Below are 119279 nucleotides of genomic sequence, written 5' to 3'. Positions count from 1 at the left end.
TCGACTCCCTGTTGTAGATCCGGCCTCATTTGCTAAAATTCGCCTAGGGATGATTCGATAAAAGTAAATACAAGTATGTATTCGATACTTTTGTTTCAATACCGAGTACTTTTAGAATTGAATAATTCTTTCGATACATACTCGGTATCGATAGAAAAGTACTTGTATCGAATCCATTTTCAAGATCCAGCAGCATGCAGGCAAGCCATACAAAAACTCAAAAGTATGGTTTATGAGCAACAAAGTAGTCCAAGTTCGGAGGAAGATGCTTCGTCTAGTGTAACACAGGAATACGACTTTTGGAAATATCATAAAGAGCTAGTGCATGGTCACAAAAAGAAACAGGAAACGCACCAAAGTGATGAAATATCTCTTTATTTATCAAACCCTGTAATATCTTTGAAGAACAACCCATTTGCAGAATGGGAAGACATGAAAGTCATTTTTCCTCGTTTGTACAAATATGCTCAACAATATCTTATCGTCGTTGCAACATCTGTGCTTAGTGAATGCTTATTTTCAAAAGCTGGTGCAACTATGACTCAAAACAGAAATAAGTTGTCCCCTAAATATTTAGAGCAATTGCTCTTTTTGGGAAATCTTCCAAAAGATGACTTTTTTGTTTAACAATTATCATTAATAAAGAAATAAAAGTATTTAACGTGTTTTATTAGACTATATAAAATAAACAATCAAGTAAAATATTATATATACATTCAGCATTAATTCATTTGCATAAAAAAATAAAAAAGTATCGATATGAGTAAGTATATCGATACTTTTGGAGTACTCATATGAGTAGTATCGCTCAGACGATTTGAGTACTACTCATTTGAGTAGGTATCGATACTTTTATGATATCGGAACATCCCTAAATTCGCCATCTGGTAAAAATTGATGGAGAGGGGGTAAAACGCCAGCTTTTACTCGCTACGTGAAATTGTGCCTTGAGTTATATATATGTATATTTTGGATATGTGCTATATTTGAAGGGAGAAAGACATAAGACATAAAAGATTGCGAAATATATAATTGTACAAACCACTTTGTATTAGACTGTTTATTCTATTTAAAAAATAAAATTAATTAGCAATAATTAATTTATTAATTTATTAAGTGAAATGCATCACTATTATACTGTTAGCATTGCAATGTGAGCACCTAACCTAATCTAACCTTCTAACTGTTTTCTTTCATTTTACAGAAGACTATTAGATACCGATTATCAAAAAGCTATATCTTCAATTAGAAACACATTAATTGTTAGAAGAAATTTTGATACGTCATCTATTTTAAAAGATTTTTAAGTAAGTACTCTAATCAATTTTAACTATTTCTTTTTTTATTATATGGAGGATTAACAGACTGATCATCAAAAAGCTTTAAATAACTTCAATCAAAAACACATTAAACTTTGTTAGAAGGAATTTTGATTCGTCATCTATGTTGAGAGATTCTTTTAAACACTACTTAATTGACGCTGATTATCAAAGAGCCTTATCTTTCATATATTTCTATTCATATATTTCTATTAGTTGGAAACATCAAATCCTGTTGACAGAAATTTTTATTTTACTTATCCAAAGATTCTTGCAAGTTTTGTGAACAATATACTCAATTTTAATCGTGATTTCTTTGTTCATCTTCAATGTTTGCTGTTATATCTAAATAAAATTATATAGATGATCATCTAGATGAAACTTTGGCGTTATCTTTATATAGATAATAAAAATATGTATTATCTATATAGTTGCATCTTGAAAAAAATTATTATCTTTACTAAATTATCTAGAATTATTTTCAGATAATTTTGGTTTAGAATCATAGCACAAAGATATTTAAATAGTAGAACTTAAGCAGTAAGCGATAAAAATTTATAAATAAAAATATGGATACATATATTTTTATATCTCTTTTATAATTTAAATTTTTTTTATAACTATGTTTGCATAAGCAATCTTAAAAATTATCATCTGGAAAGTTATCTAGATGAATCGCCATATAATTTTATCATTTATTTAGATATATTTGAAACAAAACCATCTTATCTAAGATGAATTTACATATTTTTATTTTATCTTTATCTAGCTAATTTTAAAATCATCTAAGCACAACACTGTTCATTTTACAGAAGATTAATAGACGCTGTATCAAAAAGCCATACCTTCAGCTGCGGAGACATATTAAAGTCTGTAAGAAGAAATTTTGCTTTATCAGAAAGGAATTTTGAAATCGTCGAGCAACTTTTAAATGCCACACGACAAGAAAATCCTGCGACGCAGCCGGTCTCGCGACCGCGAGCGGGAACGTGAGCGTGAACGGGAACGACGGGACCGACGACGCATCAGGAGTCGATCCAAGGACCGCAAGAAGGATAGGAAGCGGTCCAGGTCGAGGGAGCGATCGCGCGAGCGCGATAGATCGCGGGAGAAGGATCGGGACCGCTCGAGGGAGCGTCGAGATGCCAAGGACAGGTCCAAGGATGAGAAAAAGCAGCACAAGTGTAGCCCTGCGCTTGTGGAGGAGGACTCAAAGAAAGATCTAAAGGGCAATGATGTTAAAAAGGAGGAAGAAGAGGCGGAGGAGAAGGCCAAGCAGGCAGCGAAGAAGGAGCCGTTGAGTCTGGAGGAGCTGCTGGCCAAGAAGAAGGCGGAGGAGGAAGCGCGAGCTAAACCGAAGTTCCTCAGTAAAGAGGAGCGCGCGGCCTTAGCGTTGGAGAAACGTCAAAAGGAAGTGGAAGCAATGAGGAGGCATACACATACGCAGCAAGAGGAGGAGCTCAAGTCCTTATTTTACAGCGACAGCACTGGAAAGGACAGAGAGTGGGATGATAGAGACAGGTATTAGAAAATTATCAAAATAACGTCATTAAATGTCAAAATGATGTCATCAAATGTCAAAATGATGTCATCAAATGTCAAAGTAACGTCATAAATGTCGAAATAACGTCATTAAATATCAAAATGACATCATTAAATGTCAAAATAATATCACAAATGTCAAAATGACATAAATATCAAAATGACATCATTAAATGTCAAAACGATATCATTAAATGTCAAAATGACGTCATATTGACATCTAATAACATCATTCGACGTCAAAATGATGTGTGCTTGCTAGTTTTTTTAAGCATTGTTACAACTTAATTCAGTTTTAAGACACATCACACTTTTATTTCCAAGAAGAAGAAGCGAAAATAAGTAAATCTTCAAATATTGAATTTATTAGCAGAAGAAGAGATGGACAACGTTCACGTGAGGATGAAATTAAAGATAAAGACAAGGAGAAAGAAGTGGAGGCTATCAAGGAACGATATTTGGGCTTGGTGAAAAAGAAGAGGCGAGTGAGAAGACTGAATGATCGAAAATTTGTCTTTGATTGGGACACCTCGGAGGACACATCTGTGGATTACAATAACATTTACAAAGAGAGGCATCAAGTGCAGTTCTTTGGTAGAGGTAATCTAGCTGGTATTGACATAAAGGCACAAAAGCGAGATCAGAGCAAATTTTATGGTGAATTGTTGGAGAAGAGACGCACAGAAGCTGAAAAGGAGCAGGAAAAGTAAGTTTTATTGTTAAATAATTATTAATTTTATTTTAAAATAAATAAGAATTAGAGCAATTATTTCCTTTTTTCTTTATTCATATAGAATGAGACTAAAGAAAGTGAAGAGAAAGGAAGAGAAGCAAAAGTGGGACGATCGACATTGGTCCGAGAAGGCGTTGAACGAGATGACCGAGCGCGATTGGCGCATCTTCAGGGAAGATTACAACATCACGATAAAGGGCGGTCGCATTCCCGATCCCATTCGTTCCTGGAAAGAGTCCGGTTTTCCGAAAGAGATTCTAGATATCATCGACAAAGTGGGCTACAAGGATCTCACACCTATTCAACGACAAGCAATTCCAATTGGTCTACAGAATCGAGATATTATCGGCGTTGCCGAAACTGGGTCGGGAAAGACATTGGCTTTCTTGATTCCGCTGCTGTTATGGATTACTAATCTGCCGAAAATCGAAAGACTCGAAGAAGCGGATCAAGGACCCTACAGTATCATTTTAGCACCCACACGGTATCAATTGTTCAGTTTAATTCTTGTTTTTATTGCGGATATAAAAAACATACATTTCTCTTTTTTATATTTTAAGCATCTAGTTTATTGATATTGATTAATTAATTAAAGAAAGACTCTGGTTAGCAAGCGTACGTCATTTTGACATTAAATGATGTCATTAGACGTCAAATGATATCATTAGATGTCAAATAATGTCATTAAATGTCAAAATAATGTCATTAAATGTCAAAATGACAAATAATGTCATTAGACGTCAAATGATGTGATTAGACGTTAAAATGACATCATTTTGATGTTTAATGATGTCAGTTTGCTACTTGAGGAGTTACATAATATATTTTGATGCTTATAGATAGATATATTTGGTAAAAATATATTTAATTCATATTATTACAGTGAGTTAGCACAACAAATAGAAGAAGAGACCAATAAATTTGGACAGCCATTGGGCATCCGGACTGTTGTGGTGGTAGGTGGTCTGTCGAGAGAGGAACAAGGTTTTAGATTGCGAATGGGATGTGAGGTAATAATATTTGAAATGCATTAATATATGTATACATGTAACGATTTCATCATCAACTTCTTTCAAATTAGATGACATGAAATTAATCAAGATCCAAATTTAAGGTATATAAAGTATTTAATTAAGGATCTTTTTTTCAGATTGTCATAGCTACACCTGGTCGATTGATAGATGTCTTGGAGAATCGATATCTTGTGTTGAATCAGTGTACTTATATTGTACTGGACGAAGCTGATAGAATGATAGATATGGGTTTTGAACCAGGTCAGTTCAAGCATTTATAATGTTTCTATATATAATTGTTCTATAATTCTCAAACAAAATTTTGATTTTTACCATTTTTTAAGACTCAAGCCTGCAAGAAAAGAATGAAGCATCATATTATGTACACAATAATTGAATGTAACATAATAATTATTTCTTTCAGATGTTCAAAAAATTCTGGAATACATGCCTGTAACGAATTTGAAGCCAGACAATGAGGACGCGGAAAATGAAGAAAAACTTCTAGCCAATTATAACACGAAGAAGAAGTATAGACAAGTATAAAAAACTTTTAAATTTATCTTTCTTAATAGGAAATTAATAATATATTATTTTCTTAAGATATTTACTTACCGAAAAAACGAGACCTCAGGAATTTTTTATCTTAAAAATCCAGAAATTCTCATGGAATTTTATTGAGACTCGGAATCTTACCAAAAATTGTCTATGATAATTTTACTCTTTATTTTATTCAAAAATATATTTTTGCAATATTTAAATTTTTAAATTCCATGTAATTTTATTAAAGATCTCTTCTTAATATCAAAGTCTTATGTAAGATTCATAAAAAATTGTTTTTTTACAATATTTAAATAAATTATTACTCTTTAAGACGTTCATTTTTAATAAATTATTTTTTTCTTACTACTTAATATTACTTTTTTTATATTTTTGCTATATATTTTAGCTTTTAGATATAGTGATATATTGCACTTTTATGCAAAATCGGGGAATTCTAAAGAAATATTTTTTTTTTTCAAAAAATAAAATTTGAATTAGACTACTCTTTATTTATTTTTCTTCATGTTTTTTTTTGTTTCTAGACCGTAATGTTTACCGCCACAATGCCACCGGCTGTAGAACGTCTCGCTAGAACTTATCTAAGGAGGCCGGCGGTAGTTTACATCGGTAGTGTTGGTAAACCGACAGAGCGTACCGAACAGATAGTCCACATAATGGGCGAAGCCGACAAGCGAAAGAAACTCATGGAGATATTGAGCAGAGGTGTCGAGCCACCCGTCATTATATTCGTCAATCAGAAGAAGGGTGCGGACGTGCTAGCGAAAGGCTTGGAAAAGTTTGGGGTACGTAATTTATATAAAAAAAGAATATTTCCTACACATATTATCACACATTCAAGAATTAAAGCGTAAGAATTTAAGAAAAAAATAATATTATATATAAAAAAGTCTAACTTTCTTGACTTATTTTATTTCATAGTACAACGCTTGTACCCTGCACGGTGGAAAAGGCCAGGAACAGCGAGAATATGCCTTGGCATCTCTTAAAAGTGGAAGTAAGGATATTCTAGTCGCCACTGATGTCGCAGGACGAGGTATTGACATCAAGGACGTTTCTATGGTCATCAACTATGACATGGCTAAAACCATCGAAGGTAAATTATTTTCTCTTCTTTTATCATATTATCTTCCTTTGTCATTATCTTCTTTCATCATATTATCTTCCTTTATTATTATCTTCTTTCATCATATTATCTTCTTTTGTCATTATGTTATCTTCTTTATCATTATCTTCTTTTATAATAATAAAGCATTATCTTGTTTTATTAGATTATTTTATTCTATAATGATAAAGGCATTATCTTCTTTTATCGAATTATCTTCTTTTATAATGATAAAGACATCTTTAATAATAATAAGTCATTATCTTCTTTTATCGTATTATTTTCTTTATCATATTACCTTCTTTTATCACTATCTTCTATCTTCTTTTATTTATATCTTCATAGAATTTTTTATATCTAATAGACCTTGTATAATTTACCTATTTATAATGTTTATTTGCAGATTACACACATAGGATCGGACGAACTGGCCGAGCTGGTAAAGCTGGCCTCGCTATTTCCTTTTGCACGAAAGACGACAGTCACTTGTTCTATGACCTTAAACAGACCATCCTCGCCAGTCCGATATCCACTTGTCCGCCGGAACTACTTAATCATCCAGATGCTCAGCATAAGCCTGGAACGGTGGTTACCAAGAAACGGCGGGAAGAGAAGATCTTTGCTTAATCTCTCTTCGTGGCGAGCATTTTGGTTAGATGACATAGGATCCAAGTTGGAACATCCAATGATTTAGAGTTGCGAGAAATGTAAGAGGAAAACACCGTGAATTCGAATCATCTCTCTCATTTGGATCATGTTTTTTTAAAAAAACTTGATCAAAATGGATTTCTCTTGCATTGCTTTATGGTTGCTACAAAAATGATTCCATAAGGTGAAGATGAGATTATGGACAGACATGAATGCACGTATAATGCCATTTTCATTCTATAAAATATAAAAATTGAAAATGCAAAATACAGAGGTAGATCCAAATGGATCAATAATATAATATGTATTTTGAATTCTTACAAGAAAACACGATGAATCATTTAGAGTTATGACTAAATGTCTGTTGGCATGAATAATGTAAATACTTATTTACACGATATGTAAACAATAAAATTATTTGAATTATAATACAGTAAGTAAATGCGCGAGATTTTCTACAATCATGGAACTGGTGGAGGTGGAGTTACATAATCACCTTCGACCCTGCATTCCTCCTCCCAATTGTCCGGTATCATCGGCTTCAAAATCTCCACAAACTTGTCGAGAGGACATGCAATAGTGCATCCAGGTATCGTCATTGGATATGGCTCGTGAACTGTCGTATTTCTCAGAAATATCTGCGACAAAGATATCCTTGTTGCAAATTGTGAGATTTAAAATATATTATTGTTGGCATTTATTTGTTGGGCTCGACTTATTTAGTTATCCGTCGTCCGTCTTGTTATTGCGGGCATGTATTATTATAAGGCATTGTCTCGGTATTTACATTCTTTTGTATTGTATGTCTTTCGTACGTGTTCATCCGTTCGTCGTCTGAGATTTTTGTCGAATTCGTGTCCTCGCGTGATTGGCGCGATTTGAAGCGTCGGTTATTTTGACGACGGTATATAAGACGACCGCCCGATCGAGAGACACTCATTATTCTCCTCGTATTGAATCCGCGTAATAAACAGTTTTCAACGCATAAAGTACTTTATTCAAATATCTCCTCTCCCAACAGTTTATCAGAAGTGGGATTCGAAGTTCGCGTGTCAATTACTTGAAAAAAAAAGGAGAAAAGTGCATAATGAGTACGCCGGGTAATAATTTCACGGTGGTGGAATTGAAATCGGCTTTACGGGCGAAAGGGCTGCCGTCGGGAGGAGCGAAAGCGGAGTTGATCCAGAGGCTCGAGAAGATCGGCGATCCGGGCGTGTGGGCCGAATTGAACAAGCAACCAGAGGGGCGGCGTTCAGCGGGTGCCTCGCGTCCGGAAATGGAGAGTGAGATGGGAGAGATACCCTGGCGGAGAACGACCTTCTGGAGGAGTTTGCTGCGGAGGAGACCGCGTTGGAGAGGACTGCGGCAAGACGGGATGCGGCGATGCGAGGGCACGAGGGCGCCTCGTCCGCTTTCCTCGGAAATTTAGAACGCGCCGAGTTAAATCTTTTGCGGAGAGAGAAGGATCTGTGGGAGAGAGAGAGATCATTTTTTCAAAGGGAGAGAGAGCTGCTTCGCGGCTCTTCGGTGGCATCAGCGGGATCGTCCGGTGGTGAAAGTTTTAGGGGTGTCAAGGAGTTGTTGCCGGAATTCGACGGAAGTGAGAATACGTTTTGGAGGTGGAGGAGTCAGCTCGGACTTCTCAGGGACACCTATCGTCTTGACGAAGGCGCTACCAGGATCCTGATCGGCTCTCGTTTGAAGGGACGGGCATTGACCTGGTTCTACTCCAAAACCGAACACCTTGCATTGGGAATGGAGGAGCTGCTGGAAGAGATGGCGCGAATGTTCGACCTGCGTCCGGCGAGGATCACGCTCCGGAGAAAATTTGAGGCTCGCATGTGGAGGGGCGACGAGCCATTTAGCAATTATTATCACGAAAAGGTGATTCTTGCTAATCGTGTCCCGGTGGCTGAGGACGAGCTTCTTGATCATGTGATTGAGGGCATTACGAATGTGCAATTGCGGAACCAGGCGCGTCTGATGAGGTTCCGGTCGGGAGCGGAACTGCTGGAGGCCTTCGAGAGCATCGTGTTCGAGCGCAGAGACGGGATGATGGGGCCGCCCGGAGGAGCGAGACCCGCTGTCGGCGAGGGATTAGGAGCGGCGTTGGGCCCGGGACGGGCGGAGAGCCGGGGAGGCAGGGTGAGGCCAGATGCGGATGGTGGAGCCGGGCGGCCGGGGTTAGAGCGGGCGCGGTGTTTCCGCTGCGGTGAGGTAGGCCATATCGCGGCACGTTGCGGGCGGCCGCCGACGGGTCGCGCGTGTTATGTTTGCGGGGCGTCGGGACACTTGGCGGCGGGGTGCCCTGGGCGTGGACGGCCGGCGGTGGCGGGTCCGACGGCGGGATCGACGGAGATCGTGTTGGCGGACGCGGTTCGGCCCGCCGCGCTTCCTGAACCGTACATTGTAAGTGTGGATATTTTAGCGGCGGATGAGGGCGCAGATTTTAATTATACCGACGGCGCAGTGGTTGATTCGGGATCACCGGATCACCAGAAAAATTGTGTTCACTGGTCGATCAGAGCGCAAATCAATTTCGCGGTATTAACGGCTCTTTACTCCGCGTAAATAGTATTTTTTATAGTATTGTAAAAGTCTGTGGCGTCCAAATCAAAATGAAGTTTTATACAGTACCGGACGACGCAATGATGTATAATGTTCTTCTCGGAAGAGATTTTTTGACGTGTCCGTCAATACGAGTTACGCTCGGAGAAACAGTAGAAATCGTAGCGATTGAGGAGCCGAGTACTTTTGGAGAAATTATGACGATTGAGAGTGGTGACGATTCGGTCAATATGTGTGGCGAACTCCGAATCGACGAAGGTATTGGCGAAAAGAGCGTTAGAGAGATCAGCGAGGCGTACGAGGCATGTTACCTCGGTTGCTTGCGGGCGGAGAGCGGCGCGCCCGATTTTGAGATGACCATCGCGTTGAAGCACGAACAACCGATAGCGTCGCGCCCGCGGAGGTTGTCATTCGCTGACAAGGAGGCTTTGCGCGGTATTTTAGACAGGCTCTTGAGTGATGGAACCATACGACACAGCGATTCCCCGTATGCGAGTCCCATCGTGCTCGTTAGGAAAAAAGACGGAAGTATTCGTTTGTGTATCGATTATCGCGAACTAAACAAAATCACGGTGCGAGATAATTTCCCTACGGAATTGATCGACGATAATATTGATCGCTTGAGAAGCAAAAAATATTTCTCGATTTTGGATTTAAAGGATGGATTCCATCACGTCAGGATGCATCCCGCGTCGATAAAATATACGTCATTTGTGACGCCGCTGGGGCAGTTTGAATGGCTACGTATGCCGTTCGGACTGACGAACGCGCCGTGTGTGTTTCAGCGTTTTATACATATGGTGTTTGTATCATTAATCAGAGCCAATAAAATATTATTATATCTAGACGACGAAGAAATTAGTAAAATTCGTGACGAACTCGAAAAGAGCGAAATAAAATATTATGAATTGCGCGACGGATTAGTCTATCGGAAGGACAAAAATAGGAAATTATTGTTTTACGTGCTACAGTCGATGGAAAGCAACGTGATTAGAACTTGTCATGACGACTTGGATCACGTCGGTGTCGACAAGGTTATCGATAGTACAAGGAAAGTTTATTGGTTCCTGCGGATGCGGGACAAAGTTAGAGGATACGGTCGGAATAAACAAAAATTGATACCAAAATTTAAAGGACCGTACGTGATAAAGAAAGCGCTCGATTATGACCGATATATTGTAAGCGATATCGACGGTTTCCAGGTGACACAACGGCCATATAGCGGCGTAGTTGCGCCCGATCAGATGCGACCATATGTAAAATTATAATTGTGTTCACGAGTATGCGTTTGACCGATATGCGATATTTGATTATGTTAGGCCGGGACGGCCTAATGTCAGAATGGCCGAACTGTTGGCATTTATTTGTTGGGCTCGACTTATTTAGTTATCCGTCGTCCGTCTTGTTATTGCGGGCATGTATTATTATAAGGCATTGTCTCGGTATTTACATTCTTTTGTATTGTATGTCTTCCGTACGTGTTCATCCGTTCGTCGTCTGAGATTTTTGTCGAATTCGTGTCCTCGCGTGATTGGCGCGATTTGAAGCGTCGGTTATTTTGACGACGGTATATAAGACGACCGCCCGATCGAGAGACACTCATTATTCTCCTCGTATTGAATCCGCGTAATAAACAGTTTTCAACGCATAAAGTACTTTATTCACATATCTCCTCTCCCAACATTATTTTGAGCTAGGGGTCAAATTTAGAGGTCATTTCAATGTCAACTTAATTTTTTTAAATTAAATTTTAGGGGAACCCTCTAAAATTGGGTTTTACTGAAGAAAATTCGATTTATTGGAATATCTATCTTATATGGATGAAGAAAAGAAAATGATAAAATAATTCACCTGAACATTCCATCCATCCTCGTCTTCATGTAGCTCTATCATCGTCATGATATTGCAATACGGCATCTGATTGTGCCAAATACTCATCGTGTCCAACAAGGTGACGATGGTACTATCGTGACCGACGTACATAAACATCTTCCTCCTCCTAGGTTGTAAAACGCCCTCTCTTTTTGCCCTCATGTCATCAACGATCTTCTTTAACATGGGACCCCCTTTCAACCTCCGAAATTTCTCATTGTAAGTGTTAAGCTGTAGCTCGTATAAGGTCAAGGGTATCAATTTGTCGGGATAGTAGCCCTCTGTCCACTTTGGCAAAGTCAAATTCATCTCTTCCTATAATTGGTAATTCAAGAGTAATGCGATTGAAACAATTGAAAGTTGAGTCGAAGCTAGTTATTTGAAGATTATCTCAGATTAGGACTGACGTGTATTAAATTTACCTCAGTTAGTAACGTGTTATAAAGCGAACTGACATCGTCGACAGTTGTGATTGGCATTCCTGTAAAGTTCGACAACTCTTCGAACAATTGTTTATTGTCTTCGTGTACCTTTCGGATTTCCGGCAGGTCGTTCACCGAACTCCGTAGCTGAGTATACTTTGGACATGTGTTCCACACTAGCATGAGCTAAAAAGTATACACTATTCATGAAAATTCTGACAAAAAGCAGAAAACCTCGATTTTACATTTTATGTCAAAAAATTGTTAACTTTAAACCTTAATAACTCAAAAAGTACTTAATGAAAAAATGTTTTATTATAGTGTTTTGGAAAGCTCTCGAGATAAGCTACAAAAATATGCAATGAAAAATAGAGGGTCCATTTAAAAAAATTAAGATGACCTTGAAATGACCTCTAAATTTGACCCCTAGGTCAAAGTCAAGGTCAATCAAGTGCCTTATTTATTTGAACCCTTCTTATGAAAAATATAAGGAGTCCATTTAAAAAAATTTTAAATGACCTTGAAATGACCTTTTGACCCCTAGATCAAAATTAAGGTCAAGGTCAATCAAGTGCCTTAAAGCATAAATAAATAATTATTTTGAGCCCTACAACTTTTAACATTTTTTCATAGGACCATTATTTTCGAAATCAATTGACAGTTGCCGGACTTTTGAACCATCCTGTATATCGGGTGATGATGGCATCAGAGGAAGATGAAGGTGCATGATTGTCTTGCATCGAAATAGATTAAAAAAGATTCGAAAGGCTCGGTTTGTCTGGCCAAATGTTTACACAAGTACTTTACCGTATCCTCCGGACGTTCTTGATAGAATAATGTGACCGGTTGCCAAGCTAGATCAGGTTTAAACAATTGTCTCTCGTTAGGCTTCCACAGAGCAGCCGCTTCCAGCATTCCTGACATTTTTGTGCGATCCACAGCGGTGGCTTGCAGATAAAATATATCGGGGCTGTACATCGAGCCTACAAAACTGTCGTAACGCTTCCGCAGGAATAATCCTTGATTGTATTGGTTCCTTCTTCCTTTCTAAGTCACATATGTATGTATATATATGATTAATATGCAGATTTAAATTTAATTTAGATAAAATAAATATGAAATAGGTACCCAAATAGAACAGAAAAGTCAAAATGTCAATTTGACGTGATATATTGATCAAAAGGCTCCAAATTGGTAAAAATGTAGCGAAATGGTGTCAAATGACGCAAAAATGATTATTGTTGCTGTTTATTAGGATATAACAATTATTTTCTGTTGTTAATAGATCGATTAAAATTTTTTTATGACTCAAAAAAACCTTGATATAGACTTTTCATCAAATAGTATTTTTTTAAGTTTTCTTAATTTTTTCCAAGGTCACCTTCAATTGTTTATGATTGCTTTGCGACAAAAAGTCTTGTAATTTTCTTAAACAATTTTGTTTTTTATATGTGATTCCAAAAGGTCCTTTTTTCATCAATTGATTTTTCTTTTAAGTTTTCAAGGTCAACTTTAAGTTTTTATATCTGCTAGTTGTAAATTACATATTTTTCCTTAAAAACAAATAATTCACCTTGTATATAATGATCAAAAAGAGGAAGAAAAATAAAATAATTTACATTTGTTAGCTGACCCCAGCCGTAAGGTTCCATATTATCCTTAATATAAGGATCATTTGGATAGGTATCCACAGGTGCTCTTTCTCCATGTCTTGTTACCTAAAAGTAAATAAATAAATAAATAAAAATATCACGTGACAATTTAATTTGTCGTTTTTTAGAGCGCAAATGAATATATATATATATATATATATATATATATATATATATTAACGAAAAAAATCATCCCGAACGAAAGAGATTTATTATTTAATATTTTATATATTTTAATTCAGAGATTTTTTGATATTTTTTTTAAATTGAAAGTTTTTAGTGAATATTTTTTTTATATTCTTTATTTTATATTCAATTATCGATTATTTTATATTCAATTGTATACAATATTCGATAAAATTATTTAATTAAATAAAATAATTATATCTGGTAGATATGTGTCATATTTTGCTTGATAAATCATCGGTTATTAAGAAAAGTATATATACATACAGAAAAAATTGTATCATTGCACGATAACATTAATGGTGCAAATATAATTGAATTGTTCCAGCTTTACAAAGAAAGTCGTTGATTTCGAAGAGAATGACTATATATATGATGAATTGATGAGATACATGCGATAAGGGATGCTTCACTCTCGTTTAAATTTCTTTTCTTTTTTCCTGCCAAAAATATACAAATATTATTTAATTTATATATATTTTACGTATATTTTGTATGTACATTTTTTATATATATTTATTTGTTATATTTAATTATATATGTATATTTATATATTTATTTCATAAATATATATTATAAATTTATAAATATATTAATAAATATATATTATATATTTATTTTATAAATATATATAAATATAATATATTTTACATATTTAATCAATAATTGACATAGGCTGAAAAAATATATTAAAAATTGAATAGAATAGAAAATTAAATAAATAAGAAAAATATTGAATAAATATAGAAATTATTAAACACACAAATAAAACAAAAATGTTAGAACTAATAATCTATTATAATAATTTATTATTTCGATGCTATTATATCGATTTACTATGAGTATCACTTTATGTTAAAATGATCATATGACAAAAATGATAATAATTTTCCTGGTTAAAATAATCGATAGAAAATATTAGAAACCGATAGAATTTGTAAAAAATTTTATTGTTTCCTATATCCTAACTTTATTGTTTCACTTTTTATATTTCAAAAAAATGTTGTCGTTTCTTATCATTTTCTTTTTTATTTTCTGTTAAAATCAGATTCAGTCATTAAAATACGATCAAATTCTTATAGTAATATATTGCTTTTTATTGTTTTGTTGGAATTTGTCGAGAAAACATGATTGAAAATTTATCGTAATCAATTGTATATTCATAACTATACGATTAAAAATGATGCAATCGTTTTCTATTATTTTTTATCGATTTTTTAATCCGGGATATGTTAGTTACAAATAAGAATATGATTAATTATTACCTAAAGAATAAGATTACATACTCCAAAATAAAAAATAAAAATTAATGATAAAAAAATATATGTTCTGTCTATGTATTCTGTCTATGCAAAAGAATATTATTTGTCTCAAATTTTAGTGCTGTTTTCAAGGCTTTATTTTTTTATTTATTTATGATTAAAATTTTGTCCGTCGCTTATACACCGAATTATAAAGATATTTATTTTATAAGAAAGATTAATATATATATATATATAGAGAGAGAGAGAGAGAGAGAGAGAGAGAGAGAGAGAGTAAAGGTACCGATTATGAGATAGGTTCTAAATATGAGATAGCGTCTTATTGTTAGTAACGACACCGTACATCTGAAATGTGTGACGTTTGCGTCATTTACTTCGTCGGATAAACAGATCCAATTGTGTATCAATGTGTGCCGGCCAGCGATAGCGAACAGACGAGGACACGCTGATTTGTCGCGGAAGCAAAATCACAAATTTTTCCGCACTAGATTCAAAGAACGTTAAATTTTATAAAATTTGTTTTGAATGTTGTAAAATATTAATAAATTCGTCGCTAATATAGTCTATTTTATGATACTAGTGCACATTATAGTGTTTTATAAGTGAAATAAAATGTTTTTTGTTGAAACTCGGTCAAATGGTAAATTCTTAATAAGAGATACCGAAGGTCTCGTAATATGAGATATCTCATATTAGGAACCATTTTTTGTAACGTAGATAATTGATTATTTTTTTTTTTTTTATAAGAATAATTTATGTCTTTAGATACTGCTATCAAAAAGTAAAAAGCTGGAATCTTAGCGCCATGATTAAGGCTGTTGATGCTGTCCGATTCAAGCAGATGGGGTATTTTAAAGCGTCGAAAAATTTTAAAAATTAAAAAATTAAAAAATTTTTTTTTATTATATTTTATTTTGATATAAGAGTTTAGGAAATAAGTCTAATAAATAATATAATTAAAGCTATATTTTTAAATTTTATTGTTGGTTCTGAAGATATAATATACTGTAAAAGGTTTCAAATTAAGACAGATAATAATAAAACCATTTACTTTTATCTATATGTCTTTTATTTTTGGTGTTAATAAAAATGAAATTAAGTTTATCTAATAAAAGGCGGTTTATCATATTAAGATCAACTAGTATCTCATATTAGGAGACCTTTTGGTTTTGATACAAAAACTGACTTACTTTAATCAAACCTATATGTATATTAAAACTCGAACGAGATATAACTTAATTATTGAAGTAGGATTTCTAAAACTACATGAAATGACGATTAAAAACAGTATATAGATACTTTCCTAATTGCATATATTTTGGAAATAATTAAGAAAATGTAAATGGTATCTCATAATCGGCACCTTGACCCTATATATATATATATATATATATATATATTAATATTTATTGTTATTATAAATTGATATTAATACTATATATTAAATACTAAATTATATATTAGAGAACTTTAAAATTATTAAACATTATATAAAATCTAAAACTGTAAATTTTTATAATTCGAAAGTACAAAATTAACTATAAAAAAATTTGTTTATGTGAATTTCTCTAATACACTTATACATACCACTGTGACAAGTCGCAAAGTGTTTTTTTCAATTGCATAATTTGTTTCATCTTCTTCATTCATAACTTTGGAGGACAAAGGTATTCCTAAGTAAAATATAAAATACAACGTTGTTTACATACAAAAATATTCTGTATAAATATGTTTTTCGAATAAAAAAAAAAACAAATCTATATATTTTAAGTTATTTTCTCAAAACTGTTTTAAATATGAAAAACATCGATATTATATTTTCAGTTTAGATGTGTGTATCTGTATTTCATTAGCAATATATTTTATCGCATATTTGAAAAAAATCCGCATTATTTATTCTCGGAATATATTATATAAAAGATAATATTGCATATAACACAGTCATAATATAATTAATATAATGACAACTATAACAACTATATGTATATATATACATATACTAATATTTTTATATAAAAAATAAAGTTGTGTAAGTAAATATTTTTCCAACATATAAATTAAAATTCCGAAAGAAAAAATCTATACGTAATCAAATATAAATTATACAATTATATATTTGACAATATAATTATATAATTATATATACAGGGTGTCCCAAAAAGGGATCCTTAAAAATCTCGAAAAGTATAAGTTTTACAGAAAAATATGTCAGACAAAAGTTGTAGGGTTTTAAATGGCGCATTATATAGCAATATTATTATGATCTTGAAAAGTGTTGTCAAGCTCAAGTGAAGAAAGTCATCTTTAATTTCTTGTAAATGGAACCCCTATTATTTATTACACATTCTTGTAGCTTATCTCGAGAATTTTCCAAACACTACAATTAAGATATTTTTCCCTCATCAAGTATTTTTCAAGTTATGAGACGAAGTTTACAATATTTTAACGTAAAAAATAAAAAATATATTTTGTAAAATATTTAATTTTCGGTAATCTTTATACCTAAATATTTTTATGGACAAAATAACCCAGATAGCCAAATATGATGTGTAGCATATATTGAGTAAACTAATGCACGCATATGTTGTTACATATTTGCTCTACATTTGCTGACATCGACATAAAACACGTTACGAAATGCAGCTACATGATATATTGCTTATAAATGCAATCAGATTATAAAATTTGAAGAGCAAATAGTTTACAATACTATAATAAAGTGTAATACGTTATGTTATCTGCAACATGTCAGCAATATGACAGCAATAAATCATTCATCATTCTAGCTTGAGCATCATAAGATGGAAACTGGGTTATTTTGTTCATAAAAATATTTAGGTATAAAGATTACCGAAAATTAAATATTTTACAAAATATATTTTTTATTTTTTACGTTAAAATATTGTAAACTTCGTCTCATAACGGCATACATATATAATAATTTCCATTTGTATGTCTTCAAGCTGTGAAGTTTCTTAATTGTAGCTTGTTGCTAATAAAATGTTGACAATATAAAATTGATGCAATCAATTTGCCGTTATTAAAATTAAAATTCAAATGAATTCAACCTGACAGACATAATGCTGTCTCACCTTGTTCTAATATAAATTTATTGTTAAAATTAGTTGCTAACGATTGCTAGCAACATGACAGCAAACTCACTGCATTTGGCTATTTGGAAATGAGACACCAATTATAAATTGGTATAAAATAAGAAAATATATAGTTGCTTTAAAAAATAGATACTTTACAGATTTATTAGCATATAATAATTTAGCATATTATCTAAGTTCTTAATCGCCTTGTTAAACATTCTGTATAAAACGGAATAAATAATTTGCAAAGATAAGAAACAATTCGAGAAAAAAAACAATAATTATACCTAATGCCAGCGCTAGTGTAAGGAGAGCAATAATAGTCACTGCCAGAAGAACCATTCCGAATTAATCACGGTGATGAGAATTAAGAGCCGACAAGATTGATCCACAAATAGTCTACAAAGAGTGAATATATATATGATATACACACACATATATGAAGCACGTGCGAAGATGCACGATCACGTACTGAGAGGAGCCTACAACACGTGCGTATAGATATAAAGTCATCTTATCCCCTCTCTTCTCCCTCCTCTGCAAAAAAAACCCGTTCTTTTCGTCTGTCTTATCTTTCCGCAATTATATCGATAATTATTGTCGCGCGTAACGTCTAAACGTCGCATTGTCGAGACAATGCGATGTGTGTATATCGGAGTTTCATGCAAATATCTTATATTTTTTCTTCCTCTTTTATTTTCTTCTTCTTTTTTTCCTTTTCTTCTTTTTTTTATGAAATTCATCTGCAAGCTTTGCACGTTCCGCCAACTATATATATTGTTGTTATTACGCATATGTTTTATGTAAATAAATTATTATGTAACAGCATACATATATTGTACGTATATATAAGCATATTATATATATCAAAACATTAAAAATAATAAAAGAAGATATATATTGTACTGAAAGGATTTGCTGCAAATAAATATATTTTTTTTATCAATTTTACAAATTGTTTTCAACATTTAAAAACATTTTTTCCAAAATTTTTTTATTTTATCGTTTTTGATTATATTATATCTTTTCTCTCCCAATATTTTTAATCTATCTCCCAATCTGTATCAAAATTTTAAAATAATTTTACTATTACACTAATTTACAAAAAAAATTTTTTCATTATTTTAAACTAGACAATAAGATTTTTCTTATAGATTCTTGGATGCTGTAAGCCAATTTTCACTTGCATGTCAAGATTTTCAAAATCTTTAATTCAAGTAGCAAAAACTGACATCATTAAACGTTTGACGTATGATGACGTCATTTGACGTTTAATGACGTCATCGACGCCAAAATGACGTATACTTTTGCTACTTGAGAAATATCCCAAGTAGAACAGAAAATCAAAATAATATCATTTTGACGTCATTAATCAAATTTGAACTCCAAATTTGATCAATGACATCAAAATGATATTATTTTGATTTTCTGTTCTACTTGGGATAGGAAACTGATGCCACTGCGTATAGACGTCAAAATGACGTCACTGACGAATGACGTTATAATGACGTACACTTGTTATATCTGGGTAGTTAAGGTTTAATATGCAAGAATAAATTTGCTTTTTGCGACATTTGAGATTTTTTGTGAATAAAAAAGTTAACTTTATCTGAAAATTCTGATCAGATATATGTCATAAATGTATTTTTATCTCCTATATAAAATTTTTTTATTTTACTATCTTAATTAGTTTTTAATCATATATGTTTAAAAAGGATTTAAATACAGATGAACTTATTTGCTGATAACTATTCCGCCTTTATGATAATAAAGTTCCCATACAGCACACAAGTTTGCAGCAATATTGCAACAACATTGCAATATTGTACATTGCATAGCAATATTGCAGAAATATTACATAGGCATGGATTTGCAATATAGTTTAAATAACGTTGCAGCAGCAACATTTCAGAAATATTATGAAAACAAAATTCACATAAAAAATATTAAATACAAAACATTTTCGATCATGTATTTGACACATTTCCAATAATCCAATAGTAATATTACATATATATTTTATTGCATTATTGCTGCAATGTTATAGAACAATATTTCTAAAAGCGGACATGTTACCGTTGCTAGAACCTTGCAGCAAGATTGCTGCAACATTTCACAATGTTTATGCAATGTTGTAATATTGCAATGAAATGTTGCCACAATGCTGCTGCAATCTTGTTATGCTGTATGGGTCATATAATATAATTATATTACTCATAATTTTATATGTAGAACTATTGATATAATGTAATCGTGATAGATAAGGTGTCTCATTTTAATTGGCCTCCTTAATTGAGTTTTTTGCAGCAAATGCATTTTCGAGAAAATGTTCCAGACAAAAATATTGTATAATAAAATGATAAAATATAAATTTTGGAAAAAGTAATTTTTTCTAAAAAACCTTCAGGAGTATTTTATTCATATATGATTTATATGTATTTTATATGTATTTTATTCATATATATATTTTATTCATATATGCTGCTCAGTGACGAAAAAATGTTCAATTTTTCGCTGGCTCCGCAAATTTCATGTTTTACTGAATAAATATGTTATATTTTCAATCTTCTTATAAATATTGTAAAAAAGAAAACTCGTATAGGACCACGGAGAACAGATAATTACATAATGTAAATAATCATCAATCAGAATCCTTCATTTTCTATATCTTCAGGATTTTCATTCTGAAAATAGAAAAATAAAGAATTCTAATTAAGTTGATTCTCTTATGCATTATACAAAAATCTGTGCTCCGGCTCTTAGACCGTTTTGGTTTTTATATTATTACAATAGGATGTCTTTTTGATGTTTTCTTGACGTCAATAAATCGTCAAATTTTAAAACCAGAAATCATCATATTGACTTCCTATCGTGACATAATTATGACGTCAAAATGATGTCATTTTGACTGCGTTGTGTTCCTTCCGCTTCAATCTTTCATGACATTGCTAAAAAGTAAGATATCCAAATAAAAATGCATTTTTATAGAGAATGAACAATATATATTCAAGATATTTAATCAGACTTTTCTTAACCGTTAACTCTTTTTACAAAAAAAATCTCAAATATCGCAAAAAGCCATTTTTTACATAAAAAATAAAAAAATTAAATAGAAAAAATAAATAATTTTATTTATATAAATAAATAAATAAATAAATTTTTTTATATTAAACCTCAATAATTATTTTGAAAATTTAACGTGTGCTAATAAAATTGGGTTTTCGGCATTATTTCCAAAAAACATCTAAAAATCTTTAAAAAAAACATTTAAAATAATTTTTAACTGTCAACTAGTGTTATTTTTATCTAACTCTTCAAAATGATTCTATTTCAATTTGCAGAGATCCTATATAAAGAGAGACTCGCCAACTCGACGTGATATTTTATTAACATATGACACGGAAAGACTTTGAAAAAAATATTATCTGTAAGATATAAAGATAAATTATTATCTTCTTGGAGCTTTGATCTCTGATCTAGAGTTCTTTGCAGCTCACTCTCTGTGAAAAAAAATCATCTCTATCACTATCGCGATATAAAAAATAATTGTACATCATCGCGAGTATGCTTTTGCTTACGTGATGTGTTTTTATATATATATGTATATATATTCACGTGATATATACTTATTGTATGCACATATCATGTATGTACATTGTTACAAAACACTTATTTATTCTTACGCAACATATAATAACAATTGACGAAATATAGCGCAATTTTTAAAGTAGGATTTGTAGAAGATAAATAATATTATTAAATAGAAGATATTAAATAATTTTATTAAATTTTACTAAATTAAATTGATTTAAAAAGTATAGTTTAACAATTTGTATATATAAAAACAAATTTACAAATATAAAATGCTCTATATATGTAAGTTTCGAGATTAATTTATATATGGAACTTAGTGATCTCAAACCAAGAGATACAGTTCCGAATAATTAATTTTTCGTGCTTTGGCTCTGTTGGCCGTTTTAAAAAACATCATATTTATATAAAAAGCAAGTCACTTTTTCGCAGAGTGAAGATGCGTGACTATGTTAGCAAAATGATAAGAGAAAAAAATATTTATTATACCTAATTGCATGAGCGAAGAAAATATATATAATAAATAATGATTCAAATAGCTCACAATGATTTTTTTTATTATCGCCATTATATATAGCTTCTTTGAAGTCAATGATTCATTTTACATATAATATATATATAATTTTAATAATCTTAATTTTTTATTATTCTTATTTTTATTTCTTTGTTAATTATATATTAATTGTTTGCACTATAATTAAGCATATTATACAAGAAACATTAAGTATTTTCACAACTCAACTTATTTATTATAATATTCAAAATCGAATTAATTTAATTTGAAGTTGATATATATGTGTAACTCCTACTTTTTGTTATTCTCACACAAAAATTATCACTGAGAAAGAAAAGAAAAAAGAAAGAAGTAGAAACGGGAGAAAGGAAGTTGATATAATTAAATCAAGTTTATTTTAAAAAAACATGTTTCAATTTATATCATAATACTATACTTTCATAATTGAAAATTACTCGCAAATATAATTATTCATATCAAATATAAATCTTATTATTACATAATAAAGTATCTATAATTATCATGATAATCATATGATATAATTATGTTTTTATATAATATAAGATTTATTTTTATTATTATTTAGAAGTTTACAAAAAAAAAAAAGCGCCTTGTAATCTCCAATTGGGGCGGCAATAAATATATACTATATCTATCTATCTATCTAGAAGTTTACAAAAGTGAGAGATTTATGCAATAATATATCTGTTCCGAAAGAAATATTGAAATATAATAAACTATTTTTCTTTCTTTTTTGCTGATTTTCGTAAATATATATGTATATCCAAATATAATATACAGCCAAATAAAAAAATATATGTGTTTCCTTTAAACCGCAATTAATTCGATCCTTTCATTATTATTTTATACATAAAGAGTATTGAGATAAGATCATCGAAATTAAAATATTAGCGATATTTCATAGTTTTTGTACTTTTAGTGTAAAATTTTAAACATAATAAAATTGATTAATATTTATCATAAACTATTCATTTTCTAGCCACCAACTACTTTTTATACAGAAAATTGTGAGAAATAAATTTTGTATAAAAAAATTGAAATACGTCTATTTAAAAAATAATAAATGACCTTCAAATGACCTTGAGACACGCGCGCGCTCTATGAAAAAGATCAGTAGCGTCATCTTGTATCTGATTTAAATCAAACAACTTTTAAAAATACATTAAATAAAGCCTTTTCAATTTATTATTTTAAAAATATAAAAATAATTATATGTAACGTAATTATATATTAAAATACTCTAGTTGTCAAATTATTTTTCACCGCCGATAATGATGCGAGCGGAGATCTAGATCACTTCCGAATCACGAATATATATAAGATCATCAGCTGTCTTTCGACAAATCACCAAGGCGACTACGAGGTTCGCTTGTTAACACACCGCAGCATCAGTCCGCGATATTCCGCTCGAAGTGCGAAGCTTACAATCGAGTCTGACGACTGCGAAAACGCGGCGTAAAAGTAATATCGATACATCCCGGGGAATCCAAAATCGCTTCAACCGTGGATCGCGCGGGCGAAGTCGGCCAGACGAAGTCGGTCACCAAGCACCGGAAGTCCCGGCGTAAGAAACCGAAGAGCAACGTTGCTGCCACCACCAGCGACTCCAAAGTGCGTTTTTAGTGGTAGCCTTTTTTGTCACATTTTAATAATTCCATTTACAATTTATTATATAATGTGTAACCGCGTAATTTTGAATAATTTAGTTCATTTGAAGAAATTGAAATTAAATTTAGGATATTAGGACTTTTAAAGCCTTTAATTATTATCTTCAATTTCGCTCTCAAAATTTTTTTTATAAATGTCCCGTAAATATTTTCCAATTTATAATAATTTAATTTTTCAGAAGAATTTGAAGAAACTAAAATATTGCAGTCGAGAAATTAAATTAGAGCCTTTGACTAATTTTCTTTAATGTTATTCGAAGTTTTTAAAATAAATGTCTTATAAACATTCTCCAGTTTATAATAATTGAAAAATATTTATCTTCTTAGAAGAAATTTTGGAATTACTTTTAGAGCTTTTAATTAAATATTTTTAACTAACTCGAGATTTTTTAATAAACGTAATTTTTAATAAATGCAGCTTTTCTTTCAGAAACTACATATTTTTCAATTATTAAAATTGGAGAAATTATTACAAAACCTTTATTTTAAAAATTCGAGTTTAGTTAATGTAATTTCTTTAAAAAATTCTTAAAAATGTTTAAAGTTAAATGTTTAAAGTTAAATTATATATAATTTTTTATTATCATCGACAACTCCAAAATGCGTTTTTAATAGCTTTTTTCTTGTCACATTTATGTTATTTATAATTTATTATAGTAATTACATAATTTTGAAAGAGTTTGCATGAATAATTCAATTTATTTAAAGAAATTAAAATTAGATCGAGAAATTAAAAGGATTATTTGTTTAAAGCCTTTAACTATTAATTATGAAAATTTTTTAATATAAATGTCTCGTAAATATTCTTCCAATTCATAATAATTTAGCTTTTCAGAAAAATTTGAAGAAACTAAAATATTGCAGTCGAAAAATTAAATTTATACTTTTAAAGCCTTTAATTAAAATTATCTTTAATATATCACTCCAAATTTTTTAAATAAAAGTCGCGAAAAAATTTCTCCAATTTTAATAATTGAAAAATACTTAGTATGCTAAAGGTTTTAAAAGTAATCATAAATTTAATTTCTTAAAAATAATCTTAAAAATGTAAGTTAGATTATATATATATATATATATATATATATATGTATAAATATACTCATAAAATCTTGATTCACGCATGTAAAACGACGATTTGCATCCCTTTTTTGAGGTAAAGGAAATGACAAATATCTGCAGCGAATACCGGAATAAGGAGATACATAAGCCCTTTGTCTTGTCGGCAATACAAACGGCACCATCATATCCTGTGACGTTACAGAATCAGACTAGCTCAAGCACAGCCATACGACCTAGATCTCTTTATACCGCGCACAATTATCATGCGCAATCTGAAGATCCTAGTTTTCAAGTACAGTTTTCAAACTTTAGACTTTTATCTCTTTACCCAAGTAGCAAAATGACATCATTAAATGTCAAAATGACGTCATCGATGTCAAAATGACCTCATTCGACGTCAGTCTGCTACCTGGGTAATTTATTTCTTTTCTCAAATATAAACAAGTATGATTTCACATAAGAGGTTTTATTTGAGTGATTAGTTTTTTGTTTTTTTTGTTGCTATTCTTTGTATCTCAAAGTTGCAACAAAATGATTCCCAAATACCCAAGTAGAACAGAAAATCAAAATGATATTATTTTGATTTTCTGTTCTACTTGGGTAGCATCAAAGTTGAAATATGTCCAAAATCGGGTCATATAATAAGCTGTCTTTTAGATATCTTAAGATATGTCTTTTAGATATCATATTTTATAAGATGTCTTATATAAGATATTTTAAAAAGTTCTGAAAAATGTCTTATATTTCAATTTTGGACATGAATAATTATAAAAAATTTAACTTCTTAACATGCAAACTCTTTAATATTTGATTTGATGAAAAAAATGATTTTGTTTTAATTTTGTTACAAAAATCATGCATTAAGGGATTAAATCGTAGATACTTAATCAAGATTGAATCCAAAAATATCAGTTGTGAAAATAATATAAAAATTCAATAAACAATAAAAATGACAAGAAGATATCCAAGAAAAGAAATATTACGAAATTTTAAATGTCATAAAAAACTTGTCTCATAATGTAATTTAAAAATTTTGTTTTGATTTCTTAAAATATGATAATAAAAAAAGATATTTTACCATTTGTTACAAAAAAGCATGCGTTAAAAAAATAAGGGATTAAATTGTATAGAGATATACTTTATTAAGATTATTAAAGATAATTTCGAAATTAAAAATTTACAAATACTAATAAATGAAGATAAAAAAGATAAACAGAGCACAAGAATATAAAAAAAAAAAACAGAAAAAATACTACAAAATCTTATTTATTAAAATAAAAAAACCTTGTCTCATGCACTGAAAAATCACTTATTTAAAAAAAAAAAAATTTCTTATAATTTTAAAAATAAAAATACTGCTATTATAATAGCTATTTGTGAAAATAACAAAATACTAATTAATATAAAAGAAACTTTTTCTTCAAAATTTTGTCTACTATTGTTTCTCCCCCTCCCATAAATTTTCTACAAAATCTTTTTTCTGGAATATTGGAAGCATAAATATTTTCTCTCGGATTATCAAAATTGTATAAAGTATGATGATATAAAACATATGGATCTCTGATCAATTTGCAGAAGATTTTTCCTCAAAGATGTCGAGGAAAGTCATCATTTTTTTGCATGTTCCCAATTTTTGCCATTTCGTATCTTTTTATAAGCCTTAAAAATTAAAATTCTATTAAAATAAACTCAACTTGAAATTAACTCAAGAATATAGTTTTGTTAATATTTTAACTCTGCAAAATTTAATTTGTGAGAAGCTCTTTTTTTCAATCATTGATAACTTGAAAATTATTGGTGCCTCGACATTTTCACTGAGAAAAAATCGTTTCCAAATTAACCAGAGAATTTAGTGGTGCGCTCCTTATGTTTGTAATTCAGTTACACCCTATAAAAAAGAGACACATTTATGCAGAGATTTATCGCCATCTGATCTTGTACTCATCCCAGGTAGCAAGTGTACATCATTTTAATGTCGAATAACGTTATTATATAAACGCTTAATGAACGTTTTTTGACGTTTAATGGCATCATTTTGACGTCCATGACGTCATTATAACGTATATTTTATTATCGTCATTATAACATATAATGACGTCAGTTTGATACTTGGAATACTTTCTTCCGAATCTTGCAGCGATACAACGAGTTGTCTAAGTACTTCGAACCCCCGGCCGAACAGTGGAACGGCGGAGGAACCGGGTATTCAGGATCGGCGGCGATCTGGCGACAGCCCAGGAAGTCGATCGGCGGACCTTACTACGCAGCTGACGAGGCTTCCATTTATACGGAAAACTGGAGGGAGCATGACACCGACGCCGGGGTCGGCAGCGTCGTTGCCACCCCCCATGGCACTATATCGTTGAGGCTGCACAATAGAATACGCGTGGATATGACCATTGATCGCGCCGTCAGGGTTATCAACTTTAAGGTAACTCGTCTCTATAAAAATATCGGTGATTATAATATCTCAGGTGGCAGACTAATGTCATTAAACGTCAAAATGACGTCATTTATTAATCTGAAAAAAGCTGATTTAACACATTTCACGTAAGATTAGTGCGGGGCACTGGACGAAATAAAAGTGTATCAACTCAGATTTAGATTTAATTTGTAGAACAATATTGTTCTTTCCTTGAGCGGCTCCGGAGCGGCTGCCGCTTTACTACATCCCAATGGTAGGATATATCAATACGGTTCCCGGGTGGAGATCGTCGCCCACGACATGCACGGCAATAACAAGTCAGTTCGGACAAGTTCTCTTGCTAATCATCAATTCGTTTAACCGATCGCGTCAGTTTCAGTATCTTTTGCTTCTTATTAGATATGCGAAAATGTGGTACAAAGGAGTCAGTTTTACGTCAGAGCAATGCGCTCTCGTTTATCTGGTAGACACAGCTGGGACCAGGACCACGACGGACTCTTTCTCGGATATGAGTCAGGTATAGAACCAGCAAAAGGAACTTTTTCGTCTTACGCTTCTGAATCAGCTGATTCAAAAGACTTCTTATAACCCAAGTAGCAAATTGATGTCATTAAACGTCAAAATGACATCTAATGACGTCATTTTGACGTTTGCCATTATATGACATTTAATGATGTCATGTTGACGTTTAATGACCTCAGTTGTTACTGCGGGTATCCAGGTAGCAAGCATACGTCATTTTGACGTCAAATGACGTCAGTAAACATCAAAAAGACATCATTCGACATCTAATGACGTCAATTTGTTACTTGGATAATTAGTACCGTTCTATAGTTATACAAAGTCATCGAAAAATATCGAACCCTCCTAATATTTTTGATTAGAATGCATTTAGGAGAAAATGTCCAATAGCAAAGTTGTACGGCTTTAAACGAGGAGTAAGATGATGACCTTGATTTTGACCTTGATCGTGTTCTTCAAGGTAATTTAAAGGTCAACTATAAAATTTTAAATGAGAACCCCTATTTTTGATCTCGGATTCCAGAAGATCAACAAACTTTTTGTCCCAAAATTTTTAACTTTAAACCTTTATAACTCAAAAAGTACTTAATGAAAAAATATTTTATTACAGTGTGTTGGAAAGGTTCTGAGATAATTAAGCTATAAGAATATACAATAAAAAGTAGGGGATTCCATTTAAAATATTAAGTTAATCTGGAAGTGACCTTGAAGAACATGGTCAAGGTGAAAATCAAGGTCATCACCTTACTCCTCGTTTAAAGCCATACAACTTTGCTATTGGACATTTTCTCTTAAATGCATTCTAACTAAAAATATTAGAGAGGTCCGATACTTTTCGATGACCCTGTATATGGAATTAAATATAGACTTATTTTTTTTGCAATTTTTGATGAATATCACAGGACTTCTCGCTGAGTGTCTTTTACTCGGAGTCTCGTCATGGACCAACTTGTCTACAAGAAGCTGCGGCACATCTCAATACGGCTCAGTATTGGCAAACAGATGAAGGGGTTGAGAATTGGATTATCAACAATATTAGAATATCCCAAACTCCCGATGGTCTTGTCAGGTATGTTTCTAACCGGTTTAAAAATAAAAAAAAGGAGACTACAATATAAATTACATAAAAACAAAAATGATTAAGACTGCTGGATCGCCGCGGCCATGTTAGATTGTGACGTCAGAGCCAGAAAACATATACATGCTGAAAATTTTTAGATGCCATTTTTAAATGAAAAGATATTTCGATGAAACACTATACAATACTTGAGATGGCTTTAACACAATTTTTAATTGCCTCGAAATTAATTAGGTTAAATAATGAGATAAAAATATGTAAATTCATCTTAGATAAGATGAAGATGCTTTTGTTTTAAATATATTTAGATAAAAGATATAATAAAATTGACGATTTTATTTAAATAACTTCCAGATAAGCAGTTATATATAGATGAATTGTCATATAATTTTATCTTTTATCTAGATACATTTAAAATATAAATATCATCTTTACCTTATCTAAGATGAATTTACATATTTTTATCTCATCTTTATCTATATTTAATTTTAAAATCATCTAAGCACAACACTGTCGACGAGAAGCCAGAAATCTTAATGGGTGATCCAGAAGGTCTAGAACATAGCATAAGACAAAAACTTCTCTATTTATGATATTTGTATACGTCTAATATTTTCATTGTACAACAGGATTGCGCGAAACAGCAACAAATATCAATTACGCACATCGCCCAGCAACGGCACAGCATCCTTGACGACGCCCTTCCTGCACTGCACCGCATCTTTGGGTCAAACCTCGCATCTGTTCGTGCGTCGCGGTGAACGTCGCATGCACTACGATGGTACCAGCTTTATAGTGAGAAACGCGGGTCATAGCGCCGGTTTCGATGACAATAATCAGTTGAAGGTTTATTAATAAGAGCAAGATTCGATTCCTGCTGGGTTTGCCTACAAAACCGAGTAATCCCAACTCGGATTACTAACCCACGTAGCAACCCGAGAAGAACAGAAAAGTCAAAATGATGTCATATTGACTAAATTTATGTCATTTTTGGTCAATATTTAGTCAATATGACGTCAAATTGACATCATTTTGACCTTCTGTTCTCCTTGGGAAACTGACGTCATTAAACGTCAAAATTAAAAGATAAACGTCAGTTTGACGTTTAATGACGTCTAATGACGTTTAATAATGTCATTTTGACGTTTAATGACGTCTAATGGTATTATTTTGACGTTTAATGACGTCAAAATGATGTACGTTTGCTACCTGAAAAACAGGGTCTCAAGGTCTCTTCTATTAATGACAGGCGATTTTCAAACGCGTGACAAAAATTTTTAAATAATTTTCTAGAGAAATAAAGAATGTTTACGATACTTGTGTAAATCTCGAAAATCTTCTCAAGTAGCAAATGTAGCCATTTCGATGTTATTTTGATTATTTAAAATGACTACTTTTGCTTCCTAAATTATGAAATATTAAAATCTTCTTGTACATTTAATTTCGTTGCAAAAATATATATAATTTTAAATATAATTTTTTTCAATTTTGTTTATTTTTGTCAAATTAAATGACATGTAAACTAATTTCTGTTTTATTTAAACTCTAAATATTGTTCGTACATTAATTTTCAAAGTTTTTGGGAAAAACACTAATGTTTAGAGTTTGTTAAAACTTTTAAAAAATTCCTAATTATAAATAATTATGAATTCACAGTGAAACTTTTTTCCTGTGCGGGTTTTCTGTTTTATATATATTAATCAAAACTTTATAAAAACTTGCAAAAGAGAAAAATAAATACCAATTACTGATGATTTCAATTTTTAGAGAGAAAGCGTTTCTTCATACATAGTACAGTATTTAATGGCGAAATAAAACTGAGCAGTTTGATGCAAAACAATAATTATTTTATATTAAAAAAAATAAAATTAAAAAATTATATCACTTTTAAGTTTTAAGAAAGATAAATTCGACTACTTTTACATTAAATTCTTCAATTATGCCTATTTTTTATGTTTAGAAAATTGTTTCATTTTGCTATAGTTTAATTCTTTGATTTATAATTATAATTAATGATATAATTATAAGTAATTATAATTAATGATATTAATGTTTATTTGTCAACTAATCGAAAAGTAAAAAAACTTTTTTTTTCTTTTTTTATATCTGTATGTACATTTGAGATAATACTTGAATGAAGTCTTTTGAATATATTATAATTTTTTACATTTGTTTCTGTAAAATAATGTCGAGCTTTCTCATGTGTCATCCAGAAAATCCATCTCCGAATCCTGTTCTTCTTCGGATTCTGATTTAAATCCTTTTTCAAATCCTCGCCCTATCTTGGACAAAATACTATTCTTGCGAAATCGAATACTGTAAAAGAATGATTAGTATATTAGTAATTTAGTATATTATTATTAAGTAATATTTAGGAGGAAAAAAATTGGATAATCTTGAATTTTAACTAAGGTCATTTTTCAGTAATTTGAAGGTCAACCTAATTTTTTTTATATAGATCGATTTCTCACAATAATATTCGGCATAAAAAATTATGCAGCTAAGGTGGTCAAAAAATTTAATGTTTATGAATTACTTTGGACTTTAATTTTAAAAACATAAATTGGAAATTATTTCATAAAATGTTTATATTTTGGTTACCTTACCCTAATTCTTTTATACACAAAATAATAAGAGGAATCAATTGGTGTAAAACACAGTTATTTTTAAGGAAAAATATGTAACTGCTAATTATAAATTATGTAATTTTCCTTAAAAACAACTATGTGTTTTCTTTACACCAATTAATTTTTCTCATTATTTTACGCATAAATATATCAAGGTAATCGAAAAATATTTTTATGAAATATTGGTGTATAGCATTATATATATATATATATATATATATATAAAATTTTATAAGTATTTTATATAATATATATTTTATAAGTAATTTATGTGATATATATTTTATATAATATACAGGGTGTCCCATTTAACTTGAGACAACTAAATATTTCGAAAAATAAGCATTGTACGAAAAAATGTCCCAAATAAACTTTTAACATTATCAAGGGGGACGTCTGCCTGTGTAAAAATTAACCCACCCCCACCGCCCCTTAGGGGTGGGGCGGGTGTCAACTTTGAAATTTCAAATGGGAACCCCCATTTTTTATTGCAGATTCGGATTCCTTGGAAAAAAATACGTAAGTTTTGTCCGAGACATTTTTTCGAATCGTGATAGATGTAATCAGTAAAAATTAGTTTTTGCCATTTTCTCTCACCATCGGGGTGAATTTATTTCGGTGAGTCCCCTCGCCTCTCACCATCGGGGTGCTTTTATTTCGGTGAGTCCCCTCGCCTCTCACCATCGGGGTGCTTTATTTCGGTGAATCCCCTCGCCTCTCACCATCGGGGTGCTTTATTTCGGTGAGTCCCCTCGCCTCTCACCATCAGGGTGCTTTATTTTGGTGAGTCCCCTCGCCTCTCATCATCGGGGTGCTTTATTTCGGTGAGTCCCCTCGCCTCTCACTATTCAATTACAATAAATGCTCGAAATGATGACCTTCCATTTCGATGCATTTATTAACTAAATGATGGAACGTATTAGATATGCTTGCGCACAAATAACGCCAGATACACTTTCTACATGTGTACAAGCATTCCAAGGTCGAGTTAATAAATGCATCGAAATGGAAGGTCATCATTTCGAGCATTTATTGTAATTGAATAGTGAGAGGCGAGGGGACTCACTGAAATAGAGCACCCCGATGGTGAGAGGCGAGGGGACTCACCGATATAAAGCACCCCGATGATGAGAGGCGAGGGGACTCACCGATATAAAGCACCCCGATGGTGAGAGGCGAAGGGACTCACCGAAATAAAGCACCTCGATGGTGAGAGGCGAGGGGACTCACCGAAATAAAGCACCCCGATGGTGAGAGGCGAGGGGACTCACCGAAATAAAAGCACCCCGATGGTGAGAGGCGAAGGGACTCACCGAAATAAAGCACCCCGATGGTGAGAGAAAATGGCAAAAACTAATTTTTACTGATTACATCTATCACGATTCGAAAAAATGTCTCGGACAAAACTTACGTATTTTTTTCCAAGGAATCCGAATCTGCAATAAAAAATGGGGGTTCCCATTTAAAATTTCAAAGTTGACACCCGCCCCACCCCTAAGGGGCGGTGGGGGTGGGTTAATTTTTACACAGGCAGACGTCCCCCTTGATAATGTTAAAAGTTTATTTGGGACATTTTTTCATACAATGCTTATTTTTCGAAATATTTAGTTGTCTCAAGTTAAATGGGACACCCTGTATATGATATATATAATTTTAATTAAATTAAATATATTAGTGTCACTGACGAGGTACTGTTCGTCTCAGTGTTAGTGTATAGCATTATTTATGTATACTCGTATACCGGTGTCCGGTGACTCGTGTTTTACACGTTAATGGGAGTTCCTGAGGCGATTTGAAGACAATTTTTCCTCAGCAAAAATGATAAGAAAAGTTATCATTTTTTTAATGTTCCCAATTTTTGAAATCATATATCTATGTAACTAAGCGTTGAATTAAAATTCTATTACAGTAAACTTTATCTGAAATTAACTAAAAAATGTAGTTTTGTTAATAATTTATTTTTACAAGGCTTAGTTTACAAAAAAACTTTTATTTTCAATCATTTATAACTCAAAAATTATTGGTGCCTGGACATTTTCGCTGAGGAAAAATCGTCTCCAAATCACCTCAGAAATCTCTCATTAATTTGTTAAAGGCGACTCACCGGACATCCTGTATATATATATATGGGACGTTTCGCGTCAAGCGGGCCTCTCCTTCTAAAGATTAACGCAATGGAAAAAAACGTTTAAGGTCTCAAAATATTCATACATTTTTGTATACTTTTGAAAGAAACGTGGCCTTTTTAAAAATTCAATATGGTGATTCCAATATGGCGCCTAAAATCAGTAAAAGTCACGAATGACCATACAATATATTTAATTAAAATGCGAAAATTTAACAAATCAACTTGAAAATGATGGAGTATAAGGTTTTCGAGGTCGTTGATTGTGAATCTGAAAAAAATTATAAAATTCAAAATGACGGCCATAAAGTCAATGATCTTTGTGTAAGGAATGGAAAATCACTCGAATCGGCTTAATTTTTAAAATTTTCGAAGTTGTTAATTACAAATCTGCAGTCAACTTTGCACAATTGAAAATGGCAAATTTAGTATGACGGCTTTTACTGCAAAAAGACAGATATCGATATGAGTTGTCGTTGCTGTTCTTTCAAACTGAGATTAAATTTCAACTTGTGTTGTCTATATTATAAGTCGATGGAAAATGAGTTAGAAGCCGCCATACTAAATTTGCCATTTTTAATTGTGCAAAATTGACTGCAGATTTGTAATTAACAATTTCGAAAACTTTAGAAATCATTTTCAAGCTGATTCGAGTGATTTTCCATTACTTATAAAACAAAGATCATAGGCCTTATAGCCACCATTTTTTATATTTTTCTTCAGATTCACACTGAACGATCTCGAAAACCTTAAACCTCATTATTTTCAAGTTAATTTGTTAAATTTCGCAATTTAATTAAATATATTGTATGATCATTCGTGACTTTTACGGATTTTAGGCGCCATATTGGAATCATATTAAATTTTTAAAAAGACCACATTTCTTTCAAAAGTATACAAATGTACAAATATTTTAAGACCGTTTTTTTTCCATTGCGTTAATTTTTGAAAGGAGAGGTGGCCCGCTTGACGCGAAACGTCTTATATATAAATTATTCAGTTTAAAGTAATTAAGTCGAAAGAATCTTCAAAGGATCTTAAAAAAATATTTTATATTTAGTGATCTTATTCTCCCCCCCCCCCCCCTTTAAAACTCTATTTTATCTGAAAATTATAAGCTCGATTTCAAAATATTTTTTAAAAATTAAGTCTACAAAAAATTTAATTTTTAAATTTATTTTATCTCCTTAGTCTACACATTTTTCCTGTAGGATTATTATCATCTATCTCTTTGAAATAAAATTACTTACCGTTTTTGACCTTTCTGAACAGCTTCGCTATTTGACGATGATGCTGTTGATTTGCTACAACTCGGCTCTGGATCCGTGTTGGATTTGGCAAATAGCCTACTCTCAGATTGCATTATGCGAATGTTATTAACGATATCATCTGCCATGTTGGCGTCATAGAGTTGCAAGCTAGAATCTCCCTCTGCGTCGTATAAAAGACGTTTCTTCTCCTCATAGATTTTGCTCAATCTGCCGATTGATGACAACAGTTTCCCAGGCGCTGTCAGATCCTTAATCTCTGGCATCAAATTGACGTCCAATTTAGGATGTTCCTGCCTTTTATAAAAGTGCCTCTCAATGCCATACTGTGAATAAAAATACATTTTTAATATCTATTAATTTTTTAATATTTATTATTAATATTTTTTTAAATATTCATTAAAATATTTATTTGTAAATATTTATATTTTTAATATTTATAAATATCATAGTTCTTGACATATATCAGGTTTTTGTAATTTTTACAAATTGTTTACCTCTCTGTCGCTGATGCAAAGAACAAATGCATGCTCAACGATCAACTTGCACAAGATGTAATTAGCATCAAGATATTCCTCCTTTTTGATTTCACTATGCAACTCCATTACACATTTCCAGTCTGACATGGTCATTCTAATTTTTAACTGATCCATTGGCATTTTATAGTAGATTGAATACATAAGATACAGAGCTCCAATACGCTCTTTTAAGCTGCATTTATTTATAAGAAGTTGCTTTGTTACACAAAGAGCATCTTCGCAAAATGACATTAAAGCTCCTTCAGAGGGATGACAACTGCAAATTATTAAATTTTATTAGTAGCCTTTTTCCGATAGACTTATAAATTTAACAACACAAGAGTTAAAATAATATAATGAAGTTTCTTAGAGGAAAAAGCGCCTTTTTTCTAATAAAAAAAAATAAAATATACATACCTAAAAACTAAGCTAAATTGCATTTCCTTCCAGATCTCACAAAAGTTTTGAAAGTGAGTGTTATAAGTCAGTTCAAAACGTGTTATCAATGTCTTGCAGTCAGTGCGGAAAGCTTCTATCAAGAGTTTTTCTGTAAAAAAGAAATAACATATTTAGAAAAAAAAACAATTCCTTTTCTTACAAGTTTTGTAATTCATAATAAAACAATATATTATTATGTTACTTATATATAGTGTCCAGTAATAATTGATTATTACCGGATTTCGTCATTTATCTCTTTTTCTTTCTTATAAATAAATTATTAAACTCATAAATAATTGTTTTTATTTAAATGTTTTAATAAATAATTTTAAAGTCATACAAATAATCTTTATTTTATTTTTTCTTTTATTTGTGTATTTTTATATATTAAAATATCAATTTAAGGAATAATAAAATAACATTTTATTATAATAAATTTTGTAATTCATTTAAAATATATTTTCAGAATATAGGTATTATTTATATATATTAGGTTATTACTCGCAAACTGCGCTAAATCTAATTTAATTACAACTTATTAATATTTTTTTGTAGTGTCAAATAATTAATTTTAATTTTATATTTTAATGAATTATTTTTACAATTTATATTCAATTTTATAGTTTATAATTATTTCATTTTATTATTTTCGCACTTCATCATCAAAATATATATCAATATTAATAATACAAAATATATATTATTAATGTTAGGTTAGGTTAGGTTAGGAAATAAGTATTCTGTATATTTTTATACGATTTGGCATTATATACTTACGCTGGGAATAACACTCCATAGTTTTCTATACTTTATTTTATAAATTACAGACATAAATTATAAAAATCACCAACAATTATAAATATATACAGCTGCTAGCACACACGGCCGCTAAATCCCGGTAGCCGCTCTCATGTTTGTCTCTGATATATATATACAGGGTGTCCGGTAAGTTGCCTCAACCGTCGTGTGCAGGTAGAGTAAGTTAAACCGAATAGGAAAGTCCTCTACCGTTTTGCGATTTTCGCAATAATTATTGAGTTATTAAATAAAAAAGATCGGCCAATCCACGCGAATAGAAGCGCGCGACGAGAAGAGACGTCCTACTGTAACACTATACACGGCGCGCCGCAAAGCGGAAGGAGGAGCGAACGATGACTGTCTATGAATCGTATTCGAAAAATCTTCGTGTATCGTGTTACAGTAAGACGTCTCTTCTCGTCGCGCGCTTCTATTCGCGTGAATTGGCCGATCTTTTTTATTTAATAACTCAATAATTATTGCGAAAATCGCAAAACGGTAGAGGACTTTCCTATTCGGTTTAACTTACTCTACCTGGACACGACGGTTGAGGCAACACTTACCGGGCACCCTATATATATATATATATATATATATATATATATATATATCAGCGCAGAAAATAAATTTGTATCTTGTTTTATTTTATTTTTATATTATTGTTCAATATACTGCTAAGATATTCTTTTTTTTTGCACATAACGGTGCAGGAAGAACAAAACTTGAAAAATTTTGCCGCTTGTTCTGCACACATATATATATATATATATATATTATTATCACTTTTGGATATGTGTGCTGCTATTTTGTCGGTGTTCGTCATTTGTTGAGAGATCCCCAGCCTTAAAGCGAATTGTGGAACCGAGCCTATAATTGACTCTATTCAACTTTACAATATTAAAACAAAAAAATTCATAATTTACAATTCTAATATTAAATAAATTTTTTGAAAAATACCCAATAAAATGATGTCACTTTGACATTTAATAACATCAGTGTGCTACTTGGGTACCCAGACAGCACCAAGCCCAGAATTGGCGCATAAGATATCATTATAAGAAATCTTTAAGACAGCTTTAAGAAATCTTATATGATATCCGAAAGACATCTTAAATATATTTTAAAGATATCTTATGCCGATTTTGGATTTGGTGCTGTCTGGGTAATCCCTTATTGTAGAAATTTATCACTTAGTAACGCCAATTAATCACTTATTTCGAGTGCTTAAAATACTGATATTCAGTAATTTAAGTATTCAAAATAAGTGATTATAAATACTCGAAATAAGTGATAAATTGGCGTTACTAGTGATAAATTTTTATAAGGGATATCGATAATTGCTAAATGTTTTTTAAAACTCAAGTAATATAATATAAGAGAGAAAAACTATGATCAAGAAATAATAAATAAATTTAAATCCCATGCTATTTTAAGTCCATATATGTTTTATATACAAAATAAAATGCTTGGAAAATATAGATAAATTCTTCATAAAAAATATAAGTAGCTACAAAAGAAAAAATAGAAAACTTTACTGAAATGATGCATATATTTTTATGTAATATTAAAACTTCAACTTAAAATTGTTATGTAAAAGTTTTCATTATAAATAAAAAACAATAATCGCGTAATTTAAAAATTATGTAAAATTCAATATTTATAATAAATTTGCTATATATATATTAAATTTTTATATCAATAAATTGAATTATATAATTGTATTTAAACTTTACATAATTCTTGTCTTTTATTAGAAGTATATTATAAAAATAATCCTGTTTTGCAGCAAAATAACAATATTTTTTATGATAAAATTCCACAAGTTTTTTATGAAATCATATTAATAATATTCAGAAAGTAAAATCTCGCATAAATTCAAAATTGATAAAAGTAACTTATTGTTAATAGGCCAACTAATCGAGCAAAAATTAGGCGTATGAAAACTTTTTCTTTATTATTAATATCCTTTACGTGTAAACGTTTCGACCTCAGTAAGGTCTTTTTCAATACAAAATAAAAAATTAATAAAACATTAAAACATGATATAAAATTATATGATATAAAAAACATATGATGTAATGTGGTATCGAAAATATTTAATTAGAGAAAGCTATGTCAATTCAAAACTCGGATATCGCCAATACAGTAAAATGTTCTAAACAATTTTGTACAAGTCGTTCAAGAAAACCTTTGGCATAATTCCTCGTTGATAGGCAAAGGAAAAGATGGTTAAAGTTTCTTTATGAGTCATTATCTTAAAAAATCCGCACAGTCAAAAGTTGGAATTCAACGAGTTTCGTAATAATCCGCATTCTATGTCCATATGTTGAAACAATTAATCGATAAATTAGTTAAAATATCATAAGAGTCACAAACATTATATAATTGTTGTTATACGATTGAAAGTCAAAGTTAAAATGAGAAATGAACGTCGGTGTAAATTAATGTCTATGCTGTTATATTTATTTGTCGTGACTAAGATAATTTATCGAAAATGTCAAAATAACTGCTATCGAGCAACTCAGTGTCCTTATTTAAGTTAATGCTTACATTAAATGTTTACATGTGAAAGATATTAATAATAAAGAAAAAGTTTTTATTTACACCTAATTTTTGCTCGATTGTTGGCCTATTAAGTTACTTTTATTAATTTCATATTAATAATATTTAATAAGACTCTAAGATTAATTTATGACATTAAAAAGTAATACATCTTTTTTTCTCTAATAATTCTTTTTTGCAATAATCAACATGGATAAACTTTTTCAATAGTTTTGTTTTATGAGATTCTCTTTTTCTCATAATAATTAACTTTCTTATGCGATAGAATTCCATGATAATTTTTATTTCTTTTTTTATTATAATTCTATTAAGAACTGGAGATGTGGCAAATCACACAATAATTTTGCTTCGTGATAAAGTATTAAAATATATATTTTTTTGTGAATTATCATCATTCTCAACAAAGCTCCATTCTCTTTTGTGACAAAGTCCTATGATAATCTTCTTGCGTAACAAAGTTTTACAGTGTAGATCTTTTTTAGTAAAATCTCGTGATATTCTTTTAGTAATCTCTAAAATTTTAATTCCAAGATGATTTTTTTCTATATAGAAGTTTCATAGTAATCCTATTCAGAGATCAAAATACGAAGACTATATACAATAATAATCACATGATTCTTTTATTCTGCAATAAGAAATTCTATAGTGATCTTTTTTTGTTACAAAATATTAAAAATATTTTTTCAAGATAAAGTTCAATGTTTCGATCATTTTTGCGCGATAAGTCTTACAATAATTCTCTTCTGCAATAAAATCTCATAGTCTTTTCTGCAAAAAAGGCCAATCTTCTTCTATAATAATCCATGATTTTCTGTAAGTTTCATGATAATTCTTTTTCTGCAACAAAGTCATATAATAATCCTGCTCTTGGATTAAATTCCATAATGAATCTCCTCTTGATGAAATTCTATAATTTTTTCTAGCAACAAAAAAGTTCCACAATGATTCCATAATTCTATAAAAAACCTTTCCTGCTGATAGTCTTTTGATAGTCAATGATTCTTTCGATCATTCTTTTAATAATAAATGTGAGCTTTTCATATATATTAACAAAATCATGTTTTGATTACTTTTTGTGATAGTCTCATAATAATTATGTTCTGCAAAGAATCAATTTTCTTCTACATATGATCTATGATGATTTTCTGCGAGTTTCATGATAATTCTTTCTCTGCGACAAAGTCACACAATAGATCCTGCTTCAGTTAATTTTCAGATAGAATTTACTTTAATAGAATTTTTTAAAGATACATGATGGCAAAAATTGGGAACACGTAAAAAATGATTAAAAAAAATTATAAATATTTTAAACTTCGCATTAAGGGTGCCTGACGCACGGCAATTTTCCGATATTTGGCGTGCGTAAGGTACATCGGTAGAGTCGCCGTCAAAATACACTGTGACGCATAAGTATACAAAAACTTACATCGTAACAGTTGATGTATATTTTGCAAAGTGTAAAATATTTATAATTAATAAACGAAGTCTCGAACGCAATTTTGTCATTCTTGATTTTCGTCTTATTTTATCATGTAGAATCACTCCTTACATTTTGGCCCACCTGTTACCGAACACCCTGTATGTATATATTGTGCAATGTTTTGCTCGATACTTTTTTTTGTTTTACACAATAGGTAGCAGAAATTTGCACAAAGACCTGTTGACTTCAAGAAATTATAAATTTGGTTATATAATCTGATTTGAGAATCTGAAATTTTCTAATATATAACCTAAGGATTTAGGACTTGAGAGGAGGGACAAAATTCAGAATCCAGATTTTATAGAAATATTTGAAGATCTGGATTCAGTGTGACCAAGTTTTTCGGATATTTTTTTTCTAATATTTCATTATTAAATTGAAATTGTGTGAATTGTATTTTATAACAAATTGTACGACTTCAAAAGTTTTATTTTGTAGAGAAAATTTTTTTTAAATCATTACCTGATTGAAATCTTGCTAATTAATCAATTCAAGATAGAATTTTCTAATGGATCAATTATTGTTGATCCTTATTAAGGATCAATATAAATGATATGAATATTTGCGCAACATAAAATCATACTCCTATATCTTGCACTGTTGCTTCTATCATTAATTCTGCAATTTTCTTAATATATTACTTTTTGAATCATACTGTTTTCATTTTTCTTTTAATGGCTCTTACCATTATCATTCTTTTCCTCTTAATTAACTTTATTGATCCAAAAGAGAGATAGCTAGATAGATTTTCTTGCAGAAATAAATTTTAACATCTTATACACCTATTTTCCTATTCTTGTCCTTTTAGAAATGTCGTATAATATATTTTACTAATTTTGGATAATTAGATTGGTTCCTGTGAAAAAAAGAAAAATTCTTGTTCTGGTCCTGTTATCCTATTTTATACCAGATATCCTTGATATCCTAAAAAATAAATATATAGTATATTAATACAATAAATCATAAAATATAAATAAAAAATATACTTCTCCTTTAATTATAGTATATCTCTCCTATTTTCATCTTTTGAACCCAAATATCCAAAAAATAATCTTATACAGCAGTATAAGCATCTTTCTATCTTGAATTGGAAAATTTTAATCAAGAGACACGGTAGTGTCTCGCGACCAGTTAAGGGCGTAGCCGAGACACCGTGTATCTTAACGCGAGTCGGACATTTGAGTCTTTATAATATTTCGAATTCTCAATAACGGCTGAAGCAATCGAGTTTATACTAGACTTAATCGATAGATTGAGTTTGAATTATATAATAAAAGTGTCTTTATTTCTGCTCTACGTGATTTGTAAGCAGAGATATATAATTGCAAAGTCAAAATATGAAAAATTTCTTTTAAGAAACGTCCCCGTCATCATCATTATTATTATCATCATCGACCACGCAACATAGTAGTATCGTGCTACACGTATTCACACGTATACAACACATGCGCACACATATATCACACGTACACAACACATGAATAGATGCATGTATTGGAAATGTCCATCTCGCACGTTTTACAACAGACGGCGATAGTTGCCCTCCGCTATATTGACAGCGTGCGGGGTTAGATATTTTCAATTTTCAATTTCAATTTTTACATTCAATTTTAATGTTATTATTTGCAAATTTATTGTCATAATAATTTATGTGCAAGTTTACAGTCTGTGATACAAAATCAGATATTTTGCTATTATTTCAATAATATTTCAATTATATAAATGCCTATGTATGAGTATGCATATATTTTTAATAATTTTCTTAATTAGCTTCTATATTTTTTTCAGTTGTACATCAAGCAGGTAGCATTATCAGCTCACTTGTGAGCATGGGTTGGGCAATGGCTAGTTATCATCGCAGCATTCGATTAGCTTAACAAGATAAATCTAATATCAGTGCTATAGGAACCATTTTACAATTTTTCTGGCATTTTCTTATTGCAGGTACATATATATCCAATAATTAATATACAAAATTAAATATTATTCATCACACACTTTGTATCAAAATAATATATTTTTTAAAATTTATTTAATCATTTTTATCATTGTGATTGTAGTGGCAAGGATCTTATTGCTCAGTGTCATTGCAAGCATCTGGCCTGTATATACCATAATATATTGCGTAATACATTGGCTAAGTATGACAATATGGATTTTGATAGATTCCCATGGAATATTGGAATTTTGTCGGACTTACAGTCATCCACCACATATGCAGCCTACAATTAAAGAACGCATTTATTCCATATGATTTGCTTCCGTTATTGGAATATTTAAAATAAAAATTTTATTAATAAATTTCGATGAAATAATTTATAAGAGGTTGAAGAAACTATGAAACAAATTCAGTCTCATAAAAGGGTAGTTGGAACAATAGTGGTGAATGCAGAAGGTATTACATGAGATCATTGACATGATTTACTTGTAGTTGTAAACAAAAATTTATAAAATTATATCTGTTTTAGGTATTCCTATAAAGTCAACATTAGATAATACGACAACAGTTCAATACGCAGGTTTGATAAGTCAATTGTCAGATAAAGCTCGTTCTGTCGTACGTGACTTGAATCCAACAAATGATTTAACTTTCTTGCGCATACGTAGCAAAAAACATAAAATTATGATGGCACCAGATAAAGAATTCATATTAATAGTAGTACAAAATCCAGTTGATTGATATTTAAAAGAAACAAAAATATATTTCAAAGTTAAGATTTATTTCTTTGGTTGTTAATTTAATCTGTATGCTACATTGTGGATGTTAATATCTATTCAATTAAATAAAGAAAAATAAAAGAATAAAGCTTAAAAATTATACAAAATGCAGTATTTAATTACTAATCTAACAAATTATGAACTTTTAGAGTTTCTAAATAGTGCTTTCTTCTTTGGTAACAATATTATATTTTTAAGTTTGATAATTATGAAAATATGTATATATAGTAATTCATGGCATGTTTATTTTTGTATTTAATACAATTATAAATGTACATTTCTCATCAATAAAATATCACAGTATCTTTTTTATAATTTAATTTTAATATTGAGATTGTTTTTATTCAGTGGAAAAAAAAATGTGTAGTTGGTCCCTATTAATTATACATACATATAAGAGTGTCCCACAAATAATTCTATGCAGTCTTTTTAAGATAATATAAAAATACTTATAAATATAATCAATTAAAATACATATAATCAAAATTGTATGTATTAAAATTCAATAGCATATAAAAAAGATTTTTTGAAATTATATATATATAATAAAAAGCCAACATTTTATATATATATATATATAAATATAAATATATATTTATTTATTGTATATCATAAATATATATTTATTTATTTATATTTACCTATCTTTTTTTTATATATATGGTAGAAATACAATGTGAGTTATTTTATTTTGCAAAATTTTTGAAAGTTAAACTGTACAATGAAATTATTTCATATAATACCGAGATTCTTTTCATAATAAAGATTAAGAGAGAGTTAGATTTTATCATAAGATTTATAAAAGTCATAAGATAAGGTTAATTGCATATTGTATAATTTATCTCTCATTTTTTAAAGTAAATAAATATCAAAGTTACATTGCTTGAACTGGTGCGTTTGAAGTATGTTGTCTTTTTGAGGGATGCAAGACAATATAGTACAAAAGCATTGCTGTAATTCCCAAGAAAAAGGAAATGATACAAATAATAAAGATTATATTAAAGTACTAAGCCTCTTTAACTGCAGGAGGACAAGCATATTGCCATAATAAATTTGCTGCAATATTTTCAAAAAAGCAGATAACATAGAAAGATAGATGTTTTCAAAATGTTTTGCTATCTACAGCATTGAGATATATAAAAATGTGCACTATGCCAATAACGGAAGCAAATAATATGGAATAAATGCGTTCTTTAATTGTAGGCTGCATATGTGGTGGATGACTGCAAGTCCGACAAAATTCCAATATTCCATGGGAATCTATCAAAATCCATATTGTCATACTTAGCCAATGTATTACACAATATATTATGGTATATACAGGCCAGATGCTTGCAATGACACTGAGCAATAAAATCCTTGCCACTACAATCACAATGATAAAAATGATTAAATAAATTTAAAATAAATTTTTAAAAATATATTATTTTGATACAAATTGTGTGATGAATAATATTTAATTTTGTATATTAATTATTGGATATATATGTACCTAAAATAAGAAAATGCCAGAAAAATTGAATTTGCTTATTTATTTAAAGATGCTTATCATATACAAAAATGAATGATATAATCCTTAAAAACTCACCTTTAAAAAAAGGTAAAAAAAGGCGACCAGTTAAGGGCACACCATTAACAAAAATTATCCATTGCAAACCCATGTACAATAGAATTGTATGAAAAATTATCGATTATAAACCAATGTACAATCGTAACAAAAGTAATGAAATAAAAAAAAAATTGCGCCAAGTGAAAGTAGAAACTTGTACCAGTGGAAAATTAAAGTTGCAGACATATATAGAGTCGTATAATGAATCAATAAAAATTTAAATTTGCAAATGTAGAATTGTACCATAAAAAAACTTATCTTTTAAAAAAAAAGATAAACAAGATGCCAAGTCCATGCGCCATGTGAAAAAGTGTTAAACAAAAAAGTATTTTTAAGTAAAAAAATCTATCAATTGACAAAAATTTATGTTCTAAAATTAATATCTCTACAAAAAGTAATGTCCAATTATTGCGCGAATAAATAAACATTTTTATAAAAAATTAAAATTTAAAAACTTATGCAAATTTAAAATTAATATAAAATAAAAAGAAATAAAAAAATTTTAGTTAAAAAACTGGGCGCGCTGCTAAATAATATTCTAATGATATTAAAATTAAATTGTTACTTTTAAACTCATTGCAGCGCGCCCAGTTTTTTTAACTAAAATTTTTTTATTTCTTTTTATTTTATATTAATTTTAAATTTGCATAAGTTTTTAAATTTTAATTTTTTATAAAAATGTTTATTTATTCGCGCAATAATTGGACATTACTTTTTGTAGAGATATTAATTTTAGAACATAAATTTTTGTCAATTGATAGATTTTTTTACTTAAAAATACTTTTTTGTTTAACACTTTTTCACATGGCGCATGGACTTGGCATCTTGTTTATCTTTTTTTTTAAAAGATAAGTTTTTTTATGGTACAATTCTACATTTGCAAATTTAAATTTTTATTGATTCATTATACGACTCTATATATGTCTGCAACTTTAATTTTCCACTGGTACAAGTTTCTACTTTCACTTGGCGCAATTTTTTTTTTATTTCATTACTTTTGTTACGATTGTACATTGGTTTATAATCGATAATTTTTCATACAATTCTATTGTACATGGGTTTGCAATGGTATTCATTACGTCAGATTTGGATTTGTATAAATTCAATTGTTTTAACACAAGATTACAAGGTTCTCTCAACATATTGAAGAAATAAATATACATTGCAATTTTCTCTACAAAATAAAACTTTTGAAGTCGTACAATTTGTTATAAAATACAATTCACACAATTTCAATTTAATAATAAAATATTAGAAAAAAAATATCCGAAAAACTTGGTCACACTGAATCCAGATCTTCAAATATTTCTATAAAATCTGGATTCTGAATTTTGTCCCTCCTCTCAAGTCCTAAATCCTTAGGTTATATATTAGAAAATTTCAGATTCTCAAATCAGATTATATAACCAAATTTATAATTTCTTGAAGTCAACAGGTCTTTGTGCAAATTTCTGCTACCTATTGTGTAAAACAAAAAAAAGTATCGAGCAAAACATTGCACAATATATACATACAGGGTGTTCGGTAACAGGTGGGCCAAAATGTAAGGAGTGATTCTACATGATAAAATAAGACGAAAATCAAGAATGACAAAATTGCGTTCGAGACTTCGTTTATTAATTATAAATATTTTACACTTTGCAAAATATACATCAACTGTTACGATGTAAGTTTTTGTATACTTATGCGTCACAGTGTATTTTGACGGCGACTCTACCGATGTACCTTACGCACGCCAAATATCGGAAAATTGCCGTGCGTCAGGCACCCTTAATGCGAAGTTTAAAATATTTATAATTAATAAACAAAGTCTCGGACGCAATTTTGTCATTCTTGATTTTCGTCTTATTTTATCATGTAGAACCACTCCTTACATTTTGGCCCACCTGTTGCCGAACACCCTGTATAGATAAATATTACGATTATAATTCCAGGAAAGCTAGTTGTGTTGATAAAAATTCTCGTGGAAAACTTTTCCTATTCATTTTTGGATATTTTTGGTTTCTAGGTTTAACCAAATTCCTTGATATTATCTTCAGTAGGACATTTTACACATGAATTCTCCATAAAAATATACAATACCGAATTATTCATTTATAATTTGTCATATTTTCCACTCCAATTCTTAATTTCTTTCAAAAAGATGTCTCCTTTATATATATATCCTCTCTTCTTCTTTTCATTAGTTTCTAATAAACAAATTAAATTCGGTACAAAATTTAAAAAAAAGGAAATTATAAAAATATATTATGTACATATTTTATTATATAATAAATATATATTATAAATATAATATATATTATAAATATCTTGCACTCGATATAAGTCTCTGATATCTATCATCCTTACACTTTCAAAGAACAAATACTTAAAAACATATGCATTGGCATTCTATCCTGGTCATGAATCTCAATATGGCTAAGATGGAGCAGATCTATGTGAACATATTATTATTGCAACACCAGAACAACATATTTCACATAGCAAATAGAAATAAAAAAGTTTTGACAATTCTTTTAAATAAATTGTTTTGCATGCTTGCATAAATTATTTTATTTAAAATATATCTCCAAATCAATAGAACTACATTATTCAAAGAAAATCGAAATTCCAGGGAGATATTTTTTTTGTACCTTGAATGCTCAATCGATCTCTAGAAACAAAACTTTTCTTTCCATTAAATTGCAAATTATATTTCATTTTTTTAACTCACTTTCTTTCCCTTATAATAACTTAAATATGCTTCTAAAGTTACCAATAATGACGATGTCATCTTTATGAGCAGCCAATATCCACCCACCTACAATAAAATGAATTTTCCAGGATGCCAGGCTGAAAAGGATCTATGGATTAAAACATTTGGTAATTAAAATAGTTTTACTTTGTTACTTGCAAAATGTCTTTATTTTTACCCTGGACAGTTCCTTATGATATCTTATCTGTATCACAGTCTTGAACTTACAAGTTACTTACAAGTGAATGATAAGAATTAATATCACAATATGGTTTTTGGTTTATCATAATTATGAGATCCTTTGTTTTTATTATATCAATCCTAATCCTGACCCTAAACAGCATAAATAACATCCTGGAAATATATGAAAAAAATGCACACGTTTTTTTAAAATCTTGCAGATTACACAATTAATTTATAATTTAATAAATAAAAAATCTAGCAGTAATTAATTCATGATTAATTTTTTGCTCACTGCTTATACTGTTCAGGATCAAGATAAGTTATATGCTAAACATTTATCGTAATTATTATCACAATACGAATCTTACTACATTATTTTACGTTTTTTTTACAAATTTATAAAAAGTTTGAAAATATTTCTAAATGGTGTAAAAATTTTTCTTTTTTGTTCTTTATGAGAATATATACAAGATTTAGTTTCCAAAAAAATTCCTTAGTTCAGATTTTACTGGTGCTATTTTTTACAAATTAAATTACCGGTAGACTTACAATAGTCAAAATATGCGAGGATAAATCCTGTGAAGATAAGGCTTGCGTCTGATTTATGGTAACTTAGTTTTGTTTTCTCTCTTTTTATCCAACTTTATCCATTCTTTCCATCCATCTGCATCAGTTGCCATCTCAAATGGTAAGAGACTGTAAGTAAAAAATACCCAGATATATACTAGGGTAAATATCAGACTGCAAAAATTGCCGCAATGCTGCCTAAGCATTGTTCTTTTAAAAACTTCCATAGTTCTTCCCTCGCCGTTGATTCTAGGAACTTTTGTTCATGTTTCTTAAAATTCAAAGGCCTTCTGAAATGTTACATATAATATCTACAGAATTCTCAGGCCTACTTGTCAATAATAAAAGCAGAATCAAACATCCATTTGATCCCAAAGATTTCACCCAGTTACGTTAAAAGTATCGATCAATGCTATTAATATTGAAACAGTAAATTCTTTCAAATCTTGGCATATGAAATATAAAACTTTTTTCTCCATTTCCTTGAATAAGAGAAAAAACAAAAGACTGACTTAAATGCATCATTAAAAATTATGAAGTTAATCGCTGATCAGCCTCTCTGCAACTGAAGTTTGGGTTTTTTAATCCATTGATGTGATTGCTTCAGCAATGAGTAAAAAAGTTAGAGTAACAAAAAAAACAGGACACTGGCTGATCGCATTAGTAGAAATCCTAGTTTGAGCAATTGTTGATAAGCCTCTTCGCTCTGCATCCCATCCCAAGTCTAGCCCAAGAGACAGAGGAACCAAGTCTGGGTTTCCTCGCTATAGGGATGATTGGAAGGGCTCTTGGAATCTGATGGAAGTCTGGGTTTCCCAATCCATCAAGGCGACTGCTTCATCGATGAGTAGAAAAATTAGAATAGTAAAAACAAGAGACTGGCTGATCATATCATTAAAAATCCTAGTTTGAGCAATTGCTGATAAATCTTTTTGCTTCGCACCCCATCCCAAGTTTGGCCCAAAAGACGGAGAAACCATGTCTCGATTTCCTTGCTTCAGGAATGATCAGAGAGGCTGCTGAAATCTGACGAAAGTCTGGGTTTCCCAATCCATTGATGTGACTGCTTCAGCAATGAGTAGAAAAGTTACGAGTAACAGAAAAACAAGAGACTGGCTGATCGTATCATTAAAAATCCTAGTTTGAGCAATTGTTGATAAGCTTCTTTGCTCTACACCTGATCCCAATATGGACCAAGAAATGGAGGAATTAAGTCTGGCTTTCCTTCCTCCAGAGATGATCGGAGGGGCCTCTGGTCACCGTCGCACGTCCGGTTTGACCGCTCCGAGCTGCTGCAGAAAATTGTCCAAGCTACTGAGATCCTCACACAGATTCAGCTCCCGCCAGGTGTTCCTTTCGGGGACGAGGTCCTGCTTCTCCCTTTCGGTCGCGTTGTACAAAGCGCAGGTCCCATAGTCCACGTTCTTGAGAAGGTCCTTCTGCAATCGACGCCAGCGCGACATCCTGGACAACTGCTTCGCGCGAAACTCGTACTCGGCCTTGTGCAGGGCGTGAGTCAGCACGGCCTCCATCCGGAAGTTTCGCTTCAGGGTCTTGTGGCACTTCAGTTTCTTCTGGCGCACGTTGACGATCCAGTTGGCCAGCTGCTCCATGTGGCTCCACTTCTTCAGGTCCTCCATGTGGCTCGATTTGCTACTCAATTTTTTTGAAGTTGAAGTAGTCGTTGTCCTCTTCTTCATCGACGCCATTTTGCGGACGATTCTTATACACACTTCCGAAGCTAGGAACTATTCCGGTTGGAGCGACCGTACAGCTAAATAATTGATTAATTATCGAATGCACCAACCTGTGTCTAGCATTGGCTCGCGTCTGACGATATAGTTTGCTTGCTGTGAGAACGAATTGATCCTTTTTCGAGACCCTTTTTCCAGATCCTTCGCTCTTCCACGTGTGTACGAGAACGCGTTCAAAGATGTCTTCTTCCGACGAGTGAATCAGCAAGAATGACTTTCTTTATGTTCCTATTAGTCACCGTTTTTTAAGTGTATTCCTCCGCGTCGGTGCACAAAGTAGTTCGTTTGTGTTGGAGAATTCATTCGAGTTTGTAAAGTTTTGTGATTTCACGCAATATAATTTTATTAATTAGGAGGAAGAAGTACTTCGCAGAAGCGAATTAGACACGAATTAGTGAGATTAAAATCGATTTAATTGAGAAAGTGGACTATATGGCGTAGGAATGCAGCTGCAGCTGTTCTTGAATATATACGGTGTTCAGGAGCGTATTTATGGGGGGGGAGGTGGCGCCCTCTTACCATCCCTTGAAATCTAGGATCCACTGTTGCGCTTAGATGGTTTCAAAATTATAGCTGGATAAAATATGTAAATTCATAGATATATAGTAATGGACTGTGCTATCCATGGAAAAAGAGCATACAAAATGTGGTCGTCAAAAATGAGAGAGACAGAGCGTGAAGGCGGCCAATCTCTATCTCTTTCTAGTGTTGTGATTGGTTCTTTCTTGGTCATGCAGGTACGTATTAAGAGACTTAATAGCCTCATGCAGGCCTTAAGGGCCTTTTACAATGGAGTGTCGTAGGCTGTAGTCGTAAGAAATTGACAAACCATAGTCGATTATTTCAAAAATAATCGATTGTGATAGGTCAATTTTTTACGACTACCACCTACGATACTCCATTGTAGAACGGCCTTTACACCTGGTTTACAATAAGTCGTATGTCGCAGTCGAATGTCGGAATGTAAGCGATGGTCCAATGAGGAAATTTTGTTTTCCAAAAAGAAATTTTCTCATTGGACCTTCTTTTTGGAAAACAAAATTTCCTCATTGAAGAAATTGAAGAAAAAGAGGGTGATGATTTTCTTATAGAGTTATATAGAGAGAGAAAATATTTATATGATAAAAGTAATTATGTAGTTCCAATTCCTAAAATGGATCAATGAGGAAATTTTGTTTTCCAAAAAGAAATTTTCTCATTGGACCTTCTTTTTGGAAAACAAAATTTCCTCATTGGACGATCGCTTACGTTCCGACATCCGACTGCGACATACGACTTATTATAGACCAGGGTATTGATTCTGTAACTTTTTCTAAAGTAAATACGTGAAAAGTGAAAAATTTCCGCCAATTGCATATCGATTTCATTTTAAAATCAATGCATGATTGGCGGAAATTTTTTACTTTTCACGTTTTTACTTTAGAAAAAGTTACAGAATCGATACCCAGGCCTTAAGGGTATAGCGGGGAGCACACACTCTTGCATAAGCGCATAAGCATATGCATAAGAAATTCGATTGGTTGAATTTCTTGTGCATACGTTTATAGACCAATCAAGATTCTTATGCTTACGCTTATGCGCTTATGCAAAAGTGTGTGCTCCCCGCTTATGAGTGCAATACGACGTACGTAACAGTGACGAAAGGGCCATTCTACAATAGGTTGCAAATATCCTCGTTGTTAGTTAATAGTTGCGGATTAACCAATCAGCTGACAAGTTGCTTTGCTCTGATTAGTCCATCGGCAATTGTCAACTAGCAACGAGGATATTTGCAACCTATTGTAAAATAGCCCTAACAGTGACGTAAGTCACAGTCGTAAATTGCAGATGTAAACGTAGGTTAAAGGGCCTTCTACCTCTACGCCTTCATCTGACTGCGACATACGACTTATTGTAGACCCAGACCTTAAGCTAAGTCTACATTGGTCGTAGAATCATAGGTCGTAAGAAAATTGATCCAATCACAGTCGATTATTCTCCTCATATTCAGCTATGATAGGATCAATTTTCTTACGATCTACGATTCTACGACCAATGTAGACCCGGCTTTACGATTCTGTCGGAAACGATTATGACAATTTTTGTGCTCAGGAGGTTAATTGTGTAATTTTTTCTCAAAGTGGAAACGTGAAAAATGAAAAATTTTCGCCAATCACGCATTGATTTTAAAAGAAAATCGATGTGTGATTGGAAGAAATTTTTCACTTTTCACATTTTCACTTTAGAAAAAGTTACACAATCGACGCCCAGGCCCTAAATCCGCGTATATGCGTGAAACGGAACACACCTTATGTAGTTCCAATTCCTAAAAGTGGATGTACAGCCTATTAAAAGTGTGCCATGAAAATCGCCGGTATGATCTCTCTCAGTCTTCTCTCTGACTTTATGTATAATCAGTTCAAATATTTGGTAATTATTTTTGTTAATATTATATTAATATTATAACAATGCATAAAGAGAAATGTTAATTTATTTATAATCAATAGTTATATAATTAATAAAGTTATATATATTTATATCAATACTAGAAAAGGATGAAAATAGTTATTTAATAAAAGAATTTTTTTGCATACTTTCAGTGATATTAGAAGTTAATTAGAAAATGGATGATAATCAGATTTATTCTATAAATTTTGAATATAAAGAATATAAAAATGTAGAATCTTCATCAGCAAATATTATTGCCATTGAAGAAATTGAAGAAAAAGAGGGTGATGACTTTCTTATAGAGTTATATAGAGAGAGAAAATATTTATATGATAAAAGTAATCGCGATTTTAAGAATAAAATCATAAGAGGAAATGCTTGGGTTGAAATTTCCAATATTATGCAACAAAAAAACCAAGGTAATTACATTTTTACTATGACAGTAATATAGTCATATTACTATAATACTTTTATATGTCTAAATTTTTGGATGTTATGAATAATTATATAAATTGGTATTACAATTGTTAATTTTTTAGGACAACATTACACACCTCAATACTGTCAAACCAGATGTACATCGTTACGAGTTCAATATAGCCGAGAAAAAAGAAAAGATGACTACAAAAGTGGAAATAGTTCAAAGCGCAGAACTTTTCCATTTACTCAACTGTCCTTTCTTGACAATTTTATTAAAAGAAGAAGGTTAGTAGACAAAATTAGTTACTAATAATTAATAATTTTGTGTAATGTTTATTTTTAAAAGTTAAAAATTCTTAAAAAATGTTTTGTTATACCCTTTAGAAATTTTTCCAACATTAAAAAAAAAAAGAATACATTTGTATCTATGAAAAATACATCAGAAACAGTAACTTGTGAGAACAATAATTCTACTGACGGATCACAATATGAACAACAAGATATTAAAAATAGGCATTACGCTGTTAAACCACGCGGCATCCATCCGGAAACCTTTTACATTGAAGATATTAAAAACTCTCAGAAAAGAAATAGTGAATCTCAGGATACAGTTGATCATTTATTTCCTAACAATTTTATTAAAAGAAGAAGGTTAGTAGACAAAATTAGTTACTAATAATTAATAATTTTGTGTAATGTTCATTTTTCAAAAGTTGATGTTTTGTTATTCTCTTTAGAACTTTTTCTAACATTAGAAAAAAAAAGAATACACATAAATCTGTGGAAATTACATCAGAAACAGTAACTCGTAAGAACAATAATTCTACTGACAAATTGGAATATGAACTGCAAGATATTAAAGATGCTCAAAAAAGAAATAGTGCATCTCAAGATATGATTGATAATTCATTTATTGATTATATTCGCGTACATTTACAAAATACTCCAGAACCCGAAAAATCAATAAGGAAAAAAATGTTATTTGAAGCTCTTGTAACTCCACTATCCAAAATATATGATATATAAATATAAGATCTAATTTTTAACTTTCTTATAAAAATACTTTCAGTTTTTAGTTAATACTAAATAAAATATGTATTTAAAAAATTACTAATTGTTGGTATTTATTAAAAATATATAAATAATAATCCTTAAGGTTGCCAGTAATAATTAATAAAAAACCACTCCTCAACGTTTAAAGTCGACCAGACTGGCAATAATTTATTATGAGTAATTATTTGAAATACAACGTTTCGGCTGTCATTGCAGCCCTTTTCAAGTACATCTATAAAAAGTTCCATCAAAATAATTATAATTTAATACACTTATTCACAACAATTAATTATACATTTAAAAACAAAAATGTGTTACATACCAAATTTAAAACAGTAAATCAACTTCTATGCAAACAATCGACAATGTTAACGTTTGTTTTGATGAACAATGCAAGACTGACAGAAGTAAGCACAAAATAAATAGATGTTAACTGTTCGCAAGAATCTTAGTCACTAAGCGTTAAGAAAATAGAGGCGAAACTAAATGTGTCTTTCGCAATTTAAATCGTCATAATAAAGTCAAATAAATAAAAATAAATAAATAAGTGGATATAAAAATAAAAATAAAAGTAAAAATAAAAACGACTTAAATAACGTCAAGAACCCGATCATAAATCCCACTAAAATTCTCCGTATCTTTCTGTAAATTAATACTTTTTCCTTGTTTTTTTATGTAAAACATTTCTGCAATTTCTCTTTTTCTTGTTTGTTTTTCTTCATGTAGAATCACCGGAGAATCCCAACGGAACTTATGATCGTTGCAAGTCCGATGCAAACTAACGACAGAATGCAATGTCGTGTCTTTTTTTATGTTATTTCTATGTTCTTTAATGCGCGTTTCTAAATGTCTCTTTGTCTGTCCAATATACGCCGAATCGCAATTCGCACATTCAATTTTATAAACAACATCAGTTCTTTTTAAGTTTTCGATCCCATCTTTACCTCTTTTTATCAATGTGTCCAATTTTTTTGGGACAGTATATAAAGCATCAATTCCATTTTTATTTATGCAACGCGTAATATTCTCGCTCAGATCTTTAATGTAAGGTAACACAATGCACTTTCGCGTATCAAATTTATTTCGATTGGGCGAATTAAGATTACCGCCAAATTTAATCGCTCGAAGTCTTTTATTAATGTTTTTGTTTATAATTGTTAACGGGTAACAATTATTAATAAGAATTTTTTTGATTAAATTAATATTTTCTTCATGAAACATAGAGTCAGCGAGTAAAATAGCCCTATCAACTAGGCTTGTAATCACGCTGATTTTATATCTCATAGGATGATTTGACAGAAAATTAATATAGCGGCCTGAATACGTAGGCTTGCGGAACCAATTGGTCGTCAATCTACCACCAATACGTATAACGTTCGTATCTAAAAAACTCAGAGAACAATTTTTCTCTAGTTCGAACGTAAACTTAAGTCGAGTGTGGAAGCCATTGAACACACTAAGCATATCCTCAATTTTTCCCTTCGGAATAATTGAAAAAATATCATCGACGTACCTAAAATAACAATAGGATTCGAAATCCAATTGACGCAAACAATATTTTGTTTTTAAATGTATAATTAATTGTTGTGAATAAGTGTATTAAATTATAATTATTTTAATGGAACTTTTTATAGATGTACTTGAAAAGGGCTGCAATGACAGCCGAAACGTTGTATTTCAAATAATTACTCATAATAAATTATTGCCAGTCTGGTCGACTTTAAACGTTGAGGAGTGGTTTTTTATTAAAAATATAGTTTCTATAAAAGTCATTTCTTTTCATAAATTTTAATTATTTTAATAAATTAATAGATATTAATTTATTTTTATAAATAACAAAAATTAATAAAGAATTTTATTTTATTTTGTCACATTGTACTATACAAAACAACTAGTAAAAAAAATTATAATTTCCTTTATGATTGCATAGTTTTTTAATATCGCTAAAATATATTTTATTTTCAAATGTATGTTAATTGTACCTGATAGTGTAACCTAGCGTTCCACTAGTTTCTTGCAATATATTCTGTAGCATATTAGTGACATTGTTTTATATATAATGTAATTAAGTATATTATTAAAATAAAAGAAGATAATATCATCTATTGTAATTTTTTTTCATGCAGATTTTTAAGCATCATGGCATATATGAAATACTAATAAAACAGTTAATTCATTATTTGACTACCAAGTTTTGGTAATTACCCAGATAGCCACAGTAATTATTATGACATCATTTTGATGTTAAAATGCATCATTTTGATTCATTGGGATTAATGATGTCATAATAATTACTGTGGCTATCTGGGTATACAGGGTGTTAAAAAAGTGTCGCATACGCTTAGTACCATTCGATAGGGAATGAAAATCTAAGAATAAATGTCTAATACTATTTTTTGATCTGATGAATAATTTCAGCGCAATTAATTATTGTAATCAGTCAATCAGCGCGGAGTTACAAGAATAAGTCAGGGGCGGGCGCGCGAAGTTAGCTGCGGCGCGGTGGCAACCGCGCTCACGTATGGTACGTAGTTTTACTTTTTCATAGCATAAAAAATATTTCATTTAATATAAAAAGATTAAATAATTAATTGTCTTATAAAATATAAATGAAATAAATTTATGTTAATACATAAAAATAATTCGGTAAATTAAAATTATGTCGAGACAAAATAAAAATTCGAAATTATTATTATGTCGCGATATAATTTCAACTTATCGAATTTTTATTATGTGGCGACATAATAATAATTCGATGAATTAAAATTATATCGTGACCTACAAATATTTTGGTGAATTAAAATTATGTTGAGACAAAAATAATTCAATGAATTAAAATTATTTCGAAACATAATAAAAATTTTGGATTATTATTATGTGGCAATATAATTCTAACTTAAAGAATTTTCATTATGCGGCGTCATAATAATAATTCGATGAATTAAAGTTATATCGCGACATAAAGATATTTCGGTAAAATAAAATTACATCGAAACATAATAAAAGTTCGATAAACTAAAATTATGTCTGGGTATAAAAGTAATTCTCTATTCTTATTATATATCGACATAATTTTAATTCATCAAAATTTTATTACGTGGCAACACATAATAATTCCAGAAATTAAAATTATACCGCGACATAAAAATAATTCGGTGAATTAAAATTATGTCCAGACATAATAAGAATTCTGGATTATTATTATGTGGCGATATAATTTTTACTTATCGAATTTTTATTTTGTGACGTCATAATAATAATATATATATATATATATATATATATATATATATATATATATAATTCGATGATTTAAAATTATATCAAGACACACAGATATTTCGGTGAATTAAAATTACATCGAAACATAATAAAAGTTTGATAAATCGATATTGAAATTTATTATTCTACGTCAAAAAAGGATTTTCAACGCCATAATAATAATAATTATGAGAGTTGAATGTTCCATCTTGCGTAAAAGTGCATTCGTCAGTCCATAGTATACGACGATGAAATAATGAATTCTCTCTTATTGCCTCTAAATAATTCCGGGCAAACCTTTGACGTGGTGGATGGTCACGTGGAAGCAATTGCTGCACTCGAATAAAATGGTATGGGTAAATTTTATTTTCTTTTAAAATTTTATGCACAAGGACGTGCAAAATCCCCATTTCTCTCCCGATTGCTCGAGTACTTGTTCGAGGATCGGCTTCGACCCGCGCCATCACGTCTTCTTCCACTTCCGGATTTCTCACATTACGAGGACGTCCTTCAACTTGAACAGGTATAACATTGCCAGTTTCCCGAAAACGTCTCACCGCACCACGGATAACATTCGCGTCTGGATGTCGCACATTTGGATATATCCGCTGATATTCCCTAGCTGCGAGAGCTGCATTTTCTTTGTTTGCAAAATACAAACGGATCATATTAAAATAATTTTCCATAAAATATGCCATGATTCACGATGTTTCTTGCACAATATGACAAATACAGTTTTTTCTTTTGTTTTATAAATAATTTTTGTTGCCAAACCAATACTGATACATTACCAGGGAAATAAACGACTAAAAAAATGTAAGTTATTTAAATACGATAAACTGTCAGATTTGTGAAAAAAATTGTAGGAAACTTATTCATGATTTAGTTTTGAAATTTAGGCCTTCTTGAAATTTATAATAATACATATTTTTACATTTTGCCATTTTGTAGTCTTTCTCTTGTGACTGGAGATTTACGTATTTATTTTTTATTTAAATTTTAGCTTTTTATTTAAATATCTATTTTAGCATTTGTAAACATTCCGTTTTTTCACTTCTACTTTTGTCAATACCAAAAATTTCTATAAAGCCATAGTGTGTATTTATTTATGATGAATTTCAAATAATTATCCTTAGATTGGACCAGTATTCTTGCCGGAAAGATTAAATGGGTTAATTATCTGGAATTTTTGCGTGATGAGTTGCCAAATTTACTTTTTCCTCCCGCTGCTATCGACGATATGCCGTTATTTCGACGTAACATTATTTTTATGCATGATGGATGTCCAGCGCACAATGCAGATTACAATTATTATAAATTATTAAACATATTTGAAAACATAATTTGTTTTAATAAAAATTTTCAGGTCTCAATTAAATAACAAATTAATGCAAAGTTTAAATTTTTTTAGTACAACTTACAAAGAATTTACAGCTATTAGTATTAATGCTATTTGCAATATGTTTTTTATATCATAAAATACTAGCTTCTGAAAGTTCCTAAACTTCTGATTTTCAATAAACACATGACGCTTTGCTATTATTTCAATGTTTGTATTTTCGCAATTTTTTGTTTTAAAGAAGTTTTATTTTATACGGATAAATATTGTTTTTCGTAGGTTAAAATTATGTTTGACTAAAAATTGCATGCAAAAAGTGCATAAAATAGCGTACATCAATGCAATAACAACAATCTTTTATTTATTCAAATATACTTTTCAATCGATTTTTATTTCGCATAAATGATTTTTGTATTAATTCAATTTTCTAATTGAAACTTTTTATAAATATCATTAATTACTGGTTCTAAAATTGTTTTAATTAATTATTTAATTTTAATTAATTATTAATTTTATTGTTTTAACTATAACAGCACCTGTCCGAGAATACTTAAATAATACGTATGGAAATAATTGGATGGGTCGTGGAGCACCTTTTTGGCAATGGCCACCAAGATCATCAGATTTGAATCCTTGTGATTTTTTCTTGTGGGGTGCGCAGAAAGAGAAAATTTATTTTAACCGCATAGAAACGCAGGACAAATTAGAAGAACGAATACAAAGAACGTTTGCTACCGTACAGCGGCGACATATAAAGAATGCCACAGAAAGCGTTGCGTACAGGGCAACAAAACGTTTGGAAGCGAATGGTGGCCAATTCCATTTAATGTAAAAAAATCCTCCATTGAATAAATAAATTTATTCCTTTTACTTTGTCAAACCTTCATTACATCGCACACTATCTTTTATTAAATAAGAAAAATAATTGCAGCATAATTTTAATTCGCCGAAATATCTGTATATCGCGATATAATTATAATTAATCAAATTATTATTATGTTGCCGCATAATGAAAATTCTTTAAGTTAGAATTATATCGCCACATAATAATAATCCAAAATTGTTATTGTTTCGAAATAATTTTAATTTATCGAATTATTTTTATGTCTCGACATAATTTTAATTCACCGAAATATCTGTATGTCGCGATATAATTTTAATTCATCTAATTATTATTATGTCGCCACATAATAAAAATTTGATAAGTTGAAATTATATCGCGACATAATAATAATTTCGAATTTTTATTTCGTCTCGACATAATTTTAATTCACCGAATTATTTTTATGTATTAACATAAATTTATTTCATTTATATTCTATAAGACAATTAATTCTTTAAGGGTCGGCAGGCGACATGGTGGAGACGCCTATCGGCCGGCCGGGAATTACGGATTCTTATTTTCCAGATATTAGCGAAAATATTGAATGAATCTTATTAAATTTAGGATATTCTTAATCAGTAAGCTCATTTGTAGTCCTCTAAAGAGCTATTTTATGAAAAAAAGATAAAAATAAAAATTTTTAATAAACTTGGGGGAATGCACAGCTAGGAACGGGTAAGGTTGGGTTAGCCGCGAGTCCGTATTTTATTTATTATAAATTTTTAAGAGCGAAAATGTAAAATCCGGCCTTTTAGAGGACTGCTTTATTATATAAAGAATATATTAAAAAAAAATTCACGAAGTTATGTCACTTATTTTATGAAATATCTGGACGATAAGATTCTCACTAGATTCATAAGGAGCAGGGGAAATTTCTGTGGTAACATGCTGACTGCTTGACAAGGAGAGAGCATCATTCCATCTTTGTCTCTCTTACATCGCATATGTAGTAGCGTCCATGTAGGTACAAACACTAATACGTGAGCACACGGATGCAAATATTGAGAGATAATGTTAGCAAAAAGGCTATCATATTATTTTTATTTTTTTGTATATGTATGCATATGTAAATAAAGAACAAAAATAAAAACTATTTTAAGATGACATTTTATAATTAATTTTCTATATGTATTTGCATTTTATTAATATGTATTACATTTTTGATATGTTTTTAATTTATAATTTATATAAACATAAGTATGAAATAAAAATTGAAATAGTTCTGAAAATAAGTATATTAATGATAAAATTATTCAAAACAATAAAAAAATTAAATTTAATATTTTTTAGTGTTTGTACCTACATGGACGCTACTACATATGCGATGTAAGAGAGACAAAGATGGAATGATGCTCTCTCCTTGTCAAGCAGTATTAAAAGCCATATTAAAAGCTCTAGCTTCATTCAATTAATAATCCAATATAATAATCAACAATTATTTTTATATAATATATAGTATTTTTAAATATTTTTAAATATTTAAAAATATTTTTTTTAAGATTAATTGAGGAAAAGAATATTTTAAATATAAAAAAATATTTTAAATATTCTTTTTCAATTAATTTTTAAAACAAATTTTTAAAAATATTTTTATATATTCAAATATTTATTATATTATATAAAAATTATTGTGAATTATACTCATTTGGAGTAATAATTATTGATTGAAGCTTGTTATGGCACAAACTGAACATCTTGTACATTGTCTGTATAATATTTTACTTATTTATAAAATGTTTTTTATAAATAAATGAAATATTATATATATATAATATATAAGATTATTGATGTTACATTGTATAACTCTCATTTCTTCCTCTCTGCTACATAAGTACTTATGACGTGAAAGAACTTACGAGTAACGTATGATGGCTCAATGCAAGAATATTTAATCACGTAAAAAACTTGAGTTCAAATATATCAATATCAATTTTTTTATAATATATTGGAATATAGAAAATCATAGAAATATATTTTTTATATAGGCGATAAACTTAAAAATTTGATATTGAAAATATTTTAATCATTTTACAACTACACATACTATAAATATATAAATGCAAAATAATTCCGTAAATAAATTTCAAGTAATAAATCAATTGCACACATGCACACAGCTGGTATGTAGATTTTTATTAAATTTATTTTCTGAATTATTTTACACTTATATATAGTGTATGTAGTAAAAATATTTTCAATATATTAAAAAATTTTTAAATCGCCGAAATATATTTTTTTATCATTTTTCTATATTCTAATATATATATATATATATATATATATTATAAAAAAATTGATATTGATATATTTGAACTCTAATTTATATACTGCCCAGCTAGCCAAGAGTGATAAAATCACGTTTCGTTAAAGCTTTTCGGCAAAGTTTGCTTTAATTTTAACAACAATTTTCTGGCAAACATTTGCCTTGCTTCGTCTTGTCTAAATATTTCGAACAAATTAACGGCAAAACTTTTCGTTATATGATGCTGCAATTAACAGAGAAAAGTTTGTTCGTAAATTTTACTTATAGAAGAGAGCAAATGATGGTATCATGGTGAAATACAAACTTTACGTCAATAATAGCAAATCTTGTGATACACGATATAAAGCAAATTTGTGACAAAAACAGAGCAAATCTTGCCATGCACGGTATAACAAACAATTTACGAAAAAAATAGAGCAAAGTTAACTCTGATACGATAAGACGCAATATTCATGCAAATAACAGAGCAAACCTTGCTGTGCATGGCGTGATAGCAAATTTGTGGCAAAAATAGAGCAAAGATTTGTTCTGGCATGATGAGACGCAAAATTTACGCAAATAACAGAGCAAACCTTGCCGTGCATGGCGTAGTCATGTGTCACATACGTTTGCGCGCTTTTAATGCGCGCTACTACGTTTGCGCGAATTTTTGTCCTGTAACCTCCAGTACTGTTCCCGCGTTCTTCTAAATTCAACCACCGTGAGTGCTACCATACGTGCCGCAAGGTTATCACAGAGGTTATAATTCTAGAAGCTTCCCACATTTTTGAGACGAGCTTCCAAGTTCTAAGTGCCGCAAGGTATCGCAGAGGATTAGAAGATTTTTCAGGCAAGTATGAAATCAATTAAATATTCTGTTTCGCGTAAATTTTTCCACCGGTTGTCTGCGAGACAACGAAGGCGAATTACTTTGGAAATTAAAAATACTTTACATTCAAATGTTTCACAAGATCCTGTTACGCACAAACAGTTGGATAATGCTGCTTCCTTTAACGTTGCTGATTCTTTTCGGACAGACAATAAAGTTTCTTTTACGGACAATATAGTATTAGATATATTCGTACTATTGTATATATTGTATATTTCAGGTGTTGCTGTTATTATTAGTTGAGAACTCCCAAGACGAAATTAATGGTGTTCAACTTGGCTCAGCGTCCAATAACATCGTCAAGAAATAAAAATCGTTTCCGTTATTCAATAATTAGATATATCACCGTTAAGGCCTGAAAAACTCAATCAATCAGATGTCGCAGATGAACTGACAGAACATCTTTTTTTTCGCTATTAGACAATAATGCGTTACTTCACGCGTATTTAGGCGGCGGGAAAATTGATACTATTTATTGCAGAATTATAATGGCTTTAATATAATTAACATATATAGTTAATTTAAAATCTTGATACTATAATACAGTCATTTGTCATGTTTAAATTTTTAATCTCTTTTGAAATATAATAATTATAGACAAATATATATCTACAGACAGTATATTTATATTTATATAGATAATATATTTATATTTGTCTATAATTATTATATTTGAAAAGAGATTAAAAATCTAAACATGTTACGAATAATTCTAAGGCTCAAGATTTTAAATTAACTATGTTGATTATATTAAGGTGCGTACAGACTTGCAACAGAACATCGTAACGTAACGCCGTTGCGTGACATCGACGCAATGTATGGACAGTACCTCGCACCAAACATTTAAGCGTTACGGGGTATTGTCCATGCATTTCGTCGGTGTTACGCGACGGTGTTACGTTACGATGTTCTGTTGTAAGTCTGTACGCACCTTTAAGGTCATTATATAATTCTGCAATAGATGGTGTCAATCTTCCCGCCGTCTAAATACGCGTGAAGCAAAGCACAATTGTCTAAGGCCGATATTACATTCATACTACAAAATGATGGTGGTCGGACGTAACAATTGAATATTAGATAGAAACTTTAGAAATTCTCTATTCGTTAACCAATTGCTACGTTCGACAAACTCGTCGTACGATATATGTAATATCATTATAATAGCGAAAGAAAAGGTAGCTTCGGTCAGTTCCTTTCGTGACGCCGATTGATCGAGTTTTTCAGGATTGAGCAGTGATATATATACTAATTAAATAGCGGTCTATATATACATATAAAACGCTTATGTCTTTATATATATGATTATAAATTATAGATATCCGATTTTTTAAAAATAAAAATTTGAAGATAAATATATGGAAATAAATATAAAACATTTTTGATAATAGAAACTTTAAAAAAATTGCTTAAGTATTATCCCTCTATTTAGAGAGATTAATATATAGTATTAATTAAATTTGATATAATCAAATATATAAGCAAATTTGTAGCAAGAACAGAGCAAAGGTTTTAACAGTGCGGATTGTAATTAATAATAAAATAATGAGCTCATTAAAAGGACTTTAATAGCATTAATTAAATTTTATATAAATAAATAAATATAAAAATAATTAAAATTCTATATATTTTTTATTAATATTAATAATAATAATAAAATATAAAGAAAATTTAATTATTTTTATCTATTTATATAAAATTTAATATACTATTAATTAAAATCTTTTTAATGAGCTCATTAATTCATTAAATTATTATATTAATTACAATCCGCACTGTTACGACAACCTTTGCTTTGTTCTTGCTATAATTTGCTATTAAAGTCATGCACAGCAAGGTTTGCTTTGTTATTTGCGTGAATTTTGCGTCTCATTGTGTCAGAGCAAACTTTGCCCTGTTCTTGCCACAAATTTGCTATCACATCGTGCACGGCAAGGTTTGCTTTGTTATTTGCGTGAATTTTGCGTCTTATAGTGCCAGATCAAATCTTGCCCTATTCTTGCCACAAATTTGCTATCATGACGCGCACGGCAAAGCTTGCTCTGTTATTTACGTGAATTTTGCGTCACGCTGTTGTGACAAACCTTGCCAGCAAAAGCTCAGCTTAATGCGGACACACCTTGTTGCAATTTTGCTACAAAGGCCTGCTCGAGTTTGCCGCAATCTTTGTGCAAAGTTTGTATCATTTTGCTAGCTGGGTGGATGATATACTGAACATCCTTGCATTGATTATACATTACTCAACGTTCTTTCACGTTATAAGTATTTGGAGCAAATTATACAATAGTATCAATAATCAAAAAGAAATCAAGAATATAATCAACATATCCCTTATATAATATATATATATATATATATATATATATATATATGTTATATATATACGTTATGCACATATGTGCATAACCATATATACAATTTCCAAAAAGTGGGTGTTTATTAGTCTTGCTACGTTACTGCTTTCTGCTACGGAAGGCCAGGGGGTCGATTGTGTAACTTTTTCTAAAGTGAAAACGTGAAAAGTGAAAAATTTCCACCAATCACGCATTGATTTTAAAATGAAATCGATGTGTGATTGGAAGAAATTTTTCACTTTTCACATTTTCACTTTAGAAAAAATTACACAATCGACCTTCAGAAAGCATTTTCAGGCGGCATCTCGCGTATACCGGCACGGTAGATGAACAAGGAGAACACGTGATTATCGGTCCTTGTCTCTCTTACGTGCGTCCGCGTGAGCGATGCAGTTGGTGTATGTACGTGTACAGACATACACCACTACATAAAACCCGAGAATTGGTTTCTCGGCGTTGGCAACACTGAAACCGGAGTTTCGCGTTGTCACCGCACGAGGTCTCCAATATCAATTCGGAGTTTGCCTGGGTGTACTGCCGACCCTTAAGGGTCGACAGGTCGGTCGGCCAAACTCCGAATTGATGTTGGAGACCTCGCGCGGTGACAACGCGAAACTCCGATTTCAATGTTGCCAACGCCGAGAAACCAATTCTCGGGTTTTATGTAGTGGTGCATGTCTGTACACGTACATACACCATTGCATTGCTCACGCGGACGCACCGTAGAGAGACAAGGACCGATAATCACGTGTTCTTGTTCCTCTACCGTGCCGGTATACGCGAGATGCCGCCTGAAAATGCTTTCTGGCCTTCCGTAGCAGAAGGCAGTAGCGTAGCAAGGCTAATAAGTACCTACTTTTTATAAATTTTATATATCCTTATGCACATATGTGCGTATATATATATATATATATATATATATATATATATATATATTATATAAGGGATATGTTGATTATTCTTGATTTCTTTTTGATTATTGATGCTATTGTATAATTTGCTCCAATAACTTGTAACGTGAAAGAACGTACCGTTGAGTAATATATAATCGATCAATGCAAGGATGTTCAGTATATCATCCAGTAAATTAGAGTTCAAATATATCAATATCAATTTTTTTATAATACAATATATATATATATATATATATATATATATATATATATTGGAATATAGAAAAATGATAAAATATATTTCGGCGATTTAAAAATTTTTTAATATATTGAAAATATTTTTACTACATATATATAAGTGTAAAATAATTCAGAAAATAAATTTAATAAAAATCTACATACCAGCTGTGTGCATGTGTGCAATTGATTTATTGAAATTTATTTACGGAAGTATTTTGCATTTATATATTTATAGTGTGTGTAGTTGTAAAATGATTAAAATATTTTCAATATCAAATTTTTAAGTTTATTGCCTATATAAAAAATATATTTCTATGATTTTCTATATTCTAATATATTATAAAAAAATTGATATTGATATATTTGAACTCAAGTTTTTTACGTGATTAAATATTCTTGCATTGAGCCATCATACGTTACTCGTAAGTTCTTTCATATCTGTATATATATATATATATATATATATATATATATACACTTATATATATATATATATTATATATATATAATATTTCATTTATTTATAAAATACATTTTTAATTCATATTCAACCTGAATGATATTTTCTATATGTTTATGCTATCCTCCGATCTATCCCTAACAAATTAGGAGGTGTAATTGCATTATTATCATCAATTATTATCTTATATCTTTTACCTCTAATTTCTATAAAATTTAATTCATTATCATTTTATCCTTTAAATCAATATTTATTTTGAATTTTCATTAATATTTTTATTCTATTAACATGAGCAGGAGCTCAACCTTTTATCATTATTAGACAAATTTTATCATTATGTTACTTTCTTTATTTTATCTTATTACCTTTCCTAATAAAAATTTGAGATTTAATTATTTTTAAATAAATATTTTAAAATTTATTATTATAAATAAATTTAAAATATTAAAAATAATTATATTTAATATTTAAATTTTTTATAAATTACTATTAAATTAAGTTAATAATCTTGAATTTAAGTTTATGTTTTAAAAACATATTAAAGAAATTTTAATTTTCTATTAACTTTTAAACATTTAATTTTTTTTACTAAATTATTATTAATAATATAAATTTATTAGGTTCTTTACGAATTTGTACATATCTTAAAATTTTTCGTTCCAATAAAGTTAAAAAAGCTACCCCAACTAATATAATTAATAACAAAATTAACAATCTTAATATATTTAACGCACTATAAAAATATAATCTTAAATTTTGACAAATTATTACTTGTATAACTTTTTTCTATTATACATCATTAAAATTCTAAATTTAATACACTTAAATTTTGCCAAAGTAATTTTATTTATTTACATATATTTGATCAATTAAATTTATTCATTAAAAAAAATATAATTTAAAAAAAAGTCCTTTTGTACAAAATTTTCTTAATTTTATTATAGATAGAAACCGATCTGGCTTACACCGATCTGAACTCAAATCATGTAAAATTAAAATCATTAAAAAAAATATAATTTAAAAAAAAGTCCTTTTGTACAAAATTTTCTTAATTTTATTATAGATAGAAACCGATCTGGCTTACACCGATCTGAACTCAAATCATGTAAAATTTTATTAGTCGAACAGACTAAAATATTAAACTTCTTTATTTAATTTTTATTTTAATTCAACATCGAGGTCGCAATCATTTTTATTAATATGATCTTTCTAAAAATATTACGCTATTATCCCTAAGGTAATTAATTTTTATAATTATTATAAAAAAAAAATTTTCTTAATTTAATAATCAATCCTTTATAAAAATTTCATTAATTAATGTTAAAATTATCTTTAAATTAAAGTTCATTTTATTTAATTATCCTCCCAATAAAATATAATCATTAAAATAAAATTTATTTCCTTAAATAAAAAAATTATATTAAATTTAATAGGGTCGTCTCGTCCCATAATTTCTTTTAAGAATTTTAACTTAAAATTTAAATTTTAAATCTACAAGTTAAAACAGCTTTAATCAATTCCTTCATTCCAGTTTTCATTTAAAAAACAATTGATTATGCTACCTTTGCACCGTCAATATACTGCGGCTATTTAAAAATCACTGAGCAGAAATAATTTTAAATTATTATCAAAAAACCATGTTTTTGTTAAACAAGTAAATTAATGAAAATTAATGTGTATATGCATTACAATATATTCAATACAATATTCTCTTAATTTGAACGAAAATTATAAATAACTTATGCGTAACATATATTTTATTTGGACTCCTAAATAAAAAATATATTATATTATTTGCAAAAAATAAGATGAAATATTTTTTATTGGAATAGTCTCAACTGCTCTTTTAGCTGAATGTTTAGAAGCAATGAAAAAAAGGATCGAAAATCGAGGATCTACGAAAAATTTAAGTACATTTCTAAGATTTTTTTATATGATATAAAAAAAATATATGGTATATAAATTGATTTTTTAATTTTTTTATTAATTTTTAATTACACACACACACACAAATAGATTCTTATTATTTAAAATAGTTTTTATTTTTGTTCTTTATTTACATATGCATACATATACAAAAAAATAAAAATAATATGATAGCCTTTTTGCTGACATTATCTCTCAATATTTGCATCCGTGTGCTCACGTATTAGTTTTTGTACCTACATGGACGCTACTACATATGCGATGTAAGAGAGACAAAGATGGAATGATGCTCTCTCCTTGTCAAGCAGTCAGCATGTTACCACAGAAATTTCCCCTGCTCCTTATGAATCTAGTGAGAATCTTATCGTCCAGATATTTCATAAAATAAGTGACATAACTTCGTGAATTTTTTTTTAATATATTCTTTATATAATAAAGCAGTCCTCTAAAAGGCCGGATTTTACATTTTCGCTCTTAAAAATTTATAATAAATAAAATACGGACTCGCGGCTAACCCAACCTTACCCGTTCCTAGCTGTGCATTCCCCCAAGTTTATTAAAAATTTTTATTTTTATCTTTTTTTCATAAAATAGCTCTTTAGAGGACTACAAATGAGCTTACTGATTAAGAATATCCTAAATTTAATAAGATTCATTCAATATTTTCGCTAATATCTGGAAAATAAGAATCCGTAATTCCCGGCCGGCCGATAGGCGTCTCCACCATGTCGCCTGTCGACCCTTAATATAAAAAGATTAAGGGTCGGCAGTACACCCAGGCAAACTCCGAATTGATATTGGAGACCTCGTGCGGTGACAACGCGAAACTCCGGTTTCAGTGTTGCCAACGCCGAGAAACCAATTCTCGGGTTTTATGTAGTGGTGTATGTCTGTACACGTACATACACCAACTGCATCGCTCACGCGGACGCACGTAAGAGAGACAAGGACCGATAATCACGTGTTCTCCTTGTTCATCTACCGTGCCGGTATACGCGAGATGCCGCCTGAAAATGCTTTCTGAAGGTCGATTGTGTAATTTTTTCTAAAGTGAAAATGTGAAAAGTGAAAAATTTCTTCCAATCACACATCGATTTCATTTTAAAATCAATGCGTGATTGGTGGAAATTTTTCACTTTTCACGTTTTCACTTTAGAAAAAGTTACACAATCGACCCCCTGGCCTTCCGTAGCAGAAAGCAGTAACGTAGCAAGACTAATAAACACCCACTTTTTGGAAATTGTATATATGGTTATGCACATATGTGCATAACGTATATATATAACATATATATATATATATATATATATATATATATTATATAAGGGATATGTTGATTATATTCTTGATTTCTTTTTGATTATTGATACTATTGTATAATTTGCTCCAAATACTTATAACGTGAAAGAACGTTGAGTAATGTATAATCAATGCAAGGATGTTCAGTATATCATCCAGTATATAAATTAGAGTTCAAATATATCAATATCAATTTTTTTATAATATATATATATATATATATATATATTAGAATATAGAAAAATGATAAAAAAATATATTTCGGCGATTTAAAAATTTTTTAATATATTGAAAATATTTTTACTACATACACTATATATAAGTGTAAAATAATTCAGAAAATAAATTTAATAAAAATCTACATACCAGCTGTGTGCATGTGTGCAATTGATTTATTACTTGAAATTTATTTACGGAATTATTTTGCATTTATATATTTATAGTATGTGTAGTTGTAAAATGATTAAAATATTTTCAATATCAAATTTTTAAGTTTCTCGCCTATATAAAAAATATATTTCTATGATTTTCTATATTCCAATATATTATAAAAAAATTGATATTGATATATTTGAACTCAAGTTTTTTACGTGATTAAATATTCTTGCATTGAGCCATCATACGTTACTCGTAAGTTCTTTCACGTCATAAGTACTTATGTAGCAGAGAGGAAGAAATGAGAGTTATACAATGTAACATCAATAATCTTATATATTATATATATATAATATTTCATTTATTTATAAAAAACATTTTATAAATAAGTAAAATATTATACAGACAATGTACAAGATGTTCAGTTTGTGCCATAACAAGCTTCAATCAATAATTATTACTCCAATGAGTATAATTCACAATAATTTTTATATAATATAATAAGTATTTGAATATATAAAAATATTTTTAAAAATTTGTTTTAAAAATTAATTGAAAAAGAATATTTAAAATATTTTTTTATATTTAAAATATTCTTTTCCTCAATTAATCTTAAAAAAAATATTTTTAAATATTTAAAAATATTTAAAAATACTATATATTATATAAAAATAATTGTTGATTATTATATTGGATTATTAATTGAATGAAGCTAGAGCTTTTAATATGGCTTTTAATACTGCTTGACAAGGAGAGAGCATCATTCCATCTTTGTCTCTCTTACATCGCATATGTAGTAGCGTCCATGTAGGTACAAACACTAAAAAATATTAAATTTAATTTTTTTATTGTTTTGAATAATTTTATCATTAATATACTTATTTTCAGAACTATTTCAATTTTTATTTCATACTTATGTTTATATAAATTATAAATTAAAAACATATCAAAAATGTAATACATATTAATAAAATGCAAATACATATAGAAAATTAATTATAAAATGTCATCTTAAAATAGTTTTTATTTTTGTTCTTTATTTACATATGCATACATATACAAAAAAATAAAAATAATATGATAGCCTTTTTGCTAACATTATCTCTCAATATTTGCATCCGTGTGCTCACGTATTAGTGTTTGTACCTACATGGACGCTACTACATATGCGATGTAAGAGAGACAAAGATGGAATGATGCTCTCTCCTTGTCAAGCAGTCAGCATGTTACCACAGAAATTTCCCCTGCTCCTTATGAATCTAGTGAGAATCTTATCGTCCAGATATTTCATAAAATAAGTGACATAACTTCGTGAATTTTTTTTTAATATATTCTTTATATAATAAAGCAGTCCTCTAAAAGGCCGGATTTTACATTTTCGCTCTTAAAAATTTATAATAAATAAAATACGGACTCGCGGCTAACCCAACCTTACCCGTTCCTAGCTGTGCATTCCCCCAAGTTTATTAAAAATTTTTATTTTTATCTTTTTTTCATAAAATAGCTCTTTAGAGGACTACAAATGAGCTTACTGATTAAGAATATCCTAAATTTAATAAGATTCATTCAATATTTTCGCTAATATCTGGAAAATAAGAATCCGTAATTCCCGGCCGGCCGATAGGCGTCTCCACCATGTCGCCTGCCGACCCTTAAATGAAATATTTTTTATGCTATGAAAAAGTAAAACTGCGTACCATACGTGAGCGCGGTTGCCGCCGCGCCGCAGCTAACTTCGCGCGCCCGCTCTGACTTGTAACTCCGCGCTGATTGACTGATTACAATAATTAATTGCGGTAAAATTATTCATCAGATCGAAAAATAGTATTAGACATTTATTCTTAGATTCTTAGATTCTTAGATTCTTAGATTCCCTATCGAATGGTACTGAGCGTATGCGACACTTTTTTAACACCCTGTATAAAAAAATAGGGCTAAGTTAGTAAAAATATTTTAGTAAAAAAGTTTAGTTAGCAAAAAATTATTTTTACATATATAGTTTCCATTTTATATCTTATGTATATCTCTGTATATATTTTTAGTATTAATAAAGATAGAAACACCAAAAAGAAAGATATATATATATATAGCATTAAAAATATATAAACAAGAGTGAGAGTAAGATTTTATTTCTTAATCATTTAGATATTATTTTATTATACATTCCCAATTTATGTATTACAATATTTGAATTGATTATATAACATATAAATGTTAATATCACTTACCATTAACAAAATCCTCTGTTGAACTCTCAATCTTAAAAGTAATATCACGGCTGTAATTAATGTCACTTAATTCGATTAGAAACAAACAGAAAAGATGAAATTGAACTAATTCGAAAATAAAAAGTATATATTTAAATAAAAATATTAATAAGACATGTTTATTAAAGTTATTAAAAGTATTATAATTTATGGGTCGAAATATAATCTTTACTATTATTAAAGTTCAGAATAATAAAAAAATTATTTATGCTTAAAAAATAACTTTCAAAGATATTTTTCTTCAAAAAATTATCTTTTATCTATAAATAATAAAAAAACAAAATATGTAGGAACAAAAGGAGTATGATTCATATATTTCTATAAGCAGGATTTATTTTATGGCAAATATTTTAAATTATAAATCCTCACTGAATTGATGAATTTTTAAATATATATATAAATTTTTTTTATAAGTGTATATTATGTTTATACTTCATAAAAACATGAAAAATGCTTATTTCTAAGGTCTTTAAAATAAACTGTTCCTAAATTGGGGACCAGTTTATTTTAAATAAAAGTTTCGTATAAATTTTTACAATATATATATATATATATATATACAAAAGCATAATAATTATATGCTTGGCAATAATTATATACATATTATAACTATTTTATAGTATAATTCGGGATAAATAAAATCATAATAACATAAATTACTGCGTTCTCTAATTTTATATATATATATATATATATATATATATATATATATATATATAAAATCTCTCTTACAAACTATGGCCGGTATTCATATTTAAAATCTTCGTCCGATCTTATATTTAGGCCGGGTTTACAATAGATGTAATAAGCTCTAAGCCTTAAGAAATTGATCAATCACAGTCAATTATTCCCCTCATTCTTGACTGTGATTGGTGAATTTTTTAAAGCTTAGAGCTTACTCACCTGTTGTAGATCTGGCCTAAGGCTAATATACAACAGATGTAGTAAGCTCTAAACTTTAAGAAATTCACCAATCACAATCAAGAATGAGGGGAATAATTGACTGTGATTGATCAATTTCTTAAGGCTTAGAGCTTACTACATCTATTGTAGACCCGGCCTTAGACAATCTTAAATATAAGATCGAACTATGAATACCGGCCTATAGCGGGAAGCACACACTTTTACATAGGCGCATAAGCGTAAGCATAATAATCTTGATTGGTCTATAAACGTATGCATAAAAAATTCAACCAATCAAATTTCCTATGTATATATGCTTATGTGCTTATGCAAAAGTGTGTGTTCCCCGCTTATATCTTCGCACCGCCGCCATGTTGGATTGTGACGTCAGAGGCGAGGAAACACGCTGAAAATTATTAGATGCTATTTTTAAATGAAAAAATATTTTGATGAAATACTATTTCAGGTAGGGCTTTAGCACACTTTTAAAATACCTCGAAAATTACTTTTCTTTTGACAGTTATTAATCAACAATGTGTCATGTAGAATGACTGCGCATATGTGCAAGGACCAGACAGACTGGGCCTCATATTACAGTCATTTTACAACTGTTAATATTTATTATAAAGGGAAAAGGCTAGTTTTTGAGGTATTTTAAAAGCGTGTTGAAGTCATCTGAAGCTGTGTCATCGAAATATTTTTTTATTTCGAAATGACATCTAAGAATTTTTAGCGTGTTTTCTCGCCTGTACGACGTCACATGGTCGGCGAGAGCCCAAGAGCCTTATTAGCCCATTCCCTACTTTAATTTTTAAAGTATAAGATATATAAAATCTTTTTTCGTTTTATCATTAAATATCTCTACAAGATTCAAACTTAAATTCCTTATATATATAATGTTCTTCAGATTTTGTCCAAATTAGATCAAGTTATGATCGATACAGATTTTAGCGATCCAACTTGAAAGTTTTTAAGCAACAGTGGCGTTTTGCTTAAAGCTTTGAAGATGAGACTTCTGCATCCTAATAGGCTTATTGGGCGCGGTAAGGAGTTTGCTCCAGACGCGACAGGTTTTGCTAGACCATACCCACATGCCGGAAGTGACGCCGATCACGAGAGACAAGAAGAGCCTGAGAAGAGTGATCTCAAGACCGGCGGCCTGATAGATCGGACCTGGAGCGCAGTTCTGAGCCGTACGGCAATCCAGGGCGGCGAGTAGCGCCAATTTTCGCCATCGCGGTTTTACCGAGGCTTCGTGCAGCACGCAGATCAGACCGCCCAGCGCTGGCAACGCGTATAACAGTGCGAAGATACCTAGCCGCGTCATCAAACGTTCTAGCTTGGTTGCGCTGCGTCCGGCGCAACGTACAGCCCTTCGCACGCGGACCAGAGCACTTCCAGCGATACCACCAAGCACGCAGCCCAGCAATAGCAGTATGGCGTGCGGCATCACTTCCAACCATAATGCCGATTCATCAGAGATCTGACACAATCCGGTTAATTCGTCCGCTACCACGTTGCGCGATAGCAAACTTCCTGTATAGAGAAATAAGATATACTCAAAAATTTGCAGAGAAATTGCTACAATATGCAGGCTGTTCCTTTTGACAGTCAAATATCTCGAAATGAGGATTTAAGAAAAATATATCAGACAAAAATTATAGAATTTCAAGAAGGGGAATATAACATTGTGACTTATTGGAATAAAATTTTTCAAGATTATTTAAAAGTTAATTTAGTTCTTTTAAATGGAATACTTAATTTTTTTCTGATTATATTCAGAAAAACCTTCATAATTGTATTGTGCTCGATAAAATAGGTATGCGTTGTACATAGAAAAAAAAATTATCTCAGACTAAAAAGTCTTACCTCCTGTAAGGAATATCGGAAAAATCCATGCGGCCGCGTGAAGATAGGATGAAATGTTGTGAAGAGCTTCGCTGCTCCACTCATTCTTGGCACTCAGAAGCCAGCAACCACATAGCACTGCCCACCATGTGTTACTAGCTAATCCCAAATAGTACCTGACCAACCACCAGATAGTACAGGGAGCACTCTTCAAAGCATCGCGTATCTACTCAGATAGATAAATCGAAATATAAAAAAAATATCAAAATTTTATTACATATTGAAAGAAATCTATATCCATACTTACTGGAACATAACTTGGTCCATCAATCTGATTGACGCAGCTGATCTTTTCAGCACCAACCGCACCCCGAATAATAAAAGCCGCTGAAAGGAGATTATAGCAGAGCGCCAGGAAAACTATTGGCCTTTCGGGATAACGAAATCTGGATGGCTCGATCCAGAAAGTTAACAATGTGAAGAGCGTCGACAGGAAACATAACCACGCCCAACCGGTCATCCAACGCTCAGCGAATCTCTTATCTTCTGAGCGATAATATGCATCGGTGCCGCAACGTGGTGCACAAAAAATCTGAAATACAGAGCAGCAAGAAATTACAAAAATATATATATTTTTATTATTATCACTCTTGTTTGGTCATCTAATCATTTTTAATTATGCACTTAAATCCTAACCATTTCTGCATCAGGTATCTGCACAAAATGAGGTGGACATTGATGTTGCTGCTGTTGTATTCGCGTAGAAGTCTTCAATTGTTCATGCATCGCTGGCCATTGCGGTTGAATAATTGGCAATGTCGGTGAATTAGTGTCGTCTAACGTTTCGTCCGGTGGTTGCACGCACAGTGTGTTTCCTATAATATAATATAAGAGTGTTAATTAGGGAGAGAGACCAATTTGAATAATAACATTAAATTTCGGTGTTTTTTAATTAATGACAATGATGACTCGATGATAAATAGATTCTTACCACGATCAAGGAAACGGTCGCAATCCAACATGTGTGGCCACGGCAACGTGAGACTGGTTAAAGCCGGCTCGCAGTCTCTTCTTACGGAAAGACAAAGAGACTTGCACGCCGGTATTTGCATAGCTACATGCTCTGAGCAAACTGGGACGAAGACGGCACATAAGAAAAGCCTAAGGTGTCTCGAACAGTTGTAATGGACCAGTGGCATAAATGTCGTCAGCTGTAAGTAACACGATTAGAAGGACGATGAGAATATGTATGACATGAAAAGTACATATGGATTTTGTATATTTTTTCTCCTATAGTTTGATTACAATTATACCATCTATATGTTTGCCAATTCATTAACATATATGTAAGCCCGAGTTATAATATTCCACTCAAAAAAATGTTTTGCAGATGTAGGTAGATTTCTAATTGTTGCAACAAAAATTTATCGCTATTTTTTGTATCTAATAGAATATCATTTGTCACAGAAAGAATTTATAGCAGTTTAAATTCTAGCAATATCTGCTAGAAAATTTTAATCCTATTGCTAAATATTAATCACTGTATTGGATAAATATGAATTTCAATACTACAGCTAGAACAATTTTTGTGAAAAATATAGCTGTTAATTATAACTGTTAGCAAGATAATATATCAATTTTATAGATATCACAGCCAACTTATTTTTGTAGCTACAGCTAAAAAATTACTCATATATCAATATATTATAAATATCATAGCTAACTTAGTTTTGTAGCTACAACTAAATTAATAACTAAATAAAAATAAATTAATTGTAATAGTAATAATACACGGAAGAAATTTTACATTAAAAATTACTATAACTTAAGTTAAAGTTCTATGTAAAACTAAAAATTACATTAATTGACAGTTAATTTTTAGTTTTACATATACTATGTCATACTGACTTTAACTTATATAGAATTGGGTCTGATGGCCCACAACTATTACACACCATAGTAATTTTTAATGTAAAATTTCCTCCGTGTATTATTACTATTACAATTAATTTATTTTTATTTAGTTATTAATTTAGTTGTAGTTACAAAACTGAATCAGCATCGGCGGATCGGAGCAGACTTACACGTATGACAGTAGTTGCACGCGTGACAGTTGAACGCAAGACAGTTAAATCAAGTTACATAGATTAAGTGCATTATACAAACTATATTAAGTGTCAAGATTATATATTTATTTGTCTCTCGCTGCTAATTTTTTCTGTGTATCACAGCCAAACTTTCTAACAAATATGTTTGATCTTAACACAGTTAGGTCACTAAGATAGGTGCCACAGAAAAACTTTCTTCCTAAATTTCACAAATAGCTCAGATGTAAATTCTGTCTGTCAGTTAGATTGATTACGTGCAAAATATACATGATTTGCAATATGTGCTAATCATTTGTCTACTTTAGTTAATTTTTTTGCACCTAAAAAATTTTTGCTATAGTTACAAAACCATTTTTTTGAATATCAGATATTAAAAGTGCTTCAATCTCCAAAACAAACTAACAATAAACTAAATGCTTGAGACAAGTGAAGTTAGCCCTTCATTAGAATTTGTCATTCTCTTCTCTCCACTTATGCCTGTGGAACAACTTTCTAAGATTGTATTATATGAAATGTATCATTTTTTGACAACAATCGCATATTAGAACGTTACGTTCTAAAAATTTATTGACATCCATTTTATTTTTAAGATCTGTGATTATTGAAATTAATATTAACTAAAAATTATATATTTATTATAATACAGATAATGGTCTATCATTGGGAAACGTTGAACCAATATCTAGAATTTAGATAGTTGAGACGTATGTCTAATATATTGGGCCAATGTTTTTGTACGATCATATCATTTTACAATTTTTGGTGCAATGTTGGCTAAATGCAAAATACAACATTTTATCAAACATTGGCCATCGATAAACCAGCGTGACGCCACCAACATCGGTCTACATTGTTATTTCAGAACATCGGATCGACATAATAAACATTGACCAATCAATATAGATCTAATATATAAAACCGCAATGTTTATGTGCTGCTCGGGTTTGATAGTTATTCATTCTCTGCATTCCCGCCCTGTTTCTAATTTTGTTTAAAATTTTGGTAAATCTCCTTATTTTTTTTTCTATAACCTTTCGTATAATGGCATTTTTACAACGTCTGACCTATATATATATATATATGTCATATACGAAAGGTTATGAAAAAAAAAAATAAAATTTACCAAAATTTTAAACAAAATTAGAAACAGGACGGGAATGCAGAGAATGAATAACTATCAAACCCGAGCAGCACATAAACATTGCGGTTTTATATATTGAATCTATATTGATTGGTCAATGTTTATTATGTCGATCCGATGTTCCGAATATATATATATATGTGTGTGTGTATGAATAAGTTTCTTAAAACGGCTGAAATCGATTCGGAAGGGATTCATCTTTTTCATGTCAAAGACGTAAATTAGAGATTATAGAGAACACGATTTTTAGAATTAGTAGTTAAAGGATTTTATTGATAAGACATTTATTCGAGCTGTTTCCGCGCTTTAGCTTTTATCGGCCTGTTTTCTTTCTATAATTCTTTAAATATTTTTTTCTTTATTCCGTATATAGATTCGGAATTTTTTTTATGTACTTGGTTATAGGTTAGACTAGATTAGGTGGTGCATTTTTTAGAAAAACTTTGCTTAGGTATCTTTCCATCATTGCTTCATCTTATAAACACAGGACAAAGCCTACGACGGAGATAGAGATGGAGAGGACGAGAAGATAATGCATCCTCCGACGATGAAGCAGGGAAGGAGACTTGATTCTATGAAATATAACGAGCGATGAGCATTGGGGGGTAATTATCCCGCCCATTCTTCCCGCCTCGATCCTAATGAATCCTCGCACGTTCATGCGAGGCCCACCAAAGCCGCTTTCTTCTTCCTTCCTCTACTAGATTTGCCCATACACGAACACGATGTTGTGTTCCTCTCATCCACGATGCACCCCCCAAATTATAGCCTCATGAAATTACGTGGTAACCTGTAACGCCGAAGCCTTTCATCTCAGGCCCCGTATCGTGCTTCTCTTCTCACCAATCAAGGATTGGACCGGCCGAGAACCCGGTTCAGAGAAAAGCCTTATCTGGAAATCGCGTTCAATCATTTTTTCTGTCTTCTCGCATAAACATATACTGAATGAATTGATATGACAAAAATATTGGTTGACATAAATGTATATTTTTCTAATCTTTGCAGTAGTATTAAAAAAATTAAGGAAATAATTAATATAATTTATTTTATACAAATCTATATAATATTTTAGTTAATAATAATATGTATAATTAAACGTACACAGAAGAGAATTCAAACAACTAATATATGTCTGATATTTCAATAAAAATGTAAAAATAATTTCTATTGTTTTCTCCTAATTTACGATGATAAAATTCAACGAAATTATACTTATTATTTGACGTATAATTTGTGTAATCATTTTTTACAATTTTAGATTTCGCCTTATCTCGTGGCCTTAGAAGCGAAATAACGATTCTGAGAGAAAGAAATGTGCGTAGACCGGTTTATTCATTATTTTTTATTCTTTTTCGGCAATGACCAGAAAGAGCTGAAGTAGGAAACAACGTGTATATCTCATTTATATAGTCCCTTCAAAGAATTTTCAAAGCGGCCTTTCAAACAGACAATTCGCAACTAGAAGAAAGAAAGAGAGAACAGACGGATGACTTAACTTATTTCTTTTTTTCTCGCTTTTGTCTTTACACAGCACGATTGTTCTGTCTTGATCCGAGTCAGTGAGGCTCTTTGTAAGTTTTATGAATAACAAAATAAATTATCCAGACACAATATCAAGCTGAAAGACTTTGTGCAAAAATGCGATCAGATATATGTACATATATTTTAAGATAAAATTAGAAGTTTTCATATCTATTTTCTCATCAAGAAGTATTAATTATATAATTATATTATATCATTATATTAATTATAATATATAATAATTAAATTAATTATTATTAATCTTATAATAATTTTATAATATTTAATGTATTGTCACGTTATTTAGCAGAGTTTATATTAATTATCTTATTATCAAAATATTTATGCAGAGTGCTTTCAAAAAGTTCCCAGACTGATGCAATAAAAAATCAAATTCTACAAAAAAAAATGAAATAAAATTTTATTATTCAATTTTCTACATATATATGTGTATATATATATGCATATTTATTTATTTATTTATAGAATATTCTTTTAAAGAATATAAGTCAATAGAATATATGTATGTTATTCATTTGTAAAGCTGCTAAAAGGTCTTGGAAAACTCCTGCTGGGAAATTGTATTTTAATGCTTTATAATGGCGCGTTAAATATCGTCTTTAAATCTTTATATATAGTTATTCCCTTTCATCACCAATTTTATCTTGAGAAACATAAAAATCAACAGGTGCCAAATCTGGCCAAAAATTAGGAAACGACTTTCTTTTAAGGTTCCTAGATCCTCGCCGTGTTAGATTGTGACGTCAAAGACAAGAAAGCACACGTTGAAAATTCTTAGATGCCATTTTTAAATGGGAAAAGGTATTTCGATAAAAACATTACTTAGAGGTGGCTTTAGCATATTTTTGAAATACCTTAAAAAGACTGTTCTTTTCCCTTGACAGTCAATCAACAACCGCAAAATCAAGGTTGGGTAAGTTAATGATCTTTTTAAATTAAATTAAGTTATATAAAGGTTGGTTGCTTATAAAATTAATTTAATTAATAAGTTAAAAGTTTACATGAACAACAAATTAACTCAGTTAAGTTAAGATTAAATTAACTGAAGTTAAATCAAAAGTTAATTTTTAAAAACATTATTTATATTAAATTAGAATTTTGTTTGTTAATTCTTTTAAAATTTATAATAACAAATAAGAAAGAAATTTTGATTTTTATATAGAAATATATTTTTTAGTAATTATACATTTGATGAGAATAAATGGAAATAATTAATAATAATACTTTAATTAAAAAATAATACGTTTATAACTTAAAAACGTAAAAAACAATAATGGTATTCAAAGATAAAAAAAATTAACTTAGGAAAAAGTTAATAAGTTTAAGGTCAAAAATAACTAGTTAAAGTTAAAAATTAATATATATTTTAAATTAATTAAGCTAATTGTAAGTTAAAGGTTATTAACTTTTCAAGTTTTCAAGGAGCCAGAAGCCTTTAAAGTGTAAAATTATATTTCTTGATTAAGCTTTCATTCATAACGCTCACACAATGTACCATATATATATTATGGACGATGAATGTAGATAATCTGTGAATGTAAACAATCATATATGTTATCAACAGACTGCAAATATATGTGCTCTGTTTGTTATCACATTATTAATAAGATATTGTATCAGTTAATAGATGGTTCGCTTATACGTTGCTAAAAGGAAGATCGATGATTATTTAAAGAAAGATTGATGATTTTTATTTAAGAAAAATTGTATTTAAGAAAAGAAATGTGACAAAAAACAATTTCTTTAACCGCAATTGCTCATCTTTCTCTATGTACTTTAATTTAATGTTGACACATTAACTTACAATAGAAAGTGCAAGTATTTGTGTGCTTTATAAATGTTATGTGGTGTTATTCTTTAGTTTCTGAAATATACGACTTTGAATATAAAATAAATTTGTAATAAAAATTATATAAAATATTAATATTAAAATAAAATATAATTATAATATTAAATTTTTGATCCGCCATTTTAAATTTTATAAATCTGATTACACATTCATTAATATACCTGCGTATGTATAGTAATTAAATGATCCAAGTAATATATATACACTAATTTTTATGAAAAAAATGAGCCATTTTACTGATTTTACTTTAATCTCTGAAGATTTCTGTATTAATATAACAATATAAGCGCAAAAAATATACTTACAATTTTATGATCTAATTTTTTTCTGATACACTTCTTTAGGTTCGATCTTTCATATTTTTACAAAACTTCATTTTGTCGTAGCCTTTTGTATTACATCCTAATTAAATGTTATATCTTGTGGAAAGGTGCAAAACTGCTCGTTTCGTATTTTTTTATTATAGAATCGACATCTCGAAAATTAAACGTGCGCAATTTTTACGAGCGGATTCGTCTAATCAACAAAAATATGTACAAGAAAATATACTTAGAGAATCTTGTAATCTTTTAGTATGTCTATCATATTATATCATCAGAATTTATTTTTAAAAATCTATATAAATATTATTCCCATTTTTAGTAAATCTCTCTTTTATTTTTTCTCCCGACTGCTGCCAACCGTAGGTTGGCGAAAAGAGAGGAAGTATGCGTTTCATCGAGCCCGGATCGGTCGTGACCTTAATTCTCGATAACTACTGCATAGTTTTATATCAACTTTGGAACATAAGTTTCTTATTAATCAAGGAAGGTTTAAAGCGTATTATTATCGTTATTTATTCTATTAATAAAAAGTGAAAAATGAGTATTATTTCGTCAATACGGTCTCTCATTGGCTGCTGTGTGAACCTAAGAGGAAAAATGATTCACCAATGAGATTCGTTGTAGTATCCGGATAGGGAATGTTGGTGACATTGGTATATACATCTCGAAGTAATAATGACGGGACTGATAGGATAGGTTAGCTGTCACCTGTTGCGTGTTATTGTCAACAACAATATTAAGTGAAGTGTATTATTATGGATATATCTCAAGAAGATATAAATAAAGGAGTAAGTTTCTTCTTTTATATTTATTGTTTTTTTCTTTATTTAGAATATTGTTATTATTATTTATTTATTGTTTCTTTATTTATATGTAGGAAGAAGATACTCGCTTGAAGATATATGAAGAAGAAAACATTATTAATAATAGAAAACGAGTAAGTCTTGTTATTAATAATTAATAAAAATATATAATATAATTAATAATATAATTAATCTGTTGTAGTCATAACATGGCTATATGAATTTATATTTGTCTGCGTAGCCACTTATTTGCTATTAAATTTGCTACGTAGCCACATTGCTATAAATATCCACATATATAATTGTATAAATGTATATAGTTATTTTTTCTCTTATTTGTATATTATATAATAATTATATAATTAATTAAAAATATGTATACAAATATATTTATAGTTATACAAAGATATTAGCGCACCAATAATTATGGCAATGCAGACAAATATATTAACTTACATAGCCAATTATCTACTACAAAAGATTATTCACATATGTAATAATAATTAAGGCTATACAAATATATAAACTTACTTGTGATTACATAATGTATAAACTTATATAGCCATAAGAAAGTTAATATATTTGTCAAAGCCATAATTATAACTGCGTACAAGTTTATGTATTTGATATAAGATATTGTTGTCATCTGTCTTTGTCATCTGTCTCTCTCTATCTATCAATCTATCTATCTAGCTATTTTTTTTTATTTATCTCTCTATTTATATTATATTATATTAATTTAAAAAATTGTAGCAGAAAAATATTTGGAAAGAATATAGAACATTGCAGTCACATGGTGAGTGTATGTGTGTCTTTATTATTATTATTATTATTATATTATATACATTGTAATATATATATTACATAATAAAAACTTTTACATGTGTAGGATGAAGAAGCAGAGAGACAAAAGAATGAAGAAACAGCATAAGAACAGCAATAAATTAGAAAATAAATAAAAAAAAAAATAATAAAAAAATTAGAAAATAAAAAATAAAAAATAAAAACAAAAAAAAATAAAAAATAAAAAACAATTAGAAAATAAATAATAAAAATAATTAGAAAAAAAAAATTAGAAAATAAAAAATAAATTAGAAAATAAAAAATTAGAAAATAATAATAAAATTTTTTACAAAAAAAAAACTCCCGACTGCTGCCAACAAAGTTTTAATGTTTAAATTAGAAAATAATGTTTAAATTAGAAAATAAATAAAAAAAAATAATAAAAAAATTAGAAAATAAAAAATAAAAAACAATTAGAAATAAATAAAAAAATAAAAAACAAACAAAAATTAAAAATAATAAAAAAACAAAAAAATTATAAGTATAAAAAATAAGCTTGTAAAAGTTGGAAATAATCACACATAAATAAAGTCTGTTGTTTATTATATAATTTTTCTTATTTAAATTTATTGTTATCATACATATTTAGCGCTATATAATTTACAAAAATTTCAGATTTTTGAATTCAAAAAATTTTTTTAATTATAATTATTATTATTAATTCTACAATTTACAAGAGCAGTCGGGAGACGCCGCGCTAAATTTGAGACATATACGCACGCGCACGTTTTATGTAATAAATAGACACAAACACAAATATCGATACTCAACGGACGTTACAGTTTTTAGACGCGCGGCGTCTCCCGACTGCTCTTGTAAATTGTAGAATTAATAATAATAATTATAATTAAAAAATTTTTTGAATTCAAAAATCTGAAATTTTTGTAAATTATATAGCGCTAAATATGTATGATAACAATAAATTTAAATAAGAAAAATTATATAATAAACAACAGACTTTATTTATGTGTGATTATTTCCAACTTTTACAAGCTTATTTTTTATACTTATAATTTTTTTGTTTTTTTATTATTTTTAATTTTTGTTTTGTTTTTTATTTTTTTATTTATTTCTAATTGTTTTTTATTTTTTATTTTCTAATTTTTTTATTATTTTTTTTTATTTATTTTCTAATTTAAACATTATTTTCTAATTTAAACATTAAAACTTTGTTGGCAGCAGTCGGGAGTTTTTTTTTTGTAAAAAATTTTATTATTATTTTCTAATTTTTTTATTTTCTAATTTATTTTTTATTTTTATTTGCATAAATTTAATTTAATTATACATGTATAATATATAATTGCATATAAAATTTGTACTAAAAGTTTTAATAATTAAAAATTAAGAATTTCACAATTTTCGCCTCGATTTATCATTATTATTCCCGACTTCTCGAAAGACTTCGCATAAAAAGTACTTATCAAATCCGCATATGTATCCGTCAATGTTCTCATACGCACGCACTCGCTTCCATGTACGCCGTATACTGGGGAACGTAGCTGTTATAAAAATACGCAGTTTGCTCGTCCAGAGCTATCTCGCTTCGAGCGGCTTCAAAGGAAGCCGCCTTAATGTTATTACGATAATAAAACTGTGAACGAGCGAGAGTAAACCCCCTCCTCAACTATAAATACCTTTCTTTCCCTCATGTGTGAATGTGTATATGTATGTACATACAGGGTGTCTCATTTTAATGTTCCACCCCAAATAACTCTCTTTTTTATTTTTAATTGTAGAAGAACATGTTTCAGATAAAAGTTGTAAGTATGATTTCGAGGGTATAAGATGGCACCATTAGTTTGATTTTCAATAGTTGTTTGAGGGTCACGTGACGACACCTTCAATTTTTTAAACAAAACCACCTATTTTTTATTGCATATTCTTGTAGCTTATCTCAAAAACTTTCCAAAACCCTATAATAAAATATTTTTTCATTAAGTACTTTTTAAGTTATAAAGGTTCGAAATTGCCAATTTTTTGACATAAAATGTAAAATATTCAGTTTTCGGTAATTATATCTTATGTCTCCCTCGAAACCTGCAATTTTTGTCTGAAACATGTTCTTCTACAATCAAAAATAAAAATTATTTAGGGTGGGACATTAAAATGCGACACCCTGTATATATGTGTATTATACACGCGCATGCATTAGAGCGAATGAGCAATTTTTTCTCCACGCGGTTATTTCATGAATGAAAAATCCATTGAATCAATTCATCAATAAAATATATACAGGTATGTAAATTATTCAAAACAAAAATAAAACTAATATATAATATATACTAATCAAACTAAATAATATACACTAATAAAACTAATATACACCATTAATAAAAACAAAATAGGAAACACTTTTCATACTTAAAAATTTTTGGCTATTTTCAAACCACTGAAATTCGGCGAAAAATCATATAAATCGTAGACAAAATTTTTTTTTAATTTTGAAGCTTGAAGTTTCAATTTTAATATGCTTGGTGGTTTTTAATGTTTTTTATCTTTCTTGTTCTAAAAAATATAGATTAAACAAAATTTTAAATATATTTTGTAGATAATATATATATATATATATATATATATTATACAATATATGTTACAATTTATAGAACTTGAATTGAATTTTTCGAGAGAAATTTTTTTTATCAAGCTGCATTAATATCATAAATATATAATTTTAGGAAACTAAACAATATGCGTTCTTTTTTAAAGCATAGAACAAAGATAATTTTTTTTAATCCAATATTGCTAATTAATCAGTTGAACTAATTGTAAGATTTGATCAATCGTACTGATTATTCTATTGTAAACATTAATCGATATATTGGATAGATATATTAATAGCATTTTTTAAAATCAAAAAGCAAAAGATTGCACTATTATTATAACATGTAGGGATAGTTCGTTCAGCACAATCGCTAATTTTGATATACCAATTTAATTAATTTACGATATAAAACTATAAAGTCACCAGATGATAATTAAAAAATGGTAATAATTCAATCGACCAACTCTGGCAAATAAGTAATTTTATTGACTATTCACAACGTTTCGGCCGTATCAAGTGCTATGTTCTTAAACCAAAGTAAATCACAACTTTTTTAAAAAACAAAAATTTGATCTTAGAATATGACATGATAGTATGAAAACGAAATAACTATGAATAGTCAATAAAATTACTTATTTGCCAGAGTTGGTCGATTGAATTATTACCATTTTTTAATTAATTTAGTTTATGTGAAGGCAGATTGATTATTGTACTGAAGAAGACTAAGTAAGTCGAAACGTTTACCTTATGATGATGTAAAGAATTTAAGTTTAAATTTTAATTTATATAAGAATTTAAGTTCAATATTTACTAATAAATTTGAATTTATTTTATCACACCTATTTGTTTGCTCGTAAGTTGGTCTTATATTGTATTGTTTTAATTATTGTATAGCATTTTTTAATTTTTTTTATAATTGAGTATTTAAAAATAAATCAACAGATGCGAATTATCTTTATTTAATATCATTCGGCATAATTTCATTATTTGCAATTCAAAGTATACCTTTATTAAGAAATCTATCTCACATATATTTGTATAAATTTTTTTTACTTTACTATTCAATATATATTATCACCTTTCAAAATATTTTATAGTATTTTCTTCTGAATCACCTTATACATAAAGTTTAAGTATAAAAGAGTTTCATTTATGTAAAAAAAATTTATTTATTTTAAATTTATTTTAAAAATTCACATTCTTGCAGATATGTTATTATTACATATATGCAGAAAAAATAACATATGATCCTAAATCTATATGCACATGTACTTGTGTATGTATTCATTATGTTTTCAATTTTTGATCATTGTTTTCTATTGTATTAATCTTATTAATAAGAAAGAGAGAGGAAGATTTTGTGTTAAAAAAATAATTAATTTTTTACTTTTATTTAATAAAATTTCTTTTTTTCAATAAATAAATCGATCTTTACAAAAATAGGCAGAAATTTTCTATTATTTCGATAAATTATTCGAGTCTATTTATCGTGTTTTTATGGTATAAAAATTTTTTTCAAAAAAATATTTTCTACCCCTTTTAATATATTCCATTCTAAAAGAGAAAAAATAGCGAAAATTTTAGGAATTAAAATTATTATTACCCATACGCGGCACAGGATCTTGCAGCAATATGGCAGCAATAGCAATATTGCAATCTTGCATATTGCGATCCAATATTACAGCAATAGTAAATATTGCAATTTTGCATATTGTGATGCAATATTGCAGTAATATTGCAATCTTGCATATTGCAATGCAATATTCCCTAACAGTACACATCCCGAAGACGTTCAGAGAACATCCTGAGGATGTTCCAATGTCCTCTGGATATCCTCTGAATGTCTTTCGGATATGATGAGCTATTAGGGTTGCAGCAATATTGCTGAAATATATAAATATGAAATATTGCTGCAATAATGTGATAACAAAATGTTGCAGCAACTTTATAAAAATAAACTGGTATATTTTTACAAAAATTATACATACAAAAATAATATAATATATTAATTTGTGTGTGTATATATGCATTTGCAAATTTTTTAATAATTTAACAAAATTAAAATTTTTATTATATACCCCTCGTTCAGCTTGTCGCTGATCCTCATGGTCCATAAAATTCGGCATCGCCGTCAAATTATAACGTAGCCCCCGACAAAAGGATACGCTGAGTTTTTCGCATTTCGGCTCGGTCCTAGCATGTCCATGATTGATACTCCATCCTTGGCCCGGACCCAATACCGCCGATAGAATGAGCATCATCGCCACGAGCGATATCATTTTTAATGTCGATGACATTCACATCTTATTCCACACAAAATGTATGTATAAATAATAATAATAATAATACACAGACACACATATATATATATATATATAAAATTTGTCCATGGAATTTTGTACTCGACGCTCGCGATAAAGGACTCGCATTCCCGCGGAACACAAAACACATCACCGACCCACCGCGTCCATTCACATCAATGGTCGGCAACCGACTGACGGCCGCTGGTTGGAAAGGGGCGGGGCGGGACGGGGGTCGGACGGTTCTCTCCTGCACCTTCCACTTTTTGCCGTAACTGCGGGCCCTATTATCTCGAGGCCCAACTGCCGAGGATTATAGGACCGATCCCGCAAGCGTAATTAGGAACAAAGAAAGCGCCGGATGCTAGATTACTTTGACGATAAACTTTTGCCGGTTTCTTAGAAATGCGAATCTTTTATTAGTTATATACAGTGTATTGAAAAATTAGACCGACAAATTTTGAAGGGAAAATAGAAGACATGAAAATAACTATTTTTTTGTTAATACTATTTTTCTATTTTACATTTTTAATTTAAATTTAAATAAGGTGTTTTTTGAGAATTTTTAATATAAAAACTGCTTATAGCAGATCGTTCTAAAACTTTTAGGCGTTTATTTATTAAATATTTATAAATACAAAAATTAATAAATTATATATCGTCGATGAACTAATATAAAATAAGAAAAAAGTATAAAATTGATAATATGCCCAGATAGCACCATGTCTAAAATGCACGCATAAGTCATCATTAAGAAATCTTTAAGACATCTTTAAGAAATCTTATGATATGATATCCCAAAGACATCTTGAAAACATCTTAAAAATGTCTTATGGGTGCATTTTGGACATGGTAGTGCTATCTGAGTGATGAACCCCTTAGAACGAAATAATACGATTTTCAGGTATACATTTTTTTACTTATTTATGCAAAAAAATTGTTTAAATTTATTTTTTTATTAATGTTAAAGGTTCATCGACACAATGTAATTTTATAATAAGAAAATTTTTAGTTTTTTAATTTCAGAATGCTAGCTATAATTTGCAACTCTGACGGCGTAAAAAGATTCTTCAAAAGCGACCTTTACAATTTATACTTTTAACTAAACAAAAAATTTTTATACTTGTAAATATATTTAATAACAAATGCCTAAAAGTTTCAAAATGATTTGCTGTAAAGTTTTTCCAAAAAAATTCTCAAAAACCAATCATATTTTTTGATTTTCTAATCCAAGAAACAAACTCTGACGCCATACATTGTACGATTGTGTCGATAAAACAGATATAATCGTGAAGGAGTCCCTTAGATAGTAAACAATTAAATAACATATAAGGACAAATTTAATTTTAATCTTAAATAAAACACGGATCAAATACATATATATGAAAATAATTCACTATTTTTTACAGTAAATGCTCAAAAATTTCTTCATTAACTTTAAAAATTAGTATTAAAAATGTTTTATATAAAGTCTTATTCTTATTTTTTCCTTCAATGTTTATCGGTTTTAATTTATATTATTAACACCCCTAAGTAGCAAACTGACGTCATTAAACATCAAAATAATGTCATCGACGTCAAATGACGTCAGTTTGCTACCTGGGTGAGCATATATAATTTATATATATACATATATATATATATATATATATATATATATATATACGATATATAAACTATAAATAAGTTTTGAGATATTTTCCAATCACTATATCACATTTTATAAATATTTATCTTATTTACTAAATTCTAGAGAATCCAGTAAATAAGATAAATATTTATAAAATATGAGCGAAATAAAAACAAAATTTATTTATTATATAATAACATTTATATATAATAACAACGAGAATATATATAGCGAGCCGGAGAACGCGATGCAAGAAAGAGGAATAAGAAGGGAAAATTTGAGATAGGATGAGGTGGCCTTTCAGATGATCATTTTAAGCCGTGAAGGGAAGATTTGATTTGCTTGGCGGGTCCGTTTGTCTTATCCCTGCGCCATCACATAATTTGTAGCGGCGCTCAACTTCTTAGAGATACCTTGCAGTAGCTTATTTCGATTCACGTATCACTATCTTCCTTCTTTTGCAGGTTGAAAACATAATATATAAAAATAGAAGTAACGCAAAATAAAACAGAAATAAAAATATAATAACAAAATAAAAAAGCATTAAATTAGTACATATGCATTGTCCCATACAGCACCGATAGATTGCAAAAACATTACAACAATCTTTCACCGCAATATTGCAATATTGCAAATTCACTTCAAAATGTTGCTACATCATTGCTGTTGAATTGCAGCAATGTTAAAATGTCCGCTTTTTGGAAGATTGCAACAAAATATTACAACAATATTGCAATGTTATGAATTTGCAATAATGCATTGTTATTGCAACCATAAACTAATGTTGCATATACAGGTATATAAATGTAAATAAATCATTAATGAAAATACGTTGTAGTTAATTTATATATATTACAATATATAAATTATAGAATTTTGATTACATGCAATATTTCCGAAATATTAATGTCATGTTGCTACAAGTGTGCTGGAATTTTGTGATCTTATATCTCTGCAATGTCTTTTATAATGTTGCATTGCAACTTGCAACATTGCAACGTTGCTGCAATATAATTGCAATAATCTGTGCTGTATCAGGTTGCTACAGTTTTGTATTGTAATATTGCTGCGGTATTGTATTTCAATATTGTTGCATAATTGTATTGCAATATTTCCACAAGCGGACATTTTACCGTTGCTGCAGTATTGCAACAATTTTGCAGCAACATTTCTGCCAATGTTACAATCTTGCAAAGAAATATTTCTGCAATGTTGCTGCAATAATATTTGTGTTTTAATTTTTTTTTTATGTAAAAATATACTACAATAAAAAGATAAATAATTTTATTTATGTATACATATGTATGTCTTATTCATTATAAAAAATTGACTTTTAATCCTAGACTTTAATTATGCAGCTACACATATATATTAAATATATATACGTATATATATATATATATATATATATATATATATATATATATATACAATATATATAATTATTTTTTTAATAACTTTTTTGTAAAAACTAGTTAATAATTTTATATCTACATTTATATAGATATAAAACTATTATATTTTTGCTCTTTATTTTTATATTATTTTAGGAGATTATATATGTCAGTACATTTGCATTTGCAATATTTTTCAAATTCTTATATGTTCTAACTTTATACATAATGTATTTGAGTTAAGCATCGTGAAGTTTATTGCCACATGTGACGAATCGATGACGAGCGAGACCGAGCGAGATCAATAGAAACCTGTTGTATTTTTAATTTTAATATATACTGAAAGTGATTGCTTTTAGAATAAATCTTTATTTTTATCTGCTTCATACAGAGTCTTGTGAGCTAATGATAAAAGTTGAAGGAATGGTTGCTATATCTGCGAAAAACAATCTATACTTACTAATCATAAAGGAATTTACTTTTTAAAAGTAACTAGAATAATTTTGTGTGTGTTTACAAGAAGGACATATTTTAAATATAGAACCTATAGAACTAAACAAGTAAATTAAACAATATTTTCTTAACAAAACCGAACACTTTTTACACTTGAATTTATCTCATCCCGTGACATGGCGATCTGAATTTCGATCTGCGTCCATAAATAAATGTTTTATTACTTTATAACCAAAATATAGTCTAAAATTTCAAAATTTCGAATATATTATAGAATACATGAATTACATAAAAGATTAATTATTTAACCAATTAAATTATTTTTAACTGTCCTAAAAATAAAAAATTTATAATTGTATAAAAGTAAAATAATCGAATAAATCCGGGCAACTGAGAAACCAAAGCAGGATGGAAAGTGCCAGATAAACAATTTAGTGAAAATTTATCACTTTATATATAGATGTTTCGATTGGACCATCTTCAGTACAAAAACGCATTTACAAAGATGATAATTATTAGGACAAGGCGAGTCAATCGATTTTTATTAAAAAGCTTGCGTCAACGACTAACAGCCAGATCACTATATATATAAATATATATATATTTTTTTTTTTTTAAATATATATATATATATATTATATTTTTTAAAAATTAAGGAGCTGACTTAAAAAAAAAAAAAAAAAAAAAAAAAAAAAAAAATCTTATTATATATATATATAATCTATAAATTTTCACTAAATTGTTTATCTGGTATACTTTCCATTTTGCTTTGGTTTCTCGCAATTGCCCGTATATTTATTCGATAATTATTATTATTACTTTTATAATTTTTATTGAAAATCTGTTTAACATTTTATTTTTTATTTTTGTAGTTTTAATAAGTTATTCCATTTGCGAAAATTATATTTAAAAATTAATTACTATATATATTTTTTATTGCTTGAAAAAATCTCCCGAGTAACAAACTGACGTCATTCGCAACATCAAAATGACGTATATATGTATCATTAAACGTCAAAATGACATCATGAAACGTCAAAATGACATCATTAAACGTCAAAATGACGTCATTAAACGTCAGTCTCTGCTACGTGGGAGGACATATATATAAGGAAGGAAAAAATCGATCTGCAGATTTTGATCTTATAATATAGAAGCTAAGACAAAATTACGAAACAATTTTTCGCCCGGCATGAAGTATAAGTATAAAGTATAATTTACTTGGTATCTTTTCTCAGATACAGCCTAAGGGGTTTCATTCTCTCCCTCTCTCACATCTCGTTCGTGTAATGGCGTATGCTGTTCACGTATCTCGGAAGTGTGAACCTGCGCGGCCCTTTTACGCCACATGATTGCATACCGCATCTGCCCGAACATGATGCAAGATTATATTATGTAAAATATAAATTCTAGATATTTTCAAATCTATATTGCGAATTAATTTGTATTACGCGTGCACAAATATAAAGTTACGTATATTTTTAATAAATATAAAAAAAATTTTAACATATTTTACAATAATAAATTATAAAACTCGTAGTTAAACTCTTAATTTATAAAAGCTCAATTTGAAATTAATTGAGAGTTTAACAAGGCTCTGTAATATAAATATAAATTTAAAGTGTAAGACAGGCAATAAGAGCCAAATCGCGGATGACAGTGCGTTATCCCAACGAAACTAAATTTTTTCGTTAGAATTAAAATACCTGTGCAGAAGGCACCAAATTTTACTTGGTCGCGGTCAAGATTTAAAATTGAAATAATCTCTACAAGAGATTTAATTCCATACATCCCCTGTTCCCCCTAAGGAAATAAATGCGAGAGAAAAATATCTGAATAGCTCAGTTGGAAGAGCAATCGCCCGGTAAACGAAAGGTCTCGGGTTCGATTCCCGATTCAGTGACTTTCGGATCTATATTTTTCTCCTATCCAGATAGATATTGAGTTTGCTTCGTATAAAGTATACATTGTTTATAATGTTTTTTAATAAGAAATATTTTAAAGAAGTTAACGTTTTATCGTCTCGACATAGATGTAAGTGATCACTATTTATTTAAAAATCTAATATTCAATATTCAGGCTAACACATTAATTATTTCACAGCTTATTACATATTATTACATCATAGATTACAAAATTAGACTTTTATTAAAAAAAAACTACAGAAATCTGATGTTCGAGATTATAGGCTCTTTTACGACTAATTCGAACGATCAGCCGTAATTTAAGCCAATAAGTATGATGTGTTATATTGCGTTTTTTCATAAGTCTATATATTTTACATGTATGATAAGTTCTGTCTTTCCAAATTATTTAATTTATTGATATGTTAGCAAAGCGATATTTGTATTGATAAAGACTGTCGTACAGTTGAAACGTTTATTAATTATCATTTGTATTATTTTCATGACGTAGAATAAAAAATTTTTAACACCTAATCAATTAGCTCGTTAAGTTGGCCTTTTAATTTTATTACTTATAAATTTAAAAAAGTATATTTATATAAATACACATAGGGTAAAGAGTGCATGTACTATATTTATGTAAGCCACCATGGGCGTCCGCAGGATTTTTTTCAGGGGAGGAGCATAATTAAAATTTTTTGTTCTTACTTAATTTTTTAAATTTAATATTTTAATTTTTATTTATTTTTTTATACATTAAATATGCAAAAATAATTTTTTGTAATAATTCTAAAAGACAAATGCCCCCTCTTGCTCCCCTCTGCGGACGTCCATGTAATCCACCCTTTATACATACAATAAATATATACATATATAATATACAATAATATAAAAAAAATTTATAAGTGCAATTAATAAAAAAATATTAAAATATATTAATAAATATATAAAAAATATTATACACTATATTAATAAATAATATATATATATATATATATATATATATATTTGTGTTTATATATTAATTTAATATAAAATATATAATTTGTTAAAAACAAAATTTATAATTGTTTTCATTTTAAAAATATAATTACAGTGAGAGACAGTATGTATCATATTTTTTTGTGACTTTGTGACCAAAATGGAACGTCTCTATCACGTATATAGTGCTGGCAGGGCTGTGTTTGCTGGGTAAGTGCATTTTTAAATATCTTCTTTTAAATATAAAAACTAGAATTTATTTTTAGACATTTAATATTAAACAAATAAAAATATAGCAAAACAACAAAAAATAAAAAAAAACAATTAAAAACAAAATTTTAAGCATTCCTTCCACTAAAAAATTGACGTTTGATGTGAAATCACCCTTAAGTCAAGCATTGTTTACCGCGCATGCGCAAAAAAACCCGGTTGGAATTCTAACACAATTCTCGAAACGCTTAATTATACAGTTTGTAATTACATTGTTTCAGTAAAAACGAAGAATTTATTGTTGATTGTAGTCTCGTAAGTAATCATAGTAATGCAAATACTGCATCCTACTGTACGTAGAAGATAAAACTTCAGAAAAAAGGGAACATTTGTAAACAATGGCAGAAGAAAAAAACAGAAGGTAATGAATTCTCCTCGATATATATCAACTATTTTAACATAAAAAAAAATATATATATAAATTATATATATCACCTACATCATGTTTTTGTCATTGCATGCAATTTATTATGTATTATTTACAACATGAGTTGAGGTTATGTTTTCACTACTTTAATTAAATGTTGACAAACATTTCAAGAATGTGAAAATCCAAAAAATAAAATTTTTTAATTCAAGAATTGAAAAAAAATATTCGTACAAATATCTATATATATTTTTTAAATATTCGATCATATTTATTAAAATAGGACACCCTATATATTTTTTCGTTAATCTGAAAAAATAAAATATATTGTAGAAAATTTTTATTTGTAAGCTATTATAATAATTATAATAAATTAACAATTTAAAATAATTTAGTCCAAGTGATAAACTGGAATCGATAGAAGCTGCTGAGGAAAAAATAAAATTAAAGCTTGACGATAAAAGCAAACAGAAATCTAAGGATGAACCAGTGGAAAGACTTGGTGGACAGAGCAACAATAATGAAAATGGGAACTGTTATTGGTAATTGCCTCTAAATATTGCTAGTGATATTATACATCTATTTTCTTTATAACATTGTGATTTACTGTAGAACACTGTAAATCTTTGCAGCAACAAGGAAAGAAATTTAAATATTGTGGAGCTACTTTGCGCCAGCTGTTCTCGTTGGTTTCATGAATCCTGCATCGGATATCAATTGGGCAAACTTGTACCTTTTATGATGAACTATATATTTATGTGCAAGAACTGTTCACCAACAGGTTTAGAGAGTTTCAAGAAGAACCAGGCACGTGAGTGTCAAAAATTAATTATAAAAAATTTATCTATACAAAGTATAGATATTTTATTGATTGTTAATCATACTGCTTTTGTTTGATCTTTCAGCATTTCCACAGATGTGTATAACAGCAATCGCAAACCTGCTGCAGATGTGTCAAAAGGAGAACGAGCAGAGAACTCTCTTTCACAAGGACAAGGACATCATACCATTTATTGATTGTCACTGGGAGAGTATGACTACGATGCCTCGCAGAGTCACTCAATCCTGGCATGCTACGGTATCTAATGAGTTTTTTCTATTACTGTTAGATTAGATTAGAATTTATAATTAGGATCGATATATACTTAAAAATCCTAGTTGAATCCAATAATCAACCCAAGTAGCAATTATACATTATTTTGACATTAAATAACGTCATTTTGATGTTTATGTTAATGTCAGTTTGCTACTTAGAAAGTTCCATTTTCTAGGATTTGAATATTACTCATAAGAAATGATATTTTATATATTGTACTTGCGAAATAATCGAATCTAGAACAGTTACGAATTTAGATCAAGTAGATCTGCAGGTTTAAAATAGTAATTTTTTTATTTTTTAAGTAATCATAGAGTTGGAAACTCTATGCAAAAAAATTCGTACCTGCTTGAAGATACTTAATAATATGAGTTTATATAATCTTCAATGTTTTATTTTATAATTTAATAAACATTTGATTTTCTAGATCCACAGAGCATTGCTTAAAGATGTCGGGACATTATTTACAATGGACGAGAGTACGTCCGAAGGTCAGCTATTTGGTTTGGCAAGCCCTGAACTTACATTGATTAAACCAAATTATGAAGCTATGATTAAAAATGGTCACCTGCGAGCGACAGAAATGGGCCTACAGCATGTCGGTATGTATTTCGTCTTTTAGGGCTGATTTTTCCAATTTTTTGATAAGTTTTATTCGACAGGTAGCATATCTTTGTCTCTTTTTTTAGAACTTATCTGAAAAGAAATGAAAATATGCTACTTGTCAGGTAAAACTTATCAAGAAGTTGGAAAAATCAGCCCTTATTCTTATATTAATTTATTTATAACAAAATTTTAATTTAAATCTATAAATCTATGAAAAAAGAGCTAGCATTTATCAAAATTTTTGCTAAAAACATAGAATTGTCTCATATTTTAAAATCTATAAATATTTAAGTTTTATTTCTATTTATTTAATTATATATTATATTGTTATATTCTTTAATTTATATATCTATATATTTTAATATCTATGAAATATAAACAAAAATACATAAAAATCGAATATTTATGAAAGATGTGTTGCAGCGTGAATTCTAAATTTTAAAAATTTAAATATAATTTGTTGAATTTTTATTTAAATTCTCACCTTTTTTACAAATTTTTTCAAAAATTGTATTCAATAGAGCAAGAGTTTTGAACATAATTAAGCGAACAATGTAAATCTGTCTTTATCTTATCACAGATGCAATCGTGTACGCGTCAGCCCGCTATCACAAAACTGCTGAAGTTAAATCACGATAGAGAAATTCAATAGCTCTCTAATAAACTTTGCCCGAAGACACTTCACTATAATGCTACAATGTTGTATTCGATATCATCATTCATATCATTTATATATCAGTATATATATATATATATATATATATATATATATATATATATATTTATAAGAAATTTTTATCGCTTTTATTGCTGTATCACTTTTAACAGTCGATTTAGAAAAAAAATTATTAATTACTTGTTTTATCCCTTTATTGAATTTGAATGCATTGAGGAGAAGAAGCATGATTTAACCTTGAGGAAAAGAAAATTAATTGTTGATATTGCGAATAAAGTGTGATTTTTTATATTAAAAAATGGAACTTTTAGTGCCACTTAGTGGAGGATTACGCGGTCGTAATGCTAAGCGGAAGTTTCCGGGCGAGGCCACGGGTGCTGGTTCCGGGAAAAAAGGCAGAGGATCCGATATGACCACTCCTAAACTACCCGCTCACGGTTACCCACTCGAGCACCCCTTTAACAAGGATGGTTACAGATATATCTTGGCAGAACCAGATCCTCATGCGCCCTTCCGACAGGTAAAGCACTTTACGTTTTCTATTATACAAAGATTTTCTTTTAGTGAATCCTTATGTTAGTCAAAAGAGAAATTACAAATACTATTATACTGAAAAACAAGTTTTATTTTATTTTACATTGAAGAGAAATTTTTTACATACAAAGGAATCCTATGCTGTCCTTTTTTACCAATGATTATTTTTCTGCACGCTTTTAAAGCTATTCAGCCAAGTATAAATGGTGTATTAATTTTGCAGATTATTATACTATACAGGATGTGTCCGGTAATTCGCGCTCCATCCGTTAGGTGCAGGTAGAGCAAGTCAAACTGAGTAAAAAAGTCCTCTACCAATTTGCAAAATTTTCAATTATTAATTATAATTAATGAGAAATTAATTTATAAAAATTTGTCTATTCGCGTGTGCTACACAAACGCAAAAGATAATAACATACATAAAACTGGACCTTCCAGTGGGCTCTTCTCACCGCGCGCTACCACTCGCGTGGTTTGGCTAAACTTTATTAATTAATTTCTCCTTTATTATTAAGAAAATCGCAAAATGGTAAAGGACTTTTTTACTTAGTTTGACCTACCTGCACCTGACGGGTGGGGCACGAGTTACCAGCCACCCTGTATATATTATATTATATTAGTATTATATACCTTGGTATATATGTGTGTGTGTGTGCGTGCGTGCGTGCGTGCGTGCGTGCGTGCGTGCGTGCGTGCGTGCGTGCGTGCGTGCGTGCGTGCGTGCGTGCGTGCGTGCGTGCGTGCGTGCGTGCGTGCGTGCGTGCGTGCGTGCGTGCGTGCGTGTGTGTGTGTGTGAATTTACACTATATTATTAGTATATACAGGGTGTTACATTTCAAACGTAACAGGTGGAACATTTCGTAAAGAATGCATTTTAGAAAAAAAATGTTTTCTACAAAAGTTATTTCAAAGGGAACATAACATAGTAATATTAATATAACCTTGAATAGCACCATCAAGGACACAAAAATCACTTTGAATTTTTTAAAATAGTATACACATACCAAACAATAGTGGTACTCCCACCACAATAGACATAGTTATAAATAAGCAAATTAACAATTATACTGACATAAATGTACTTCATGAACTAGATTCGGATTCACAATCCAATATATTTCACTCTTTTAAAACAAAACTTGACAGATATGAGACATAAAATATTTAACTTTAAAAACTAGTTCAAATTTAAATCTATTCTAGGCAAACATATAAATATTAATAATAAAATAAAAGATCATACAGAGTTAGATATCGAGGTAAACAAATTAACAGAAGTAATACAAAAAGCGCAACAACTAACGACAAAAATAATTACAAAAACAAATCAATAAGAGCTAGATAAGTTCTATACTAGAAATATATTTGTGAAAAGATTTATAACATAAATGTCATAAATTATTAAATATTATACAGAAGTAAATTCGATTCGTCGTACGTTTCGGTTGTACTTTTCAACCTTCTTCAGCGAATATATTAAAAATTAAAATATTAGTATAAATTAACAATAAATTATTCATCAATGTCATTATAATTAAGGGCACGCCATTAACAAAAATTATCCATTGCAAACCCATGTACAATAGAATTGTATGAAAAATTATCGATTATAAACCCATGTACAATCGTAACAAAAGTAATGAAATAAAAAAAAAAATTGCGCCAAGTGAAAGTAGAAACTTGTACCAGTGGAAAATTAAAGTTGCAGACATATATAGAGTCGTATAATGAATCAATAAAAATTTAAATTTGCAAATGTAGAATTGTACCATAAAAAAACTTATCTTTAAAAAAAAAGATAAACAAGATGCCAAGTCCATGCGCCATGTGAAAAAGTGTTAAACAAAAAAGTATTTTTAAGTAAAAAAATCTATCAATTGACAAAAATTTATGTTCTAAAATTAATATCTCTACAAAAAGTAATGTCCAATTATTGCGCGAATAAATAAACATTTTTATAAAATATTAAAATTTAAAAACTTATGCAAATTTAAAATTAATATAAAATAAAAAGAAATAAAAAAATTTTAGTTAAAAAAACTGGGCGCGCTGCTAAATAATATTCTAATGATATTAAAATTAAATTGTTACTTTTAAACTCATTGCAGCGCGCCCAGTTTTTTTAACTAAAATTTTTTTATTTCTTTTTATTTTATATTAATTTTAAATTTGCATAAGTTTTTAAATTTTAAGAGTTTAACTAGGCTCTGTAATATATAAATATAAATTTAACATATATAAGATAGGCAATAAGAGCCAAATCGCGGATGACAGTGCGTTATTCTAAACGAAACTAAATTTTTTCGTTAGAATTAAATACCTGTGCACAAGGCACCAAATTTTTACTTGGACACGGCCAAGATATAAAATTGGAATAATCTCTACAAGAGATTTTTAATTCCATGTATCCCCTATTCCCCCTAAAGAAATAAAGTGCGAGAGAAAAATATAGATCCGAAAGTCGCAGAATCGGGAATCGAACCCGAGACCTTTCGCTTGCCGGGCGACTGCTCTTCCAACCATTTAAATTTTAATTTTTTATAAAAATGTTTATTTATTCGCGCAATAATTGGACATTACTTTTTGTAGAGATATTAATTTTAGAACATAAATTTTTGTCAATTGATAGATTTTTTACTTAAAAATACTTTTTTGTTTAACACTTTTTCACATGGCGCATGGACTTGGCATCTTGTTTATCTTTTTTTTAAAAGATAAGTTTTTTTATGGTACAATTCTACATTTGCAAATTTAAATTTTTATTGATTCATTATACGACTCTATATATGTCTGCAACTTTAATTTTCCACTGGTACAAGTTTCTACTTTCACTTGGCGCAATTTTTTTTTTATTTCATTACTTTTGTTACGATTGTACATGGGTTTATAATCGATAATTTTTCATACAATTCTATTGTACATGGGTTTGCAATGGATAATTTTTGTTAATGGCGTGCCCTTAACTGGTCGCCTTTTTTTACCTTTTTTTAAAGGTGAGTTTTTAGAGATTATATCATTCATTTTTGTATATGATAAGCATCTTTAAATAAATAAGCAAATTCAATTTTTCTGGCATTTTCTTATTTTAGGTACATATATATCCAATAATTAATATACAAAATTAAATATTATTCATCACACAATTTGTATCAAAATAATATATTTTTAAAAATTTATTTTAAATTTATTTAATCATTTTTATCATTGTGATTGTAGTGGCAAGGATTTTATTGCTCAGTGTCATTGCAAGCATCTGGCCTGTATATACCATAATATATTGTGTAATACATTGGCTAAGTATGACAATATGGATTTTGATAGATTCCCATGGAATATTGGAATTTTGTCGGACTTGCAGTCATCCACCACATATGCAGCCTACAATTAAAGAACGCATTTATTCCATATTATTTGCTTCCGTTATTGGCATAGTGCACATTTTTATATATCTCAATGCTGTAGATAGCAAAACATTTTGAAAACATCTATCTTTCTATGTTATCTGCTTTTTTGAAAATATTGCAGCAAATTTATTATGGCAATATGCTTGTTCTCCTGCAGTTAAAGAGGCTTAGTACTTTAATATAATCTTTATTATTTGTATCATTTCCTTTTTCTTGGGAATTACAGCAATGCTTTTGTACTATATTGTCTTGCATCCCTCAAAAAGACAACATACTTCAAACGCACCAGTTCAAGCAATGTAACTTTGATATTTATTTACTTTAAAAAATGAGAGATAAACTATACAATATGCAATTAACCTTATCTTATGACTTTTATAAATCTTATGATAAAATCTAACTCTCTCTTAATCTTTATTATGAAAAGAATCTCGGTATTATATGAAATAATTTCATTGTAATTAATAGTTTAACTTTCAAAAATTTTGCAAAATAAAATAACTCATACATTGTATTTCTACCATATATATAAAAAAAAGATAGGTAAATATAAATAAATAAATATATATTTATGATATACAATAAATAAATATATATTTATATTTATATATATATATATATATATATAAAATGTTGGATTTTTATTATATATATATAATTTTAAAAAATCTTTTTTATATGCTATTGAATTTTAATACATACAATTTTGATTATATGTATTTTAATTGATTATATTTATAAGTATTTTTATATTATCTTAAAAAGACTGCATAGAATTATTTGTGCGACACTCTTATATGTATGTATAATTAATAGGGACCAACTACACATTTTTTTTTCCACTGAATAAAAACAATCTCAATATTAAAATTAAATTATAAAAAAGATACTGTGATATTTTATTGATGAGAAATGTACATTTATAATTGTATTAAATACAAAAATAAACATGCCATGAATTACTATATATACATATTTTCATAATTATCAAACTTAAAAATATAATATTGTTACCAAAGAAGAAAGCACTATTTAAAAACTCTAAAAGTTCATAATTTGTTAAATTAGTAATTAAATACTGCATTTTGTATAATTTTTAAGCTTTATTCTTTTATTTTTCTTTATTTAATTGAATAGATATTAACATCCAATGTAGCATACAGATTAAATTAACAACCAAAAAAATAAATCTTAACTTTGAAATATATTTTTGTTTCTTTTAAATATCAATCAACTGGATTTTGTACTACTATTAATATGAATTCTTTATCTGGTGCCATCATAATTTTATGTTTTTTGCTACGTATGCGCAAGAAAGTTAAATCATTTGTTGGATTCAAGTCACGTACGACAGAACGAACTTTATCTGACAATTGACTTATCAAACCTGCGTATTGAACTGTTGTCGTATTATCTAATGTTGACTTTATAGGAATACCTAAAACAAATATAATTTTATAAATTTTTGTTTACAACTACAAGTAAATCATGTCAATGATCTCATGTAATACCTTCTGCATTCACCACTATTGTTCCAACTACCCTTTTATGAGACTGAATTTGTTTCATAGTTTCTTCAACCTCTTATAAATTATTTCATCGAAATTTATTAATAAAATTTTTATTTTAAATATTCCAATAACGGAAGCAAATCATATGGAATAAATGCGTTCTTTAATTGTAGGCTGCATATGTGGTGGATGACTGTAAGTCCGACAAAATTCCAATATTCCATGGGAATCTATCAAAATCTATATTGTCATACTTAGCCAATGTATTACACAATATATTATGGTATATACAGGCCAGATGCTTGCAATGACACTGAGCAATAAGATCCTTGCCACTACAATCACAATGATAAAAATGATTAAATAAATTTAAAATAAATTTTAAAAAATATATTATTTTGATACAAAGTGTGTGATGAATAATATTTAATTTTGTATATTAATTATTGGATATATATGTACCTGCAATAAGAAAATGCCAGAGAAATTGTAAAATAGTTCCTATAGCACTGATATTAGATTTATCTTGTTAAGCTAATCGAATGCTGCGATGATAACTAGCCATTGCCCAACCCATGCTCACAAGTGAGCTGATAATGCTACCTGCTTGATGTACAACTGAAAAAAATATAGAAGCTAATTAAGAAAATTATTAAAAATATATGCATACTCATACATAGGCATTTATATAATTGAAATATTATTGAAATAATAGCAAAATATCTGATTTTGTATCACAGACTGTAAACTTGCACATAAATTATTATGACAATAAATTTGCAAATAATAACATTAAAATTGAATGTAAAAATTGAAATTGAAAATTGAAAATATCTAACGCCGCACGCTGTCAATATAGCGGAGGGCAACTATCGCCGTCTGTTGTAAAACGTGCGAGATGGACATTTCCAATACATGCATCTATTCATGTGTTGTGTACGTGTAATATATGTGTGCGCATGTGTTGTATACGTGTGAATACGTGTAGCACGATACTACTATGTTTGCGTGATGATAATAATGATGACGGGGACGTTTCTTAAAAGAAATTTTTCATATTTCGACTTTGCAATTATATATCTCTGCTTACAAATCACGTAGAGCAAAAATAAAGACACTTTTATTATATAATTCAAACTCAATCTATCGATTAAGTCTAGTATAAACTCGATTGCTTCAGCCGTTATTGAGAATTCGAAATATTATAAAGACTCAAATGTCCGACTCGCGTTAAGATACACGGTGTCTCGGCTACGCCCTTAACTGGTCGCGAGACACTACCGTGTCTCTTGATAAAAATAGACGGAGTCAATTTATATGCTAACAATCGAGATCAACGCATTTATAAAGCAAGATATAACACTTTGACTTAACAAATTGAATAAATATATCAAAGTACACAAAGATCCTATTCCTAAGGTTTCAAACACCAATGTAATATATAAGATAGACTGTAAAGAGTGCAATGCATCGTATGTTGGTCAGACTAGTAGGAAATTATCTACTAGAATATCTGAACATCGATCTAATATACACAGAAATGTAAAAAAATCCGTAATCACTGACCATAGATTAAAACATATCATGAATTTTATTGGGACAATGTAAAAATACTTGATAAAGAATCTCAATATAATAAAAGATTAATTTCAGAGATGATATTTATAAAAAGGCAAAATAATAGTCTCAATTTAAAAACAGATATTGATGGTTTGCCAGTTGTGCGGTCGTTTCTCTGAGAGTTAAAAATCATACGTTATTGTTACCTCGAGCTATTAACATCTGTAAGCCTCCACGTCACAATACAACATCTTACTCGATTTAACTGTAAGTCCATTTTCATTAATTTACTTATCTTCAATGTTAATTTTTTTTCGTATACTTATGATTTTATAGACATATTAACAATGGCTGTTATTGAGATTCGCAACCGACCTCCTAACAGAACAATTAGCGAGAGATCTGTTTCGCGACAATTACATATAATGACGTTGTGAGGAATAGAATATATACTAAAAAAATGCTCTTGCTTTATAAATGCGTTGATCTCGATTGTTAGCATATAAATTGACTCCGTATATTTTTATTATAATGACATTGATGAATAATTTATTGTTAATTTATACTAATATTTTAATTTTTAATATATTCGCTGAAGAAGGTTGAAAAGTACAACCGAAACGTACGACGAATCAAATTTACTTCTGTATAATATTTAATAATTTATGACATTTATGTTATAAATCTTTTCACAAATATATTTCTAGTATAGAACTTATCTAGCTCTTATTGCTTTTTTATTTGTTGATTAAACATTTTCTAAAGAGCTGTTACAAATTATATTAAAAACAAATCATATTAAAAATTTTACTCGATACTATTTTAAATCAAATAAAATATAAAACAAAATAAGGAAAATATGGCAAAAAACAAGATTGAACAAAAATAGAATTTTACTAAATAAAAATATCACGTAAAATCAGAGAGGATATAGTAAAATACAGAAATGACATTTGGAATAATAAATTACAAAAATTAAGTGCAAAAAAGTTCCATCTGGAAAATGATTAAATCATTAAAGAAATCTTATGAACCCATAGCTACCTTAACCAATAACAATATAACATATCACTAATATATGTTCAAAAAGCTAACATATTAGCAGAACATTACGAACAGATATTTAAACTAGCATATTTTTCTTAAAAATGGAAAACTACGTATATAATACCAATCCATAAATCAGGTAAAAATAAAACATTACCAATCAGTTATAGACCGATAAGCCTCTTAGCCACGTTAAGCAAAGTAATGGAAAAAATATTAAATAGACTACAAAAGCATGCCGAAAATAACAAACTTACAAATAAGCATCAATTTGATTTTAGGAAAAAACGCAACACAGTACAACAAATAGTAAAAATAGTAAATGACATACGAGTAAATTATAATAAAGTAAAAAATAACGTAACAGTAATGTTACTCTTAGATACAGAAAAAGCCTTTGATAAAGTTTGGATGGATTTGTTATATAAAATGCTGGAACAAAAATACGCGTTTTATATGATCAAGTTAATACATTCATATATAAATAATAAAACATTTCGAGTAACAATAAATAATAGTAAATCTAAAACGAAAATAATAAGGGCAGGTGTATCATAAGGCTCAGTTTTCGGTCCGATATTATTTAATATATTTTTGAATGATATGCCGGAATTTCCTAAAACCAAATTAGCAATGTTCGCTGACGACACGGCAATATACACACTCTTTTAGCGCAATAGTAGCGGCAATACAAATACATATAAACATTCTTGAACATTATTACAAATTATAGAAAATACCACTTAACGCAGATAAAACAGAAGCAATTATTTTTACTAGAAAATACAAAAACACGAATTTTTACACCGATTACATTGTATAAACAATCAATTCAAATTAAAAGTTCGGTAAAATATCTCGGCATGCATTTAGATAGTAGATTGACAGTAGATAAACATAAAGTTCATATAAGCAAATCAATTCAAAGAGCATATGGGACCATGGGACAACTATTATTCACTTATGGCTAAAAACTCTAAATTAAGTATTACAAATAAAAGACTCATATATGTAGTAATTTTGAGACCGATATTGTTATATGCGGCTCTGTCTGGTGCTCAGCAGCTCCTACAAATATTAAACTGTTACAATCGTATTAAAATAAATGTTTACGATTAATTTTAAGGACAGATATGAAAAAATCAAAAACTTACAACTTTCAAATATAAGCCTAATACAAAACCACATTGATGAAATCGGTTCAAGATTCTACACAGAACAAATAAATAATGGAATTGATTTGGTTAAAGAAATAATGTGTCTCGACAAAGCAACTAGACCAAAGAAATGGTTGTATAAATTAGCGTATGAAGAACTCGATATACCTGACGCAGAATGTATTTATAGTTGACGTTTATTTATTATTTATAGTATATTTATATATCATTTAAGTTAGGAAATAGGTTTGAGCAAATAAAAAGAAAAACGAATATTGTAAATAACATTTAAGCGAAGACGAACATATATTTGTATTATTTATAAGAAGCTGAAGGTTAAGCCATGAGGCAGGAATTTCAATTTATACTGTAACAAATATTTCATCTGAATGATTTTCATTTATTGAATATGTAACTCAATCAAAATGAATAAAGTTCTATTAAAAGTAAAGTAAGTTTTCGTCCGATCACATGACGAAGTCATGGTCTTACATAAGACCGTGACTGAAGTTAACTAATGTTGGGCATGGTTAGTACTTAGATGGATGACCACTTGGGAATACCATGTACTGTTGGCATTTTTTTTGCTAATTCAAAATTTTAAGGGAATCTTACAACCCGGTTTTACCGAAACTCAAAGTTGGATTCGATCTCTAATCTTTTTACTGACTGTACAGATTAAAAAATAAATCCTTTTTTATAGTTAAAGTACTAATAATAGCAAACGATAGGCGCTATAATTTCATGTAAAAAACTTTAAAAATATTAGAAAAGAATATAAAAAAAGTAAATTTTTATGTATGATAATGCTTTATAATAAATGTATAAATTATTATTATAAATTATAAATTATAAATTATAAATTATAAATGTATAAATTATTGTAATATCTTAAAATGATAAATTATGATATCACCAAGCAATGGTTTCTAATATTAATTTATATAATTTTTCAATTATTTTAATTTGTGTTTAGGAATTTGACGAGAGCAGCGACTGGGCTGGTAAACCTATACCTGGATGGCTGTACCGTGCTCTCAGCCCGAGTACAGTATTACTTGCATTACATGATCGCGCGCCACAGCTCAAAGTCGCTGAAGATAGATTGGCGGTCACTGGGGAAAAGGGATATTGCATGATAAGAGCCACACATAGTAAGAACCTTATAAATTTGTAAAGACACAGCTGACGATAGGATTAAGTGGAAGCAGATTTGATTTGTTTGCATAGTTTGAATTTTCTATGATTAGAAAGAAATTCCTATTTGCCTCTGCATTTCAAATATTTAAAAATGTTTGCTGTGACTTGTCTGTATAAATATCTTCAATAAATTTACAAATATCTTATAGGTGTAAGCAGAGGCACTTGGTACTGGGAGGCCACCATTGAGGAAATGCCGGAAGGATCAGCGACAAGACTTGGATGGGGACAAGAATACGCGAACTTACAAGCTCCACTTGGCTACGATAAGTTCGGTTACTCATGGAGATCAAGGTATTCATACAAAGTGGGGAAAAAGTATGGAAACCTTGAAAAATCTCGAAAAATATAAGTTTATAGAAAAATGTGTCCTCTAAAAGTTGTAAGGCTTAAAAAAAACCTATTTACTAATCTTATTAGTTTGACCTTGAAGAACTTTGCCAAGATCAGGGCAAAGTCATCTTGAATTTTTTAAATGAAACCATTTATCATTGCATATTCTTGTAGCTTATCTCAAGAGCTTTCCAAAACTTTATAACAAAAAATTTTTTTGTTAAGTACTTTTTGAGTTATAAAGGTTTGAAGTTAACCATTTTTTAATGTAAAATGTAAAATATCTTGTAAAATATTTTGTGAATTTTTGAGATAGTATATTGTTAAGGTAAAAGAATATTCATTGTACAATATTATGATATAGGAAGGGTACGCGATTTCACGAAAGTCGCGGCAAACATTATAGCAACGGATATAGCGAGGGTGACACATTGGGCTTCCTCATTATTCTTCCAAACACACATGATGCATCACACATTCCAAATACTTATAAAGATAGAGTGAGTATATTGTACCAATATAAAAAAAATTTTTTCTCTCTCTTTCTGGTCTTAACCCCTTGAGTGTCAGGCAAGAAAAACGTTTGTGTGTCAAGGATGCTATCAATGACATAAACTTAGAAATATAAAGTAAGTCACTTTTCCGGGGGTTTTTTGTGGTGCCGATCAGAAATCCGAGGTCAGAATTTCAAAATTCAAAATGGCGGATAATCTCAAACATTTTTTAATTCCCTATATTGCTAATTATCGATTTAATTTTAGATTTTTAGTATGAAAAAATGTTTTAGGTCGGATCTACAACAGGTGTGGTAAGCTCTAAGTTTTAAGAAAATCACCAATCACAGTCAAGAATGAAGGGAATAATTGACTGTGATTAATCAATTTCTTAAGGCTTACAGCTTACTACACCTGTTGTAGATCCAGCCTTATCTGATACATTGTACCGGTTACTTGAAAAATAAAATAACTTTTAAACTATACTAATTTTGAAGAATTATTATCCGCCATATTGGATCCGCTTCAATTTCTAAAATCCGACATTAAACTTATAATCAGTGATCTCAAAAACATTAAAGTATGTATTATCAGTTCACTTGCTGCACTGCAAAAGTTATTTATTGGCGTTTAATAAAATATGCGGATTTTTCCATCATGAAGCACTTTTGGCCAGTTTTATTTTGGCGGATTTTTCATTGACACTTAAGGGGTTAATATTCTACATATAATTTATATATATATATATATATATATATATATATATATATATATATACACACGCGCGCGCGCGCACACACACACACACACACCACACACACACACACACACACACACACACACACACACACACACACACACACACACACACACACACACACACACACACACACATATATATGCTTTTATAGAAATACCTAAACATTTCCTTTGTTTTTTTTATTCCAAAATTAGCCCTTAGTGAAATTCAAGAGTCACTTATATTACGAGGAGAAAGACCAAGTGCAGGAAGCTTTGAAAGCTCTACGACCTCTAAAAGGCAGCAAGATCGTGTACTACAAAAACGGAATCAATCAAGGCGAGGCTTATATAGACATTAACAAAGGCGCTTATTATCCTGGAATTTCGATCTATAAAAGCGCAACAATTTCCGTGAATTTTGGGCCGAATTTTAAGTGTCCTCCAACCGATACTACATTCAGAGGCGTAAGTATATTATTCACATTCTCCTTCTAAAGAAAGCATATTATATTGATTTATTGCATATTATTGTCTTTTCGAAAGTCTCGAAGTATTGTTGCCTCTTTTCTGCGATGATTGATTCTGTCACAGCATTTACTTCGTGAGCGGTTGTCATTGCATATTTTGACAGTTGTATGTATCGAGGGGTTAGTGTAGCGATAGTAATGTATATTAAAGGATTTGGTGTAATAGTTAAAATCTGATAAATGTTTATTATTTTTATGACTGAGCGGTTTCGACTACAGTTTCTCAGTTAGAAAGAAAAATAGAAATTCGGTGAATTAAAATTATGTATTTTAGAAATTCAGTTAATTTAGATTATGTACATAATGGAAATTCAAGAATTAAAATTATATACCTAATAGAAATGTAACGAATTAATGTACATAATTTTATTTTTGAATTTTTATTGTATACATAATTTTAATTTTTTAATTTCCATTATGTTTTAAATGGCGATTCGCCGAATTTTTACTATGTACAATACATAACTACTCTTGAATTTCTATTATGTTATAATTTCAATTGGCCGAATTTCTATTAGGTATTTCAGTTATTTACATAATTTCAGTTATTTACATAATAGAAATACGGCGAATTAAAATTATCTGCATAATAGAAATTCAAGAATTAAAATTATATACATAATGGAAAATAAAAAATTAAATTTATTTACATAAAAGAAGTACAACGAATTAAAATTACGTTCGTAATAAAAATTAGGCGAATTAAAATTATGTATATAATAGAAATTCGAGAATTTAAGTTATGTACATAATTGAAATTCGACAAATTAAAATTATGTACACTCGCGGAGAAAAAGTTTGTTTAGCGCGCGCGTGTTATCTAGTTTTACAAAAACCTTACGCATAGCGAGAGTAAGTACCATTTTTATAGTTTTACAAGGTGTCCCATAGGAAATCGCTGAAACTAGTCAGTAGTCATTTTTTAATGCATGCAGTTATTGAGAAATCAAAAATTGTGTTGGGAAGAGGAAAGTCTGCAGTTTTTAATGGATATAAATAAAATATTTATGTACCAATTTATTTTATTAATAAAAAGTAATGAAAAAAGTGCTAATAATCACATAAACTAATGATAAATATTTTCAACAGTGCCAGATTTAATAGCAGCTATTAAAACGATCGTCAATAACATTAAAAATGATATGTTAGAAAAAGTTTTTATGAGTTTTTATAAAAGAACAGAATTTTGTACAAATTCAAACTGTGTGCACTTCGAAAATATTTATCATTAGCTTACATATGTGATGTTAAAAAATGACAGCTAATTGGTTTCAGCAATTTCCTATGGGATACCCTGTATGTTATGTAAAATAAACGTAATAAAGCGTGAATTATTGGATTTGCATACATTAGAAAACTTCTAATTGGTTCTCCAGTGGAAGATTCCAAAGCAATAGTCGATATTTAAATATGTACTGATGAGATTTTCTTCGAGATAGGGAAAAATATAGAAACTTTCGGTGATTCTGAACAATATCAATTCTTGCTGACAAAAATATCTTTGTTACAGATGCACGAGAAGGCAGAAGAGGCGATAGCCGAGCAATCCATGGCGGACATGCTTTATCTCACCGAGAACGAAGGCAAACTAAGACTAGATACATTTGTATTATGACATTAGTGTATTCTTTTATTTTCCCTTATTTTTATTCTATATTATGGATCTGATATGCTGATACGCATATACAGTGTTTAACGCAGCAACACGTGATTTACACTCCAAAAATTAATTTTTGGTTTCTTATTATACTTATAAACATACCCCCCCCCCCCCCATACACACACAATTCGCATACATTTATAAAAATTTTTTTATTTTGGTACATGGAAGAATCTAAGAGACAAAGGTAAAAAGGAGACTACTAAATCTCATCAATGATATGTAATTCTTTGCATGCATACAAAATTTGCGCCATATAGTTTATTATATTTTTATCTAAAATGCTGTAACTAAAGGAATAAAAGTTACAGCAGTATTATCTCTAGAAAAATAACTCAATTGATATCTTTTGAGAAAGTGAATCCTAATGTTAAAAATATAAAGCTTCATATATTGAACAATTTCTTAAATTCTTCTTTAAAAAAATCATTATATTGAATTATGATTTATATAATTTAATTATTTTATCATTTTGTTATTCTGTTTTAAATTTACAAATTTAAAAAATTATTATATATATATATATATATATATATATATATATATATATATATACATGTAGAGCATATGTATGCATGTGAAAGATCTCATTTAATATAAAATAAAATATGTATATATTACTTATGTAAATCACAGTAAAATATACGTTTATTATATGCATGTTTATTACAGATATTGCATAATTTATTTTTATAGCCTATTATTTTTTAATTGATGATTAAACTATTAAATAACTTTATTTTCCGAAACCACCTCTGCAAGTAGGACTCGTGGTCACTATTTTGCTGCTTGCTTCCCATTGCTCTGGTGTTTTCGCCTTAAACATACATTGCATCTATATAAAAATTTGATTTTAGTTGAGTATCAAATGGAGCATAATTTATTTTTTGAACTAGTACAAAGACTGATTAATGATCAATCGTCATTACTTACTACTATTGATAAAGCATGTACGCCTTCTTGCAGTTCCACTTGTAATAATTCATGTATCATTCGGTGTCTCTATATTAATAATTCAGATTTTTTAGATTATTTATATTATTTAAAGTAATACTCTATAAAATCTTGTATATTGATATATATATATATACATATATATTGTATTAATGCAGATCCATTTAAACAAAACTATAACTTTATAACTTTTTATGCAGCATATTGTCAGAAATAGATTTATATAAAAAAAACTATGATAATGCTATTTTAAAAATTAAGATGAACTTTGAATGATCTTGAAAAAATCATTCAAGGGCATTTTAGCTCACGACATTATGTCTTCGAAATCCTGCAATTTTGTTCTAAAACGCCATAATTTTCAAATATTTACCTGCTAAAATTAAGAATAAATTATGATTTATATATATGTGTGTGTGTGTGTATATATATATTGAATATATATATATGATAAGAATATATATATATACACACACACACACACATATATAAATCATAATTTATTCTTAATTTTAGCAGGTAAATATTTGAAAATTATGGTGTTTTAGAACAAAATTGCAGGATTTCGAAGACATAATGTCGTGAGCTAAAAATGCCCTTGAATGATTTTTTTTCAAGATCATTCAAAGTTCATCTTAATTTTTTAAAATAGCATTATCATAGTTTTTTTATATAAATCTATTTCTCGCAATATGCTGCATAAAAAGTTATAAAGTTTTTAGTTTTGCTTAAATGAATCTGCCTTAATTTTTTAAATATATATAGATTCTATTCATTTTTTGATAATCTTACTTGAATATTTTTATGCACAAAATAATGGAGGGAATCAATTGATTGTAAAGAAAATACTTAGTTGTTTTTGAGAAAAAGTAATTTACAACTATATATTGATTTCTAAAATAAATCATTACGTAAATAAAAATTATGTTTTTATTATTTTACTTTATTTCCTTCTTATATTTTATATTCTCATGATTAACCAAAATCAAAATTTTTCAAATTTGGCTTTAAAACAAACTTTAGCAAAATATTTAATAAATATTCAATAAACACAAAAATCTTTTAATAATTACCTCAATTAATAGCTTCTTGTTAAATTTTTCTGATACAACCACTACCTTCAAATGCGTTTCGGAGCCTTTGGGAACATTATGCATGTAAGATTCATTAATGACGTTACAATACAGAGGGTTTCAATATAGTTTCCAGTTTTTTCCTAATTGAATTTTCTATCGGGGCCATTCAATATTGCTTTAGCACTCATTGTATCTTCTAAATGTAATGCACTATAATCTATAACGTTTTTATTTAATTTACATTCATGTTTATACAAGTAATATGTATTAGATAAACAAATGTTTATATAGATTCAAAGGAAACAGAATGCAAGTATGTACAAATTGCATGTAGTTATGGCAATCAATATTAAGAATCTACATCAGTATACAGGAGTGAAATTTAAAGCGTAAAATGTATATACAATTCTTCGAATAAATTATTCTATTGTACGCATAAAGAAAAAAATATGTAATTATAAAATATTTATAACAACAATGAAGCAATAATAAACAAAAATCATTGTACGCTTAAAGAATAAGTACATAATTATAAATGTTTATAATGATGAAGCAATAATAACAACACTCAGAGTTGGATAATAACTAGTTATAATTAGTTAAAAGTTAAAAAGTTATTAACTTTTGTTAGTTTAGTTAATATAAAATGTATCAATTTTAACTTCAAATAGTTATTTTTTACCTTAAACTTATTAACTTTTTTCCTAAGTTTAATTTTTTTTTATCTCTGAATACCAGTATATTGTTTCTTTTATAAGTTATAAACGTATTATTTTTAAAGTATTATTAATTTTTGTTCATTTTGTCATTAATTGTAGTTACTAAAAAATATATTTCTATATAAAAATCAAAATTTCTTTGTTATTATAAATTTAAAAAGAATTAACAAACAAAATTTAATTCAATGTTTTTAAAAATTACCTTTTAATTTAACTTCAGTTAATTTGATCTTAACTTAACTTTAACCAAGTTAATTTTTATTTATGTGCAAACTTTTTAACTTATTAATTTTATATAAGCAACCAACTTTAACGTAACTTAGTTTTACAAAATCATTAATAAACTATGAACCCTGACAAAAATACAAAATCATTATTGTACAAAACTTCCATCGATTTAGTTAAATAATTATAAATTAGTTTATAATTTAACTTTATTTACACAAGGTAATATAAAACATTTTAACTGTGTACTTACTTTTTCTACATATCAATTTTCGTAAAAATCTTGTTTTATGCATTTATTTATTTATATATTGCATTTATTTATTATATTATTGCATTTATTATTTATAATTATTTATCCTATTTTCAATATACAGCACCCTCAGAACCAATATATATATATATTTTTTTTTTCAAAAAATATCAGATTTTTATATATACAAGAAATACAAGAATCCTATTAATTCACGAATGCAGATCTCCATTTTATAAAACCCGTATTACACTACAGATTTGTGCGATTTAGATTAGGTTAGAACTGAAGATCGTGATCGACCAATTAGAGCAAAGAAGATTGCATTCTTATTGGTCAATCCGAAACCACCCATAGTAGCAAACTGGTGTTATTAAACGTCAAAATGACATGAATTTGACGTCTAATGACGTAATCGATGTCAAAATGATGCCATTTTGATGTTTAAAGGTACCTTTTCATGCTGTCGCTCGACGCTCGTTTTCTGCGATGTGATGACGTCATGTAAGTCGCTAGCGACGTGAAATGTAGTTCGATTTTTCCAACTACAAGCGATATTAGCGAGCGATTAAAGATTTGAATGGATATCGAAATGGTAAGTATAATAATATTGTTTGATGAATATAATAAACATGTACATATATATTATTATAAAAATATTATTATTAATATTAAGGGGATGCTGGAGCTGTGCAGAGACTTTTGTTGTACATAACCTTGAATATGAGCAAATTTGCTTCATGTAAAAATTCTACAGTTTGTTATGCGCAAAATAAGAGCCAAGCGTATGCGAAGGTTGTACAAAATTTTAAGTACATTTTTCTTTTTTTCTAGGCTTTTAACCTTAGTTCCAATTGCACGATATTGTTTCAGATATGTTGTCTCGTGCATACGCTGACTCTTATTTTGCACATAACACAAACTGTAGAATTTTACATGAAGCAAATATTGCTCGTGTTCGAGATTATATACGACAAAAGTCCCTGCACAACTCCAGCATCCCCTTAATTAAGGACATTATTATGTCTTTAACATTATAAGTAAACATAAATTGAGAACGGTCCAATTTCGAGCAACACTTTAACATATCTTGTTTTACATATAAATATAAATCTGTTATTTTTAATCATATAAGTTATGTCCAGTAATAATATTTTATGTAACGTACGCAAAAAAACATTGAAGTAAATAAAATATTTGTTATATAAGATATTTTCTAAAATATTTTTTTGTAGTCTCGTGTTCAAACGTGTGGATTATGTGAAACCATATGTAATGAGGACGAAGTACCCAGCCATGAGTGTCTTCAAGGATATTCTAATTTCATTACAGATGATAATTTGTACTTTTACCCTGTATTAGGTATTTTATATATATATATATATATATATATATATATTTTACTTAAGTTAATTACAAAAATTATTAAATCTGATGTTTTTTTAATAATGTTTTTTTAGACGATGGAAGAAACTTATTGTTAGAAGAAGCTTGACACAGGACGCTGAAACAATAGCATCTGTACCTTTCATGGTGATAATCAAGGTCAAATAAATGTAATAAATTCTTGAAGTTTTAAAACATTATAAATGAGAAGTTATACATATTATGTTTGTATGATATACATTTTATTTTTTGTTTCCAGAGAATATTTGATCCATTAATAATAATAGAAATTCCAATCAAAAGAGCGCAAAGGAAAAACTGTCACTTGAGGAGGAGGAAGATTGCTAATATTAGAAGTCCCATGCAGAGAACCACTATGGAATTTAGATTACCTCTCATTCAAGAAATTGCAGAATTACAAGAGCTTTGTGGGAAGAAGTTCTCAAACTTTAATGGTTATATAAATGTCTATTATTTATAATATAAAAAATATGCTGAGTGTTTCGCGGGTTTTATCTCCGTGTGTAAGTTCATCCTTGGATACTATCCAAGCATCCATAGCATCCAAGGATGAACTTACACATGGAGATAACCCGCGAAACACTCAGCAAACTTGAAGATAGTACCCGTGGAAGCCTCAAGAATTAAAAAAAAATATATTAAAACCGAATGTTTTTACAGGGAAATTAAGCGCAGCTGGATGTAAAAGCAAGTTCAAGAATTTTCACGACACTTATAGGAGACTTGTGAACGCTGAGAAACTACCAAGTGGAATTCTGCTTCCAAAAGCAACATGAGCAAATGGAAACATTATAAAAGTATGGAATTCCTTCGAGATAGTTGCTTACAGAAAAGGTTAATAATGCATTTGTATGACTTTCATTATTTTTAATACTAGAAAATTATTTTTGTATAATTTTTTTATATAAAATAATAAATTTTATTTCTTTACAGTACGATTTCTAATATTAACGATGGAGACAGCAACAGTATTATCGAGAATGATAATGAATTAGATTGCCAGATGCGAATATGTTTAGAAGTTACTAATAATGAAGATAGTCAAGATACGAGTAATATTAGGAAGTATTGAATAATTATCACAGTTTATTTTAAAATTTTGAAATTAGAAGAAAATGGTTTTTAAATTATTTTTTTTTTCAAGATCATGTAAGAAGAGAAGGCGAGCAGAGTCACAAAACAGTTACTTAGAACGTATAGCAGACGCTTTATGTCAACCACCTCCTGACATTGTTCTTCCACCACCCCCTCAAGAAGACCATATAGATGCGTTCTAAAACTGTTTGGTCATAACTTAAGAAAGTTATCGCCAGAAAAACCAAAATGGATGGATGCAACGATATTTAAATATGTCTTACGAAATGTTAAAAGAAAACCAAAGATATTAATGAAATATTAACTTAAATATTAAATTAGCTTAACAAAAATTTTGTACTTTAAATAAACTTAGTTTTTATTTAAATTATGGAGATAATAAAGCGTGAAATTATATTTTGTTTTATGTGTTAAATACAAAAATTTATTAAAATGTTAAAATTACATACAAAAATACAGTATAAACGTTATAAAATGAATATTTATTCCTTTGTTTATCAACAGTGTTGAAATTGCCAAGGTATTGCTCCCTCGCTATTAAAGTATTCACAAAAGTCATCCCGAATTCTTGCAGCTGTCCGAGAACTGTTATTTGTACTTACACCTTTCTTATATCTTGAAAAGCAGAATTAATGTCTATATTTCTCCTCCAGAAACCTTCTATTAACCATCGCAACCATCTCGATCAACCATGTTTTCAGTGATATTCATTGACTCCAATATCTTGTATACGAATATAATTATGAAGACACACAATAGCTTGTACTATTTTCATTGCTGTTTCAATTGAACAATTTATTGGTCCTTCTTAAAATTCTCCATTGACTTGATAAAATGCCAAAAGCATTTTCAATGGTCCTCCTTGCTCGACTAAGACGATAATTGTAAATAATTTTGTCCTGATTCAAACCTTGTTTTCCTGGGAAAGGCCTCATTAAATACTCAGTAAGTGGAAAAGCTTCGTCTCCAACTAGCACGTAAGGCATAGAGGTTTCCTTTCGAAATAAAATGGTTTTGGATCAGGTACATTCATTTCATTGGTTCTGATTTTTGGCCAAGAAAGGAGTCTCTAAATATTCCACCATCACTGCGACGTCCCATAGGCTCCAATATCCACAAAAGTAAAATATAGTTTGCATCACAAACAGCAAGCAAAACAAAACTGTGACTGTTTTTATAATTAAAATATGATGATCCTGCATTTTCAGGACACTGAAAAAATAATATAGTGATATTTTAAAA

General features: G+C 29.2%; 11 protein-coding genes and 4 long non-coding RNA genes across 30 annotated transcripts; 7 read left to right on the top strand and 8 right to left on the bottom strand.

The window, feature by feature from the left end:
- Positions 1 to 845: 845 nt before the first annotated feature.
- LOC114945921 (putative ATP-dependent RNA helicase DDX23) lies at positions 846 to 7382 on the top strand. 3 transcript variants are annotated; one of them, XM_029322280.2, is made up of 11 exons: positions 846 to 1034; positions 1205 to 1307; positions 2132 to 2840; positions 3235 to 3567; positions 3656 to 4078; positions 4478 to 4604; positions 4745 to 4868; positions 5032 to 5147; positions 5693 to 5953; positions 6090 to 6264; positions 6677 to 7382. In XM_029322280.2, the coding sequence occupies exons 3-11, from the start codon at positions 2251 to 2253 to the stop codon at positions 6898 to 6900; spliced, it is 2373 nt and encodes a 790-aa protein (XP_029178113.2). In that variant the 5' UTR covers positions 846 to 1034; positions 1205 to 1307; positions 2132 to 2250; the 3' UTR covers positions 6901 to 7382. The 3 variants fall into 3 exon arrangements, with proteins under 3 accessions (XP_029178113.2, XP_029178111.2, XP_029178112.2); XM_029322278.2 differs by having other exon boundaries at positions 3232 to 3567; XM_029322279.2 differs by having other exon boundaries at positions 846 to 1307; positions 3232 to 3567.
- LOC114945922 (prostatic acid phosphatase) lies at positions 7046 to 18471 on the bottom strand. Of its 2 annotated transcripts, XM_029322281.2 has the most exons (8): positions 18266 to 18471; positions 16471 to 16556; positions 13403 to 13501; positions 12591 to 12830; positions 11784 to 11969; positions 11341 to 11676; positions 7418 to 7559; positions 7046 to 7084 (listed from the first exon to the last, which is right to left on the bottom strand). In XM_029322281.2, the coding sequence occupies exons 1-8, from the start codon at positions 18318 to 18320 to the stop codon at positions 7050 to 7052; spliced, it is 1179 nt and encodes a 392-aa protein (XP_029178114.1). In that variant the 5' UTR covers positions 18321 to 18471; the 3' UTR covers positions 7046 to 7049. The 2 variants fall into 2 exon arrangements, with proteins under 2 accessions (XP_029178114.1, XP_085346020.1); XM_085489894.1 differs by lacking the exon at positions 7046 to 7084 and having other exon boundaries at positions 7189 to 7559.
- A 6462-nt stretch (positions 18472 to 24933) lies between these two features.
- On the top strand, positions 24934 to 30232 carry fest (wurstfest). Its single transcript, XM_029322252.2, has 6 exons — positions 24934 to 25122; positions 26968 to 27261; positions 27448 to 27572; positions 27655 to 27772; positions 28680 to 28846; positions 29485 to 30232. Exons 1-6 carry the CDS (start codon positions 24934 to 24936, stop codon positions 29708 to 29710), a joined length of 1119 nt encoding a protein of 372 aa, XP_029178085.1. The 3' UTR covers positions 29711 to 30232.
- A 660-nt stretch (positions 30233 to 30892) lies between these two features.
- Pbp45 (proximal sequence element A Pbp45) lies at positions 30893 to 36969 on the bottom strand. Of its 2 annotated transcripts, none has more exons than XM_029322240.2 (5): positions 36609 to 36969; positions 35811 to 35940; positions 35373 to 35670; positions 34858 to 35201; positions 30893 to 31171 (listed from the first exon to the last, which is right to left on the bottom strand). In XM_029322240.2, exons 1-5 carry the CDS (start codon positions 36625 to 36627, stop codon positions 31054 to 31056), a joined length of 909 nt encoding a protein of 302 aa, XP_029178073.1. In that variant the 5' UTR covers positions 36628 to 36969; the 3' UTR covers positions 30893 to 31053. The 2 variants fall into 2 exon arrangements, with proteins under 2 accessions (XP_029178073.1, XP_029178074.1); XM_029322241.2 differs by having other exon boundaries at positions 36683 to 36968.
- A 3574-nt stretch (positions 36970 to 40543) lies between these two features.
- On the bottom strand, positions 40544 to 43556 carry LOC146719655 (uncharacterized). Its single transcript, XR_014926445.1, has 2 exons — positions 41357 to 43556; positions 40544 to 41289 (listed from the first exon to the last, which is right to left on the bottom strand). It is a non-coding gene; the product is annotated as an uncharacterized LOC146719655 (long non-coding RNA).
- Positions 42069 to 43496, top strand: LOC146719656 (dynein light chain roadblock-type 2-like). The gene is made up of 4 exons (XM_085489891.1): positions 42069 to 42238; positions 42460 to 42615; positions 42732 to 43066; positions 43140 to 43496. Exons 3-4 carry the CDS (start codon positions 43009 to 43011, stop codon positions 43349 to 43351), a joined length of 270 nt encoding a protein of 89 aa, XP_085346017.1. The 5' UTR covers positions 42069 to 42238; positions 42460 to 42615; positions 42732 to 43008; the 3' UTR covers positions 43352 to 43496.
- A 2564-nt stretch (positions 43557 to 46120) lies between the features above and the next one.
- LOC114945909 (uncharacterized) lies at positions 46121 to 50707 on the bottom strand. 4 transcript variants are annotated; one of them, XR_003822516.2, is made up of 5 exons: positions 50290 to 50707; positions 48465 to 48611; positions 47972 to 48086; positions 47754 to 47841; positions 46121 to 47651 (listed from the first exon to the last, which is right to left on the bottom strand). It is a non-coding gene; the product is annotated as an uncharacterized LOC114945909 (long non-coding RNA). The 4 variants fall into 4 exon arrangements; XR_003822513.2 differs by having other exon boundaries at positions 46121 to 47841; positions 50290 to 50704; XR_003822515.2 differs by having other exon boundaries at positions 46121 to 47830; positions 50290 to 50704.
- On the bottom strand, positions 48618 to 50283 carry LOC114945908 (uncharacterized). Its single transcript, XM_029322257.1, has one exon. It carries the CDS (start codon positions 50189 to 50191, stop codon positions 49739 to 49741), a length of 453 nt encoding a protein of 150 aa, XP_029178090.1. The 5' UTR covers positions 50192 to 50283; the 3' UTR covers positions 48618 to 49738.
- A 1492-nt stretch (positions 50708 to 52199) lies between the features above and the next one.
- On the top strand, positions 52200 to 75887 carry LOC114945872 (uncharacterized). Of its 4 annotated transcripts, none has more exons than XM_085489892.1 (6): positions 52200 to 52645; positions 52816 to 53082; positions 53203 to 53368; positions 53468 to 53734; positions 56555 to 56660; positions 75670 to 75887. In XM_085489892.1, the coding sequence occupies exons 2-5, from the start codon at positions 52839 to 52841 to the stop codon at positions 56601 to 56603; spliced, it is 726 nt and encodes a 241-aa protein (XP_085346018.1). In that variant the 5' UTR covers positions 52200 to 52645; positions 52816 to 52838; the 3' UTR covers positions 56604 to 56660; positions 75670 to 75887. The 4 variants fall into 4 exon arrangements, with proteins under 4 accessions (XP_085346018.1, XP_029178048.2, XP_029178047.2 ...); XM_029322215.2 differs by lacking the exon at positions 75670 to 75887 and adding an exon at positions 59270 to 59606; XM_029322214.2 differs by lacking the exons at positions 56555 to 56660; positions 75670 to 75887 and adding an exon at positions 53821 to 56237 and having other exon boundaries at positions 52204 to 52589.
- On the top strand, positions 61956 to 64102 carry LOC146719654 (uncharacterized). Its single transcript, XR_014926444.1, has 2 exons — positions 61956 to 62711; positions 62971 to 64102. It is a non-coding gene; the product is annotated as an uncharacterized LOC146719654 (long non-coding RNA).
- Positions 73178 to 88943, bottom strand: LOC114945871 (frizzled-9-like). Of its 3 annotated transcripts, none has more exons than XM_029322209.2 (6): positions 88542 to 88943; positions 76304 to 76523; positions 76009 to 76187; positions 75620 to 75904; positions 75334 to 75538; positions 73178 to 75000 (listed from the first exon to the last, which is right to left on the bottom strand). In XM_029322209.2, the coding sequence occupies exons 1-6, from the start codon at positions 88758 to 88760 to the stop codon at positions 74435 to 74437; spliced, it is 1674 nt and encodes a 557-aa protein (XP_029178042.1). In that variant the 5' UTR covers positions 88761 to 88943; the 3' UTR covers positions 73178 to 74434. The 3 variants fall into 3 exon arrangements, with proteins under 3 accessions (XP_029178042.1, XP_029178044.1, XP_029178043.1); XM_029322211.2 differs by lacking the exon at positions 88542 to 88943 and adding an exon at positions 85339 to 85445; XM_029322210.2 differs by lacking the exon at positions 88542 to 88943 and adding an exon at positions 77397 to 78331.
- On the top strand, positions 82591 to 84040 carry LOC146719653 (uncharacterized). The gene is made up of 4 exons (XR_014926447.1): positions 82591 to 83063; positions 83153 to 83212; positions 83832 to 83880; positions 83968 to 84040. It is a non-coding gene; the product is annotated as an uncharacterized LOC146719653 (long non-coding RNA).
- Positions 88944 to 95520: 6577 nt separating the features above from the next.
- Positions 95521 to 112728, top strand: ash2 (set1/Ash2 histone methyltransferase complex subunit ASH2). The gene is made up of 11 exons (XM_029322208.2): positions 95521 to 95756; positions 96158 to 96304; positions 96395 to 96573; positions 96668 to 96840; positions 97286 to 97460; positions 98452 to 98660; positions 108330 to 108507; positions 108703 to 108847; positions 109251 to 109386; positions 110335 to 110586; positions 112159 to 112728. Exons 1-11 carry the CDS (start codon positions 95734 to 95736, stop codon positions 112261 to 112263), a joined length of 1722 nt encoding a protein of 573 aa, XP_029178041.1. The 5' UTR covers positions 95521 to 95733; the 3' UTR covers positions 112264 to 112728.
- LOC146719652 (dynein light chain roadblock-type 2-like) lies at positions 103037 to 105002 on the bottom strand. Of its 4 annotated transcripts, none has more exons than XM_085489887.1 (4): positions 104429 to 105002; positions 104052 to 104207; positions 103590 to 103924; positions 103037 to 103516 (listed from the first exon to the last, which is right to left on the bottom strand). In XM_085489887.1, exons 3-4 carry the CDS (start codon positions 103645 to 103647, stop codon positions 103305 to 103307), a joined length of 270 nt encoding a protein of 89 aa, XP_085346013.1. In that variant the 5' UTR covers positions 103648 to 103924; positions 104052 to 104207; positions 104429 to 105002; the 3' UTR covers positions 103037 to 103304. The 4 variants fall into 4 exon arrangements, with proteins under 4 accessions (XP_085346013.1, XP_085346014.1, XP_085346012.1 ...); XM_085489888.1 differs by having other exon boundaries at positions 104680 to 105002; XM_085489886.1 differs by having other exon boundaries at positions 104052 to 105002.
- Positions 112729 to 112929: 201 nt separating the features above from the next.
- LOC114945918 (uncharacterized) lies at positions 112930 to 115602 on the bottom strand. Its single transcript, XM_029322274.2, is given in 6 exon segments — positions 112930 to 113125; positions 113242 to 113310; positions 114336 to 114452; positions 114454 to 114501; positions 114503 to 114555; positions 115536 to 115602. Coding segments are annotated over 6 exon segments (411 nt in total). The 5' UTR covers positions 115579 to 115602; the 3' UTR covers positions 112930 to 113044.
- Between the last annotated feature and the right edge of the window lie 3677 nt (positions 115603 to 119279).

The sequence above is a fragment of the Nylanderia fulva genome, unplaced genomic scaffold, assembly GCF_048542155.1.
Source record: "Nylanderia fulva isolate GAGA-0341 unplaced genomic scaffold, ASM4854215v1 Scaffold90, whole genome shotgun sequence".
Taxonomy (NCBI): Eukaryota; Metazoa; Arthropoda; class Insecta; order Hymenoptera; family Formicidae; genus Nylanderia; species Nylanderia fulva.
The sequence above is the reverse complement of the archived record's forward strand: the minus strand, read 5'-3'. Positions and strand labels throughout refer to the sequence as shown.

What these genes read in the sequence shown, in the direction of transcription:
- LOC114945921 (XM_029322278.2), top strand. Translation starts at nt 2,251, where the DNA reads ATGCCACACGACAAGAAAATCCTGCGACGCAGCCGGTCTCGCGACCGC. An exon ending in ATCATTTTAGCACCCACACG is followed by an intron (nt 4,079 to 4,477) that starts GTATCAATTGTT and finishes ATATTATTACAG; the next exon opens with TGAGTTAGCACAACAAATAG. An exon ending in AAGGCTTGGAAAAGTTTGGG is followed by an intron (nt 5,954 to 6,089) that starts GTACGTAATTTA and finishes TTTATTTCATAG; the next exon opens with TACAACGCTTGTACCCTGCA.
- LOC114945922 (XM_029322281.2), bottom strand. Translation starts at nt 18,320, where the DNA reads ATGGTTCTTCTGGCAGTGACTATTATTGCTCTCCTTACACTAGCGCTG. An exon ending in TACACTAGCGCTGGCATTAG is followed by an intron (nt 16,557 to 18,265) that starts GTATAATTATTG and finishes TATTTTACTTAG; the next exon opens with GAATACCTTTGTCCTCCAAA. An exon ending in CTTTGCGACTTGTCACAGTG is followed by an intron (nt 13,502 to 16,470) that starts GTATGTATAAGT and finishes ATTTACTTTTAG; the next exon opens with GTAACAAGACATGGAGAAAG.
- fest (XM_029322252.2), top strand. Translation starts at nt 24,934, where the DNA reads ATGACAAATATCTGCAGCGAATACCGGAATAAGGAGATACATAAGCCC. An exon ending in TCAGGGTTATCAACTTTAAG is followed by an intron (nt 27,262 to 27,447) that starts GTAACTCGTCTC and finishes TTTAATTTGTAG; the next exon opens with AACAATATTGTTCTTTCCTT. An exon ending in ACTCCCGATGGTCTTGTCAG is followed by an intron (nt 28,847 to 29,484) that starts GTATGTTTCTAA and finishes ATTGTACAACAG; the next exon opens with GATTGCGCGAAACAGCAACA.
- Pbp45 (XM_029322240.2), bottom strand. An exon ending in CAATTTAGCTTAGTTTTTAG is followed by an intron (nt 35,671 to 35,810) that starts GTATGTATATTT and finishes AATAATTTGCAG; the next exon opens with TTGTCATCCCTCTGAAGGAG. An exon ending in TTTGCATCAGCGACAGAGAG is followed by an intron (nt 35,202 to 35,372) that starts GTAAACAATTTG and finishes TTTTATTCACAG; the next exon opens with TATGGCATTGAGAGGCACTT.
- LOC146719656 (XM_085489891.1), top strand. Translation starts at nt 43,009, where the DNA reads ATGAAACAAATTCAGTCTCATAAAAGGGTAGTTGGAACAATAGTGGTG. An exon ending in AATAGTGGTGAATGCAGAAG is followed by an intron (nt 43,067 to 43,139) that starts GTATTACATGAG and finishes TATCTGTTTTAG; the next exon opens with GTATTCCTATAAAGTCAACA.
- LOC114945908 (XM_029322257.1), bottom strand. Translation starts at nt 50,191, where the DNA reads ATGGCGTCGATGAAGAAGAGGACAACGACTACTTCAACTTCAAAAAAA.
- LOC114945872 (XM_029322214.2), top strand. Translation starts at nt 52,839, where the DNA reads ATGGATGATAATCAGATTTATTCTATAAATTTTGAATATAAAGAATAT. An exon ending in TATGCAACAAAAAAACCAAG is followed by an intron (nt 53,083 to 53,202) that starts GTAATTACATTT and finishes TTAATTTTTTAG; the next exon opens with GACAACATTACACACCTCAA. An exon ending in AATTTTATTAAAAGAAGAAG is followed by an intron (nt 53,369 to 53,467) that starts GTTAGTAGACAA and finishes TATACCCTTTAG; the next exon opens with AAATTTTTCCAACATTAAAA.
- LOC114945871 (XM_029322209.2), bottom strand. Translation starts at nt 88,760, where the DNA reads ATGTCATCGACATTAAAAATGATATCGCTCGTGGCGATGATGCTCATT. An exon ending in CGACCGTTTCCTTGATCGTG is followed by an intron (nt 76,188 to 76,303) that starts GTAAGAATCTAT and finishes ATTATATTATAG; the next exon opens with GAAACACACTGTGCGTGCAA. An exon ending in ATGGACCAAGTTATGTTCCA is followed by an intron (nt 75,539 to 75,619) that starts GTAAGTATGGAT and finishes CTATCTGAGTAG; the next exon opens with ATACGCGATGCTTTGAAGAG.
- ash2 (XM_029322208.2), top strand. Translation starts at nt 95,734, where the DNA reads ATGGCAGAAGAAAAAAACAGAAG. An exon ending in TTTCAAGAAGAACCAGGCAC is followed by an intron (nt 96,574 to 96,667) that starts GTGAGTGTCAAA and finishes TTGATCTTTCAG; the next exon opens with CATTTCCACAGATGTGTATA. An exon ending in CTCAATCCTGGCATGCTACG is followed by an intron (nt 96,841 to 97,285) that starts GTATCTAATGAG and finishes TTGATTTTCTAG; the next exon opens with ATCCACAGAGCATTGCTTAA.
- LOC146719652 (XM_085489886.1), bottom strand. Translation starts at nt 103,647, where the DNA reads ATGAAACAAATTCAGTCTCATAAAAGGGTAGTTGGAACAATAGTGGTG. An exon ending in AATAGTGGTGAATGCAGAAG is followed by an intron (nt 103,517 to 103,589) that starts GTATTACATGAG and finishes TATTTGTTTTAG; the next exon opens with GTATTCCTATAAAGTCAACA.